The following is a 144,179-nucleotide window of genomic DNA, read 5'->3' as shown; positions in this document are numbered from 1 at the left end:
GCCCATTGTGCCAGTGCTAGATCTGAGGGGAGCCATTAAAGACAAGACTTAAAACTGAGCCCTTCCTGGAATAAGTCTCTTTGTGTTAATGTAGGATTGGAATTAGGGAATCAGTTATTCAGCAAGGGATGATGTCTCTCAGCAAGCAGAGTGGAAATAGAGTTGTGTTACCTCTACGAGGATTGACATGCAATTGGGGTCTGTCTCTTCCCATGGAAGAACTGCTTTCCTTTGGGTTTGTTGACTTTGTGAAACTCTTCTTTTCTACTCTCAGACAGTGCGTTACATGGATATGACTTAGAGATGAGCTTTAATTCATGGACTGCTGTGTGAAGAATACTTGCCTATAGTCAGTGAGGGTAACTGACTCCTTGTAAGAAACTCCTTGTGCGGTACCATAATTGCCCTCTGGAAGAGGCCATCTGTGCCCATTCACTTTTTATTAGTGGGTCAGTTGCATTTCTAACTTTCGAAGAACCGTTAGTACTTTTCAGTTAGTTTCCATATTGTATTGAGGTATTTTTGCTTTCTTTCATTCCGCAAATATTTTTTCCTCATTTTTAAAGAGTCTATATTTATTATTACAGGTACTATAACATTGATTTTACATTTGTTTCATGTTCTCTTTGGCCTCATCAATAAAAGAACATTTAGGACACCAGTAATGTTGCAGTCGTAGCAAAATCATGGTCCTGAAAGGTTATTTTCAATAGGCCATGTGAGATATGGAAAGTCAGGACCAGCAGAGACATAATATATCCTGAGCAAGAGGACTGTTTGACACTAAATACAGTGACCCTCAGACATCACCACTGCTGCTCATGGTGTAAGAAGAACTGAATCTGACAAGTTCAGCTGTAGATCATGTTCTTTCAAAGCATAAAGATTTTTGGGAGATCCCTACCAAAAATGTACAGTGACCACAGAAAAATTAGGCAGTTTTGTGAACAGCAGAAATCAAGAATCCTGTTTTCATGTGAGTTTATATCTCAAGACTGAAACTTTTAAGGATTAAACTCAAGCCCTGAAAGGCACAAATAGATTTTTTTTTTCTCCTGTCCTTGGCCGCCTATTATGAAAACCATGGGAACACACTATTTCTGAAGCCTCTGTTTTTCTCCCCCATTTGGTTTAATTTGACCCACTGATTCAAATGTAGTTCGTCAGGGAAGTCAGACCTGTTCCACCCTTTGGCCCTCTTCCAATATTCAACTTCCTTGTGGTTTTCTCAGTTCTCTAGTTTTACCACAGACTGAGCTGCAAACTGCTGCAATGCTTTTAATCCCTCTTCACATCCATCCTTCCTGTTTGGAAAATGATGGCAATGGTTGTCCTTCATCATGAAGGATCATAAGATCTTCATCCATGTTCATGAACCCTATTTGAGATCTTTGGAAATGAAAATCAGAGGAAATATTTGTACATTTTTGTCCAGCAACGTTTCTTAAAGGCTGCATTAGCGCTGCGTATTAGAGTGAGATGTCGCAGCCTGGTTTCTTGGTGATAAATCTGGTCTAAAGCTTTTAATCAGATTACCACCCTTAGTAACTTGTGGGGAGTGTGTTCTATGCCAACTAATGAAATTAACTGGTTTGCAAATGGCCTTCTAAAACACGGAACTGCAGCGTTGGCAACTCAGTCTGTAATGTGTTCTTGACGATTGACTTGCCCTGCATCACATTCCTTGGTGACAAATTGTGTTTTCTAAGCCAAAAGATAGCTCCATTGCAATTGTTTGTTTATTTTATTCTTGCTCTAGTTCAAAGCTGCCTGCGTATTAATTTTTTAGTTCCTTTAACTTCTGGGACAATTACAGTGTCCTGACCTTCACTGGAAAATTACTTTAATTATTTGTATATTGTTTGAGGATTTCTTATTCTCCATACATAGGTACTTAATATTTAAAATAACAAGTTACATCTGTAGATGCTTTACAGGCTGCTGTCTAGACTGTCAACAGTAGTAGAAAATCTTACAAGTCTTACAGTTGTACAGTAATAGCACAAAATCTTACAAATATGGGCTGTCATAAACTCATCCTCTTTGCTTCCTTCTCTGTGGTCTTTCATCTGTGCTAGACAAAATGAAACATGGAAATTACATAAAGTATAGTATTTGAAGCACCTCATAATAACTTAAGGAGAGCAGTAAAGTAATGGGATATGTAAAGGTATGCAAGCTGGTCATCATTATACCAAATAAACCGTTGTGAGAAACAAATTATTTCCAGTTACTTTCATGATTCTTCTTCCACGTCTTCAAACTCCTTTCCCTTAAATATTTTCAGTGCAAATGGCATGAAAGCAGAAAATTAAAAATAAAAGGGAAAAAAAGAAAAATGTTAAAAAAGAGAGAGGCAAACAGAACATCAGTGTCATAAGGAGAAAACAGACAAATTTGTCAATGACTGCCATGTCTCCTCTATCATAAGTGCAATAGAGTCTCTGGCAAATGATACCTGTGTGATATCTCCTGCGAGAGACCCATAACAGATGGTGTCACAGCAAGATAGCACCTCGAGAAGAGGAGGCTGAGGAGAGACCTTATTGCTGGCTACAACTACCTGAAAGGAGGTTGTAGCATGGAGGGTGTTGGTGTCTTATCTCAAGTAGCAAGTGACAGGACAAGACGAAATGGCCTCAAGTTGTGCCAGGGGAGGTTTACATTGGATATTAGGAAAAAATTCTTCACAGAAAGGGTTGTCAGGAATTGGAACAGGCTGCCCAGGGAAGTGGTGGAGGTGTTTAAAAGATGTTTAGATGAGGTTCTTAGGGAAATGGTTTAGTGCTAGAGTTAGGTTAGGTATATGGCTGGACCCAATGATCCTGAGGGTCTCTTCCAACTGAAATGATTCTATGATTCTATTCTAGAAATGAAATCAAGAACTCTCCTTGATGGAAAACCACAGGTCTGTTTCTTTTTAAAAATATCCTAACCATCCTAGGGTACATGGGTTTTCTGTCGGTGGGCTTGGACTTGTTTTTTGAGGAGGGAGTTGAGAGGCTGTCATAGGGTATAGTGAGAGCACAATAGTTCCTTTCTGTCCTTCACATGGTGACTTGTTTAATCACATAGCTTTTTTATGAAGGGTTTACAATGTTCAGAATTTCTTCCTCATATTGTGGTAACAAGCCTTAAGCAGAGGTTTCAAAACTGTATTCAGAGAGGCCGGATAGGGAATGGGACATCCTGCTATGGAGCAGGTGTCTTCTGCGTGACTTGGGATGGTGAAGATTTATAAAGCACCTTTCCAAGCTGCTTGCAAAAGTTGTGCAGGCCATGCTTGAGAATCCCTGCTCTCTGTCACCCTGAAGAAAGCAATTGCATTGCAATAGTTTTGATTCAAGGGCATATGTGTCACAATCATTAATCAGATAAAATATTAGTGTGAATAGAGACTGCAAGATCAAGCACTGAATGTAACATAAATGTGTCTTCTGACAACTGGAAAAAAGTATTCAAGTTTTAACATTGGATGGGTGTTGTCATTTTTGACGGCAGCAGAGCTCTGGAATTCGTATTTATTGTAAAAAAATGCAATGACTGTACTGTTTTAACAGTTGGCATAAGGAAAACCTCATTGAGAACACATGAGTCATAAAAATAACTACGTTTACACACAGTAATTAATTTATCTTTGTCTTGGTGTATGATCTGTTAGATTCTGGCACTGGGCCATTATGATAAAAGAGATCAAGATACCGTTAAAAAATCTGGCTATTTTTTTATTCTTCTCTACAAATCAGAAATTCTACATCTATGTAAAATGCAAAGTTGGAGATTTAATAACAGGTTGTGTTAGTTACAAAACTCTAATGAAGGAAATAACAAGTGGTCAATGCAGTATATATACAGGATTGTACATATGTGCTGGTATGTGTGTGTTTTTGTAAATCCTAACATATAAGCAAGTTCTGCAGTCTGTGCCTATATTGAGTTGCCCTCCTGGCAGCAATTTCATTGTCTTCTCTGAAATGTCTGTATGTGCAAGGAGTTTAAAAATCTTGCAGAACTACATCATTAAATTAAAATTTTCAAGATCAAGGCTGTAAGGAATTAAAATTAGACTTCATTTTACTTATAGGTCATTTGTTTTGTCCTTCTGGCTTATTTAATTTTATGTAGAGTATAAATCACTCAACAAAGCTCAAACCTTTGGAAGTTACAATGCTGAAGTTTCATGGAGCAGTTGCTTTTTCTGATTGGTTGTCTTCATTTGCAGTTGCAGTTGTGCTTCTAAACATAAACTTTATGTATTAATTAATATATTTGGCACTGTTTTTGTAACCAAAATTTCTCATCTGACTATATTTAGCAAAACTGGTGTGCTCTGTTGGCAAGAGAAATAGAAAAACAATGTCTGTGAAATAGCCATGTAAGTTTTCATTTATGACTGTAATACTAATATATGTTTTCTTACAGTGAAATTAAAATAGTTTAGAATTCCTGTTCATTGCTGGCAAGTGGAAAATAAATACATATTAACATTAAAATGATGACAACTTATGTGATTGATATAACACTGCTGTCAAAGATTACCTCCAAAAGAAAACAAATAACATAAACTAATATTTAAATTTTAAACATTTGTCTTAATTTTATACATTATGCTTAGTGCCAAAAGCAATATGTGTGTGTGCTATAAAACACATTTTTACCCACATAGTGTACCTTTATGTTTTCCTTATACTTCTTTGTTGAGATTAAAAGAACTAACATGCTCCACTCAGTATTTTTTTCAAAAGCAAAACCCCATCACTGTACTTTGGTTTGTACTTGTGACCTATTTCAACATGCAGGGAGAAGGCAGGTGAGGAAGACCTGAGAGCATTCACAGGACTAGAAGCACGTCCATGCTGGATCACTGGTTGACGTGTGACCCAAGCTGGCAGGAACTGTTGAAGCATCTGGTAGCTAACACTGTTCTAGATTAACTCAGATCAGCTCTTCTTGCGTGGTCTCAGCCAAATGAAGATCCACATTATGCACTAACAGGGGTTGCTGTAGCAATCTGAGACCTCAGGGCTTTCTGCAGGTGTTTCTTTCGAGCCAGTCCTGCTGGCAGCAGCCTTGGCAGTGCAGCAGCAGCCCCTCTCTGAGGACTGACCGCCTCAAAAATGAGCAGAGTTGACAGGACAGGGCATCAATCCAGTGCTTGGTTGGGAGAAAGCAGAAAGGTAGTAGTATCCTGTTCCTCCCTCAAGGCACAGCGCTTAGGGGTTTAAAAGGAGTCCCTACTGACTTTTAAAAGAGAGGTTGATTTGGTTTCTATTTGTAACTGTCACTTTTTTTTCTTGACAAAGGGTCCCTGCAGAGGAGGATTGTATTACAAAGAAAAAAAATGGCATGGCAATTTTCTTTATGGGTGTAAGCTTTTTGGTGTATGACTGAAATTCATCCAGCAAAGCCCTTAAGCATGTCCATAACTCTGCATATTGCTGCTGTGGAGAATTGGCCTGCTATTGTCCCGAGAGCTGTGCACACATTTAAGTGCTTTTCTGGATCCAGGCCTAATTTTAGAATCATTTTCAGTTCTTTCAGCTCTCAGACAGCTAATGTTGATAATGCCATGTATTTTTAGAGTGGGCAGTACTCTTTCCTAGATGGTAGTCTACATTTTGTCTTCTTACACATGTTCTCTTTTCTACTCAAAGTAGAAATAAAATGTTATTTCTTAGCATTAGTATAGAAATATTTTCTTATCCCTGAATACACAAGTGTGCTGTAGCAGAGACCTGAGTAATTTATCTTTCTTTTTAATTAATATTAGTTTATGAGCATTTTTATTCGTGGGTTTGGGTTTCTTCCCACTCCTTGTTGGACTTATTTTTTTTTTAACAATTAAAAATAATAGAACTGCTTCTAGCTGATTCTTTACTTTCTGCTTCTCTCAGCTTGGATATTTAGCTACCTAGAAACTCAGTTTAAATTTTTATCTACTATTTCTAGATTATTGACTTCATTGTTTTTTATGCATTTTTAGCAATATTTGAATTGTAAATGCTCTGGGAGAATATTTGCTTTTAAATCAGATTCTGCTTTAAACCATTAGCAGATTTTTACTTGTCTTAGGCCTTGTGAAATTTGTATATATCAGCTGTCAGTTTTATACAAAATCTTAAGCAATTGTTCTCGTTCAAGGATCAGAGAAACAGAGGATTTTGGTTTACTCTTCTGCCTTGAAGAAAAAAAGAAAAAAATGTAAGAAAAAATAATTCTGAATAGATTAGACGGGAGAAATTTCTACTGGAATGCCTGTGAAATATGTCTAAAAATGATAAGTTGGTAGAATTTGTGAACATAATCCATGGGAGGCACAAATATACTCTTACGGTGAAAGCCAGTATGAGTTTTTGTATTTGTGCTCTAAATTTTGAGCACGAGTAAGAAATGATGACCTCATCGAAGTCAAGGACAAAGCTGTTGCTGGCTTCACTGGACTCAGGATTCACCAACACAGGGAACTGTTGTCTAGGAATTACTCTCTGGAGTGAAAAATTACTAGGTTGTCAAAGAGAACCCACAGATTGATACATCCCCTTCACTTTAAGCATATGGTGAATCTCACTGAAACTTGTGTTCTAAAACAAGCTTAATAGTATCTCCTTTATGTTTAAACTTAGGCCCACGCATAAAGCCTTAGTCTGTGTGTTGTGCAGTACGCTTTGCAAAAAATACAAGAATGGGTTTGCTTTTAATTATATTGTTTAGTGCTACTTTTCCATGCCTAACAGCATTCACAACTTGATGACAATAAAGCCATCATGTGACTGTTCGCTTCGCATAGAAACAGATACCTGGCACCCAGTGCCAAGTCAGATATTCCTTTCTTGAGAGCAGTTTCTATTCATCATGTGTTATGCTAAGACTCAAAAAAACTAAAAACTAGTCAGTGCAGCACGTGAAGTGAGCTGCTTGTGCTATGCAGACTATTATCTCTTACTGAAGATTTGCTGATTTGGTTTGCACAACATTTGTGTTCTTTACTAAAATATAGTGAAAAATACTTTTCTTCCATACAAGCAGCCTGCTGGCAGAACAGGCAGTGTCTTACTGTGATGTTATTTCCCCTTGCTGACTCAAAGACCTATGTAGTAAAAGACTGTTGTGCAAAATGCAAAAGGAGAGAGGGAGCCGGACCTTGAGGTAACAATATTCATATGGATTACAGAATTCAGCATTTTCTTTGAAGTTTGCCCTTGTGCAGAGCAGGCCTACTTAATATGTTACCCCACTTGCTGAAGGAGTATGTGGAAGTGCAAATATTGCATAAATGAAATACTAGACCCTGCTCAGGCTTGTATTTTACTCAGTTAGTATTCCAGCACTGGAGTTTATATTTGCTTTTCTTGAATATTTGTGCCAAGAAAACACAACAGCTCAGAAGTGAATGTACAATTAAAAGATTTCTTGAATTCAAATGGGCTGAACTGGTCACTTTCACTGAGCCCTTTCTCAGTTCTTCTATTTCTTTAGTAGAATTGTTTCTCTTTTGTACAAAGCAATTGTTTTGTGACCAGACAAAAATTTTTTCAATGTTATTTTTCTGCATGTTCTTGCCAAATAAATGTACTAGTAGCCTTCTTCATCATACTAGAGATCCTTTCTCCCAGATGTTACCCAATCTGCTCAAGGAAAGTTATGGATCTATGCATTTATTTTAGTCATAACAGGATTAATACATTTCTGTGAGGTAAATGAGAGTATGAAGGAGCTTCAAGGGCTAGTAATGTGCAATTTTTTTTCTGTGGTTGTTCTTGAAGAAGTGGAGGGTAGATTTTTGCTTTTTGCAGGGTTGCATTTAACAGAAAGTAGTTACCTCTAAATGTGTTGTATTCTTATGACAATCCAGACTGTTGCACAACTATACTATTTTCTGTACTTTGGAATGTATGATTTCAAAGGACTTGATTTCTGAGGTGGTCCTAACTCCTCCAAATCATCGGTAATTAATTTTAGAAACCTCAGGAATCAACTGGTGGTGGTGACAGTTCAAAGCAAGGACATGATGGTGGTCCAGTGCTCTTCATGGGGAAGCCTCATGGGTGTGTTGTCCTTTCCATGGAAAACCCCCAGGTCTCTTTTGCTTAGGAGCTTGCAGGAGTGGGTTCTTGATTATACTGAATAAGATGAATCACAACAGCGATGGTTTATTGTGTCTTTCACTCTGAACCCTACATTTCATGTAGCATTTCCACATGATAGAAAGTTTTCAGATATTGACGGAAAACAACAAGATCATTAAAAGTGAGAAAGAACTCAACATCGAGTGAACTATTTGATGCTATTATTCATCAAATGAGTCATCTAATAGTCCTTGAATACATAAACTGAAAACAGCAATATACATCATTTTAAAGGATGAAGAATATTCAAACACAATATTCAACAAAATTCAGCTCTGAGTTAGGTTCCTTAACATGAGATGGGGTTATCTTAGATTGTCATTCCAAAGTGTGAGAAGGGAATTTGTCTAGTGTTTCTGGTTCACATTCATCTGCCTTAGTATCCATAGGCATAGAAAGAGAAGCAGTAGGTGATACCTAACAAGCACTCTCATGGGCTCAGGCTATAAGCAGCAATTCTGAGAGCACAGGAGAAGCAGGGGCTCTGATTACTTTGTCTGTCCTACTGTTGCAGTGCAACTTCACCGGCTAATGTGGCAGAGCTATGCCACAGTCGTCACACACCACGATAATTTCAGAAGACTGATACGTGTTCAGACAAGGAGTTTGCTTTGCAGTTTGTTGTATTTCAACATACAGCCAGTTGCAATGTGTTCTTTAATAGAGACCAGCATTTTTCTGCTCTTTAGCCAAACTCTAGATGGATGCAAACAGTCAACGGCTTTTCCTTTTCATTGCAAGATCATAATGTCTTCTCTGGTTCATTTTCTTCTGTTTGCTGGAAACTAGGAGGGGACAGTGCTTATACTACTTATGGAGAGTATAAGGTTATAAAGTGTCAGGGCTTTGTCTTTGTGTAGTGACTTGTGATGGCGTTTTTCTCTTCCTGTCTTTTAAAACAGTAGTAATCAGGATATATTGAATTCCAGGAGGATTTTGCCATGTTTCCTGAGTATCTTTAAGGTCTTTTTCAACCAAAATAATACTATGATTATGTGTTTTACATGTTGATTTGCTGGAAACTAATTTTTTTCAAGTTGTCTTTGGGGTCCTAACTGAAACTTTGAAGTAGGTGTTGTCTAAGACACTATCTACAGTCAGCAGTGAGGGATACAGGCCTCCAGAGAATGACTTAGACTTGCAGATCACAAAATCTGAATTTTCAGTGGTTTCAGCAATGACTTTATATCCCTGCTCTGCCATCCACAGATATCCTAAATCTTTCTTCGTCTCCATGTCAGATGAAGTCTTCTGTCCAGATTGCCTCCCTGCACCAGAGTCCTTGATCTTCCCCTCCCTTTCCCCTAGGAGAAAACCTGCCTTTTCTCTGACTCACTGCCATGTTTAGCCCCCTCATGTCGCTGAGTGTTTGTCGCACATATCCAAGGCTGTTTCCTCACTCCACCCCTTGATTTGTGACTGTGCCCAGTCTATTCCTTTTATTCAACCCTTGTCTCAGATATCTGCCTATACCTCTTTGAAGATTACCCATAATTTAAAGTCATAAATAACATAAATGATAAAATATGCAGGGGTAGGAGGCAAAGCACATACTCCTATGTGCTGTTTCATACTGACTATGTATCTCAGTTTTCAGGTTTCTCCTGCAAGTCCAAGCAAGCAACTTAGTAAGCTCAAAGTATTTAACATAGTGTATGGTGTTCTTTGCCTTGGTTTGCATTATTTGACAACCAGTTTTCAGGTTCGTTTATATGAATCTTTCAGTAGTGCCAAGTTCTCTTCAAAACTCACTACACTTCATTGAAGTATTTTCAGGTATGTGTCTGTGCATGTATGAATACATACATAAAAATATTATATATACACGTGCACACATATTTATCCTTCCTATATGTTAAGATTTTTGGTATTTCCTTGTCTAAGCTAACTGGTACATATATTTGCAGCACTAACAAGAGTAAACTGAGCAGCTGAAAAAAGCATGCAGTTTCAGAGTGATTACTGATATATGTCAAACAGTTTATGTGGTGGATAACATTTTAGAATGAGAAAATATCAACTGATCATGATATCTGGTGAGAAATGGGCAAAAGTGACTGATTGCAGTCATCATCATTAAGTTGCAGTGTTGTACTACCAGCAAAAACTGCAAACTGAAATACAGCTTTCATTACAGAACTTCTCCTTCTTTGTATTTTTTTCCCAGACAATGATTCTCAGCTATTTTTTGAATAAAACCTTCAATATTAGGAGCAAGTTCCTTTAGCTCCTTTGTTTCCCTTTCAAAAGGCATGGTTCAGCACTTGCTGTCAGTGGAGCATGAGGCTTTGGGAACTTCTGCACTCTGTTTTGTGCTGTACCTGTCGGTGGGCTGGGATAGAGCAATGTAAAGTTTATCTCTAGCCAAAATTTGGGTTTAGGGGAGCATTCTGTCTTACCAGCAATCTTTCTAAGATGTACTACGGAAGTTAGCTTTTTTGTGATAGTTTCACAGTACTGGTTGCTACTGTGCAGCTTCTGACACATCTTTCAGTGCTTTCAATAGGATGCTAATATGGGTTGGCATCCTCAAGGTGGTCAGGCAGAACTGCTTTTCTTATTTCCTCTCCTCTGCAAGCTCCTCTCCTTTTATTGCTGACTGATGCTGTTGAGAACTTTTTACAAGACCCATCCTAGCCTTTACATAGCATCACTTTATTTTAAGAAAGATTCTGTTGAATCAACCTCTTCTTTTTCTGTCTCCTCCAGTCTTTCACATCCCTTCCCTGAGTGTTTTGCTTGTGTAACTCTGCATGAGTTAAGTGGATTCAGTTGAAACTCAGCTCCTTTAGTGTATCTCCTTGCAATCTAAGGAAGAGACTTGTTTTAAAAGAATCAATCTATTAATTTTGCATTCATGAACAGTGAACTTTTCTTACCTGCAGGCATCAAATGCAGCCTGTTTTCTTCCTGTGGTTGATGTCTGGTTTATAATATTTATGTGCCATGTTTTCGTGCTACCTGATAATAGTTGCCAGTGTAGATTAAAATAGCCATGGGCTAGTGAATTTAATCCCTACTGCCTATGGCCCTACGGGACCACCCCAGAAGTGAAAGACTAGTTGGACCCTGCGGATGTCCCAAACCACGTTCTCTTTCACTAGCCCTGCCCCTTTCACAAAAGCCCAGGAGGGAATGTTTGAAGTTTGACTCCTGGGGATTTCCTTATGCCAAAGGCATAATTTGATGGGCAGCTAAGGTAGGTTTTGAACTGTTTAATACCACTGGAACTGGTGCAAAGCAGATGGAACAGACCCAAGATCAGCCCACAGACTTTAATTGCTTGATGACTCAGATAATGTTTCTTAAAGTTAGGGTTTTTCTCCTTCTGCCCCCTCAATCCCCCCTCTATCCCCTGGAAAAAAATGTGCTTCATATTTTTGTTTATTTACCAAGACTTAATTGCCTGCATTGGGCCATTTCAAGCTCCACTTAACCTCATTTAGATTCTTATTTAATTTCTATTTTTTTTTCTTTTATTTTCTTTTTTTCCCTGGGCCTGTGTCTAATGGCATATTGTCTGTGAGGTGGAGTGGACATGTAATTAAATCAAATGACTTGGTCCTGGTTTCTCTTTTATAGGATCTTCAACCTGATAGTGTCACTTTCAATGCTAAAAAAGTTATGTGTGTATCTTTGTCCTTTAATAGACAAACCTACCTCCCTGTAAAATTTTCTAACTTAATTCTTCCCAAAAATTAAACATATAGATTTACTTTACTAATAAACACTGAAAACCAAGAATGGCTTCTAGAATTCAAGATGTTTTGTTAGCACTGGAACTTTTCATACAGGTTTTGACCACTTACACATAAAAGATTTTTAAATTTAAAGGAATTAAATTTAAAGAAATTCAGTTTAGTATTACTTACTATATTGATTTTTCTCCAGGTTAAATAAAATATTTTTAGTTACAACATTTTAGGTGAAATGTTTTGGAAATCTAGGTGAAAACTGTGCCAACAGACCGTCCTCAAACTTGCCCTTTTCCTGGCAAATATTTATTTTCATTGAACTGTCATTTTCTGATGAAAAAAGCAGCATCTAGAAAAATTCCCAGCTTGCTCCCTCTCAGACCAACCTGCCTCACAAATATGTGCAAAGTGTATGTTTTTTCAAAGCCATTCTTTAATCACCTGGAACTCCAGATTCTCCTTTCTGCAGTCAATAGCCATCTGCCTATTGCATCCATATCATGACAGCTCTTCCCTGGAGATATCATGATATTATCCCATTCCATAACACCTTAAAAGTCTGCCGCTTACCATACCTGGACCATTTCTATGGGCCTTCCCCTTTCCTGCAAAGCTGCTGGATTTCCTGCCCACTCTTCAACAGGATTCTGGCTTCCCACTGGACTGCTTTTCCTCACACAGCTGGTCTAGCTCACAAAATCAAGAGATGTTATATGTTTCCTATGTCCTATGGAAAGAATGGAATAAAATCTCACCTACTTTCCCATATCCACATGCTGCTACCCATGACCTTCTTGTCTCTTATGCACCCTTCTGCAGGGCCCTCAACTATCCCCTCTGGTGACACCATTACCAAGATCTTTTGAGGATTTACTCACTTGGTGTTGCATGTCAGTAAGTTTCACAGAGGTGAATCATGAGAAAACCTTGCAGTTACTGGGTCTGCGACTTGTCGGCAATGAGTATGTGGCCTGGGACAGAAGAAGAAGGCTTGAAGCACATCCAGCTTTTACATTTAGATTTCAGACTGGTAGTCATGCTGGTCCTTCCATCTTGGACAAACTCATTTATCTATTCCTAGTAGTTACAGTTGAGAGTGGGTTGTTTTTAATTTTTATGCAGTTTCTCTCTTCTAAGGCTGCCAGAGGACACAGGCAATTGCACTGGAGCAGTTGATGGACATGTTGCCAATGAATAACTGCTCCATCGGTTACATATCACTGGTGGAAAGTGAGCCATGACAAGAACATTTCTGTCTCTAGCTAGCATTTAGTTATCAGTAGAGTTGTCCTGGGTTGTGGTAGGAAAAGCAGAACAGTCTCATTTTACAGTGAAGAAGTTATGTGGCAGCCTGAAAGTATTAAAGAGAAAGCCTAGAATATCAGAAGTAATCTTTAAGAAAGGCCAGCACCCACTGAATGTAGTTTGCTAATGGATGTTGATAAAGATACATATGGGATGTCAGGGGCCTATTTCTGGCTTGCTAGGCTTTTTACAAACAGTTGTCTGACTGTCCTCGCTGAGAAAAAGGAGTATCCAGAATATTTGCTAGAAGAGAAATTCAGCTGCCAAAGATGAGGTTTTGCCATTCTGGTACTCTCACATGGTTGGGAGAGGCCTGGGGACAAGCAAGTCTTTCAGATCTTCCCCTCCACATAGCAGTTTTGAAGGCAATTTGTGGACAGCCTGTCTAAGAGAAGCTGATAGCCTCCAGACAACACAAGACCACCTGTCACATACCAGACACTCAAGAAAAGCAGTTATTGGCAGGATTTGGGACTGCTCTGAAAGGTTTGCTGTCTGTAGTAGGTGGCTGATCTGGCCCTGAAAGTGGGCTTGGTGCAGTCTTGACCACATGTATCCATCAGGTCCAAATCAGGATTTGTGCTACTCATTCACAGCAAGGGGCCTGCACATGGCCAATTTTGGTACTTGTGACTCAGAAATAATAGGCTGGAGGGTCTTGGTGACATAAGGGATCCCTGAGACTGTGACCCTATGAAACACCTTGTGTCAACTCTGTGCACTGGCTTGTCTCTTTACATGAGATGTGGCTTCCAGTATATGGGAGCACCTCCAGAATGATGGATATGTGCCATGGTGTTCTTTGGGGTGAGCCGTGAGTCTTTTGGAGTGGAATCCATCCTATTTGTGGTTTTGTGTGTGTGTGTAAATATATGTGTATATATATATATATATATATATATGTATAATGTAGTTCTTTTTAAACAGCAGGTGACCAGAGAGGCAATATTTCCAGTGCTCCGGGATGTAAGGAGATAATTCTCTTTCCAATTAAATCAGAAATCTCCAAAAGTCATTACATATAGTAAACACACTTCTAAAAATTCCACTATGTGCAAAATTTCCTCCTTGCTTTCTTCCCAGAATGGCTGCTAATCAGATGAGGGAAATAAAAATTAATATAAAGAGTATTCAGACTTGACTACCTGCCATCATTTAATAATGACTGGCCCTTATGGGAAAAAAAAAAAAAAAAAGGAAAAGGTAATATGAAGAAACAGACTGTGCAATTTTAAGGGAAATTAAAAGAGGAGGCCCAATGGAACAGATGTCCGGTTTTCTCTGCCACCGGAATGACAGCATTTTTGTCTCCTCATCAATGAAATCTTTTTAAGGGAGAAAAGGAAATAATCATGGTACTAAGGACTGAAGACACCATAAGAGACAAAATTCATGAATTAGATTAAATGATGATCCACATGCAGACTTCCTGCCATCAGTGATATTTGCATCTGTATAACCAAATAGATATGACAGTATGTAAATTAGAAGATACTAAGTACAAAAGTGGTAAGTTAGCTCTAAAAAACCTGGCAGAAGAATGTACATTACTCCCTCTTGTAGAAATCTGTGGAAGCCCCAGTTGGCTCTCCCAGGGTCTATGCAGACATTGCAGAAAGGAATCCCAGCCCATACAAGATATTAACAGTCAAAAAGGGAGGGAGGAGAAAATGTGCAAGGAGTTATTGATAAAGCACAAATAAAATCAGCTCTTCTGCCAGGGGAATCTGTAAGAGGTCCCCATAACTGTGCACTGGCTTTGGCTTCAAGATTGGTTCCAGGAGCACCTCTGAGCACAGGTGTATGGCAGTAGGGTTTTTTCAAAGCAAAGAGGAACCCAGGGCCTTTCAAACCCCACCTATATACAATCAGTTTGATGAGCAATAAAAACACAATCTAGCTGTAATTGAAATAGGGTGTGGTTAGAGCAAGCCTCCTCACTGATGACAGTCAGAAGAGCACGGACCTGGTAGCGACGCATGAGGAGTACCTGAGGAATGGGTGGGCTGCTCAGGATACACAATAGAGGCCAAGGGTGGCTCATCTCAAGTTATGGGACTTAAATAGGGAAATACTGAGGGACTTAAATACAGAAAGACTTTCCCCAATAACCAGCACTTCTGCTCTGTACATTTGAATGGAAATATCTATGTTTGGCAGTCCTATTTAATTTTAACCGTTTGTAGCAGAGAAGCCTTCTTGCCCACTCCTATCCCTTAAGGACTGCCCCCTCCAGCTAACAGCTGTACCTGAGGACTCTGTGTGCGAGGTGAATAAGTTGTACTCCGAGTTCCTTTGTGTGAATATGTTGTACTCTAAGCTCATTTGCATCCAGTTGAGTCTGGGTCTCTGCATGTTCAGACTGGAGTCCCGCAGTTAGAGATGTTGATTGGAAGGGTTTACTTTATATCTTAACAGATAAAAAATTTCAGAGACACCAATGGACCTTAGCTGTAGATTGAAGCACTATGGTACAGAGAACAGGCTTCTACTTGACCTAAGAAAGATCTAAATAAGAGCTGAAAGAAAATCGCTTTTTCTTGAATGAAAGTGGACTGGATTACACCTTAAAGGTGGGACCACATTCAGGAGATGGCACTGCCCATAAATTGGCCAGGAGAGGAGCTGTGACTACCCTATCTTTGCACAAGAAAAACCTGTAATGCCCTTGCCACCCTGCACCGCTGCCCAACATCAGCTGGTCTGGAAGAGGCACCAGTCTCCAGCTATGCTACACAAGGGAAAAGTTGATTTTAGCCTTGCTGCAAGCTCACCATGTCCCCCTCAAATCTGCTTTCTTGAGTTAAGTGTCAACACTTTTTTTGTGCACTAGAACCTTGGCACTACCTTTCACCCTGTTATGTTGAAATCATTTCTTGCACTGGTCTGTGCCACCCTCTCATCCTTCCATGCTGCTGTGGAGTTGCTATGTTGTGAAAAGTAACCCTCCTTGTCCTGCAGGACATGATAACCCAAGCCTCTGTCCCAGTGGTGGTGCAGGCATTCCTGTGTTGTAGCATCCCATAACTTCTCTGCCCTCAGTGTACTTCAGAGACACTTCTAGTCCTTTGGGGTGTCATACCAAAATGTCCTCCTGCAGACCGTCTTCTACTGATGTCCTACAGCTGCGAATTGAAAAATGGTTTAAAGTTCACTTGCACCCCAGGGAAAGTCTTCGCATAACACTGTGCACACAAGTGGTGCTTCATGTTCATCAAAGCACCCATCGGGGCTGAAGCCAGTGGGAGATGCAAAGGTGGAGGAGACAAGAAATGTTAGGTTACCATGTGGACAAAGGTTGACTATCCCTTCTTGGAAGAACCTAAATTTCTTCATGTGTACTTTTACACACTGCATAGTACTTCTGCATTCTCTCTTCTTAGATTCTTCTGTTGTAATGTTTTTTTTTTTGAAACTATGACAACTTAGCTTGTGTTCTGTTTCTGTGTGATTGCTGGCTGCAGTAATATGTTTCTATGATAAGGACATGTAGTTGCTCGGTGTTTGGCACTGCCTTTCCCTTAAAATCTATTAGCAGCAGAAGCAAACCCCAGGAACGTAGCATTCAGACTGTCAGCATGTCAGAACAGATTTTAGTTTTCTTTTTATAGAATCATGTAAAGTACTGTTTACAATTCAGTACCTTGTAATCCTTTTTTGTGTTTTTTAATGTTTTATAAAGTGAGTTGCTGATTAAAGGAAAAATAATACTATGACGATTGGAACTACCAGCTGGCTTTGGTATCTTGAGACAGCATCAAAATGTTCCAAAGTCAAAGAACAGCCACTTCACAACCAGGAATCTGTTTTATATAAACAATGCAAGTGTCCTTCCAATTTGAAAGTAACATCTGAATATCCACATTGTAGATTGGAATGGGCAAATAAAACAGCCCAGTTCTGCAAGGTTTTGGGTTTAGAGAAAAGTGCATAATTGAGATGGTGCTGCTCTGGCCTTTACATGTAGTTTGAAGTACTTGAATAACTTGCAATAAAAGGGCTATTTATTCTATGAGCATTTTTAATCTCTGCCTACAATATGTAGCAGAAAGATGTTAAAAAATCTAAACATCTCTAAGTATTTCTCATATCTGAGTTAATTAAAGCAATTTTAAATACTCTATAGAAGATAAAGTTGTAATACCTAAACACATACTACAGTATGTATAGTGGGGCAAGTAAACGTCTCGTTCAGATCATATTTCCTACTGCTTTTGTATGTAAGTGTCACATTCATCATAATTTAAACTCTGTTTACAGAGCACACAGAGAGCAAGACCACCAAATTTCCCTGGGGGAATTTGACCAGGCTTATATTTTTACTGCAATTGTGCAAGTTAGAAATGGTGTCTCGGCTTTGATTTGTATTTCCTGTTGTTTGTCAGTTTGTGATGAGACATACATGTTATTTGTGTATTGCAGAGAGGCTGCAGTTCAGTTGGTCTTTATGCCTGTGCTAAAAAGGCATATAAACACATTAATTTACAGCAATTTCATTTTTTAAAATGTGATCCTAGTATTCCAGGAATTCTGCAGTTTCTTTTCCCTTTACTTGTGTAGATCAAAAAGTACTGGCTGCTGCTAACGTTTTTACTTTCTTTGCTTTGTGTTCAAGAGTCACTGATTTTTCCAAGGAATTTTAGAGGTCATTTACAGCAGTTATCTACCAAAAGCTACTGAGTTTTATTATGTATGTTGCTTCTATTTTTTTCCTACCTCCTATTCCACAAAAAGATTCCAGATGCATTTCTTTTCAGACAGTTAATTATCCCCAGAGATCAGATGTTTGGCTGATTCATCGAGAAACTTACAGCCTTCCTCACGGTCGTGGTTTTTCGAGTAGGAACTAGCTTCCAGATTTCACCTTCTTTTCTCTTCTGATCTGATTCTCATTATGAGTAAGGGCTTCATCTCACTTCATCCTTATATGACTGCAAGATTTTCACTGTAGGTAAGGCTGGGCTTTATCATATATATATATATATATATATATATATATATATATATATATATAAAAATTCATGTATCCATGTGTGTATATGTATTTTACATAAATATACAGAGAGAAATTTATATTAAAATATGTTGTTGACCTGAGTTCTCTGTAGAATTTTTTAGAATTAGTTTACTTTTTCTTTTAAAGGGGGATGGTACAGAAGTGTTGTGATCCTTATAAGTTACTGTGACAATCTTTTTTCAGATAACTCATTTTAGTAAAGGGCACTGTAATCCTGTTCATAGTAACATTGGCAGTGCATAGCTGACAAGATAGGATTTTATAGCCATTATCTAAGAAATTGCTATTTTTAAACTATGTCATTTTTTTTCCAGTATTTCATATTATTTCCAAATATTGCCCAAAGCTGACACTATACTGTTGTCAGAAAAGTAAGCAAGCACAGCAGCTTCTACAAAGAAATCTGAGGTAAAATGACCCGTGAGAAGATCACTGCCTGCATTGAAGGGATTTAGGATGTATCTTCTGATCAGACTAGTTCTTAAATAATGATTTTCAAAGTGACAATCTGCAAAGGGGCATTTGTTTATCTGAAAAATACTGGGGGTTTAAAAAAGATGGACCAAATTTCAAAGTACTATGATTTCAAATTTAGTCCATCTTTTTGAAAATGCCTGTATGGTGCTTTGTTTTCAACTTGTACACCATCAGCAATTATGCAGAAAAGCAATATGAAGACTCTAGAGGACACAGTGAGATTCACAGTAGGGCACATTCATAGACAAAAGGAGATTACCCCCCTAAACCTCACAGAGTAATCCCTAGGCATCATTGGTCTAATGGCTATCTTTTTAAATTTGTTTTTATCTTGCATGCTGTCAGTCAGAGGCTTCTTATTTGTGACAGGCATATGCAGAATTGCCTAAAGTACTGTATATTTATGCAATAGTTTTAATATCATTTTGCAGGAAGATTGTTGGTTGCTTTTCAAAAATTATTTTTGTGAAAAACTGCAATAGACTTTTCAGATTTCAACAGAACCATGGGTTAATTGCAGACCTATTATTGTTGATAAGTGATATGGAGCATACTTGGAACATCTGTCTTCTGTAGGCGGCATAAGCAGCTTTTGGTCTGGTGATTTTCATATTCAGAAGCTCTCACTTTAAATAAGAGGTGGAGTGCTTTGTGTCAGCTTTGCATTTGTTGTAACAAGAAAAAGACACATAAGCTCTCTCTTTGACACTCAAGATAAGCCCTTCATAAGCTATTGGTGTTTCTTTCTTCATCCAAAACATTTTTCTCTTGCACTTTTTCAAGCACAAAAAAAAAAAAGTAAATGAAGAACAATAGTGTGTCCAGTTCCCAAAGAGTCTCAGAGCCACTTCTTTGGAAAAGTTTTGCGGGCTCATTCTGAATACAAAAATGGCTGATATTCTCAGAGGATTATGTTTATTCACTTTTTTCAAACCAGCAACTGGCAAACCTCTGTAAGTTTTCTGTTGGCAGTAAAGTTTGATCCAGCTCTGAATTTGGTGAATGATCCCCTGGTGCCTCTCCAAATTACATAACCAGCCTTGCTTCCTGCAGTTTCCTTCTTGCCCTCATCTTCAGTCCTTCCCTGGAACAAATCCTGCATTCCACCCATTTGTCTCCCTTCAGCTCTGTTCCCTCCCACCCAACCCATCCTGCCATGATCCACAGGTCTCCTATCTCATGCTGTCCCTTCCTGCAAGCATCTCCTCTTCGGGAGGGGTGGAAGCAAATCTCTGCTCACTAGCCACACTGTCATTAGGTAACTTTCTTGCCCCTCTGGCTAGAATGATCTTCCCTCTGTTTTCTGCGGAAACCTTGCTTCCAGCATGAGAAGGTTTTAGCCAGGACAGTTGTGACAATGGTGCTTTTATGAGCCTCATCCAAAGCAACGTGTTTTCCAAAGGTTTCAGAATTTCAGCACAGATGTCCAGAAAGTAGTCAGAAAGTTGAATGCTGGGGACATTTTTTATGGTAGCAGTAACATTTTGCCCTCTCTACTTTTACATAAACATTTTTCCTCCAGTAGAGTTTTTTTCATACCCAAATTAAATCTTTATAACACAATAGGAGTTTTTATTTTATACATTTTCCCTATTCCGTGAGGAGATGGGCTTCTGTTGGTAACGTTTCTGATACTTTTTATTCTGTGTTACTGATGAAAAAATAATGTATCTACTGATGGGCATCAGTCGAAAAATTACTTTATTCCAAAGTAAAATGGAAACAATTGGACATCTGTGGATTTATACACCCAGATGAGAAAGCCAAATATTAAATTAATGTATTAACAATGTTTATAGTTTTATTACCCTGTAATTATACCGTATCTCCTGATTGTTTTTCTTTTCATCCCAGTCTATAAAATGTAGCTGCCTGAACCTGTTTTGAATGTCTACACTTCTAGTGTTAGACCTAGTGATGTTTTGCCAGGTTCAGTGGAATAAAAAGCAGTTGTAGGGGTGGCATTGTTACTCTGGAGAGCAACAATGCCTGCTAGCCATCAGAAGGCAAACTAGAGACAGCTGGAGACTTCGTTTGGGCCAGTATCTATGTCTGGCATCCTTTCTGCCAGGCTGAGTGGAAGGAGTAATTAAATGCAACCTTGAGTAGTGGTGGAAAGTTACAGCAGTGCTAAGCTGTGTGGTTTCAGGGATTTCACTGGTACTAGTTGCGAAAACACAGAGAGGAGGGAATTGTTTGTCAACTAAGCCAACAAAGGGAGCAATTGTGAGTAGGGTGCTCCCAAATTCAGGGCCCTCTGAGAAAACTGTTGACTGAAATTCACTGCTGTTGTTCATTTTGGTCAGATTGTAGGAAAAACAACTTCATATATATCTGTATTTTTGTTAAATAAATATCCATAAAATGGAAAATTATTCATATTATTGGTTCATCTTCCTAAATGAGGTAACTCTACAAAAGCCAGCATATTGGCTGATCACTAAAGCCCAGGATGGAACATCATCATTACTTGGTCATACCAAAAGAATTCTTCCGATGGTTGGATGACCCACCATGATGGGGCTTGGCTTTGTTCGTGCTTGTGGTGCAATGGCTGCTTCATCCTAAAACTCTGCTTCCATACCATGGAAGATCTTTTATTTTAGCTATTGATTATTTATGAATTTACATGCTAACATGCATTTTCTTTTTATGACTCAATTTAAATATTAATAAACATTAAAACAGAGGTTATGCACTGATTACATTGGACCACTTTCATTAACAGTACAAGTGCCTTCCATTGATTTTGGACAGCAGCTTCTGCAATGTATGTCTCAAAGAACTTCAGGCAAAGCAATCCCATTATCCACATAATTCACAGAAACAAGGCACCATTTTGCTGTTGCTAAATCTATCTGCTGCAACAATCCATGGGGTGGAAAATGGGAGGGGTTTGGCACCAAAACAGTTATGTGGTAATGTTTAGGAGGAGTACAAAACAATGTTTTCAGCTAACAATAAATACAGGATAGTTGGGCCAATGAAATAACAGAGAGATGCGTCCTCTTTGGAAGAAAAACTGAAAGGATTTTAATGATTACTTGCAGGCAAGAATTTGCTTTTATATTCCGCCTGACCATCTCTGAAATATTTACGGGTAGGTCTTACTACCCATGCTACACAGCTTCTAGCAAATGAGCAAAACATTGTCCCACCATATACACCTGCCTTCAGTGAGGACAATGGCCTCCAAGTGGGCAGTGGAACAGCTAGAAGACAAATACCTCAGTTCAGGTTGAACTAGTATGACCATCCTGTAGGTGGAGGCTACTTAGCTTTCTGGATTGAATATATTATAAATCCAGTGGTTGGAACTATAGAAAAACATGCAAACAGATAAAATACCTCCTCCTCAGCCTCAGGTAACTATAGATGTTTTTCACACCACAGTTAACAGGTTTTTTCTACCAGTTCTCCTGAAACCACCTTGTCATCAGCTGACTTCCATTTTAAGGGAGCATATGGCTGAACTTAGTGGAAGAGCCTGACTCATTCGAGAATTTTAGTTAACAACTGGAGAGGGGATGCCATCTGATGTATTCTCATAAGCCTGAATTCCTGATGCTTAGCTACAGGAGCACTGGCCCAAGCTGTCCATCAGTTTTGGCTTATTGTAGATCAGAGAGTTCATCCTACTGTGTTGGCAGTAGAACCACTGCCTCCAACTCTAAGAGCTGAACGGTGCATTTTCCCTGATGCATTTTTATAAATTATCCACTTGACTTTTAAGAATTGCAGAAAACAAATGCTGAACATTGGACAAAACTTCTGTTGAGTGACTTGGCCAAGGGTGCAAGGGAGTGGTTAGGAAGGAAGACCAATAAGCTCATGCATAAGCTGCATCAGAGGAGGGAGACCATACTTTTCCTCTTCCTTCACCCCCTGTTCCCCAGATACTCCTTTGGAGGTTCTCTAGGTAGGACACAATGCAGAACAGTACGAAGATGTGTGTAGCTATTTGTTCTCTAAAGAAGACTCAGCTCTGACCTTCACACAAACAGCAGAGCTGCACAGATCTTAAGGCAGAATTTCCACCGCTACCTGTGGGAATTTTACCATGGGAAAGAGTACAGGTCTGGGCCCGGCATGTGAGATTGGTCTATGTTTGCCAGGGGTTTTGTTGACGCTGAAGTTCCTAAAGAGAGATAACCATTATGATGGCCAATTGATACTTAACAGTGTCCTGTCTGGGCTTGCCTGAATGTATGATTCACTTGAAGTGCTTTTTGCTTTGAGTCAATCCTATGGCTTCTGGCACTGGAATTTTTAGCAAAGAAAGACATTTGCTGATTTTGAAATCTTTTTGAACATGCAAGCAATGCATTAATTTTGGGGGGTGCAAACATAATCTTGTCTTCCTATGATGGTGCAAATAAGGCAATGTCTTCTTGGAGGCACTTTTCTTCAGCCCTTGATCCTATGTGTAAAGGACTTAGGACCAAACATGGTAACTTTAAATGATGCAGGTCAGGACTGTGGTTCAGGAAGTGACTGCTGCCTATGCACCTCTACCCTTCAGACTGTGCTCCAGTTATTGTTGTGGAATTTCTTCTCTTTCCCCTCTTATACATGTAATTCTTGGCCTCAGATACAGCCACACATTTTGCATGGGAGTTGTTGTATTTGCTCCCATTGGACTACTCAAATGCATTGAGAAATGCATGTCATAAATGCTTTGAGTCCCTAAGACCTGAAATCCTCATGCTGAGATAGCTACATTACATTACCAATCAGAACAACCTGAAAGCTGCCAAGCAATGTGACTGATGTACCATTAGTTGTGATTTTCAAAGCACTGGATTTAGAGAGATTTCTTCCCTGAAAATTGAACAGAATATTATGAGAATAATGTGGGTAGATTTCACTAGACAGTTGGGATGTTATACATTCTCGTTGATCCTTTGATCCACCTTTCAATTGCCATATTAAATGAAATGTATGCCAAGTATGAACATGTGAGATCTCCTATCTATTCCTTTGCTGCTTCAGCAAGTGCATATATCTTTGTACTGTATATCTGGCAATTTCAGTTTTTCCTGTGTCAAAATTCAGAATGATTGCTCATTTGGTAACTTAGTTTGCAGGATTGCAGTGATAAATCAGTTATTGTCAGACCTAATACACTAAGGACAACAAAAAAAAAAAAGAAAAAGAAAGAAAGGGGGGGGAAAAGTATTATTTAGATATAAAGTGCATATGTAAGAGGGGGCGTAATTCTGGTATTTTCTTTTTCCAAAATCCAGATAAATAAATAAATAAATCCATACACCTTAATGTATTAGAATTAATAGATGGATTAGTATTCATGAAATACCATGTTTATAAACTAATTATACACTATTTTTACTGGAATCCATTTTTTTAAAATAATGTCAGCTGTATTGCAGCTTCTGCATTTTTAATTCTTATAAAGTACTTTGTAGTGAGATCCCCTTTTTGATCTAACAAGTAAGAATCTGCCTTTCAATTCTATATTCAGAATGTAGTTCCAGGTCTCAATCTTTGAATATGTTTGCTCATGAGTTTTTACTCACACAGAAGTCCCACTTGAAATTAGTAAGCCCTTAAGTGACTCAGGATTGTCCACAAGTGTACAGATTTGTAAGACTGAAACTTCACTGTATCCCTGTAGGAAAAGAAAGCAAAACAAAACTGTTCGACACCAGTTTGCCCTACATGGAAGGACTGGATAAAATCACTTCTCCATAAATGAAGTGATGGCTCTACAATCATTAACTAGTTTTTCAAAAAGTATTTTGGGAGGGAGTGAAGAGGAAACTAACCACAAAACAAAGCTTGTTATTAATATTTATTGGGAAATGACTACACAAATTTGGACCTACAGCTTAATTTTCATTACTTTAATCCTTAGACTGGAGTCCTCAGAAGGGGAAATTTTTAGAAATATTTCCTTTGTATTTTGTTTGAATTTATTTTCTTTCATTGGTTTTGTAAAACAAAGAGCATGCACAAAGAGCATTTCTCCTTGTTAAATGCTAAAATACACAAGTATATTGTCTTCATGCATTCAGATCCTGAGCCTAAATTAACTGAAGGCTATGGCAAGATTACCATTTTCTTGACTGGATTTTTCTCAGATATGTCACCAGAGCATGGATTTGCATTTTAGAAATCTAGCAAATTATGCAAATGGAGCCCAAATTTTGCTGCTGTAACTGTAGTGGTCCTCAGTGTGTCCCCAGAGTCTTCCCAAACAAAAAGGTTTAAGATACATTCACAGAAACATAAAGCTGAAAGTCCCTTCCAGAGGCTGTGCTGGTATAAATTGCTGTTAAAAACCTTTATGGTAGGTGATTGTGCACTGCCTCAGAAAGACTGTTTGACTGTTTCCACCGGCACATTTTTTTTTAGTGTTTCATGCGGATATTTTTGTTTCTAATTAAGTCAACCCCTTCTTTCCTGAGCATGGAGAGCAACTGATCACGTCATTAAAATCTCTGTCTTTTTTATCTAAGTTAAACGCATCCACTAAACTCACTCAGTACTATGGAGATCATGTTTCCCCAGTCTTTTACCATTCTTGTTTTCTGAGTGCTTTACAATTAATCTGACTTTAAAAGTCAGATTCAGGAAAGGATACAGCACTTAAACTGTAATGAATATTAGAATAATTACATCCCGACTCTGCTATATACCACTCCTCTGAATACCATTCCAGGATAAGTTCCTTTTCCTGATTCTTTCTCAGAGGCTTATGCTGTGCCCTAAACCATTCTACATCAGCCAGCTTTCCTGAACAAATGCTGAATATATTGGTCTATTTCAACCAAGTTTGACAGAAGAACGCAGGAGGATCCATAGTTCTTGAGAGTTTTGTGAAAATCAATGGCTGGGCAGGTAGCAGCGCTCAGCTACCCTCCTAGAGATACCTGGCTGGTTGGGGTTTGGCACCTATGTCCTGTCCGCTGTCATAACAATTCACATGTGGCTTCCTCTTGCCCAAGCATGCAAGGCAGAAAAGGGAGCATAAAGATGGGAATTTGAAAAACATGAACGTTTACTGGAAGTATTTTTTGGGGAAGATGAAACTCAGGAGAGAGTAGCTGTGGCTGTTAGTTTGGAAGAGAATAAATGCAATTTCACATTCCTTTGGTTCCACCTTTGCCAGTGATTTTGAGGATTTTTTTTTTTCTTGTTTTATTTGTTTTGCTTGTGGGGTTTTTTTGTTTGTTTGTTTGTTGTCAATAGCTTTGACCTGCTGGCTGATTTTCAGATTGTTATCCACTGTAATCCCTATATGATTTCCTTCAAACATAGTACTGGAATGCCTGGTGTTTTGTGTCCTCTTCCTAAGTGCAATTTGCACTTCAAAGACCATACTGTCAAAAAAAAAAAGTACATACAAAGTACATTAAGTACATTTAGATGTACTTGCTAGGATGTCTTAGTTACCCTACACTATAGGAGAAAAAAGAAAAACCTTGCAAAAAATTGTCTTCTTATACTGTCACTTCACCATACTTATTCCCGGAGGACATCTGGACATATTTCGGTAGCTCTAATTTACTTTGACCATGTTTTTAGAAAGTTTATATTTAAATATTTAACATACAGTATTCGTTACTCACCCCAAAAGTTATGTTTACTGCATGAAAACTCTTCTGCAATATGAACAGATCAGGTTCACCTGCCGAGACTCCTGTTGCCCTGAGGAGTGGAACAGATGAGCAGGGGGAGAGACTGACGATATTCTCACTACCATTACAATGATCAGCTTAACTCCAAGGTTACCTGCACACTTGGCTTGCTGGTGAAAAGAGTTTTATTCTGTTGTCTGAGAGGGACATGTTTGGATAGAGAATTTCAGTCTGCAAAACTCGGTACTTCCAAAAGAGTAGAGGTAATTCAATTGTTAACAGCAAAAAGTACTATGAAGTAGAAAAAAGACAACTATTGCAATAATATTACAATTCAGTCGTTTAGACTTGATGTAAATTAACTGCTTATTCTTCTTGCCTGTACACTTCTTCCTTTTCCATTCTTACCAATCTGATTCTGTACTCATAATTCAGAAAAACTGTAATAAGTTAAACATGATAAATTCCAACTGTAAATATTAGCATGTGTAAATGCTTTATACAGCTGCAATATGTGCATTTACAGTGCTTATAAGATATGCCAGAGTAGACAAAGGTCCACAGTTGTTCTATTCATGGCTTAATTTTGGAATTATAACCAAGTGTTTACTTGGTTTTTGATGAGCTTTGTTGTAGAAAATTAAAGCTTTTTCCTAAATCCTGGCAGACAATAAATCAGTTGAAGAGCAGTAGAATCATTATTTTTCTGGTATGACTTGAAAGAGTCCATTTGATTATTTAATGGTTCAGTGTGGTGGGAAAAAAGCTGCACTATTCATGTTCTTTTTGATGTGATAAATGATAAATTTGAGGCATGTTATGTTGTCAAAGGCAAAACTCCTGCTGCTATTAAAAGAACAGGCATTTTGCACATCCTGTCTACACTGAGAAGGACATGGGGAAGATGTGAGCTGACAGAGGTACCTAATGCAGAAAACTAGGTCTTGCACAAGTGCAAGTAAAAATATGTGATCACCCAAGACTCATGTAAGTCATCAAAACAGGTATTAATATTTTTGAAATAAATAGAGCAAGTGTGCTGACTATTACTTCTAGGTCGAATTTCCTTTTGAGCAGGGAACCATGAGGATGGGAATGTTCCTTCTTCATATAAACACCTGCACACATGAGTGCATGTATTTGTATTTATATGTATGAATTATATATTGACATTATGCAAAATTCAGACATGACAGGGAGACACTATAGAGCTGGGACACTCATGCAGCCACGGTTTGAACTCTAGAATTGCCTACTTAACATTACATAGGATTTTACCTGGTGAACACTGCCCCTCAATTATATGAATGTATAACAGCAAAACCAGGCTTGAAGATTCCCCTAACATGAAAAGTCTTATACATTCTCCAGGCACGTGCCATGAGCATTTAGAAACTAAGAGACTAGTGTGGTAATTTGATGCTGAAGTCATGCTGAGAGCCTGTTTCACACTGACAAAAATTTCAAACAAATTATCTCGCTTTCAGTGTATTTGTTACTGAAGTCTCTGGTCCTCTATTTGGCCATTTTTAGAGTGAACTGAATTGATTTTAGGCCAGAGGTCCCTGTAAAGGTGTCTCAGGACATATATATGGTACTGGCTGCCTACCTTATTTCTAGATAGCCATTTAAATAAAAACACTAAAAATAGATTTATGGTAAGAGGCTTCTTTATAAGTTGTTATACCAGCATTTGTGTGAATAGGGAAAGAAAAGCGGGGGAACCTATATGTTTCTGTGTTTCTCTCTTCCTCTCTTCGTACCAAACAAAGAAATATGCAGATGCAAACATATATATTTATATATAAGTATACATAAATAACAAAAGCAAAGGCTAAGCTATAAAATGTTGACAACTCTGAAGACAAAACAGTGTCTTTTCCTTGAAGTGAGACAGACTTACGGATTTTGTGGGCTGCAAAACCACTTTTTATCATTTTGGAGAGCTCCCATGTAGTAGTATCCGAAGCTTTGAAAGATTATTTCCCTTCTTTTCCCTCTCGTTGCTCCTCTGGTCTTACACAGTGCTCAGAAGCACTTTGCAAAGAAAAATGCAGCATATAAAGCTTCAGATATATGGTTAGAATTTGGACTGGTGAAGGGAACAGCACCATGAGCAGAGGGGTGTGGGCTGCCCTTCAGGGGCAGCCTTGGCTGCGTTGGACCCTCCTCACTGGTGCCTGGTACAGAAATGATGGTTCCCAGCTTGGGCACATCACCTGCAGCCTTGTGTGTGAAGTTACAGCTCACCGTGCCTCAGAGCCTCTGAAGGCTGCTGGGTTTGTAGGAGTGGAATCCAAGATGAAATTGTCCCCGTCTGCCTTGGAAAGTCCAGTTCTGCTCCCTGGTTCTGGTCCACATTCTGTGAACCAAAGAACTGTAGGATGCAGACTGTGTTGTTTGCCCAGTAGTATGCTGAGGAATGAATTTGTTGACTATGTTTTCTCCAAAGTGCCACAGCTGATCCTCTTTTGCTTCTTCCATGTATGCCATTGTACTTACAAATTTGATATATTTGATTCTGTTCTTCCCCTTTCTAATCCTGAATTCAGCACACTAGATCCTTGAATAACTTTGTTTAGATGGTATTTTTGTTGGATTTTTTTCTTTATTTATTGTTTTCTTTGTTTGTATAGATTATTCAGACTTACACACAGCAATGCAGATGTGTGGATGCACTTACAGGGAATCTCATAGGCTTTGCAAAAATTAGTGCATTCTCTTAATTCCTGACATACTTAGCATATTTTTTTGTTTGCCCATTAGGTCTCCCTTTTTTCCCCATTTTCCAATATTGTTGGAAGAACAGCATTTACTATCTTACATCCTTTGTTGTAATGAAAGGCAGTGCTCCTCTTCAGAAGTAAAGGCGGTCTGCTGAGCAATCACTGGATATAGTTTGGTATGACAGATCTCCCATAATTGTCTGTAAGGCTATGCAATACTGTGATTGAACTTCATAGTAACGCTTTGATTTATAATGTTTTAAGGCATATTCCCTCTCACCTAACAAGTAGGTACACGGAAAGTGAGCTAGTTGTTTTGGTTATTTTTTTTTTAAATCAAGAGAGGTACAATTGCAGTGCATGAGTCTACCACCCCTTTACACTAAAAACAGGTTGCTGGGATGAGTAAGAATGACTCATGAGTGCTTACTAATGCTCAAAACGCCTGAGATTAAACTTAACCTAAATTTTAAACAATATTTACTGGAATTTCGTAAGTAACTTATGTTCTATGGAATCCTCTGTAAAAGAAGCCATGGTATGTAATGTCTTAGATTCTCTTGGATCTGAGTTATACAGCTTGCTTTGATCTTTTTCTCCTCTCTTGTTTATAAATAGTTGGTGGGGTGAGATACAAAAGTTCCTGCAAAATCTGTGACCTTTTCTGCGGAGTTTATTCATGTTTTCTCATTACTCTGTGTCTGTGAATATAATGTGACCTATATGCATAATGGTGTTTACATAGCCCACTGTGACATCAGCATCTTGTTTCATTTTTCAGTGAAATACTATGGAAGCTTGAAATTGAAATATGCTTTCTTTAATAAATAACTTTTATCATATATGATTGTTATCTCCTGTGGGTTGTGAAGACTTTCATGTCTGTGGATTAGTTTTTCTTTCTCAAAGATTAGATTTTTTCTTAGGCATTGATTTTTAAATTTTTTTTAAAGAAAGAGCATTTTGACTGCTTTGTGATCATGACCTATTTTGGGACAGAACAAAAACAACAAAATACAAATTAAAAAATACAAGACTGAAAAAACTGAACAATATACTTGTATGTCTGCTTGAAAAAAAAAAATAGACTTTATTTTAATAAGTCCTAAAACTGTAAATCAGGATGAATATTACAGAAAGCAGAGTTTTGACATGCATGTTGTAAGCCCTAGGAAACATAGTTTTGTTTTAGGGAATGTAAAGAAAATAACTCTTTAATTTCTGAAGAAAAATATTTAGAGGCTTGTACATTATCTCCAAGCTTCCTAGTAGTATCTTGCCAGCCAACTTCCCTGCTGGCTTCAGCTGAGAGATTTGTGAAAGAATCAATAACATGAAGTGAAAGCGATTTGTGCAAGTAGGAGTGCATAATATATAAACAATGTTTTATTAGTAAGCAGTAGTCAGATATGCACAGGCTAATATCAATCCTGCTTGAAGTCAGTAGGATTTATCTCTGATCTTAGTCAACACAAAACAGGATCAAACCGTTTGTAGCACAGTGCTTTGATGCTGCACGGATTCATCTTTGAGACACTTTCTACATAACAATAATTAAAAATCAGAATAGCATCTTTCCTCTAGTTAAGTAAAAAGTACTGTATATACTTGTTCTAAAGCAACAGGTGGGTTAGAATTCTGTAAATATCACGCTCACATGAAAAGGAAATAATTTCTTATTATACTGTTACAGATTTTTCCACTGGTTTCTGGAAAGAGCGATTTATAGCATACCTCTGCCCAGGCATGCACTCAGAAAGATAATTTTCAACAATCCAGAGAATTCTCCCTTTTCCCTCATGAGTGAATTTTCTTTGCCCTTGCTAGAGACAGCAAAACTTCAAGTACTCAGAAATTTCATACATGAGATATTTCCAGGACCAACCCTATCATCTTTACAAAGAAGTTTTATGTAAACCTCAAAACATGAAAAATGCAAAAAGTTTGCATTCATCCTTACAAGATCATTGGTGTTAAGCATGACTTAGAAGAGTACAAAGATGGGGAGAGCTGGTTTTGAAACATTTTGGAAGAAAATATAAAAGTTTTCTGGGTTTAACAGCCTGGTTCTGCCAAAATGTGCTTTCAGGACAATTAAAAAATATGTAGCTATACTGTGCAGGTCATTGAAAGCGAGGGTATTTTTTGTTTAAATATGAGCTATTTTAATAATTTATTATAGTATTGTGCTTAAGATATCAAGCATACGACATAACTTATTTAAGAACCTCAAGTTTGGTAATAGGGAGGTGATTTGTACCAGCATATCTGAGTCCAGTAATGCATTTCAGCACATCCTTGCTCTTAGCATGCAGAAAATACTTGTACATTCATTTGGATCTGTAGCTTTTACTGTTTTTTCTTTAAAACAATTTGGAGCTGCTCATCACAAAGCATTGTTAACTAATATAGACAAGAGGCTATTCCCAGCTAAGTCTTACCACTTCTTATTTGCACACTGCCAACAAAATCAAAGTTTGCCAGGACAATGTTTGAAGGAAAAATTGACAATCACTGTAGGTTTTAAAATGTTCAACAGTCACTAGGTACTCAGGGAACAATACACCTACTGGTAAATATCCTATTAAAAACTATTGAATAAAAATCCAGACAGACAAAATCTAAATATGTCAACTTAGTGTCTAGTGCCCAAGGCACTCACAATGAGTTTTTAAAAACTTTTAGACAAAAATAGACGACTTTTTCTTTCTTTTCCCTGTTTTTCTGTCTCCCTGGTCACGGGGAGCTGACGGCCACAAGACACATCATGTGAGCCTGCCCCTGGCCGTGCACCAGATGCCTTCAGCTGAAGGCCAGGTGAAGCAGTGGGCATTTTTGGTCTCCAGCATGCTTGGCAACTCAACTTGGGGACTGCTGTTCACAGCGGCGGGGAATGTGCCAGCTTTCACAGATTTGTACTTGCAGGAGGAGCGCTAGACCTGTGAGCAGCACCCTGCCATCCGGCTCCTGGCTGGCACCGGGCGCTGTGAGTAATCCTCCGTTGGGGGACACGTTCCAGATGAAGGGAGCTGTCACTTGGCCCTCAGGCCCTGAGAAAAACCCAAAATGTGCAGCTCTTTCCACAGGAAGAACTAGGGCTCACTAGGCATGTGGAGCTCTAAAGACCAGTTCTTCTGGAGGTTTTTGAGGAGTGTTACCACATGTGCTTAGGTAGGCTGGGAGGAATTCCTCTTAGGTGAAGGCACCAGGACTGTGGATCTGCTGGCCCCTCTTGGCTTGTTGGACCCTGAGATGATTTCAAGTCCCAGGCTGTTCCTATTTCACCTCAGCATCAGGTCAACATCACAGAAGTGTAGACAGGTATGCTAAGCCCAAGACTGTGGGAAACCCTTCTTTCTGGTGCTAGCCAGCAATGACATCTCGGTGGTCCATGGACAAGGTGGACTGCCAAGGGCAAGTGCAGCAGTGGTCATGGAGCCCCTGTGTCATCTGCAGCCAAGCCCAACACCTGAGAAGTATATGTGGCAAGCCGCAGGGCTGCAGAAGTATCAGGCAGGGCTCAAAAGGTGAGCTGGCAGTTCAGCCATGCCATCACTCATCCTTACACCTGCAAGCAGAACTCATTTCCCATGTATTCTTTATTCCACTGGCAGTCCCCTGAATCACCATGTCATTCTCCCCCTCACTTGTACGCACATCTGGCTTACATGATGTTTTTTTAAAAGATTAAAAGAAATAAAAGTTTGCTGCCTGCAGATGTTTTAGGATATTCCTTGTATAGCCCTGCCTTTGCCTTCTTCACTGGGCAAGGCACATGGTGCAGCAGAAACAAAAACACGTGCCATTTTTCATGACCTTTATGCTGACAGATTCATATTAACCAGCAGGAATAATTTCAAAATACCAGGAAAACAATTAAAAGAAAGAAAGAAAAAAACTTGACATGTAATAAATAATTTAACACCTCACCCTAACGCAACCTGTAACATTTTTCAGTCACATTATGCATGTATACTCATCAGTTTTTGTGGTGTTTTGCATAAATTTCATTAGTAGGAACAAAGTAATATTAAGACACACATATATACACAATTTTCTGGCTTTTCAGTTCATTATGAAATACTTCACCTCTGGGCAGATGACTAATGTGCTATTAAACTTCTCTATCCTTGAGTTGTGTCGTAGCCAAAAAGACATGCAGTCACTCACAATCTTTATTAAATGAGCTGAATACACCTACTCAGGGAAAATGCTGTTGTATGACTTTAATTTGTCCTACGGCAGCTTTAACGTGCTTTGAGGTCATTTATCTCCATATTCTGGAGCTACAATAATAACTCCATATGAAAACTGGGGGAAATTTCCATTATAACCCTGTGCTGGGTAGTTTGGGAGACATTACCCAGAAGTTGTAAATCTCCAACAAGAAAGGAAAATTTTGCATGTTGGATTGTGGCAAATCATATTTGTACCTGGGGCTGCCCTACAGTCAGTACAGATGAGCGTTGTCCGCCATCATAAAATGGTAGTTGCTTTTGTTCAGTACTAAAAAGGAGGTGTGGACAGTTGTATCTCAACACTAGCCAAATTTAGGTGATCCCAGCTCAGATCCTTTCTCTGCCAAAGACCTCTCATACACTTTTTAAAAAATTTTCCTCAATCTTTGGTTTCTTAAATGTAAACCAGGATAATGAAAGCATCAGGGTTTTTTCTGCAGCTCAGCTGGCGCGGTGCCCTCTGCAGCGCACAGGGCTGTGCCTGGGAGCGGGGACACTGTCTGCTGTGGAGATATCACAGCACTGCAACTAATTCCTCTCTTGTAGTGCTGCTTTATCAAGGGATAAAGCCAGTGCTGAGTGGTGTGGCAGGTCACTGCTGCAAACTACAGAGTTTGTGTGTCACGGGATACAGCATACTCCAGTAAACCACTTGCATGGGGCAATATAGTCTCAAATAAATTTTTAGTTTCAGTTTTGCTGTTATAAAATTGTAATCTTCTTGTGGAACAATGTTTAACAGAATGGAAATAAAGCTTGAATAATTTCCTACTGATTTTATTATTAATCCCGTCTAGAACTAGACATTAATCCACTTTCTTTTTTTCTTTTAAACGAAAATGTTCAGGAAGAAGCTAAAACATATAACAGCTGTGAATGGTGAACAGCAAATCCAAATGGCTTACATAATACACGATATGTCAGGAAATCTTTCCTGAATATAATTTAGACCAGAACCAGCCTGTTTTTAAGGAGAGGTAGGAGACACTTCACTTTTCTACTTATCAAAATTGCTCTGTATAATACTGAATGGACTAAGCTAATAATTTCAAAAGGAAGTAGTTTTCTCTGGTAACTTGGGTTTAAGAAATTGCTTCTTTGTCACTATAACTTCTTCTTCTACCCTTAAAGCTGGCCCTATTCAATGGTGCATTAGAGTGACTCAAAGGCATTTAGAAAAACAGAACCGTAATTATCCATACAGGACCAAACTTGACAGAAAATTTAGGATATTGTTCTGGCAGTAGCTGACAGTGACGACACTGACAATAAACTCACTTTATGAACAAATCCACTCAGTGTGTTGTTATGAATGAAGAATTATCTGATCTTGTGTTTAGGGATGTATTTTTATTTGGGTAGGAAAATTATTTTTAAATTAAAGAAGCTATACTTGGGAAGTTTTTTCTAATGTTCATAGGCTTTTTCCAACCTTGCAATTCTTAAAACCGACTTGTAATTCTGTAGGCATTTTATTTTCTAAATGAAGACGTTCCTTGTCCTCTCATTTGAGTACATTCTAGTGATAATGCTATAAGTTCTAGGAATTCTAGTAAATCCTAGAGCAATATGGAAAATAAGTTTTAAATATTTCCATGAAAGAAAAAGCAAAACCTCTTCATTTATCTGAACAACTTCATTAGTAAGAACTCCTTCCTTTACCCTTACTTACGTTGTGCTCTGCTTTACTATGGAAGTACCTGAATTGAAAGAATTTTGATGAACTATTACTCAGTCTATTTAAATGACAAAGTATCAGCATTATAATTAATCAAGGGCCTTTTTATTGCTTTTCAAGATGCATATTTATTGTGAATGCCTCAACTTTACAACTCTAATCTTTAGCCTTACAGTCCTATCCAATAGATCCTGAACCTTCTGTGCGGCAATATTTATCATTTAATTCCCGGGACATAAATTGCCTAATTTTTATCTTTAAAGACTATTCAAGGTGTCTAAATGGAAAAGATACAGCAATATGACTGTAATCAGAATGCCACTGAGATAAAGGTGCTTAAATTGTCACAGCTACTCCGCAATGAAAGGCAAAACCCATCATTACAATTGTCACCACAGTGAAGCTTCTCAACATGTAACTATTTCAATTTATTTTTCTGTTTTTCTATAACTTTCAGTTTTAATTAAAATAGATACAATCGTGGAAAAAATCATTTGGGCCAAAACAAAGTAAGAGTTTGAAACCCTTTTTTTGTGAAAATCAGACAGCAGGATGACCATGAGCCAGCACTGTGCCCTTGTGGCCAGGAAGGCCAATGGCATCCTGGGGTGTATTACAAGTGGGGTGGTTAGTAGGTCGAGAGACGTTCTCCTTCCCCTCTACTCTGCCCTGGTGAGACCACACATGGAATATTGTGTCCAGTTCTGAGTCCCTCAGTTCGAGAAGGACAGGGAACTGCTGGAGAGGGTCCAGTGCAGGGCAACAAAGATGATAAAGGGAGTGGAGCACCTCCCTTATGAAGAAAGGCTGAGGGAGCTGGGGCTCTTTAGCTTGGAGAAGAGGAGACTGAGAGGTGACCTTATTAATGTTTGTAAATTGTAAAGGGTGAGTGGCACGAGGATGAAGCCAGGCCATTCTCAGTGGCAAACAATGAAAGAACAAGGGGCAATGGGTACAAACTGGAACACAAGAGGTTCCACTTAAATTTGAGAAGAAACTTCTTCTCAGTGAGGGTGACAGAACACTGGAACAGGCTGCCCAGGGCGGTTGTGGAGTCTCCTTCTCTGGAGACATTCAAAACCCGCCTGGACACATTCCTGTGTAACCTCATCTGGGTGTTCCTGCTCTGGCAGGGGGATTGGACTAGATGATCTTTCGAGGTCCCTTCCAATCCCTAACATTCTGTGATTCTGTGGTTGTTAGTACATCCATGGGGTTAAAAATTATGATCTTATGTATTACGTGTTATTTCATAAAGCTGAGCTAAAGATGAAGACAACAGAAGCGCAGCCATACAATTATATAGTTAGTATTAAAATAAAATATCAACAACTCATAAGCACATTATCAAAAAGGTGAATAATTTAGACGTCAAGCTAACACATATTGGACAAACTTCCCTTGCCTTTAGAATTCATAAGTCTATACAGGTCTCATAGTATGATTCAGATCTCATAATTTAATAAAACAAACTTAATCAGAGGTGTTCATTAAATAACAATTCTGATACAAAGATAATTTAGAATGACTAATTAAAGACCTAGTTTATTTTCCTCTATCATTCTGTGAAAATTTCTACAAAGGTGTAATTTGCTAATTAAATCATGAGATCCAAATGAATATTTCAGGCACTTAATTGCTTGGTGTTGTGCTCTTCTCTAGGAAATCATGGAAATTTCCATGACAATTGAGGATGTACCATCTTTTTATTACTTTTAAAAAGTATCTTTTCAGTTAAGATGCTGATAACATATTTTTATTTACAGTCTTAAAAAGAAATGGACTGAAACCAGGAAAGTCTTTCAATTTGGAATATATGGAAATCGAGTGTGCTTGAGGTTGTGCATTTCTGAGCATTTCTCAGGAGAAAGCTGGTGTTTGGGTGAAGTATGGCAAAACACTTGAGTGCACCCTTACTTCTGTCCCTGTTCATCAAAGGACAGAAGCACATATTCTACTGGAAGGATTTATTTCTGTGTTTTTGCACAACTAATATTTTCTTTGTTCTCCTCTCCTTCCCTCCTCCTTTCTAGGTGCAAAATTAATGCTTTAAAAATTAGCAAAAACTCAGTATAAACTTTTTATTTCTTCCTTCCTGATGTAGATGATTGCTGCAACCATGTCAAGAATGAAATATGATTTCATATTGGGTGCTGGTGTGAATGGATGTGGCTATTGTCTGTCTTCGAGAAGCTCCATCATCAAAAGGTTATACAATAACCAGATAGGTTAAAAATGCTGAATATATTAAACATCTTTTCAGTTACAACTATAGCATTTGTCTTTGGAAAAGTTAGATTTTAAATCAGCTTCCAGCACTGTCCTGAATTTCCAGGTAGTATGCTGATTTCCATGCGGGGGAATGACGGCATAAGAACCAGTACCAAAACTCCTTCTAAAGTATCCAAGACTGTAAGTCAGGCTGAGTGCAGCACATAATTCTTAATAACAAAGAAAATGATAAACTGGAAACATATTATTTTCTAAAACAAAAAGAAACATATTTTTAGAACAGTTTTCAAGTGGTTTCCCTCAGGCTTTCTACTTTACTTAAGAATGGAAATTGATTTCGTGCTTAAATGGTATAAGTTTCCTAGGTTTAATTCACTGTTTTTCTGTTTGACTGTTGCATTTTTTTTGCAGGTTTCTAGCATTATTATCATTCCAGAAAATAAATAATTCTGACACATCTTACGTGACATATATTTTATGCCACTACTGGGATATTGACTAGAAGAGAAAAAAAAATCAATGGGGCTCACATTTGAACTAAAATTGAATTTTTATTACAGAAACTTTTTTTAACATGTCCAAATGCAAAACAGTTTGATGTCTACTGGTTCCTACTATCCTGCTCCCCAGTTATCAAATGGAAAAGCTAAGAACAAGTGGCACAGAGACTATCGAGTTTCTGTACCTTCCCAGGAACTTTCTCTTTGCTTTAGTGCTTGGTCTTCATAGTTTCTTTGTCTAATTTGTGACTGACTCCTTGTACACTCTTGGTTTTCAGAAATTGCATAGGTAGCCGCAGTTTGAGTTTAAAACATCCTTAGAAATGTTGTATTTATTTAGCTTCTAGTTGATAGCATACTCCTTGATGAATACCTGAACATTGGTTAAGCAGTCTTTATTTTTATAAACACTTCTGAAGAAACGTTTGCTTCTTTTTACTATTACATAATCTGAATTATAAAACAAACAAACAAACAGGGTCAAGACTAAGTGCTTGAAATGCTTAAGAGCCCACCTTTCCCCTGGGAACACCAGGGAGTTAACCTTTTCCCAGCAGTGGCATTTCAATTCTGTGTGAGGGAGTTTCTGCAGAATTCCTAGTTTTCTGAAAAGTTTTTCAGAGGCAAGACTGCTATGGGCTGCAGTGGTTCAAGGCTGACAGAACCTCAGCCTTGCAACTGTTTGGGTGCTTTGTTGATTTTCACACCCTGCCCCACAACTCAGAGACATTAAGCACCTACCCACCACAACCGTATTTGGCCACGGTTACTAACCCTATTTCTCCAGTCTTGAGTGAAACTAAAGTGAGCATTTTCCTACCATTGTTTCTGTGCTGTATTGTGGCTGCTCTTATCTGGCAGCACCAACATGTTTTAGTGGCATTGGTGACCACCTGAAGCTCGGGAGTGATGGGTTAGCAGTGCCTGGATATGTCTCTCCTCCATGTCTGTTCTCCTGGCAGTGTAAACCTGCGGTTGCCAAGCTGCATTAAGCATAGTGTGGAGACATTAGACTGGAAACTCACAAAACTGGTGTATCTTCCAATGGCCATTCTGACAGCTTTACAGCTTTGTTTTCTCTTTATGCTCTCAGCTAAAGATAAAAGACATGGACAAAAACTGGAACTCTGACTTAATGTCTCAATTTCTCCACTACTTTTACAAGAGAGGTGACATGAAAACACACCAGCAAGAATTCATTATCATCATTGTGGAGAATCTCAAGAACCTTGAGTCATGACAGAATGATGAATATACTAGACTCTGCATAAGGCAAACCACTTCAGTACCCATTTGCAAAATTATCTTACCTGAAAATGTTTGAGCATGGTATCATGCCCTGGAAAAATCTCTCCCACCTATCTCTGAAATTGCTGGGGTTAATATGAAGATGGCAGGATTAACTATACCAAACCATATCCTGTTTTGTAGGAACAGTGATAAACTCCAAAGTTTATCTTCTACTGGAGAACCACCTTTATTAGACATGACCTGACCAGACTTGCTCTTCTATTGTAGTTCAAGATTAAAGCATTTCTTACCACTACATTTTTTAACTAATCCTCTCTCTGGCTGACTCATAACAGCTGTTAAATAACTAGATATTTAGCTAAAGATGAACCAAACCTATAAATTTAAACATGTGATATAATAACCAACTCTTTTATGCATAATAAACTGCTTCTGTCATCGTTTGAGTGCCTTATGCTGACCTCACTGTCTGCAACTGATTGAACTGATCTAATGTCATAGTTGACAAAAGATGATTACAGAGGAGATTAGATATTCCTGATGCATTATGGAAGACGACAGAGACCACATAGGGGTGTGAGGCATTGCATGGGGGGAGATGGAAAGGTTGACATAATGTTTTTGAAGTCTCTGAAAGGCTGGTTGGAGTTTGTTCTTGAGTGTTTCAACTGCAGTGTATGCAAAAGTTCACATGCCTTGTTTTTACTTATTTTCTTCACCCTCTGATAGTCTCTCTTTCCTCACAGATGACTGTGCAAGGAAGTCATAGCCTTCTTAAGGATGCAACGGTACATTCACAATTTTTTTCTGCCTTCTTAGAGGTCCTGACTCATCAGAAACTTACTAGCAATAATACTAACTGTTGGTCCTGAAGTAGTTCACCCTCTCTAGACCATAGTGCCTTGAAGGATTGACATTTTCTGGTGGGAGACAACAAGACCTAGAGAAGTCAAATTGTTTGCCTAATTCATGCAGGACAGATCTAGTCTTTTTATTCACAGCTCCCTCCTGCCTTGTGTCACAATGAGACCCCATGCCTTTTTTCACAATTAAGAGACAAGAGGTACAAATAAAGGGTTTTATTAAAACAAAGTTATGTAAAAACTCAGCTAATAGAAAAAAAGCCTTTTTCTTCTCATGCTGGCAAAAGTTCAATATACACTCTTGGTTCAATATACACTGGTCCTAAAGTCCGCTTTAAATAAAACCTTTATAGTGATGCTTTAAAATGAATTGTCTATTATTGGAATTAAGTCTAGGAAAAATGAATTTGTCCCATGTGAACAACTTTCATGAAAACTAAAGTACAGTGGCAATTTTAAAAATTATAGGCACATTCCTGAAACCTTTTAAAAACATGCTCAGCTTTAAGCTTGAGAAAAGTGCCTTAGGACTTCAGGTTAATGATGTGAATAATGTGTCATCTCAGCACAGACCTGAATTCATAAGATATTAATTCATACCCATAACTGAAAATGCTTGGTTTTGTTCTTCCTGCAGTAAACAGGAGCAGCAATGTTTGTGAGCACCAGTGGCTAAAACTTCAGGAGATCTGAGTTCCTTCTGTTCTGAGTTACATTTGGATTGTCAGAGAGCCTAAGAGAGCTTAATTGCTGTTCACTGTGCAAGTATGGAATGAAGTAACAGCATTTTTAAGAGCTGATAAAGCACAGCAAGACAATTACACAGAAGCTGCTATCATTCTACTGTTGTGAGACAGATGGTAGAATATCTCACTGATGTGGTTTGCTGACCTTCTCTGAGTGTAAAGAGTGAAAAGGGAGAAAATCTAAAGATGTTAATCTGAAAATAAGATGGAGCAAACTCTGGCACCGTGAATTACTCTGCAGTATCAGTCACCTTATCAATACAAAAAGGGAGAAAGGTAGAAACTGGCAGATGAAGAACCTTGCCAGTGACAAGAAGTCACCTGTATTTGGTGAGAAAGAAGAGAGAAGTAGTGTTGTGATACAAAGAATGAGGTTTTCTAAGCTGATATCTAAGAAAGTGATTTTTCTCCAACAGCAAAAAGGAATGGAAAGGGTTGATCTAAGCCCTTGCTTGCCAAAGTCAGGGACAACAATGTCGTGATGAAGGTGTGGGATTTGGAGAATAGAAGAAATGAAATGTGTCATTTGGAATGGCCATATCCTTGGAAAGAAAAAGCATTGTACAGTACAAGTGCCCAAGGTTAGTAAGAGTAGACACTGAGACTGTGAGTTCAATGTTACAGATTGAAAGTCTGTGTGGCAGGTAAGCATAAAGAAAGTGGGGATGACCCACTAAGACAGAGGGATAGCTCAAAACTTTTGTTGAGCTTGAGCCAACAGCCAGTCAAACAGAAAGACAAGACAGAGAGACAGGACAAGACCTAATTTTTGAGAAAGAAATTGGCCTGGAGTAGTCTGTGGTTGCATTCTCTGTCTCAAGAAGCCTTGTCTTTGTGTAGCCTTAAGGGTTAAATAGGAATATCTCTTACAACATTAAAAAAAATAATTCTACATACTACTATCAGCTCAAGTGGTCTTAATCAGTCATAACACCTTTTTACCCATTTGAGGACATATGTGTGAATTAACCCAATGCAGGAACCCTATGATGACAAGTGAATGGTGCTAGGTGATGTTTAACCAGTGAAAGATTAACCTGAATACTATTGAGAAAACAAACAAACAACAACACAAACAAACAAAACAAACAAAACCCCCACAAACAAACAAATAAACAAAACCCGGGGAGAGAGGAGGTGGGGAAGCACAAAGCTGCTGAACATGATATGTGGTCAAAGCAGCAGTGGGGACAGAGAATTGCACCCTGTCCTTGTTCACAGGAGGCACAGCACTGGAGAGGCTCGCAGGGACACTGCAGCTGTCTGACCCCTGTCCCTCCCCAGTGCCGCTTGTTTTAGTTATGCAGGCACTGTTTCTGTATATATAGCCTGGTTTACCTCAGGAAACAGAGCTGAAGCCACTCTGCTCAATAATAACTGTATTAATTCCTCTCTTTGCCTGTTCATTAATAACCCGTTGACCAAATCTGAGCCAATGTTGCAAGGCTGAGAGAGGCTAACAGTGATGCAGAGGGAATTGCAGATGCCAGACATCACTTGCAGTTGGGCAGGTAATGCACTAGGACCTCCTGGCCATGCACTGTCCTCTGCCCAAGGAGAGAGAGGGGTCCCATCGAACCAGTGGTCTCTCTTCCTGGGAGTGGAAGGGGCCAAGAGGGACATAGCACCCCATACTAGTGCAAAACTGGCCTTGATTAGCTGTGTACAGGGCAACTACTCCAAAGCAGCAGTTTTACAGCAAGGGTGAGATTCCCCAGGGGGCTTGGGCTCTGATTCAGGGCTCATAGGAAGGGTGCAGTGATCACATGTGGGGTCTTCAATTAGCCACCAGGAGACATAAATAGTGCATACAGTATGGTGTCCAAGGGCTTCAAGAAGAGGAACAGTTTCCTTATAGTTTTAAGTCTTCCCATCTTTTGCCCTCTTCCTCTCCACCCCTTCATGTACTGCCAAGTATTCCCTCTTTGAACAGATCCACATGTCTGTCCCAGGCATAGTTGCTGTCATCAGCTTCACTTGTCTGCAATCATTGTGCTATCGAAATCACACTCTTGGAAGCACCTAGTAAAATGTACACAGTTCTGTTCAAAATAAGTTTTACAGCCAGACACATATACAGATGGCTTATAAACACAGGCTTGAAATGGGCTTTTTGCAGCCCATTTTTGCTTTACACAGCAGCTATGCTGCATGGACACTTGTGGCTTTGGAAGATTCAATGTGCTTAGCTTACTGACATCAGAAACACAGGAGTGTCTGCCTCAGAGGGCTGAGCCAACCTCCACTCTGACATCTACTCACCTGGTTTGGGAGGTGGGTTTTGCCTCTGGCCCCTGCTCTCTCCTCCACTCTCCATTTGGAGAATTCAGCACCCTTGCCCAGCTATAAAGCCATGGAAAAACCAATACCTTTTATTATTATTTTAAACATCAACATGGATCAAACTGGCACAGATTTGTTAGGTCAGGACTACCTCCAGCAGGTTTCCTCACAACCATGCCCCTTTACACACTCATCAAACTGCATTTTGTACCTGTTTTTCAGCAGGCACACAGGAGAGTTATATGCTACAGATATTCACCTCGTGATGAGAACCAGGTAAGCAAACAGAGGCAGTAGCAACCTAAGCACGTGCATGAACTTGTTGTGAAGGTGAAGTGGTGTAATTGTTCTTCAGAACAGAATATCTAATGCTCATCTTCCTTCTCCCTGGAGGACTTTCTCCCAATACTGGCAGGCAACAAGGTGGGGAGGGAATATGTCATGGGCTGAAGAAGCCAGAGGGCATTGGTGGCTGTGGAGCTTTTGGTAGACAGCATACCACAACATGAGCTGCACTGCTGTAGCATGTACAGTTCCCAGAATTATTTCTAGCCTCTTCTGTCTGTTAAGCTTAATGTCAAGAAGGTCCAGTACTGCAGAACAAAAAAAGGAAAGAAATACATTCCAATTCCTAGCTCATGTCCTAGGCAATGCCAGTGACCGAGAGACAGAGTTACTGGGGAGTAAGTGGTTTAGAGGAAGAAAATAGCTGTGTATGTGCCATGTGTGACACTGCAAACTGTCTGATCATGACATGATGTTTGAACCTATGTGTACAAAGATAAGTCCCCACTTACAGATGATTGGTCTGTATGCATTAATACAAACACATATATATGCTGGTATGCGTACACATGGCCATCAGGTACTCTTAGGAGGACTATGGAGCAAACTTCCTAAACAAGTAAAGGTGGGCTCTGCTGCCGTCACCCACTCTACTTATCTGTAGTCATCATGCTATTAGTACAATTCACTGTAAAGTAGTCTTAACACTTCCTCTCAACTGGAAACACCCATATCTTCAGGATAAGCAGGATATAGCATTTAAGTCAGTTCCAATTAACAAATCTAATCCATCTGATAAATACAACTACTGATGCTTTTAATTTATTAGATACAATCGTCATGAACAGCTACATAAATAAAGATCACAGAAATTTAGACATACATGGAACAAGGCACTTGTCAAAGTACAGTCATATATTGGGTTTTATGGGATGTACATCTTGTGAAGTAAGAGCAGACTGTTTAAAACTTTCAATATTCAAGAGAGAAACTCTATATCACCAGTTCATAGACCCTCAGCCATTTCAATTTGAAACTAACCTTTTTACAAATCAAAAGCTCCTTACTGCTGCTTTTAAATAATTTGGCATACCTTCTCTTTATGGTATGCCCTAGCCATTTGTCCTACTCTGGCAGTGCCAAGCACCCCTGAAGTTGACGGTATTGCTGTGTCCTGGCAGTGCTTGCCTGGGCAACTGGGTCATCCCTTGGAAAGACAGACACAGAGAGGTGAAGCCACCCTCTGTTTTGCAGCTGCTGATTGTAATGCCAAGCCTCCTTTCCCTTATTATAGCAGATACAGCCTGGATATAGGTAAGGAGCTGGGCTTTTTCTTAAGGGTGCTGGGGTTCATGATAGAGACTAAATGAGTTCTGAGCATGCAAACATGTTTGCAAGATGGAACAGTAACTATAGTTAAAATGTTTGTGGTTTGATTCACTTTATAAATTTGTCTTGCAGGAACAGACATAATATCCAGCTCCAGATGGCTCAGAATCTTCCTCTTTTTTTTTCTTTCTTTCTTTTTTTCTTTTTTTCCCCTCTGTTGGCTGAGTACTGTTATGTTGTATATTTTCTAGATTATTATGTATTAGTTTTCAGCTTCCTTTATCTCTGGGTGATAATTCTTCCAGCAGGAATCTGGTGCATGAATATTTTTATCTTAATTTTTGTACTGTTTACAAGAAGAGTAAAAGCCATAAGATGCGGGGAATCCTAAATTAAGCTTACCTGAGTCCTCCAGTGTTCTCAGAGGAACTGTTAAAAGGACATCGTATGTATCCAGGAGAAGTGCAAATGGGCACTTGCTAAGTCAGGGTTTTTCCACGTTCACCATGAGACAGACTTTCCTCAAGCACTCAAAACTATCAGGAAATTTTATTTCCTTCTTTTATCATTTAAGGGGAGAGAAGAGCATCCCCAGATGTCAAATCGTCTATTCCCTATGAAAGGCTGAGAATAAAGGGTTATTCATATTTTAAGCAACTCACTACTCTGTTATCATGTTGAAGATGGAGCCAAAATTTCAAGCCAAGTCTCAGAGATTTCATTGTGGAACAATTCAAATTTTTGCCTTACTCTATGAAACAACCTGTGGTTAGCTTTACTAATCCCTTCCTTTCCGATATCTGTCAGTACTGGAAGGGAAATGGTTTCATCCAGGTGTCCTTAGGTTTTAACATCTCTCAGGCAAGTAGAAAACTCAGTAAAGAGAATTTTGTTGCTGGAGTCAGAACTGTACAGTGGTATAAAAAAGGCTCAATCTACTACACAGTGAGCCGTGCTACAAGGCCAAAGTATTAGCCCTCCTAATAGCTATCACAGAAAACAGTTGTGTTAAGAGTCATTTAGTCAAGCCACTGGGATTGTTAAAATTTCTACCTGGCACAGAGAAAATTTTCCATATTATTGCAAATTTTTAAGTTATCTTTGTGCCTCAAGAAGCTTTCTTCATAGATTAGAGAAAATGATACACCGGTTCAGAGAAGAGGCTTTTGAACATCACGTTCCTGTCAGTATTTGCAACTCCTCCATCAAAACAGGTTTCTCTAGTTACTCAGAATTAATCGGTAAATTTAACATGCCATGAAACAAAACAGTAGATCCATCCCTGGTATATTCACAGAACACCTTATTCTCTTTTTTTTTTTTTTCCCTTCATAAATTTAGTTAGTTTTATGGCTTTCCATATCCCTTTTTAGACCTTTTGGGCCATTTTGGAAAGGAAGTCCTTGCTAACAAACCCCTTGCCCACTCTGTCATGTTGGAATGTCACTGCAGATGCTGACACAGTAAAGGGGATATAACCTACAGGTGCCTCTAGGGGTGGGTGAAGGTGGCAGAGGAGGCAGAGGCAGATATTTTCAAGCAGCTTGTGCTGGAAATTAACTGTGTTGTAGGAGTAACAAGAGGAACTCTGGTGGCAGAAACGCAGGAGCATGCAGAGATGCTACCTAGCAAGAAAAGAAACTGTGACTATGTCAGATCTCTATAATGATGTGTGGTGTCATACATAAAATAATAATGCAAGCATGAAAATAGCAGTTACAGTTATGGTTTAGCAGTATTCAACTGTAAGACAACTATGAGATAACTGTGATGATGGCAGTGGACAGCTACAAGCTTAGCAGCATGCAGTCTTGGAAGAGTTAGCAGTACACTGCTGTGGTTATGATGGCTGCTCCCAAATCCTTGCATTCCCCAGGTGCCACAAGGTCTGCAAGACCCCTCTTTTGTCCCTGAGCATCCACATTGATGGCGTGGGGCCTTGGTGTGTCTCACGTGGTCAGGGTGATCTGGAAAAGAGGACAGCCACCATGGTAGCTGATGGTCATGAGCTGATGTTGTCAATGCTGGCCCCCTTCTGCCGCACTCACCCTTGTAATCCTTGGGTTGTCCATTTAGCTGTTTAGCACACCATGACCCATGGCCCTCTGGGCTTCATTTCCTCTGTTTTCTGGACAGATTCATCATTCTTGAGTTGCTGAGTTGATCAAAAAATGACCATTCACAGCACCCTCCTATTACTATGTCTTTGTCCTGCAGCTCTTCCCCAGGTGAGTCAGTCTCTGAAACTGGCTCGGAGGTGCCTGCTGCTTTCATTATTGCCTTGGCCATCTTAACCATGCCATTACTGCACTTTTTGTCCTATATTCTACAAATCACGTTAAATTAGCAGTGTGCCAAATATCTTCATTACAATGCATGTAAGCAATTTGATTGCAGTCTTATAAACATGCTAAGGCTTTATAGTTAGGCTGGGCCAGTGGTACATTAGGATATTAGTCTTTCACCACAAACAATACTAAACCTATTCGTTGTGTTTGGTTTGTGATAAAAGTGAAGTTATATTAAGGCCTCATGGTGGCTCAGTGGTCTCCTCTCCCTGGCTTTGGACTGAGACTGCTACTGCCATCGGGTTTCCTCTTACAAATTCATACAAGGATTGTTCATTTGCTTTGGTTCTTTGTCTGTATCATTTGCAATTTACAAAGTATGTATTGCCTTGTGTGCTATGTTGCATAGCATGGACCATTTAAAGCAGGCTGAGTTTCTTCTTTCCTGAGTAAGTATTGACAAGGAATCAGACACAGATCTGATCCTCCCTGTGTGGTACCCACAGAATTTTGTAGTCTGTACTAGATTCTTTATCACAATGTGGTTTTGCCCCATTACACCTCACAACAAATCCTGAGAATTATTTTTGAGGTGTAAAGAAAAAAGAGGCCCCGTCTTGTGACTTTTGAGGAAAAAATATTTCGAATTAATTTTGTTACAGAGTGTTATCCCAGTGATCTGATTTATAAAACACTCAAAGCTTCAGGAGATTTTCAAAACAGCCATAATATTTGCATACATAAATTTACCAGCCAAGGTTGGAAGCATTAAGAGATGACTAAGCAAGTTGCTTCTTCCCTAATGCATGCACAGTGCAGAGTTGGGCACGTGTCCAAGCCACTTATTTGTTCCTGTTGCTCTTAACGCAGGCTAACAGCATATTTGCTATAAATTGCCATCAGTTAGGATTTGCTGAGTTTTGGCTAAGCAAGGCAAAACATCTACAACAGAGTCATGACTCATCAGCCTGGTTTTGTTATGAGAGTAGACAGATATTGAATGCTACAGGAAAGAGGGCTTGGGGTGAAGGACCTGCATCCCTGTCACCCCTTTAGGACACAGCCTGGTTGAATTCATCGGTGTTTATCTTCCCCCTCATCCTACCTGAACTCAGTTAGGTCCATGGGACTTCAAACTTGATTTCATCTACTTTTAGGTGGTGTTTTGTACACAGTTATTGATGTCCTCTAACAACAAAAAAGTAGCAGTTGACAAAGGAGAGGTGACTTTGTAGTGGGCTCCCTGTTTGTTTGACAATGAACTACCAGTTGCCAAAACATTTTACATGTGCATCACCATGTTTTTGCACTAACCCAATGGGACTCAAACCACTGACATAAAGTGGTGAAAGGGTCTTTCTGACATTCTCTCAAGTACTGTGTTTCAGTAAGGAATGTCATTACTTTTGTAAAGTGAGACAGAATTTTTCAAATGCCTTCATCCTTGGCCCACTTCTGCTGCTATGGGGATCAGCCCAATGTAAGAAGCAGCTGATTTCACAGCAAAGCAGCTAAATTAGCTGATATATGAACCTCCCTGTCTCCTCAGGGAGACACAGTTGAAGTTTGACCATGGGTGGCCACCTGTGGTGCCTCCCACCTATTCGTTTTGTTCACTGACAATTACACTTCAGCATGGACACCAAATCCTTAACCTAATTAACTCATCATTGAATGCTTGATGCACAAATAGCTGAATGGTATTCATCAAAGATACCAGGGTTTATTTTCATTTCAAGCATATTATACTGTTTAGAAGGGGGTTTTTTTCCAATTTTGCATGAATATATATTGTTTGAATTGTTCGATTCAGCACATAATTTTGAGTTATCCTTAAAGATCAATGTGGATTTAATACTTTTGCTGACTCAGTCACATAAAACAATCTCCTGAAAAAGCAAGTAAAAAATAATTTGATTCCCATGTTCGTTACCAGCCTTATTTCAAAATCCTTCACAGGTGCCAAATATTTCAGAAAAAAAAATAGCCAGTCTAATCTGAATCTTATAGGTGTTCATTACTTCAAAGATTTCATTAAAAGTTTTGTTTTTGCAGTGACTAAGCTTAAAGAAAACTAATGTAAGGCATATGTGTGCAATTTAAGCTGCACAAGAGGTCAACGAAGAAATTATTCAGCTTCTAATTTGAAGTAATAACATTCTCATCCACTGCTTGTGATATCAAATCAAAGGAACACCCAAATAGTAACACGGCATTACAAAATTAATAATGATGAATGTTTAGCAAATGTAGTGAGTTGAGCTCAGTGCCAAACAGTTCGGAAAGTGAAATATCTGGAGACTTTTTCTTTTTTTTTTTGTGTGTGTGTGTGTGTGTGTAATAAATAAGGCAATTCTTTGTTTTCTGCTTTGAGCAGATTCTTTGGATCCAAGTACTTCCAACCTACAGAAATTGAGGTTTGGAGAAGCCGATCCTGAGTGATTTTTCTAATTGGTCCTCTTGTGATAAGCATTTCTTGAACGTTAGATATCTTCAGTTCAAAGGCAAAAGAGCATGATTCTTCTTTACACTTTCCCTTCTACAAGCACTCGATGGACTGTGTTCAAAAGGCTTCACATAATGTTGCTGCTCTTTGCCCACAGGAATGCAGTCTATTATTAACAATGGTCTCTATCTCCATTATATATGCATGACACCAAATTATGTACTAAAGAATCAGACAGCCTGAAGCCTCTTTACCACAAGTCTTTACCATGGCATTTATACTGTATTTATCTGGCCAAAAGCCTCTTTTAAGTTCTTCATACCACCTATTTCCCTTAATACATCATTTAATTCTTTGCCTATGTGCATTGAACAGCTGATGTCAGAAGTCTAACCATGCTTCATAAATGAATGGTAGTTATGTGGCATGTTTGTCTGAATAGATGAGAAATTATTTGTATTTATTGGGAGGATTTGGGGCTTGTGTCTGTTTGATAAACTGTCATCCTAGCATAAGGAATACAGGCATGTTATTATTACTAAGCAATATTACAGTTAACTCTGAAATTCACTTAAGGTCTCTTAATACTGAACGGTTGTATGTTTAATTTTGCAAAGCCCCAAACATGTCTAACTTCCCTGTAACTATCCACCATCTAGGTATGAGTGTTAGGCACCCACTTACCTTTAAATATCTTAGATTTAGCCAGTGGGTAAGTTGTGAGCCAATTAACTGCTGAGGTTTTTTTCTGTGTTGTAACCAGGCATTTTGCCCAACAATTGCCTTAAAATTTGCCTGGAATTTTGTCATCTTTCATGTTTAAAGTGAGTCCTTCTCTAGAAGAGTTGCTCCAGTATAGCAAAATAAAAATGATTGAGTTTATTGGTCATATAATAAGAGAATCATTCAACATTTTTTCAAACTACCCTATAACAAATATCCTGACTAGAAAAAGCCTCATTTTTAAATGTGAAGCAAAGACATTATTCCTCGGATTATTCTTTTTTAGCCTGACGATTGTCTTCCTAGGTCTTGAGTGAAAGAAAAAAAAAACACTGCAACTACAAAATGCAATATATGAGTCAATTTCCTTTTAAGGAACAGTTTTCCTTAGAAGAGTTTTTCTGCTCATGCACAAAGTAACATGTTGTTATGCACATTTATGAATAATAATAATTTCTTACCTTTTACAGACTTTTATCAACAAATACTAATGGATCAGCCACAGAAGCTACACATTCTGGTTAACGTAATATTGTGATATAGCAATACAGCTGGCAGCTGACTGGAGAGACAGACAGCATATTTAAATGGAACGCCAACTTCATTTCTTCAGCCTAGTCAGAAAAGCTGTTGTTTAATAACAAGAAGCATTTCCCAGATTAGAAAGCCAGTCAAATGATGCAAGATAAGTTGGCTGAAAGCTTGCCAGGCAGTGAGTTATTTATTTAGATTCAATATGACCAAATATCAACACAGTATTAACACAGAATGATGAAGTTATTGGTAATTGTTCCCGTGAACAATACAAGCTAAAACTTATTCCAGTATATAGTTTCTTGGTGAAAATTTTCTGCACATATGTATTTACCACTGCAATGGAAGTAGAGCAAGGTACACTGACATCAAACAGTTATAAGAAGACTGGGGTTTTCCTAAGTTTCTTGGGCTTTTACTTTTTGTTTTGTTTTGGTTTGTTTTCCCCAGAAACCTCTAAATAAAGATGGAAGAATTCATCAAGCAAGTTGGGAAGACAGAATGAGATGGAAAAAGCAGAAGCCTAGAAACAAAGGAGAAAGAGAATAATATAGGAATATATTACCTAAGCTTTGCAATGAAAGAGAAAGAAAAAAGTACAAAAAGGAATAAAACATGCTATTAAAAAAATTAAAAAGTAATGTCATAAATCTGCATGCCTGTGCCCAAGGATAATTTTTTTCTTCAAGTGTCTCTCAGCCTGTGGTTTAAATCAATAAGAAATGAGTTTTCCAGACTTTCCATTTCCTTTCATGTTGTCCAGTCATTACACCCTGCAGAGATGAAAAAGATTACCACTGTCAAGAAAGGGTAAAGAGAATTTGTATGGGAAGCATCTCTCTAAAACTGAACTTGACCGAACAGGTCCATCTGCTCAGAGCATTTATGCCAATTCTTAATGAGACCATGCACATACTGCTGCTGACTTCAGCTTAATGTGTTTTATTTCAGTTGCACACTTATAAGTGAATTATAAAAATATGTCTTGGTACCCAGTTGCTTCTTTGACTGGAATGTAACTAACTAAAAAAATAAATATAGCCATCTGAGTAGCAGAAACACTGAAGCCTGGTTTCCAGTATATTTCAGAAGGATTTTCTCTTTGACAATAAAACAACAGGTTTTTAGCTTTTCATTTGAAAGAAGAGGTAGGAATGAGACAATTATTTACTGGCTCTTTTCTGCCCAGACACATGTTTTCACGTACCTTAAAGGAACCAGTATCTTTGAGACTTCTCTCCCTCCTGGATTATACTGAGATTGGACAGTGATGTCAGAAGTTAACAGAAGGGGGTGAGAAAAGAGTGTGTAGGTACACACAGAGGCAGACTGGTCAAATATGTCAAATTCTTTCTAGGAAAATCCTCTAAAATAAGTATGTGAAGCTTAAGCATTATTTAAAATTTTTCTATCCTCATCTCCCTTCTTGTTCTTCTTTGTAGAGGAATGTCAAAGCTGAAAGCTGTTAAATGGCTATATTTGTCTACAAGGATCACAAGCTTCTTTCTTTTCCTCCCCTGTGCGTGGTGCAAAGACCCTTTCATGGGGAACCAGGATGCACTCTGCTTCCACAGCCCTTGTCATCTTCTATTGTGGGCCAGGACATCAGAGTGCATACAATGCAGAACATCAACTCATGTCAAGAATATTTTGTTTGCTTTCTTTACAGTTACCTACTGACTAATACAGACAACTAAATAGAAATTCCCCTGACAAGAATATCAGTTGAAAAATAAATCAGATAATAAAGACAAAGCATCTAGACAGAGTATCTGTGTATTCTAGTTTGTTGGTATTTTCTCTTCTATAGCCATTATTTTCTGTGTCTTAGATAAAAAGGTATTATCGTAGTGCTAACTTCACTCAGAAGTCCAGGACACAGCTGTTACTAATACTGAAGTTACAGGAGCACTTACTGCTGCCTTTCAGATGGGCTTGAAGTTATTCTGCTCCCACTGAGTCAGCAGCTCTTTGCCAAGACCTTTTGAAAGCCCCCACTTCTCTCCTGCCATTTTTTCGAACTAGCACCTTTTTCACAATAGTAGGCAGCACATTCAGACCATCAGTATGTGCACCCACACAGGATAGCACTGTGTCCTTCCTGCTCACACATCGATTTATATTTATTTTGTTATTCTGCCAATCTTTCTTTATTTTCCCAGTCAACTTTCTGCAGTTCAAATGAGTCATGGGATCATGCGATCTGTTGTAGTGTAAGCAGTTTTCCTACACACTTGTTGAAAATGGTTTTCTTAGAGCCCCACCAAAGGCAGTGACTTTAAGTACTTTCTAAATAGGGCGTTAAGGATTACTTCTTTAGATGTTTCCTCATCTAGCAGCTGAAGTACCCCAGCTCTATAATGCGCCCTCCAGCAATATTTTTGTCTTTTAGCTTCTACCTAAATCCATAAAATGTGGTATGTCCTGTTTCAGGACTGCCAAGAAATGCTCATCAACCATGTGGTCCTTCCTTAATTTTGCACAAATCCCAATCACAGGCCCCTTAGAACATCCTTACAGGGGTCTACATAGTATCTGTGCAGTGCACTTTTTCCTCTAGCCCCCTGCTTTTTCCTTATGGCAGAACAACCAACACGTGAAGCTTCTTTATGGCTGCAGGGTTTTCACTGCTGACAGCTTTTGACAGTTTTCTAAAGCTTATTCAAACTGAAATTATTTTGATAATGCATTATAGTAACAAGACAAATCAGTTACCTCAGCATAACCCTTCCCCCTTCTTCATCCAAGGATTTATATTAATTGCTTAGAAAAATATGATCTTGTTAAATAAATATACTCTTCTTAAATCAGAAAACAGGAGAAAATACATTTTCAGAAGATATTCTTTTATTCACAGACAAAATTCCAGCTTCTGAAAACTCCTGTCACCTGAGCATGTGATGGAGATTCCCTGTCACAATCAATTATTTATTTTCCTTGTGTCTGAGTCTGGGCGACAATCAGATGCCTGGGCAGTGATGTCTCAGGATGCACCTCTGTGTTCACTTGAGACCCAGAGAATTCTCCTGGAAAAGGCTTTTTTGGGAAATTCTTTCCCTTCTCTTTGCAGACATGAACACGGCAGAACTCACGACGATTGCGCTGCCCTCCTGCTCAGGTTTCCCAAATGACTCAGCCTGTAGCGGGGACAACACAGAAGTTACTCTGTACTCTGCAAGCTCTGGGTGATGTCTCTCTTGGCATCTGGAATACTCTGATCTCATTATGAGTTGTGCAGCTCTCCCCATCAATTGATCACCTACATAGAGACCTGAGCACCAGCTGAGGTCTTAAGTACTCCAACACCTGACCTCTATCTTTACCAAGACTTTAGCCTATCATCTGTAAGTAATTTTCCCATCTCATTTGTGTGTTTTTAGGAGAAATACTTTTACAATATTGCATGTTTCTCTACTACAATAAGATGAATGCCATACACATAATGGATACCAGCAGACATGAAGTCTTTGTTCAAAGCACTGTCATTTTACTAAGCTGCATAGTAATATGTCCTTCAATTTAAGGATTTTATTTTACTCCTCTTACTACATTGTGTTAGTCACCCTATAATGAAACCAACTAAAGTATTAGGTATAAACTTTCAAATACATCTTTAGCTTCACTCCAAATATTTTACAATAGTTACTGAATTAAACTTTTTAAAGTCACCCTCTTCTTAGCTCAAGCTTCTTTCATTACTTTGGAAGATGGCAAGATGGCAACAAGACATATAAAACTTCTCTTTTTCAGGTAACATACATGGATCTAATTTTTAATTTATGTTTAAAACTGGATTATGAACTAGAAAGTGACATATACATCAAGGCTGTGTTGTTGCACAGGCTCCATTAGCAAAGAAGCTGCTCATACAAGGAAAAGGAAATATTCCACTGCTAGAATTAAATCACATTGCTGAAGCACGTAAGCTGTACCTGCAATGGACTCACAGTGAAGAGCAGTATGAGCTTGATTTGGCACGTGTAGCCAGATGTAAGCCATAAGGACCAGCTTAGAATGAAGCATTAAATGCCCATATGCCCATTCACCTCTGCCAGGGACCTGCCAGACCAGGGGTTTAACTGCAGAGAAATGGGACTGCAAGCCCACTTAATGGGAGCAGGCAGAGGCACGAAGGAGGTGAAGCTCTGGCCCCACTCCCGTTACTCACCGTCCACAGCAGGACTGCGTGGGATGGGCATGTACCAACTGCAGGATGTGCTGGGCCAGCAGTGAGAACCTGCCCGCCCGCGGCCAGGAGGAAGTGGGGAGGCAACCTGCGTCAGAGCCTCTGAGTCACCCTGCTCCCGGGACAGGCCCCTGCGGCGCAGCTCACATTCACCCGGACATAACTCTTAGTCATCAAAGTCATACAGGAGTGATGCCTGAGCAGAGCCAAGGAAGGCACCTGAAGTGAAGCAGCAGTCAGAGTGGATTCTTGGCTAAACAAAATGCGGCTGGGGTTCGAAAAACTACACCTCAACATAAACCAGAGGAAAATTTATGCCAGTCTTTTTCATTCTTCCTTTTTTAATATTTGTGTGATGGATGTAGAGGTAAGTTAATGTGCTTTGTTAAAAAAAATGCTGGAAGTAGAAGCATGTGGTAGGTAAGCAAGTTCCAGCAGAGCCGCAAGAAGAGGTACCTTGTACTATAGCTACCTAGATCAATTGTATAAGCACTTCTATGCACAGGTGATACAGATGCACTCACGTACTTCATACACAAAAACTAACTGGTATGGGGGCAGTATTAGGGAGACGCACACACTTCTAATTCTAGCAGACCAGTGCAGATGTTAATTCATATAATGTTCATCTTTTGTAATCACTTCCTACATGATCTGAGGTTGCCTTTCCTCTGTGGCCTCAGTGAAGATAATGGGGACTTTGAGGACATATAATGCTTAATTGCAGTATGGATTTTATTTTCTGAAGTAACTTGTGCTAGTAATGTCAAATGTCAAGGTCCTGGACCTGACTATCTTATCTTGTAGTAGTTTGTATACCTGATCTCATACAGTGTGCGTTTCTTTGCATGAAAGCTTTCTAAAATACTACATCGGTAAATTATCTGTAAGCTGAAAAATTCTCCTCCTCTCACCTGCATTTGGCAGAGTTCCTCTTTCTGTGTACTGTGCAATCTTTACCTCATTAAGGCTATTTAGTGCTCAAGGAACACATCACAGCTTTGAAACTGATGTGGTTGGCTTCTTGATAGTTCCTCCTCGAGAAAAAGGGAAGGGATTTTCTGGTGCTTTTGTGTTGCTAAAATGGTCCCTTGAAGATACTTCCACTTATTGCAAATGTTGGAAAAGCCAACTGTTCATTTTGCAAATGAATGGACCAATGTAAAGTGTTACAGTTCCGTAGCAGCGTCAATGTAAAGAGAGACATCTTCGCTTCAGCTGTTGATAAGGGTTGCTTGAACTTCATTAGTTAGCCTTTTTGCTGGCATGCTTTTGAGAGTTCACAGACCTTTCTGCTCCACAAGAGAGCTGTAGAAGCACTAAACTCTAGGTCGTGGATTGTAATAAACAGTTGGAAACTTAGGCTTCCAAATATTCCCGAACATGACGTTTGGATGCTTCCATGCAGTAGTCTCGCAGTTTATACTTAATATATATTTGTCTGCACACCAAACACAGACATTCATTTTTCTCTGAAGTCAGCTGAAATCTTAAATTACTACTTTGGGGACAGGATCCAACAAATTGTTTCCAGTTTACAGGAGAAAACATAAAATTTACATGGAATGTGCAAGAGAAAGCTATTTTCATGGTATGATCACATGGTAAACATAGGCTTCCTCTTTGGGTCAAGTCTTGGCTGATACAGAAGGACACAGAGGACACTCTTGCTTGAACTCCATCACTATTGAAATTTATTTTGTGAATTTGTAGGACAGAAATAACAAAGTCTACAAGCAGTACAGTGTAATGGGAGCTCTGGACACCGAGTTCTGCACCAACAAATGCAGAAGGTAAATTTGACATGACCGAGCCTTTATTTTCCCCTCTTTTCAATCCCAATGTTGTTTCTTTGAAGTAACATTAGCTAAAGCAACTCAAAGCTCAGCTACGTGCACACAGCACTTTTATTTCTTTACAGTAACTTTTGTTGTAATAAAAAAATAATAAGACCTTTTACCTTGATACAGTGCTTTTCATCTTCAAAGCACTTTCACAAAAACAACCTAGCTAATCTGAGCACCCCTTTAAACATAGTTAAGGTTGATTATCATTAGGATCATGACATTACAGGAGGGACAGAATTTAAATTACTTCAATACACAAAAGTATCTGATGTCAGAAAAGGGATTAAAACTCAAGGGTCACTATGTCCTAATTATCTGACCACATTAGACTCTCTTCTCCCAACCCTGATTTACACCGTGAAGAATTACCGTCTTACACATAGACTGTTTTCTATATTTAACTAAATAATATACTCTTTGTGTAATTAAGGTGCTTCTTATACAAGCAAGAACATTTCAGTTCATTTGGCCAAAATTTCAGAACTCTGCCAGGCACATAATCAAAACTGTTAGATAGTTGTGGGGACCTTGAATTTTCTGACCTTACCATCAGTACTTCTAAGGACAGGGTCTTCACCTATTGACTACATAAGGACTTTTCACAAAGCGTGTCTTGACACATAAAAAAATTACACTTTACATTCGAGTTTGAAGAGCTTTAATCTGGTGCATAAATGATTTATTTTCATTTTAAGGTTCTTTTGTATTTTTGAGTAGTGCAAGGTGTAAATGAAACTTAGTTCTTGTGCATTATTTAACTTACACCAAGGACACACTGCCCATAAGACACCTGAAATACTAAGAAATCAAAGCAGGAAAACTCCAAGTCACTGTGCATTTATTTTATTTTCAAAATAGTGAAATGAAACTCCACCAAATGACTCCTTTTTATTCAGGTAAATGGATCTACATTCCACTCTTTAGAATACGAAGTACAAAGTGACCGTCTGGGAAAACACAAAGGTACCATTTTATTTCAAGGTTTTCTATAATGTCATAAATGGGATTGTGAGCTGAAATTGCAGCCTCTCTAGTAATTGTGTAACTTGTGCCTTTTTAATAGTGTACAAAGTTAAAATGTGAAAATCCATGTTCAGCATGTTTTCCTGAATATTATGGTGGTGGTTTTGGTGGGGTGGTGTTTGATTGCCTGCTTCCAATTACAAATGGCTGCTACAGAAAGCTGACTGCTCACAATGATAGATGCCGTGTTAAGAATTTCTAGATTACAGTTTCCTGTTGAACAGTCACTAAACCAGATTCCATCTCTCAGACCTATAACAGGATTTTAATTTTGAGCTACTCAAAATGGAGTTACCAAAAGCATATTGTCTACATAAATGAAATAATTTTAAAATGTGTATCTAACTAAGCACTATTTCTTACTTGTTACTGAATAGTTACATTCTCTTGAAGGTTTAAATCCATGTATGGCTTGACCTAACTTATATGTCGGTGGGAGTAATCAGAATTCACTAGCTGTTGATGTACAATGAGCTCACTCAAGTGCAAAATTTCATATTGATACAGGTTTTCCTTACTAGTTAGCTGCTAAATTTAAATTAGCATGGTATTAAATTTCAAAAGGTATTTAGTATGTCTGCAAGAATACAATTTCTCAGATCTTTTTTCTGATTCTGAATATAAACAGTCCACCCACTGTCTGAAATGTGCCAAAACAGTGGCTCAGACTAAACTTCAGAAACTGCATCTAATGAAGCTTCTTTTGAGCTTCCAGCTCAACATTTCTTGAGGTATTTATGTCATTAACAATTCACTATGAACAGGCTTTTCTGCTTGCTGTGTTCAGATTTATCCTGGACATACATAGAGCTTTATATAGAGTAATACTCCTACAAAATACATACAGTATAGAAAGTCCACAAGCATGAAGCTGGAAAGCTGGCTCCTCTCTGGACAGCTACAGTTTCAAACTCCCACGGGAACAGCCTGTCCAGGAACAGCTAGCACAGGTTTAAATGGGAGTAAGAAAGGACTCTTTTAACTCCTGGCCACTGAGAGTTCAAATACTGAATATTTTCAATGAGCTCTCATATTAAAAACAAAGCAAAAAGTAGAACCAGAAAAGCAAACAGATTACACATTATTGTGGTAAAAGATGAATACTGCAACAGAACTGTCACACCTTTTTATAAGCAATTCAATGGAGGAAAATCATAGTAGAATTAAACAGAGGGAATTGGCAAAAATTAGTTACTCAAAGATTCTATGCACTGGAAGTGGAACATACACCTTCAACAGAAAGGCCAACCTAGAATGAGAAAAGTAAAGTAAATTTCAGCCTTCATCTGGTATTACGGCTACACTGCACCACACTGGAGAAGTTAACACATAACTTCACCCATGTCCTTCTTTCTCCTTTTATTAAACCATGGTTTTCCAAAATGCATGTCTCATCAGTATAGTCTCACATTTTGAACTGCAGTAAGAAGTCTTCAGCCCCTGTTACAAACATCCCAGCTTTGTATGAAGATTTCTCACATGCACTGAAGACAAGAGGACAAAGTGTTTAAAACTGCACAGAGAGCAAATTCCAGCTGAAACACAAGTTGCGCATTAGCTGCTACTGCCTTGTCAGTATCCTTTTTCTGGTATAGAATGAACTGCCGCACAGATCTCAGCAGATTTTTCAGCTGCAACAAAATGTAGGACATGCGTTCAGTGAGGAATCGGAGTCTGCATTTACTAGCAGGTATGTGACATTTTTAACAGAGAGGTAGCACCAAGTGGCACGTGAGAATGGCACGTCTGTATGGCTGAGGTCTCTCCGATACATAAAGTTGCTTTAAAGAAAAGCTACTACAAATATTTTTGAAAATAAGTAGTTCCAATTAACTAAATACTGGCTATTTTTGAAAGCTCTACAGCTGATATTAATATCTATAGTAATAAATACATAAATATAACAAAACTATTCATGTTTCTCAACATGTTAGATGTTATTATGTTAAAACAAGTGTTCTAATTAAATGTATGGGATGTGGCAACAAGAAAAATATCATTAAGAGGAAAACTGTAATTATTAATACATGATGATACAGCGTTTCATATCACTTAAAGCTATATTTAGTTTGGTGAGCTAAATATACGCACTTTCTATGTATGTGTACTTCAAAAAGAAAATGAACTCTTTTTTTTTTTTTCTAAAACATGCTCCAGTTTGTTCTTAGAATAATTTTTGAATATTGAAAAGAACACATGTAATTTAAACCACATTAAAACTCTTCTTGTTAGATACAAATACTATAAATTGGGAACTTTCACATGGGTTAGAGCTGGAATTTTTGTCTCGTTTTGCCATTTCTTGCAATTCAGGACTAAGCACTTTCTGCTTCATGTCACTATTTTATAGGGTGATCCAGGGATTCTGCCGTGTTTAGTTCCACCCTCTGTTGAAAAACTGATGAATTCTGGGGTATGTTAAGTAAACCACAGCGTCTCTACAAATACAGTAAGTAGGTGGTCCGGCTGAAATATGGACCATCTGAAAGTTACTTTGCGGAGAGACCAAGCCAATACTTGGCACTAGCACATGCTTACGCATTTAAGTAGGCAAATTATTTGTATTATACCACAACATTTGTGGAATACTTTTTTCCGGAACTGCAACATGACTAAGAAAATGACTTACACGCCACCAGCTGCAGCATCACTCTGTTGCACACAGCCAGCAAAGAGTCCTGGAAAGTCACATGTAAACATGCAGATCAGAAGTATTAAAAATAAAGCAGGATGGGTACCCTGGCTGCGATTTCAAAAGGTATTTAAACATAGCAGCATTCTCATTGATTTAACAAAAGCACTTCCAAGACTAAAGGTTTTGAAAAAGTATCAAAACCTTCACTGGGGATACAGTTCAAGGACGTAAAAACATTTCAGGGCTTACGGACCAGATGACAGGGATGTTCCAAAATCATGCTGGAGACGTTCTGATGAAGCCACTGGTGACGTGCAGGAACAGCATATTAACAGAAATACTCAGAAATAACGGGGTGGCAATATCCACTTCGGGAGAGGAGGTATCCTGTGGGGGAGAAAAAAAAAAAAAGTGGAAAAAAAAAAAGCAGTTATGCTGTGACACAAAATCGCGATAAACCAGGTTCTACTCCAAGAAGCTGTTCGGCATCGTGTGTTTCTAACCGCTGAAGAACCCCAGCCGTGTGACAAAACAGCTGCCACCGGGCTCGCACCCGCACACCGGTCTCTCAGGCCCGGGGAGCGGAGTCCTCGGGCACCCCGGCCTCTCCCACCGGGACCGCAGAGCTGCCGCGCTGCCGGGCCCGCCCTGCGCGCCCTCGGGCCGGTCTCGGCGGAGAGACCCGCTCAGCGCGGGCGGGCGCTGCCCCCTAGCGAGCGGCGCCAGACGAGGCCCGGCCGGGCCCCGCTCTGCGGTGCCGGGAAGCGGGAGCGGGGCGGGGCCGGGCCGGGCGACACGCGGCCCCAGTGGGCTGGCCGAGTGCCGCTTCCTCCAGCCAACATGGCCGCCGCCGCGGTGAAGGTAAGCGCGGGCGCGCGCCGCCAAGGGTTGGGAAGGAGGCGGCCGTAGCGGCGGGAGGCGGCACCCACCACCGCCAACCTCAATCCATGCCCTGCCTGTCGCCTCCCCCCGTCCCGGGCTGCCTGCGGGCGGGCGTGCGGAGCGGGAGCGGGGTGTGCGGGCCACGCCGCTGCTTCCTTGGCGCCCGCCGAGCGCCCGCCGTGTCCTCCCCCGTTCCCTTCCCGCCTCGCGTCGGCCCCGCCCTCCCGCCGGGAGCTGCCCCGGGAGTTGGGCGGCCCTCAGCGGCGCCAGGCGGGAGAGGGGCAACATGGCGGGCTGCGCCGGGCCCAGTGTTCTGCCCGGACGCCGCCTCCCCCGCTCTCGGTCTCTCTCCCGCCCGGCGGGCACCACTGTTGCACACTTCTTACATTACTATCAAGGCGAAAAATTATTCATCCTAAAATTTATGTAATTTTCAGGATTTTCATGAACAATCATAATCTGAACGTTTGTGAATAATAAGCAACACGGGAATAGACCCATTGATACTAGTGCAAACAATTTACTATCAATTTACATATGTATAGATTTATACAGCCCGAAAATTACATTCAGCCCTTTGGAGGCAACCGCGAGGCTGATGTGGCCCCCGGCGAAAATCAGTTTGACACCCCTGATCTAGGTCTTGCCTGAGGCTTGAGTGTGTTCGGGGCTGCAGTTCGTGGATTTTTACTGGTATTTCTCCCTGCACTGCTGCTCGTGCTCCACGCGGGGGCAGCAAAAGGGAATGTGAGATCTGTTAAAACTACGTCAGTGTATCAGCACTTACAGCATCTCTGATGGAAACCTTTCTCAGATAAGCGTTTCATGTGTATTGAAGACCACAGAGCCTCTACTTTTTGAAACAAAATGCTTGATGAGCCAGTTAATATAGTGGTTGAACGAGTGAGGTCTCTATGGATGTGAAAATTGAGAAAAAGCTAGAGTAAGAGATAGTCGGGTGTGTATTATGCAAGAGGGCTGTTGTACATTGGGGTCTGGAGCTTTTACTTGAGAAATTTTCTGTCTTTAAAAATACTAAAAAATGGTGAAACTGTGCAGTAATAAGTCATGCCAGAATGGTTCCCGATCTTTTTTTCAGTAATAAACAGCTCAGCCATGATATGAATTCTTCAACTGAAAAGCCAGACAAGGTTCGCAACAACTGGTTGCACTGGAGAAAAAAAGAAAAGCAGCAGCATTTTCTCTCTGTGTGATAAATGGTGGCATTATTTATAAATACCATTACTAAGCCTGAGGTTGTGAAGGGCCTGACATTACCCATTTCATCCAAAACACTGAAGTGTTCTGGACTCAAAAGAAAACTTTTCTTGATTGAAAATGGAATTATCACTAGAAAAACCAAACCAAGATACTTTTCAATGATGAACTAGAACCAAGAAAATTCAGATGCACTTTTTTTTAGCTGGAATATGAAATCACAGGTGAGTTTAGTCTCAGTGAGAACAGATGTTTCAAATTACATTTTTCTTCCCCCTTTTTTTACAAAAGAGCTAGAAGAGATGAGCAATGAGCAAGAACAAGAAAATGGTCATTACTAAAGCATGACAGGTGGTAATTGTCAGTCACTTCATGCTGCTTCATTGTGAGTTGTATCAAAACATAACACAGGACTTTTAGCCTGATTTCCTAAGGAAATACAATATATTTTATTTAAGTGGTCATTTGCTTTGCTCTCTCTTCTCCATTTCCATTATGCTTTGAAACTGTTAGTCAATTCAATAAAAAATTGGGGGAAAAGTACCTGAAAAAGACTTCATTAAAAAAGTAGGAGGAGCAAGAGTCTGTTAAGTTTCTACTTAGGGAAGGGTTGCGAGTTGAATAACACTTGACACCAGTGTGCCCGCACAGGAGACAATTAGTGACCCAGCTCAAACGAAGTTTGAATGAGCACTTACATCTTCTTAGGTACAGATGACCTAATTGTAAACATGTGAAGAAACCCAGCAGCGCTCACAGCAGATGAAATTGTCAGCAGATTCTTTTTATTTCACTTGTGAAGATGCTGTTGAGCTGTCCCCCTTTTCAGAAGCTGTACAGAGATTACTTTCAGATAAAAGGAAGTTCCTAGATCTTGGCAAGTTAGTACAAAAATGTTCTCATTTTTTTTGCAAAACACATTGTTTTGTATGTATCATACTACATAGTAATACCCGGTATTCAGTATGGCAATTATGTGTAAGACTGTTTTTCCCCATAGAAAGAAAAAGCCTTTGTTATAATGTGCTTTTACAGGTATTCCTCACTCATTAGCAGCTTTCCCAAATAACAGCCTTCATTTTTCTACTGGGAATAAGTGATGAATCAGCACATCTTTGTGCATTTTCCACAGTTTTTTTCATTTGGTATCTTTAAAGGGGAGAATCACAGTGTAAGAAATGGGCAAGTTAAATACACTTGTTTAAATTATTAGTCATTTGAAATTTCCTTTCTGGGAAGCTGTGCTGAGCATATTAGGTTTTGTTGATCTATAGTCTAGCCCCGTCTGAAGTAGAAAATATATTTTGTAACTGCCTATTAAGTTTTTCAGACATGCTGTTAAGTGAAGTGTAATCTCAAGAAGACTAATATTTACTTTTCTATGTAAGATTGGAATTATTGGTGGAACTGGCCTGGATGATCCGGATATCTTGGAAGGAAGAACAGAAAAATATGTTGATACTCCCTATGGCAAGGTCTGTATAACCTATGTTTTTTTATTACTGAGACTTTCTGTTGATTTTAAATATGTTTGTGAGCTTTAAGAATTTTCAGACTGTTAATGCATAAAGGAGGTACTGTCACAAGACTATTTCCTTTTAGTTGCTATGTAGTGTGTGATTCTTACTTTGTAGAAATAAGGTGTTACAAAGATGATGTGTTAAGGGGACTATACCTCTTCCCATTTGTAGACTGGTTGAATTTACAACTTAGTTCTGAATCTGCAGTCAAGAGGGATAAACCCTCTTCTTCAAATTTGTGCTGTTATATGACCTGTAGTGTGTGTCAGATCACTTCAGGAACTTTATGAACTGCAAAATATTGTCCTTTGAGGTATATGGGCCACCGTTTTCCCTCTAACCGCTGAATTATGCTTTACATACCAATCACCATTGGTATAAGCATGACACCACAGTCATGCTTATAACCACATAATTTGAAACTGATTTGAAAATGAACCTCTGAAACTCTTTTTGTGGCACAGGTAGTCTTGGCCTACTCTCCTTCACATTGCTTCAACTCTTTTCCTCAGCAAAATGGAGTGGAGGATAGAGGTGTTGCTCTGTACACAGTGCCAAGTGTGTTGTGGAGGATAATGCCCCAAGCAAGGACAGTAGGAACAGGCAAGACAAAGGGTAAGAGAGAGTTTTATAGGCAGAAAATCAAGAGGGAGAGAGCTTCTAGTTGACACAGGAAGTTTACAGAAGAACTGGATCTTAGTAATCCTGTAACGTCATAAGACCAGGAAAGTCTGGTGGCTTTATAATTGCAATCAGAATTATATCTTATTAATTTTACCAATGTAAGGTAGTGTACACACAAGAAAATATCTGGCATGTAGTAGCAAGAGCCATTTTATGGGTAAAAGCTTGCCAGAAAGCTCAGCACTGTGGTGTGTGATTAAAAATCTGAATCTGTGCCTCCATTGAAAATGGTTTGAGCAGTTCAAAAATGGCTTAAGAGTATAAAGAGCAAGCAGAGTTTGTGTGCACACCATTCAAGAGAGGGAAGGAGACAAAGATTACGGCAGGATAAAACAAACAGGAGAATACGTTTGACTTTACCACCATCCTTCAAAATCTGTTAACAAACTGCAAGAGAATGAAGGGAACTTGCCTCCTGCATTTTCTGTACCCCACTCTCCAAACAGTAGCCAGCATTGGTCTGAAGTAGAATCCACTGGCTAAACCAAACCAATTGCCACTGCATTCCCTATTTTTTGAGCGTTGTGGCGGACTGACTCTCACATGGATGGTCACAGCCTGGCTGTGTCTGGAGACTGCTCACAAAGCAAAAATAGCCGTATGCCTGTAGCAGATAGTAACTGAAGTGTTTCTATCCAGGAAGGATGAAAAGTTCTTCACCTCCCTCACAGGGGTCTGTTCAGTTCAGAGTTAAGGGCACAGTGGCAGCACAGCATTTGTGGGGCTGCTCTGTCACAGTGCTGGGATGCAACAGATTTGGATGGCTCAGATTCTAAAGTACAGTAGGTGGCCTACAGGAGGATTTAGTATTACTGAGAAGAGTAGGAGAATCTGCAGGATGGCTTCTGCACAAGGGGAGTTGAAAAATTTTCTACTGTCCCTTGGTCAGTGTGGAAGGCTTTTAAAATTTCATTTAGGAAGCATTTTAGCTACTGACTTTTTTCCTGTGTCCTTCACAGAATACAACTTGAATAGGGGAAAATAAACCTCTGTTACGTGGTGTGGTTTGTGGGAAACCTTGATCAATGGATTGACTGTGTCTAAGCTTCGTATTATGCATTCAGCTTAGTCTCAACTCAAAGACAAAGTTGTGAATATTCTGTATCTGTGTATGGGGGGACGGGATATAACTGAGGTGTCACGGTAGGAAGGGAAGCGTGGATTCTAGATAGTGTGTTGAGCTGAACCAGCACTGTTAAGCTGACCTGGATGGAAAACTGCAATTTTGTGGAGCGTCTGTGTCTGTGAAAGGGAGCACAGCCAAACAGTGAGCTTTTGTCCTTACCACTGCTGGCCGGTCTCTAAAGTTCTAAGATCTGTCTGATGATTGTTTCATGTAGATTCACTCCTGAATAGAATTGTTTTAACTTCAGTGTTTGAATGCAGTTTTTGTCCTCATGGAGCAACTCTGTAAGGCTTAGACCACAAGTTAAAGTGGCATAAAGTGCATTGAGTGGGTCAAGTTGATAGACTTCAATTGAAGCAGAAACAAACCTTATAAATTTAATGGGTATCATTAGATGAATCAGTGTTTGCTTATTTTGCTGCTGAGACTTAGCATTCAGGAAGGTGTTACATAGCTTGCCTCTCTCATTGTGGAACAATGGAGATGAGAGATATTCAGCTATTGCCAAATAGGAAAGGGCAAATGGGAAGTTTTTTTTAAGTATACTTGGAAAAGTTTAGAAGTTTGTGGTTTATGTTACTATTTTTTTCTGAAGGTGTGTCATGTTCTTGATCGTTACTGAAATAAAACCAAATAGGGGATTTTCTTCCATAAAGAGGCTTTTTTATAGAGCTGTGATATCAAAGGAGAGAGAATCTGCCTCAAAGTTTAAGAGGTAAAGGGCTCAATGTAAATAAACTGTTCAGAACTTTGTGGTCTTTTAATTGCTGAGAGAATTAGGCAACAGGAAGCCTATTTAGTTCAAGCAAAACTAAGAAGAATGAAAATTAATGTCTGAATGAAAAAAAAAAAGGCATAGTTAAAAAATGTACATCCATTTAATTCTGTACTGCAAAAATGCAAAGTGTACAATTCTACTTTCTTTAAATTTTGTTTTTTAATTCTTGAGTTTCTTGGCAAGGACAAAGCTTTTAGCTGAAAACCTTTCTGGTGATGTTCCTTGACACATATGACATTTGACAACAGCAAAATAGATGTTTCCTTAATGTTTTTTCTGTACTTTTAGAAGCAGAATAATAACATAGGTTTTGCTCACACAGAGTCCTTTATTTGTCTTCTGTTTTGGCCTTTTTGAATCCTAACAATCATTTAATACCTAATCTTAGATCGTATGGGAATGTGGGGATTTTTTTTTTCAGGTGAAATATGGAAAAGTTTAAAGGAAACTAATATAAGAATTTTTGCAATTCTCTATACTGGCATTTATCCTCCCATGAGTTTTCAAGTCATACAAGCAAAAATGCAGCAGATTAGTTTTTTAAAAAATAAATATGCTTAAAGCTGTTAATATTCCAGCCTCCTTTTCTCCCTTGTCTGTTTCCTCCATTTTCATTGCATCAAAAATTTGGTATTCCATGGTAAACACCCTAAAACCTTTTGGCATTCGATCTCCAGATATGGAAAATATTGTTTTCTTATAGGATGAGGAGATGGCTTGCAACAGCATTTGTCCTCATAATTGAATTTTGAACCTGCTAGTAAAACTTTATTCAGTAAATACTTTCAGTTGGATTGTTTTACTTTCTGGATGACAGAACTTGGTTCTGAATCACTTTTTCCCGAATCAGCAAAATAACTTCCTCTTCTAGAAAATTATTTTAGGTGCTCCTCTTTTTTTGGTCATATATATATATATATATATATCTGGCAAACAAAGTGGGGCAGGGGGATTCCACCTTGCAAAGGAGCTTTATATGCTTGCATCAGGAAAACCATGTGACATAACACTCAAGCTCCTCTTCTGCCTCCTCAAAGTGATTTACATATTTTGGTTCCTAAACAAGATTACGGGTTAAATGAAGGCTTGGGGAACCATACTATTCAATCTCAGGTTTTCCTTAGATTTTAATTTTGCTTGTTCCGGGTATTTTCTGTTCCAGCTTGCTTCTGAGGAAAGGAAAGACCAAGGAAAAAATGAGTTCTGTAAGCATCACATGAACAATACTTCATGAATATTTATGTTGCAGACAAAGGGGATTTATTTCAGTTGTTTGTTACTGTCATAATTTAGGGTTAATTGCCCAGGGTTCTTTGCTTCCTTTTCTGTTTTGCAACACTGAGTAATATATATATCTGACCTGGATTTTGTGGAAGGGGGAAGTAGATAAATATGTGTATGAACTGTTAATGTTTGAGAACTTTTTCTTGGTCCTTTTATTAAATTCTGCTATAAAATACTGTATTAAAGCTTTACATTCAGATTGCTCCATTGGCTGTTTATATTATTTTATCAGCATTTCAAAGCTCCCGACCACAACTACAATAACAGTACAGAGGTACAGCACAGGAAAGAACTTGTGGGAGAAGGAGAGTGGAAGAGAAACATATACTGGCTCTGTTACACGGTTAACACAGTTTGAAATTTCTGTTATCTTTTGCTTACTTATAACTTTGCACACACTGATTTATCCTTGTCTCCTCTCTTTTAATGACTCATGATGCAGTATCTGCAAATTCTTAAGCTGTCAGCTCATCATTTAGCAGTCCATTTTTTGTTCCAGATCTTTTTCTCTGCCATATTTCTAGCAGTCACGTGCAAGAAAGTCACTCAAGCTTGGAAGGCACCCTAAATGTGTTTTGTAGAGAACTCTTAAAAAAAAAAAAACAAAAACAAACCCTGAATGCTGATTACTGTGGAACGTCATTCTTATGTGATGTTGCAACACCAAAATGCCTTGGCAACTAGATAGCAAGGCTTTAGCCCTGTGTGAAATTTCATTCTTAAAGCCATGTCTGGTTCAGAAGAGTATACATAAAGTAAGGTGAATAAATTAAACATTTAAATGTCAATAGGTTAATATTAAATGGGGACTTCTTTTAAAAGAAGTCAGAATACGCTGCAGTTCTAAAAATAATTTTTCTGAAACATTCCATTTATTTTAAAAAATGATGAATCTGTGTCTAGCAGAATTTAAACCTAGGTGATTCAGTAAATTGTGTTGCTTTGAAGATATTTCACATTAAAAATGACCAAAAAGAGCTGTGCAATGGGGAATAAGAAGTGGTAGTTTTATTAGAACTTAGTATTTCTAAGATGCAGCTATGTTACTTTATTCTAGATCTCTGCAGATTTTCATGTGTGTCATAGAATTAACAGCTATAAAACTGAATGAAAATTGAGATCTTGCAGCTAGCATTAAAATACAAATAAAATTATATCAAGTAGCAGACAACAGAACAATTCTAAATCCAAACGTGTGAGTCTAGACACTAACAAACTTGTGATCAGTAATAAATTGTAGTTTTGTTAATACCTATTTCAGCTTTAAATCCTAGGGCACAGAAAGGGAGATTGGCACAGAGTGGCTTCCAGCTTATTTACAGTTTCTTCTACACTGCAGTAAAAATAGTGAAATGCATGCAGTTCTGAACAGCACAAATGCTGTTTGGCTTCTAAACAGAGAATTTTTTTAAGAGAAAGGGAAGCTGGAAGCATTGTGTATTTCAGATCGCTGATACATGTGTCCCAGGTGCAGAACACAGCCCACAGCACAGTTAATTTGTTGTGGTAGCATTTGGTGACCTGGGGGCTGCCCCACATGGGCGGCGTGACCATCTACAGGGCACACGGCACGTGTCCCAGCTGGGCAGCTGAAACCAAAATGCTCTGGCTGGCTTGTTAGTCAGGAAGAACGCATGTTCTCATCATGTAACTGCGACAGGAGAGCATGTGCTGTCTCCTGGGCCCTGGGCTGACTAAATACAATGCTGCTTCTGCCACCAGTGTACCTGAAGTTCTCTCTCATATCACGCCTCACTTTCTGAAAGCGGGACTCGCAGCAGCAGGGAAGAGGGAGTTTGTCAGGATGCTGCAGGGGAGCGAAGGGTGGGTTGGAGGAGTCTAGAACATGAAGTGAGAGCTAGGGGTCATGGTAGACAGGGGACAGAGAAGAGAATAGGGAGTGTTACAGAAAGGAACAGATTAAATGTGATTTCTGTTGCGAGGAGGCTTCTAGCAGGGAATGGCACCTGTTTAGCAAAAAGCAACCAAAGTTTACAGGAAACAGTGAGATGTACTAAGCAATTTAAAGGCAACATTTACATCCTGCTGCTTTCATGTATGTATAACACTGTTTCAAATACTGTTTCAAAGTATTTGAAAGTATTACTGTTTCAAAACCTAACATAAAGAGGGCAATATTGAGGTATGAACACAGAAAAATTGTGATAATCATGGCGTCAAGTTTGATCTTCCAATTCTAGACTGTTACAAATCAGCCATATCAAACTACTGTTTTATTCTGAGCTGAAGAAAATGTGAGACTACAGTGGTAACCAGCATTTCCTTTCATAACTATCCTGCTTATTTTTAAGTAGCAAATAAGGTTTCTAATGTGATTATCAGGTTATCATTCATTCTTATTTGCTTGTTTTGCAGCCATCGGATGCCTTGATATTGGGAAAGATAAAAAATGTGGACTGTGTGCTACTGGCAAGGTAAATGAGCATTTTAAGGGACTTTGCATTTTGTGTCTTAAAGTTTTCTCAAAAGCTTTTTCCTTTTACATTTGATTAACTGAATTTTTACTCTGATTTCATCTTGCTCTATGGAGTTACTAGCAAAGTCCAGCAGAAGTCTGGATTTTTTCCTGAAGAAATTTAGTACTGCATGGACTGAGAGTCGTAAAAATACCATTTAAGTTAGGAAAGAGAAATCCAGTCGGGGTGCTGCCCTGGTAAGAACTGACTGGTCTGGTGGGTAGGTAGGTAGGTGTTGTCTGGTGACCTCAGTAACCCATCTACGCCCTGTTTCTGCAAATTTCCTTTGTGAAACTTGGAAATTGCCTGTTTACAGATGAACTATATATCTGGTACCACTGTAGACTCTTTCAAATAATTCCCTTTAATTATTGAGTCCTCTGGCTGTTACCTTTATTGCTTAGGAGGCTGCATCCCACGTAGTTCACTCTCTCTGAGTTATTTTTATTCAGATATCTCTTACCTACTCAGAAGAGACTCTGGAAGCAAGATCTGCAGATGCGTGCATGGCAATTCCACACTAATCTAACTGGATGTCTAGGACAAGTGTACCACAAGACTAAACGTAAGACTGCTAACACAGTTCTCAGCATCTGGGCAGCACAGGCAGAGCCCGGTGCTGATAACAGGGTCCATCAGCAGTCCCAGAAAGTCAAGGTGATGAATCAAGTCCAGGATCCATTCAGGGAGTCCAGGCAGGAGCAGTAGGCCAGAGACAGCGTTGGAGGCAATGCTGCAGCATGCGTCCAAAGTCCACCCAGAGAACAGGTCTGGAGATAAACTACAGCTTAGGTCTGAAGGCCATCCAGGAGGCAGGGCTGGGGACAGGCACACCTGTGACACAGCTCAAGGCCAGGAGCAAGGGCTGGGGCCTGAGCCTGGAGGTGAGAGCACCTGGGCTGACGGGCACCGGGTATTTGGGTGGAGGCCCAGGGTGAGACTGACCAGGGCAACTGCGATCCAATTGTACGCTCAGGGCCCTGACTTTTTTCATGCCAGTATTTTTCCATTAAGCTGCTGACTATTGCCATCTCTGCAACCGCTCTACTGTCTGTGGTTTCACTTATCTTGCATGGACTTTGCTCATGTTTTTTGTTACACATGGACAACATTTTTCTCATTTTCTCAAACGAAATGCTAAGCCAAATCTCATAGCTGTGTTGTATCAAAGTAGGCCTTGGGCTACAGATGGCTGAATAACTCAGCTGTGGTTTATGTCCTCACTGGGATTTATGACCATTCACGTACGACCCCTGTGAGTTTACTTTCAGGGCTAAGGTATGTGCAACTTCACTTTGTGTTTTGGGAAAAATAACAGAGTTTCTTGTCAATGACCAATTAAAAAAGAAAAAAAGCCTGTATACTCTAGAAAAGGGATATGACAACAACCACAACATTAAACAACAGATCTGTGTGCCTTGTAGCATATTAGACTTGCTAGTGACAACATGGGAATCCTCCCTGACAGTGCTTGGTCATGTCGTGTGCAACTCCCAGTTCCCAGTTGATCAAGTTCTTAAGACCTTTTGGTCTCTGTGAAAGAATCAATTGGGAAATTAAGTTCCTCCTTTCCTCTTATGTGGTTGAAAATAATTTTCAAATATGTTTAATCATTATGAGAGTGAGGTACCTCTGTAGCGATGACAGAGATAACATGAAAGTATGTGCTTGTAAGACTAACTATTTCCTGTCTTGGTGAAGAAATATACTGTAACAGTGTAATGTCATCCTTCTGATTTATGAAAGCTGTCAGATCATTTTAAGAGCAAAGAGAAAAATGTGATGATTCTGGTGTTTTCTTCAGAAACATGACAAACTTCTTTCTGTTTTTAATTTCCTGTGATGTGCCACTCTTTTCTGGGTGAGAGGATACAAACAGCACTTTTGAGCATAAAGTTTGTAGAGGTGTATATAAATCTTACAAATTTGTTGTAGTATATGGAAGATTTAATTTTATACACCTGGGTTTTCAGAATCAATGGAACTGAGTTAAAAAATTGGGAGAAGAGTGCTTTTTTGTACTCTTGAAGATGCTAAAATATATTTGGATTGTGTTTTCAAGATTCTTTCACTACAGTCTTGAACATAAAAAAATTGCATTTCAAAACAAAACTACACCAGTACTTCTTAAACAGCGAGAGAACCTTAATACAGTTAGGAAAAGAAGGTACACTGGAGATAGCTGAAATGGTGAGTTCCACTGCCAATGTTTTTAAGTTTTTCTGGAAGTCTCATTATCTGGGAGAAGGAAGGGAATTTCAGTCTGATTTATTTTACTCTCTTGCAACATGTATCTTTGCAGACATGGAAGACATCATACAATTATGCCATCGAATGTCAATTACCGTGCCAATATCTGGGCATTAAAAGAAGAAAATTGTTCGCACGTTTTAGTGACTACTGCCTGTGGTTCATTACGAGAGGAAATACAACCTGGTGATCTTGTCATAATTGACCAATTCATTGACAGGTGAGTAACATTTGTTTTTAATTGTGTTCTTAGTTTTTGGGGGAAAAAAGGGGCAAGTGGTGTTAAACCATATAATAATAAGTTAATGTTAATTTAAGTTTTTGTGGAATGAGTTGATAGCCTCAGTTCTTACAGCAAACAGTGAGATTCATACAAGAAGACATTATAGGAAACAGGAATGATGTTACAAGAAGTTCAGGTCTAACAAACTTAGAAGTACTTAGGTTTGAAGAATTGCCTCAAATAAAGGAAAGTATAGCTCCTTGGGAAGAGTCTGAAGAGAAAAGAGGTCCTGTTCTCAGATGTGGGGGAGGAACACAAGCTCAAATTACAAGCTCAAATAACATTTTCTGAGGACTCTGTTCAGCTGCATATCCCACAAGAAAACACTTGAAAGGCGCAGATCTGCTTCCTGCAATCAGAACAGCAGAGTGAACAAGAAATTTCCAAGGAAATTTTTGATGCTCTGTTTCCACTAGTATGGGCATAATCATAAACTGTCCTGAGTTGGAAGGGACTCATTAGGATCATCGAGTCCAACTCCTGTCCATGTATATGACAACCCCACAGTTCACACCATGTGTCTGAGAACATTGTCCAATTTCTTCTTGAATGCTGTCAGGCTTGGAGCTGTGACACCTCCCTGGGAAGCCTGTTCCAGTGCTCCAGCACCCTCTGGGTGAAGAACCTTTTCCTAATGTCCAACCTAAACCTCCCCTGAAACATCTTCCTGCCATCCCCTCGGGCTCTGTCATTGGTCACTAAAGAGAAGAGATTGTCACCTGCCCCTCCTCCTCCCCTTGTGAGGAAGCTGTAGACTGTGCTGAGGTCTCCTCTCAGTCTCCTCCAGGCTGAACACACCAAGTGACTTTAGCTGCTCCTCATACAGCTTCCTCTCCAAGCCTTTCACCAACTTTGTAGCCTTTTCTGGACACTCTCCAGCAGCTTTATATCCTTTTAAACCTGTGTTGCCCAGAACTGCACACGGGGCTCCAGGTGAGGCCACACCAGTGCAGAGCAGAGTGGGACAATCACCTCCTTGCCCGGCTGCCAATGCTGTGCTGGATGCACCCAGGACACGGTTGCCCTCTTGGCTGCCAGGGCACACTGTTGGCTCATGTTCAACTTGCCATTGAACAAAACCCCCAGATCCCTCTCTGCGGAGCTGCTCTCCAGCATCTCATCCCCAAGTCTGTATGTACAGCCAGGGTTGCCATGTGCCAGGTGCAAAATCTGGTACTTGCCCTTGTTGAACTTCATGTGGTTGGCGATTGCCCAGTTCTCCAATTTGTCCAGATCCCTCTGCAGGGCCTCTCTGCCCTCAAGAGTGTTGGCAGCTCCTCCTAATTTTGTGTCATCAGCAAACTTACTAAGCAAGCCCTTAAGTCCTAGTCTAAGTAATTTATGAAGACATTGAAGAGCACTGGCCCTAAGATGGATCCCTGCAGAACCCCACTGGTGACCGGTCACCAGCCTGACATAATCCCATTTACTAGAACATTTTGAGCCCGGCCCGACAGCCAATTGCTCACCCACTGCACTGGGTGTTTACCCAGCTGTGTGCTGGACATCTTGTCCAGGAGGATACTGTGAGAGACAGTATCAAAGGCTTTATTGAAATCCAAAAAGATCACATCGACAGGCTTTCCTTGGTCAGCTAGCTGTGTAACCTTGTCATAGAAATAAATTAAGTTTGTTAAACAGGACTTTCCCCACATGAACCCGTGCTGGCTGGGACCAATGGCTGCATTGTTGTTCAGATGTTTTTCAATAACTCCCAGAACAATCTTCTCCATGATTTTGCCAGGAACAAAAGTGAGGCTTACAGGTCTGTAGTTGCAAGAGTCATCCCTGTTTCCCTTCTTGTAGATTGGGACAATGTTTGCCAACTTCCAGTCACCTGAGACCTCTCCAGATCCCCAGGAGAGCTAAGAACCATGGAGAGAGGTCTCGCTGTGACATCAGCCAGCTCTTTAAGCACCCTTGGACACATATAAGACCACAGGCCATTCTGAGTTTTAAGAATATGAAATGAGGTGGAGAGATGTCAGAAAGCATAGTAGGAGCCAGGTAGGAAAATATATGCAGTAATAATGAGGCTCTAAGGAGGGAGATCAAATGCAACACAGTGGGAAAAGAGGAAGTTATTTTAAAATAAGGAGAGACGCTAATGTTTTTTATATTTCTAAGAATCATAAGAAAATAATTTTTTTCCGAAGTCTATATGCTCCAGTCTATATGCTCCTTGATTGTCTGATGTTTAGAAAAAATTATAATACGAGGAGGGGGAAAGCTACATCTAAAGGTCACCAGCTACACAAGGTATTTGAAAAATATAGTTGCATTTGAAGAGGTAGATTTATTATTACTACGTATAGGTGTACTGTATCTGGAAGTCTTATTCGCGTATTTCACCCAATTTTAAGTGTTTGGAATGCTTTATGCAGCTTCCTCGCATTTTTGTGGGACTGCTGTCAATATTTCATTGCCAACTGAATATTTATACCTAGATTGTTCTCTGCAGTGCAGTAAGTTTCGACTTACTGATATTTTTGTGTGTGTGTACCTGAAATGCTTTTTCTTGTAAGAGGGTATGTTTTAAGTACAGTGTATCTAAATTACTAAGTACCCTGCAGGAGCAAGCCCCATATAACAGTATCACAGTATGTTTGGGATTGGAAGGGACCTCAAAAGATCATCTAGTCCAATCCCCCTGCTGGAGCAGGAACACCTAGGTGAGGTCACACAGGAGCATGTCCAGGTGGGTTTTGAATGTCTCCAGAGAAGGAGACTCCACAACCTCCCTGGGCAGCCTGTTCCAGTGCTCTGTCACCCTCACTGAGAAGAAGTTTGTTCTCAAATTCAAGTGGAACCTCTTGTGTTCCAGCTTGATCCCATTACCCCTTGTCCTATCATTGTTTGCCACCGAGAAAAGCCTGGCTCCATCCTCGTGGCACTCACCCTTTATATATTTATAAACATTAATGAGGTCACCCCTCAGTCTCCTCTTCTCCAAACTAAAGAGCCCCAGCTCCCTCAGCCTTTCTTCATAAGGGGGGTGCTCCACTCCCTTAATCATCTTCGTTGCCCTACACTGGACCCTCTCCAGCAGTTCCCTGTCCTTCTTGAACTGAGGGGCCCAGAACTGGACACAATATTCCAGATGGGGTCTCACCAGGGCGGAGTAGAGGGGAAGGAGGACCTCTCTCGATCTACTAACCACCCCCCTTCTAATACACCCCAGGATGCCATTGGCCTTCCTGGCCACAAGGGCACAGTGCTGGCTCATGGTCATCCTGTTGTCCACCAGGACCCCCAGGTCCCTTTCCCCTACACTGCTCTCTAATATGTAATCTCCCAACCTATACTGGAACCTGGGGTTGTTCCTGCCCAGATGCAGGACTCTACACTTGCCCTTGTTAAATTTCATTAGGTTATTCCCCGCCCAAGTCTCCAGCCTGTCCAGATCCCGCTGGACAGCAGCACAGCCTTCTGGCGTGTCAGCCACTCCTCCCAGCTTAGTGTCATCAGCAAACTTGCTGATAGTACACTCAATTCCCTCATCTAAATTGTTAATGAATATATTGAATAATATTGGCCCCAGTACTGACCCCTGAGGCACTCCACTAGATACTGGCCTCCAACTAGACTCCGCACCATTGACTACCACTCTCTGGCTTCTCTCCTTAAGCCAGTTTGCAACCCACCTCACTACTCTATTGTCTAGACCACACCTCCTCAACTTAGCTGTGAGGATGCTGTGGGAGACTGTGTCAAAGGCTTTCCTGAAGTCAAGGTAGACCACATCCACCGCTCTGCCATCATCCATCCACCTTGTTACATTCTCATAAAAGGCTATGATGTTGGTCAAGCATGACCTACCCTTGGTAAAGCCATGCTGACTGCCCCTAATAACCCTCTTATCCTTGATATGCCTAGAGATGGCACCAAGGATAAGCTGTTCCATTACCTTCCCAGGCTAACCTGCTTCCTGTTATACTACAGTTGACTTATGGGTGGAGAGCAGCTGTATTGTTGACAATGGTTTGGTTTTTGGTGTTTGGTTGGTTGGTTGGATTTTGGTTTTTTGTTTTGTTTGTTTATTTTGTTTTTTTTCCCTGAAGTCTGAAAGTATTTAGGCTTATGGCTTTGTTTATAGAGATTAAATCATAATCACTCTTCTTCTGCTAGTAGTATTTGGAAATGAGTAATCTTAGCATCGATATTGATTTATCTAGGAAAGATGTTAAACATACTTGGGTACACCAGTTGGATAATTGTGAGTAAAGCACCAGTTATTGCAACAGCATCATCATCTAGCAGACTCCTAGATAGGTGAGAGGAGCCTAATTGTGCTAATCTGTGAATTGCTTGTGTGGTAAGGAGTAGCCTCTGGCCCAGAGACCCTGCAGTTTTAAACATGAAACAGTTTGATTGCAGAGTTGTTATCTGCTACAGATGAGGCTTGGAAGTATGGAGAAACTAACTCTTGCAGAGGCCAGGCAGAAAAACATTATCAGAGCCAGGAAATTAACCCAGATATGAAATCTGAGACCATCTTTCATCCAAAATGTCATTATCAAAATTAACAATTCATTTTGAAGCTACCTAATATCTTCCCACAGCTTTAAATTTCCCAGGACTTGACGGTCTACATCATATCTCTTGAGATGGAAAGGAAGTAATCATCTTGGTTAAGTTTGGGTTTTAAGAACGTGTCCCCTTCCAGAAGAAAAAAACCCAGTTGTTCTAGAACATATTTATCTGATGTGACAATGAGTGAAAGGACAGGGATTATTTATATTGCAGCAAAGAAGGAAAGTAGTATCTTGGGCTGCATTAGTAGGGCTGTTGCCAGGCTGAGGGAGGTGATCGTTCTCCCCGTCTACTCAGCACTCATGAGGTCACACCTGGAATACTGTGTCCAGTGCTGGGTTCTCCAGTACAAGAGGGACATGGACATACTGAAAGAGTCCAGCAAAGGGCCACAAAGATGCTGAAGGGACTGGAGCATCTCTGCTGCGAGGAAGGGCTGAGAGAGCTGAGACTGTTCAGCCTGGAGAAGAGAAGGCTCAGGGAGGATCTCACCAATGTATGTGAATATCTGAAGGGAGCGTGCAAAGAAGATGGAGCCAGGCTCTTCCCAGTGGTTCCCAGGGACAGGACCAGAGGCCATGAACACAGACTGAACCACAGGAGGTTCCCTCGGAACTTCAGGAAGCGCTGGTTCACTGTGAGAGTGACTAAGCACTGAACAGGTTGCCCAGAGAAGTGGTGGAGTCTCCCTACTTGGATGTGCTCAAGAGATGCCTGGATGGGGTCCTGGGCACCCAGCTCTGGATGGCCCTGTTTGAGCAGGAGGTTGGACCTTCTAACCTCAACCATTCTCTGATCTGTGTTTTCATTTAGACTTTAGTCAGATGATCACCAGTAGTAACAGCATATCCTATATATGAGCAGTGTTTCGTTCAGGCAAGTAAGTTTTCATGTTGATGTAGAAGAATGGGACTTGGCAGGGACTTGTTTCATGGCTTCAGGAAACCAAAAAGCTTTTCTGAAAAGTAAATTAGAAGGTTTCCATGTGGAAAACAATATGTGTAATATTAATGTAAAAATCATTACTAGCTTGCCCTTTTAATTCTGGAAACTGACCAGTCTTAATGGTCTGTGTCATTTGACAATTTGATTTCTGTGGTAAGTCTTTTTCCCTGATGATCTTTGCCAGTGGGTATTAGACTGCTTGTTCTTTGCAGGTAGGGTCTGCATTTTTGCTTTTCACAGAGGTAGATGGTCTCTATGAGTGATTGCATTATATATCATAAATTATTATGAAAACAGTGCTCCTGATAGGAAGGTATTTTAATGGGACAAAATCAATTGTTCACCAAACTGTGAAAAGATACAGTATTTCTAAAATACCTTCTAATGAAAGATCAGGGTCCTGCAAACAAACTGTGTCAACAGTGTTGGAAAGAAGGTACTGGCTAAACCTGCAAAAACGGTTGTTTTTTTTTTCCTGAAAGGTACCCTGGCTTGTAGTGATTAGCCCATGCCAGGCACTACATAAGAAAGAGGCTTGAGTCTAGGTTGGAAGGATTTACTCAAGCTGCCATTAAAATCAGTGTCTTCTAGGTGTCCAGATGCCTTTTAGCATCTGGGCTCTAGTTCTCATGAGGGAGCACATCGTAATTCTCCTTTCAGGTAGGAAGCGGGAAGACAGAATGCTGAGTGCAAGAAGAGCAAGATTAAGCAGAAAGCTGTAGGCAGCAAGTGTAATTTGCCCCCTTTGGGCATTCACACTGTGACACTGATGACAGGATCTCAATATATGGAGTTGTGTAGGACTTATGTCTCATTTAGGGCACAGGTTTGACGTACAGTGGGGAACCCTGAATAGGTGCAATTAGAACAGTATAGCATTTCCAGACTTTTGACAACTCAATTCTGCAGATCATTAGCATTCCTAGTAAGTGGTTGATTTCATATATAGAGTCTGCTTTCTTCACACTTACCTATTAGTGTGTCTTTAAACAATAAAAGATACATTTTGTTGAGTAAGTACCAAAATATTTACATGGTATTCTCCCCACTTCCAAATAAAAAAATAACCACAGGAACTAGTATGGGCTCTCAATAGTTGGTCACTTCTTTGAAACAAGTAACTAAAAAACTATGGAATTTTTTCTTTGCCTTTGGCTCCTGTTAGTTTACTACAGCACTTTCACCTGGCTGGACTGGAGTAATTGGGAGCTTTTTAATACCTTGGTTCACTGCTGATGGTTGCTAGGAAACAAAGAATAAGAAGGTAGGTAACTACTTACTTTAGATGACTCAGCTCAGTCAGAAGAGGTGGAAAGTAGCTTCATAAAAAAGTCCTGTAACAGCTGCCAACGTTATTGCTTGAATTCTTTGTGTCACATGCGCCGCTACAATTATTACAGTATTGTTACATTCTGTAGAATTTTTCATGTGAGAATTTTCTGTCAATGTGCCTGAAGAAGCAGAGCATACTGAAGCTGCTTTTTATACAGTAGATGCCAGTGTGAATTTTCATTTTGTTCTTTAATTATGAATAGCTTGTTGATAACTCAGCATTACTGGAAGAAGGGGGAAGGTAATGATGCAAGTGGAAGAGGACCGGTTGTCACAGATGGAAATGATTGGTTGGTTTGTTCACTTATTTGCTTCCAGTCATAGCCAACATTGCCAGGAAATCTTACGTTACTGTGAGAAAATGAAGGGGGCAAAAGCCACTTTACTGTCTGATTAAAAGGGTGGCTTTTGCTACGGAGTGAGGAATACAGACTCTTGGCACACCTTCAAAACTGCAGTACACACAACTTTGAATTTGACAAAGCAGTAAGAGCAGGGCAGACACACCAAAACTGTGCAACAATTCAAGGATTTGCTTGTGCTGTGAGCACCACTGCCCTCTTGAGCTTGATACACCAGTAGTTGTGCATGAAAATGTACATGTTGCATTCCCAGGGAAATAATTCCCTTTTCTCTGGTACCACCATCCACTGTTTGGCACAGAGGCGGCATGGGGGTATGGTGGTTCTCCATAGGAACCTACACAGCCCCTGCTCTTAGCTGCTTGCCTGTAGCTATCAGCCCAGTGCTTTCAAGTGCTGCTTCTGATCTCTCCTGTTTGGGGCATCCCCATACCTTCACTTCATGCTATCTTTGATCAGTCTGGATTGTGCACTCCTAGTCTGAGTATTATGGCCAGTTTCTGGGCAGGCACTTGGGGAATCAGGGGAGCTTGCGGACTTCTCCACATTTAAAACTGTGAGATCTAAGGAGCAGGTTGTCTCTGAACAGTGGCTGTAGAGTGAGGAAGGTTCTCAAACTTGTGTAAAGAGAAGAGCCTTAGGCAGATACTGTCCTTTGCTCTCTGGCTCTTGGTCTCAGTGAGAGCAGGGCAAGGAAAGCATCTATGATTCTGTACCTTCATTCTGTCTACAAGAGACACAGAGAAGGAGTATCGCAGTGGTGAAAATAATGTGCTGCTGCACTGTACCTTGCAGACAGGTGAGTGGGACAGGTCAGGATAGCCAACTCCTGGCTTGAGTAGCCAGGCTACAGAAAGGAGTAGAGGCTAAAAGGCATTCCTCTCTGCCAGCCATTACTTCAGAGGTAGCAAAAATCAGAGATTAGTTCAAATCTGCCTTTATTATCACCCTAAGCCTAGCAATTTACAGACACATCAGCTGGCCCCATATCAAATAGCTATGGGCTTTGAAGAGTCGCAGCCTTCCATGCAGAAGAGCAGTTGTTGCACTGAGTGCAAACAAATTGTCCATTACTCAGAGCAGTTGTAGGTCTTACCACTGTTACTTATTCCCATGCATGGTGCTAACCATAATGGGATTTCTTTATTAGACCGTGTAGTGATGTGGATCTTCTGTCCAAAGAATACAAGGTATCTGAAAGTCAGAGATGAGTATTTCTACAAATGCTGTCTTTCCTCAGGGCTTTTCTGAGTGAAAGGGCCTGACTGACAACATCTCAAATACTATAATACAGGAAATGGCTTATGAATTTTCCCATTTTCTCCAATTATAAATAATTCATTAACATACACTGAAAAAAGTGTGTACAATCAGGTACATTCTGTTTGCAAGTCTTCAGTGACCCATGAAGGAAAAATTAATATTAGTGTTTCAACCAATTTGAAAAGCTGTCCCCCGTTTTGCAGACAGTTTTAATTTGCTGTTCTCTTTTCCTGTTTTACAATCTCATCCTTAAGGCTACCCTATTGGTTCTTTTTTGTTATTCATTGTTGTGTTGGTTGGTTGGTTGTTTTTTTTGGGAACTTGTTTGTTTTTTCTTCCAAATCTACATTCTAACAAGTCGCTTGTATTTAAAACCTTCAAAATATTTGCTGGTGACTTGTGTGGAGAACTGTTGTGAGCAGTATTACCAGGAGAAATTTTGTATTTTAACTGTGGCTTGAATTTGTCTGTTGCCTTACAATACAATACAATACGTGACACAGTGGGAGGAAGAAGGGAATGTCTCAAAGAATGTTGAGGGTTTTTGCCATCCAGTTGGCAGAATTAACTTGAGGCAGTGCATTTGAACGTGAAGTAACGGTTCCGGTAGTTGTCAAAGTGATGTGCTGGGTGCTAATTTCTGCAGCATATTGGACTATTGCCATGCAAGAAAACAGTTCCTCAGTTGAAGGGAGTAAAAGGATTCTTCTACTTACAAGCTGCCCATGCATGTGTGTAGTCTTTCTGAGAATATGAAGACATCCTATTCCAGAATTGTTCTGGTTGAATTCACACCTTTCTTGTTAAGGAGATTGTTCATATGAATTCCCATCATTTCAATGTAGGGATGCAATGATATGAACAAGCTCTATCTTGAATAGCTGTATGGTAATTCAGACTTGATTCCTTCCTTCCTGAAAGCTTACCGTGCTCCTTTTTTCAGGGATTAGTTGCCTGACTTAAATTCAGCTGATTTCTTTTGGGTAGAGGCACAGCATAATATGGCTGTTTGTCTCATCTAGGAACAACATTGTTAGCAATAGATTTTTCTGTAATTAATTTGCAATGCGCTACTGGAGTAACAATTTTATACTCGAGTTCAATTCTGAAAGGTTTGTACAGAGGCAAAACAAGATTACAGGTGGTCATTAATATCATGCTGGTATTTTTCTTCCCTCACAGGAATGCTGTGTTTTCAGATTTGTATACATTTCTTGCTTTCTCATCTGTTTTCTCCCTGTTCTTCTCCCTGAGCATGTTTTCTGCTTTTCTAGGACAACTAAAAGACATTGTACTTTATATGATGGGCAGCATTCCACACTTCCAGGAGTATGTCATATTCCAATGGCAGAGCCATTCTGCACCAAAACCAGAGAGGTCAGTGAACTCTGTAATAGTATTTAGAAATGTTATTTTTATGGCAGTTATTCACGGTACAGTAGTGTGATTATTCATTCTTAGAATACAGAGACACTCTGCTCCTCTTTATTCCTGTTTCTCGGATATGTCATGATTTTAAGGAAAAATGTAACATTTTAAAGGCGTGGGAGGTAAAAGATCCTATGTCTATAGTAGCTGGTTTCCTAAGGGTATTATGCAGAAGATGTCAGTTAGCAACATAGATTCCCCCATTGTCTTAATCACACAACAGAAGGTCTTTATCAGGTAACAAGCCAAGAGAGCAATAAAGTGGACAAAGCAGGAAGAAAGAATTAGGAATTAGTTCCTTTTTGTTCTGAATAAAACTGCACCTATGGTGTTGCCTGTGCAGTGGGTTATTACACTGAGCAGGACAAAGCTGAATTGTGAAGCAGGTGTCTCAATCTGTACTCAGAGCTTGTACAAATATTTGTACTCCTGAGCTATTCTGTTCTTGTCACCAGTTCACTTCAGTGTCATTATAGGCTGTTTTTGTTAACTGGCCAGACACGGTGTGGTTTCGATATACCCACCAGCAGGTCCACAGCACTGCAAGTAGAACAGAGCTTCAGTGCACTTAGAGTCAAGATGTTTTGCAATGAAGTAAAGACATTTGAAGTCTCGTTAGGAAACACACCACTACATATTATACATATGAATGCTTTTGCCCTTCTTCCATTGAGCAGCAAAATCATGCAAAATACTTTGCATTTTTCATGCAACAAGAGCCTAGCCACGTACTCTTAGTTGGCATATAGTTGCTTGCTGACTTGGAGCCTGATGTCATGTCACAACAGATACAAGAAGTATATTGAGAACTAATTGTGCACTTTCTGAAATGAATTAAAAACAGTGTTGTTACTGAAGTGATTGTCAGTACTTCACACCCTGTCTCTTTCTCATTTTTTAGAAAGGTAAGTAGATATGCATAAGCTGTTTCCTGAGATTGCAGGAAACATACACCAAGGCTGTTTTTCATTTGATTGTTAGGTAAGTAGAGACAATGTTCTTTGAGTATTACATTTTTTTTAAGCCAACAGAGAAATGCTCCTTTTGAAACAGAGAAAAAAAATATAGGTACTTCCCAGTCTCACATGTGATCATTAAGTCATTAGCGTATGCATTCTAATCAACCTAACAGGTGTTTTAAATAGCATGTGGTTTTGAGCTCTTAGCAAGGCTGAAAAGGGATGCTTTCACTTGGTTTGAAAATAACAGATAGAAATGATTTTTTTTTTCCTGGAACTCTACCTGAAGATCATTGGGATTGTTTCAGCTTAGTTTATCCTAATTCAGGGGAGTTTTATAATAAATGCAATAATAACAAAGCCAAAACTAATACTGAAATAGACTAATTAAGGAATTTTGCATTAAAACATCTGAAAACTTTATATTAATTGCCATTTGTGCAAATATGTGAAAATACTCTGTTTTATTTGGTTTATGCACTGTAAATCTGAAAGGAGTTTTTCTTTTCTCTGACTGCAAACTTTTGAATAACATAGAGCACTTTGGTTATTACTGCTTTCAGAAACTGCAGGTCACTGCAATATTTTATAAGGGAATAAAGCTAGAACCTTGTAAAGATATTCAGGGAAATACTGCTGAACTGTGGCTTAAGTCAAATCACAATTGAAGTTATCTGTTGGTTAATTAACAAAGTGTAATTAACTGGCAATCGGTGAATTATACTTTAAGAATTAATATCAGTAATAAACCACAGTATTAGGTGTGATTAATATTAGAAACTGCTCCACCTGGCCTGTGTGAAGTTCAAGATGCTGACAAGGCAGCTTCTGGCAGTGTCAGAATAGTTTTTCACTGGTGTTGTGTTAGAAAGGTCTCTCCTGTTCTGTCACAGTCTTCATACTGCTTTTATACCTCTTTTCAAGCTTTTCTGTTGGTAATTTTAAACAGATGCCATCGTAGTTACTTTCCCATTCCTACTCAGGACAGTTAATGAGTGTCCCAGTCCCATTTACACTTGCTGGTACACTCCTGTTCCTGCTGTATCAACTGGTGTTAGCCAGGCCATTCATCAAGAAAGTTGTGATGATTCTGCCATATACAAAAGCCTAGCTGGAACTGTAAAGACTAATGTTAAGTACATGGTATATGTGAAGTGTACAGCTAAGTCACTGGCATGGGAAAATGTCGTAATAATTTCTCTAAAGATTCCTAGGGTACTCTTTGAAGTACATGCTTGTGGAGTTTTACTTTCAAAAAGTAAATTTCCTATTACTGTTCTCAACAGCTCAGCTCCACCCTGTGGTAATGTAGTGCTCAGTGGAGTGTTTTCACCACTGTGTTCTCAATATGAGCACAGCCTAAATACTGTGCAAAAATTTCTGTTTTCCAGTCTTCTTGGTCTGCACTGTAAACAGTAATCCAGCTGATATTAACAAGTAGTAAGACTATTAATTTCTCTTGCCGGATAAGGAAAGTGAAATTAATCCATGGTTTGGACAGCTGTAGCCATATGAAGCGTGACAGCTTTGTATAAAGCAGATTTCTTTTGTTTGTAAGTTTTCTGATGTGATGCAAAAGTAGCGCACCAGGGGAATTATTTCCTTTTCATGATATTGGCATGTTTTGCAGGTTCTTATTGAGACTGCCAAGAAGCTTGGCCTGCAGTGTCATTCCAAAGGGACGATGATCACCATTGAAGGCCCACGTTTCAGTTCTCAAGCAGAAAGTTTGATGTTCCGCAGCTGGGGAGCTGATGTTATCAATATGACTACAGTGCCTGAAGTGATTCTTGCAAAAGAAGCTGGAATGAGTTATGCTAGTATTGCCATGGCAACAGATTATGACTGCTGGAAGGAACATGAAGAAGCAGTGAGTAAAACTTTTTCTTCTCTGGGTCTTACTCTGAGGGATCTACTGAGAACCTGTAGGGTTTGATAAGAGATCACATACTGAACTAAATCTGTTCTTATTTACATCAGTATCACTGAGTTACTCTGGATGAGTAATTGTGAAAGTAAGAACAGAATCAATTGTTGCTACCTCATTCATTTTCATAAACTCACCTCACGACTAGCAAACCTTTTATCTCCTCGTGTCTGCTTCAGGGGCTCTCTGTGTATGAAGCTTGTGAGCTTTGTGTATGAGCTTGTCTTCCTCTAACTGGTTTGGTATTTTTTCCTTTGCAGCTCTATGAAAAATTATCTATCTGCTGTAATTCTCCTATTTGTGTAAAATACAATCAGACATATACCTACAGAGTAAAGAGGTTTTTACTGGCTAAAACAATTGTGGCATTTTGCTTAGAGATGTATGAGTTAAATGAATTGATTTGAGTATTTAGAGGTATGTGAGTTAAAGGAATTTATTTGGTTATTTAAAATGTGTGCCATTGAAACTGAGAAACACCAGTCAGTTTTATTGTATTTCTAGGTTTCGGTGGATAAAGTTTTGAAGACACTGAAAGGGAATGCAAATAAGGCTACTAGCATACTCCTTTCTGCTATACCTCAGATAGGTTCCATGGAATGGACCGACACCCTACAGACCCTGAAAGTAAGTACACATGTGGGGCTGATCAGTACTTGCGACAATCTATGCATATATACACATAATATAGGTATATGTTCCAAGATGTTTCTGCTTAAATCGTAGCTTCTTGGAGCAGATGCTTCAACAGACCAAATCCATTCAAGATGGGCAAACAAATTCATTAAGACTCTCACAACCTTTATTGCAAAGATCTTGCTTCAATTTTACAAGTAGTAGTGTTACAAAAGGTAAAATAATTAAGGGTATCTATATATGGTTGATGAAGTGTTATCTTTCAAAGCACAGGTAAGATACAAATCTATGTCAGTATCCAACTGAAAATGTACTTCTGCTCAGCTTTAGCTTAGATCTTACAACAGAGGAGAGCCAAGCGGAAAGACTGAATCAAACCAAAACCATTGTGCTCTTTAATATGTCGGAGAGGAGTTTGTTACAAGATATGGATAGTAACAAGTCTGAAATTATTAGAACTGCGCTGTCCCACAAGTTTCGAATCCACAGACCATAAAAAAAAAGTGGAAAAGAAAAACATTTCAAAATATATCTATGAGGGAATTTTTAGGCAGAATTTTTTCTTAAAGAAGGGTTTACTTACAAGTTTTATATCACTGCTATTTCACAGACATCCTTCAGATTCGTTTCTGGCAATAGCATAGAGGGAAATAACAATGTTAAAATAGTTTGGATGTTTATCCAACTTCTTGACAAGCTTTTTGCGATTAATAACCACTCCCAAGAGTACGAGAGTGTGAAGCAAAAGAGCAACTGAAGATTGCCCTGAAATGGTATGGCAGACAGGGAAGGAGAATTAGAATATGAAAGACAGAGCAGACAAGTTGGCCACAAGGATCTCAGTTAGGGGAAGCAGCAGCAGTCTGAAAAGGAGGAATCCTGTTGAGGAAACTTTTGAAAGAGTCCAGTCTCTTATAACTCTCTCCTCTCTTAGGTTATTTCTTTCTCTTTTCTCACTGTGGTGACTGAAATTTGAATGGGTAAGAAAAATGAACACAGACATAAGTCATATCTTCATATAAATGAAAATGTGTTCCTGAAATGCAATTATCAATAGAACTGTATGTGCTGTAAAAACCTTTTTTGTCTTCTGATTAGGATCAAATTTTCAGTTTTGTTTCCAATATGGTTCTCGCGTCAGTGACTGTCATCTCTAGCTTTGTCAGTGTCCTAAAGGAAAGATGTTTCAAACAAAATTCACACCGGACACTTTTGAGCATACTTGACCAAGTCAGGATTGTGGAGGTCCAAACCAAATCTTTCAAATCAGTCTTTTGCTAATTTTTCACTAGAAAACCTACTTTCTATTTGGAGGCCTTGGGTTATGTTTATGACCCTTCTTCACCTGACTATCTGAAACAGTTCTTTTAATGTCCCTTCTATACATTTGTGAGAAGTAACTGACTTTTCCATTTCCCCTTTGCAGTCCTGTGGAAGTATCATAGATGGATAAGGGAGACAACAGAATCAGTATTCCTTTTCCCTCTAATCCACAGAAAATTTTCAGAGGACTGGGCCTTGCTTTTTGTTTAATACAGATGCCTGGCTATAAAAAAAAAAAAAAAACCACACACGAAACACCAAACACCACACACACACCAAAAAAAAAAAAAAAAAAAAAAAAAGAAAAACACCAACCAAAACACACAGAGTTTGAACAAATAATGTGCAAGATATTCCTTAGCTACTTTGGTCATGGTGGCGCATAGAGCACTGCTTAGGTACTGAGGGATCTGCCTCCAGATCTGGCAGATGTACTTCATTAAGCAATGTCCTGTTGCTTTCAGTTGCGTGATTGTCTTGATTCTTCATTGGGAGTGGAAGAACAGGTGACTGGAAACAGCTGGCATTGAGTTTGCAAGATTCCCCTTTAATGAACGCTAACCATTCCTTCAGTGCATTATCAGTTGTTCAAAACACTGATTCACATGCTTCCTCCAGCTCAGTCCCTGAACTGCTATTTGCTGAAAGAAGAAAATACAATGCACAAGAGGGAAGGGTCACACCATCCTAATGTAGCTTGTTTTAAGCATATGCTAGTGCCTGCTGTCAGTGATGAATATTGGTGTAGCTTTGCTTTGGCTTGGCAATCATTATGTGTTGATGCTCTTTGCAAGTACTGGCTTGCTTTCAGTGATAATTTTCTGAGGCATTAGAAGAACTGGGAACAGGAACTAGGTATTGCCAAGTGGGGCCTGAGTTTTTGTCAGGGGAGTAGGAGTCACAAGTGTTTCTCATTTAACATAACCAAGTACTCTGGAAAAGTGACAGGAGAGTCTGAGGCTTTGGGGGGTTCATTTGATTTTACATAGGCAAAGCAGGAAAGACTAAAAATCTTGCTGTTTGAGGCATTAAATGTTGGTAAAGTAGATGAAGGATTGGTCCTAGGTTTCTGTGTTAGTGAATAAAAGGAGAGGCAATTCTGCAACACAGCAAAGAGAAATATGTGTCTATGTGCCTCTTTACAAGTGTGTAGCTGAACCATAAAGAGTTCTAGAACACTGTTTTCATTGTAGATGTGAAATGTTCCTATGTATATTTTACTCTGGGAATTTCAAAGGTCAGATGATGGATGTTTTTGAACTGATCTTTTTCGGAGGCACCTCTACCTAGACCTTAAAGGCAGCCCTTCTTGCACTACACTGATGTGGAAAGGAATGCAGAGAAGGAGGGAGCTGAGCAAGACTGCAGCTGGGATTCTGTGATTAGTGGTGATGCAAAGCCATGGCAGCCTACATCCAGGCCACAGCTGGGCATCTCAAATGGGCATCTGTCAGTTACCTGACTTTAGTGTTTGAGGAAGCATAAAGCTCTACATGGACACAAGTTTTCCTTTCTGAGCTCTGTAATCTGGCTGCTATGACTGGAGAAACCTCAGGCAGGAGAAAATATGCTGCCAGTCTCTTTGCACAGCTGCATTTATCTGTATCCTCCCATCCAACCCACCCAGACACATGCAGTGGTGTCACCTCTGGATCTCGCAGTAGACTTGAGGAAACCCTGGAGTATTGAAGCAAAATGTCCACCGACTGTTTTTCTGCTGAAGGGTAGACTGCCTGCCATCTCTCCTTTTATGTGTCATCTGTTACTATTTTTGAACTGCCTAAGATATCTTTAGGCCAGTATTTCCTGGCTCCGTTGCTATAAAAAGAGATCATTCTCCAGGCTCAGGTTACATGACCTCGAAAAAAGTTTGGAGCAAACTTTTCTGCAGGCAGAGCATCTTCCTGCAGCCTGTCTCTTTGCAGTGTGACCAGGTTACAAAGCCCTTCCTCTTTGAGAATGGGGCATGACCACATTGTATTTGTGTGATGGGTCAGGAAACAGAGGTGATGCTATTGATTACAGTGGTCCAAGTGATTTCTGGCTGGCATCAGGGAAATTTCGGGATAGAATGGGTCAACCATGGGCAATGTACAGCTGGATCTTCTGTTCACTGAAAAGAGTTATTTAGGGAGGTGATAACCACTGGCAGTTATTGCTGTAATGCTCCTGAAATAGTTGTGTTCCATGTACTCTGCGGAGAGAGGAAGGCAAGCAGCAGAGCACAGGTGCTGGAGCTCAGGTGAGCATACTTGGGTTTAACCAGTGAACTAGTAAGTATCATCTCTCAGGGGAGGCAGCTTGGAAGGGGCAAGGAGCCCCAGAGAGCTGGCAGTTCTTTAAGGGCAGCATCCTTCAAACACGGGAGTGACCCATGGAAAGACTAATCAGGAGATTGACTTGGCTAAACACGAAACAGAGCTCCAGTGCAAAAATGCACCATTCAAGGCTTGCAAGCGGGAACAAGCTGCAAAGAAGGAATCCAGAAGCAAGAGCAGGCATGTAGGGATGGTTTCAGGAAAACTAAACCTTACCTATAGTTGACACTTGGAAGGGACATCAAAGGCAACCAGAACTTCATCCACGCCATCAAAAGCTGATTGAGTAAAACATGGGCTCATTTCCAAATTAAGTAAACAAGTCAGTGACAGCAGAGAATTTCAAAAGAGAACCAATGTAATATATTTTTTTTAATCTTTGTTAGGAAAAGTATTGGTGAAAGAGGAAAAACTGTCTCATTGAAAAGAATTTTGACTCATGACAATGGAAAATTTAGCTCTGTACCTTTATTGTGGTAAGGTTCAACCGCATGGGAATCAGGAGAGAATCTCTACTGGGATGATAAAAGGAATCTCATGTTAGAACTTATTTTTCTTACAGCATAGGTGTAAGAAAATTAGCCTGTGGTAGGGTGTCAGAACTTCTGTGAATGCTCCTCAGATAAACTTCTGGCCTCTCTGAGGGGACCTGCTGATATTGCCTGTGCTTTTTGAACTTCTGCACTAGCCTAGGTGAAATGGTATTTGTCAGATCTCTGATACAAGGAGTAATGTACTTTGATAAGAGAGCTGTGGTGAGTGAATACTGTGGGATAGTTTAGATTATGTAAGGTAACAGTAGGTGTTTCAGCACACTTCATCATTGACATACTTGGACTTTAATATGTTTGGTAGCTTACAAGTTCAAGGGCATTTTTCAGTCATTTTTTCTAGTCACAGACTGAGACTTACATTCATAATTTATGTGTGTAGAGCTCTGATCTTGTCAATATTGCCGAGTAATTTTCTTCTTCAAAAAATATCTCAATGAAATCGGTGAACATAGTTGTGTGACTGGAGCAAATTGGCTCGGGTGAATAAGGTGGAGGTGGAAAGTTCATCAAGGCTTCACTTCAACTGTAGTTGCATGAGTCTGCATACTGCAGTCCTTGCAGGCTAAGGGCCTTGCCATAAAGCTGAGACCGAACTGTTTCTCAGGTCTTACCCTTGAATGTGGCTAATGTCAAGGTTGCTTGTTCCTGCATAACATGAGTATTTCGTTCGTTACCAGTCAGTGCACATTTAGAGAAAGGTTTCTGTTCTTGATAGCTGTTCTTCAAAATTGATGAAGAAACTTGTAGAAATCACTTTTTTGAAGGAGCTTTGTTTTCAAGAGTATTCTGATTGTATTTGTGAAAAGCTTTCTGTGTATATTATGCATGTAAGCCAGTATGGTAGCCTTAAAAATGAAAAGCAAGTTGCACAATTTTTCCTTTGTAGCTTCTGAGCCTAAACTCTAATTAAGTGTTTCTGCAGTATGATTGTGTCACATGTTGACCTTGGCTACCAGGCCACTCCAACATTCTCCTCCTCAGCTGAAACAGGGAAGAAAAATAAAACAAAAAGCTTATGGGTCAAGATAGGGAAAGATCACTCACCAATTACTGTTATGTTCAAAACATACTTGGCTTGGGAAAATTAGTGTAATTTATTACCAATCAAATCAGAGTAGGTTAATGAGACAAAGCCAAATCTTAAACCACCTTCCCCCTGCCCCTTCCTTCTTCTCAGGCTCAACTTCATTCCCAGTTTTCTCTGCCTCCTTCCTCCAAGGAGCACAGGGGAACATAGAATGGGGTTGTGTTCAGTTCATCAGGTCTGTGTTGCTTCTTCCTCCCCATACTCTTCCCCTGCTCCAGTGTGGGGTCTCTCCCACAGGAGACAGTCCTCCATGAACTTCTCCAGCATGAGTCCTTCCCACAGTCCTTCCTGCCCTCACAACGGGGCCACTGGTGCTGCCAGGAGCCTGCTCAGGTGTGGGCTCTCCACGGGGTCACAGCCTCCTTTGGGTATCTACCTGCTCTGGCGTGGGATCTTCCCTGAGCTGCAGGTGGATGTCTGCTCCACCATGGACCTCCCTGGGCTGCCGGGAAACAACCGGCCTCACCATGGACTGCAGGGGAATTTCTGCTCCAGTGCCTGGAGCACATCCTGCCCCTCCTTCTTCACTGACCTGGGCGTCTGCAGAGTTGTTTCACATTTTCTAACTTCTCTCCTCTGGCACCTGTTGTTCAGCAGTTTTTTTTTTCCCACTTGTTAAATATTCTATGTTATCCCAGAGGCACCGCCACCATTGATGATGGGCTCAGCCTTGGCCAGCAGTGGCCTGTCTTGGAACTGGCTGGCATTGTCTCTGTCAGACATGGGGGAAGCTTCTAGCAGCTTCTCACGGAAGCCACCCTTTAGCGCCAGCCCACTACCAAAACTTTGCCACACAAACCCAATACAGATTGTTTTTCTCAATACCAGTAAGCCTGTTAGACAGGTTTAAAAAGTTGTAATGACAAGTTGTTGAACTGTTGTAGGGTATGCCCTCCCTGTAATTCTTATAACTTTTGTGATGTTGGAGGAGGTTTGAGATACCATGCATGTGGAAAGAGTTACACCTGTTTGTAATCCAAATGGAAGCTACGTAATCTGCCTTTATGTTGAAAAGTAATTCTGCTCTGCATTGACAGAGAAAGCATTCATCTACTTTGACTTTGTATTTCAGACAACGGTGCAGTGTTCGGTCATCCTGCCAAAGCAGTAACAATGTGGATGGACCTTGAAGTTCGGGTGCTCACAAGGTAGAGTGGATCACTTCTGAACTTCCAGAGGTTATAATATCTTCAAAAATTGTTACAAGCATAAAAGAATTGGAGTAAACCTTGATCGATGATAATGTATAAGACAGCTGTTATAATCTTTGTCATGCTTGATAATGTGTAAGATGGCTAAAGATAGGTTTTGAGTGTGTTCTAAGCTTAGGATAGCTTTGCTATCAAGCTGGATGAGACAACGGTCAAAGAAAAAATTCAGTAGCAAGTGGTCATCCTCTTTTCAATGACACCTGCTAGTTAATATAAGAAAGGAAAGGCTAGATGATACTCTGCAGTTTCATAAAATATGATCTAAGAAAGCAGATTTCACATATGCGATTTGCTTTGCTGTTTCTGCCTTTCATTTTTTCACTTAACGAGGCAAATGGTTACAGTTCACTTCAGAAACATACCAGAAAAACTGAAGAGACAATTTCAAAATAAAATCATACTATTTTTATACGTTATCCATATTTTTTAATTTCAGTTATTTTTTTAAAAGCAGTGGTTTTTGTTTGTGTGCTAGAATATGTGGTGTTTAACATTTGTGGTGTTTCTTTCCCAGTAGCAGTTGTGTAATGAATCAGTGTTCTCATTCCAAAAAAATAGGTAATGCCTAAGTCAAATATGTGCCTGGGGATGTACTTAAGTGATTTACAGAACTGCACAGAAAAGTGCTTTGCTGTCAGCATCCTGAACACTGTGCTGGCCTTTTGCTGCTTCATTGATCTGAACAACTGTGGGTTTCGTTTCTGTTTTAAGTGTTGAATGTGCTTGAGTGCTTTGAATGTATGCATTCCATTTTTTTTAATACAATTTGACTTCAATAAAATCTGCTGCTTCTTGTCTAGTAAATAAAATAAATTAAACCTATGCTTCTCCTAATTGTGTGGAAATCATTTGTTTGCTTGGTTTTTTTAAATTTATTTCTAGTCATTAGTGTAGTGAGTGAGTTTTGGTTGCCTGACAGGGACTTTTGCCATTCATGGAACGGGTTAGTGGTGATACCTTGTGAACACCACTTTTAATAAGATCACTTTTACAAAATATTGTGCAGCTAAGAACTTAAGGTTCAAAGTCCATGAAACAACAGGAATTGTTGAGACAGAAGGGGATAAGAATGCTAGACAAAGCAAGCAAGGAAAAAAACAGAAACATGAAAGGTATTCGTTCTCACAGTAATGTAACATTAAAAACAAACAAACAAACAACAAACAAAACCCACCTTAATCCAAAGGAAATTTTTTAAAAGCAGGTACAGAAGCTTTTTAGCTTGCTAGTCTCGTGCTGTTAGGCACCCACTCTCCTGCTGTGAAAGCCTTTGGATTTGGACATATTGTCCCTAGCAAAACCAGTACAGGTGCTTTTCAGATACTGGATGAAATAGCTTAACCAACTTTCCATATGTCCTAGTGTTTTTTAAAGAGCTAAGGTTGCAGGAGCCAAAGTGTGAAGGCTGACCAAAAGGCAGCTACAGATCTAATGTGCTTTTACTACCTTTAATATCTAGCCAAATCAGATGACTAGCCTTAAATACAGTTTTCATTGTTGTTATCTTTGCCCCTAGACAGTTTCACTGAAATGGATTGAAGCCATAAAGTTCATATTTGGATGTTTTAAGATAAAGTTGTTTCTGGGTTTCCATTTTCAGTCCCCCTTGGGTTTTGGTTTGGGTTTGTTTTTTGGTTGGGTTGGGTTAGGTTTTCTTTACATTCCATAGTGACACATAAAGATAATTGTGTTAACTTTCTTCTTTTATAGGCAGAGTACTTACAGTTTCACAGGACAGTATGGTGCAGAGCTGTGTTTTTTCTTATACATTTCTGCTATAAATTCTTAATATAACGCTAAGTAAGGACAGGGAATTGGCTGCATGACCATGTCCAAAGAGTGACAGTCAGTAGCACAGTGTCCAAGTGGAAACCAGTAACAAGTGGTGTCCCTCAGCAGTGTGTACTGGGACTGATACTATGTATTATCTTCATCAATGACCTAAGATAGTGGGATTGAGTTTGCAGGTGACACGAAGGTGCGTGGTGCAGTTGACATGCCTGAGGGATGGGATGCCATCCAGAGGGACAGGGACAAGTTTAAGAAATGGGCCTATGTGAACCTTCAACCAGGCCAAGTGCAAGTCCTGCACATCGACTGGGGCAACCCCCGGTACCAATACAGGCTGGAGGATGAAGGGATTGAGAGCAGCCCTGCTGAGAAGGACTTGGGGGTACTGGTGGATGAAAAGCTGAACACGAGTTGGCAATGTGTGCTTGCAGCCCAGAAGGCCACTCATATCCTGGGCTGCATCAAAAGCAGCATGACCAGCAGGTTGAGGGAGGTGATTCTGCCCCTCTGCTCTGCTTTGGTGAGACCCCACCTGGAGTCCTGTGTCCAGCTCTGGAGCCCTCAGTACAGGAAAGACATGGACCAGTTGGAGAGTTTCAGGAGGCCACAATGATGATCAGAGGGATGGAAAGGCTCTGCTGTGAGGACAGGCTGAGAGTGCTGGGCTTGTTCAGACTAGAGAAGGCTCTGAGTAGACCTTATTGCAGCCTGTCAGGGGCAGACTTTTCACCAGGGTCTGTAGTGACAGGAAGGGGACAACAGTTTTAAACTGAAAGAGGGCAGAGTTAGGTTGAACATAAGAATTATTTTCCAATGGGGTTGGTGAGGCACTGGAACAGGCTGCTCAGAGATGTTGTGGATGCCCCATCACTGGAAGTGTCCAAGGTCAGGTTAGACTGGGCTTTGATCAACCTGATCCAGTTCAAGATGTCCCTGCCCAAGGCAGGGCATTGGAGACAGATGACCTCTGAAGGTCCCGTCCAACCCAAACTATTCTGTGATTCTGTGATACCTATATGCTCTGTCAGTAGAGGCTTGTTATTTGAAGGTGTCTCATGCAGAATTAATATAAAGTCAGTAACACAGTGGTAGTGTGTTTTTGCAAAGTTTAGCATATATTTTATACTCTTTTAAATGTATTCTGAGATATTTATCCAGCAGACTATACTAGGAAGATGGTATCTGGGAAGAAAAGCGTAGGTAATGTTTAGTTGCTTAGAGACAGGCCAAATAACTGATTTTCATTGTCTTTCTAAACAGTCCTAAGAAAGCTATCAGATTTATTGCAGGAAGTACTGCAAGTACAGTAGAGAGCAAGATACAAATGTAATGTACTGCTTTATTAAAACCGAGTTAACATTATAGCAGAGAACAGTGGTGGTTCTTAGACTCAATATGTCTCTGATTTGACAAGAGTGAGACAATGACATGCAGAGGACTTCATTGATGGAAATTGCCTCTCCTGATTGACTGTCTCTCCATGACAATTTCAATTTTTTTAATTAACATTATTCAGGCCATTTGCTGTGGTGGATTTGGAGCGCCTTCTTCTGGTACATAGTGTTGATGGTGCTCCTGTATCATAACATCAAAATCAGTGTTAATAAATACTGGCTTGAGGTTCTTGCAAAGTCACAGCTTGGCCTGGTGAACAGCTTAACAGAGTATAGGATGCTAAACAGTTGCTGTTGCCTGGTTTTCAAATGTGTCAGACTCTACAATAAATGCCTTCCAGGGTCGACTGATGCCATTGCTCCTCTTACAGAAATTTTGTGTTTTCTGTGTGTTAAACATAACCTGTTATCCACTTACCACTACAGTTTTACATTGACATCTCTTGTACTAAATACTGTCTCTATTTCAGCAGGACCTTTCAGAATCTGGATGGTTTCTATATATATGTTTCCCAAACCCTTACATTTTCAAGTCTCATTTAAACAGTTGCTACTTCAACTCAGGTACCAAAGTAGTAAGCACTGAAGCAATCAAAGCAGCTTATCTGTTAGTAAATTGCGTGACTCACGCAAAAGGGATTTGGACCATGAAAGCCTAGTGAAGTTATTGACCAATGAAATTTAATGTTTTTCAAGCCTTCTTCTCATTCTCCAGTGAAATTGTCCTAAACTAACTCATTGACTTATACGGCCTAAATGTTTCCAAGGCTTTTGGGGGAAAGAGACCACCCCTAGAGCTAGCAGGAGCTGTTGAGGAACAGGTCAGGGTTCATGCTCCTGTGTGGGATTTGCCTTGGTGAAATAGAGAAATGCACCTGGGCAACAGTGGTATATTAGGAATAAATGCTGAAAGCCTAATTTTTTTCCACATATACACAGCGCAGAGACTGAATGGAAGTGAGCGATTGTGAATAGCACACGTGCACAAAGCAGGAGGCATGCTGTTATTAGCCAAGGACTAGGAAATACAGAATCAGTAGCACACTTTTTGCTTGTAAAATTTTCCACGGGGCTCCAAAGGAAATGTCAGCACTTGGAACTACATGAAATGTCCAGATCCACACAGACCACAAGCAGAAGTGTCACTGCAGAGAAAGTTCAACATGCAAATAACAAACGCAAGAGGAAGACTCACACCCACTCACAGGAGCTTTTGTCCGACTGCCCTTCCAGTGGCATTCGTCAGGAGTTCTGCTTCATCGTGGCGCCTGTGTCACAGGCCACAGATCTCCTTCCGGTCTGACTGAAGAGGCTTCCGCATCTGGACACGGGAGCATTCAGACCCAAACAGAACCTTGTCTGTATTCCGAGCTTGCATCCAGAGCATTTGCTCTCTCTGACTGTGGAGTTGCTGTTGTGCCCTACCCTGCTTCTCACTGATTGTCTGGATGTCGTATTTTGCTTACCCCAGCTATCCAAGGCTTCTAAAGTCCTTTTCTATTGGAGGAGTTCTCAGTTTATTTTGCTTGGAACATCCTCTCATGTGTGTGTTAACAGTGTAATGTACTGATGCCAATACAATACAGCAGGTTCAAATATGGTACAAACGAGACCATGAGGTGGACCATTAGATTTACTCTTTTTCTCTCTTTTCTTTTTGCTCTAAGTCGTTCTGTGCAGCCTAACTTTGATCTGTCTTGCTAATGTTAAAAGATTGCCCACTCATATCTCATTTTCACTTCACGCTGTTTCATACTAACAACATTGAAAGCCTCTCTCAGCATCAGTACAGGGGCATGTGACATCAGAATTTAGTTTTTGTATTACTATTCAAAACAGACCTGAGAGCAGTTGGGGTTCCCAGAAGTGTAACCAGCAGGAGAATATTTTGTTTCTCAAAACCAGCTGAGTATCAGTAAGGGGAGAAATTAATTCAGGAGGTGCTCAGTACTGGGCGCGATCAGCTCTCTGAAATGGAAACTTTGGCTTAACTGTTTTAACGACTGCTTCCTCTCCCCACTGTCATTGCAGTACTGACTGAAGCAGGACAGTGCAAGAGAACTGAAATTAACATTTAATCATGTTTTTGCAAAAAATTTGAAATGGTTTATTTAAATAATTGTCAAGTTTTTTACCACCTTTGCTATGAATTGGCTCAGGCCATTTGTGGTGCAAAGCCATGCATGACTAAGCATATTCGGAAATATGTTTTCTGTCTGATCACCAGGGTGTCATTGAGCAGGTCCAGCTGCATTGCAGAGATTACAAAGATTCACATCTAAAATTATTCACAAGTATTGGTGGGACTTTTTAACTCCCTACGGTGTTATAGGGCTGCTGTTCCTCATCTCTCCTACCGCTCCCTGCTGCTTATTTTTGTTCTGGTTCCGATGCACATCAAACTCCTCTTTAGGTTTCATCAGTTCACAGAACCAAGAAAACCAAAAAAAAAAAAGTAGATTCCCCAAAATGGAACATATTCCACCATATTAGCAAGTTAAAGCATGTTGTGAAAGGGCATCAACACAGTGGGGCTGCATGACCAAGTGGCAGGAGGAAAGTTATTTTCATTGCAAGTCTGGAACTGCACTCCAACAGAAAAGCGATTTCGTTTTCAGCACTCTTGAACTGATTCTGAAATTAATGCTGTTTCTATGGGAAAAACTTTAGGCTGAAAAAAAATCAAATTTGGACCATCTGTTTTCTACTAATCCTTGTAAATGAACAAGTAATTGTTCAGTAGTCTAGTTCCTAGCATACAACTGGGCATCTGGATCTCTTGATCTTTGTTAAACTGTATGGGAGAAAGTAACACTAATTCGGTGTTTTTACTGAAAGGGAGTAAAAAGATTTCTTTAAGAAAGCTCACAGTTAATTCTGTATATGTAGTTTCCATTGTCTTTCCATTTTATTCTCAGTTAACCAAGCAGTAAGGAATAACACTATCACTCTTGCGATTATCACTGAATATGTAACGTGCTTCCTGAAACTGTAGGCAGGTATGAATGACACAATGGGTCTTCTGGCTCAGTTTTCTACTCAGGGCAGAGCAAAATAAATGCCTTATGGTCTCAGTAGCAATACTAGAAAACAAAATGTTTTTAATTCATGTACAATAAATCATGCGGAATCCAGACGTTTCTCGAGTTTTTAATTATTATCATCTATTTTTTCCATGGGTGCGTAGACTGGGATTTTCTAGGAATTGTTGACTGACAGGAAATGCAAAAGTAACTCTGCATATAATTTTTGTGAACCAGCTTGCTGGACTAGTCTGTTTGCAAGATATCCTTTCCAGATGCGTATACCTCTCTGTATTTTCAAATGTCCTGCCTTAGGGCAGGCATTCCTCATGGAATCAAGTTTCTTCTGTACATTATTTAGCATTAAATTATTTAGCTCAACATTTGGTGAAACAATTTGTCTTTCTACCAGTGAACAGAAGTGCATGAGCTTTTACTGAAAGCAACCACAGAAGAAGCGTATCTACAAATGAAGGGCATTCATAAATTGTCGTATAATAGCTTGTGTGCTTCTGTACAGCTGTAGAAAATGAACGGATGATGCAAAACTGTAGAATATCCCAATGTCTGCTGTGTTGAATAGCATTGCTTAAGGGAACAATACAAGTTAAAAATACAGTGATTTCTATGTGCACCTTGAAAGGAGAAGAGGGAAAAGAAAAATAAAAAAAGTTTGGCCACAATATTTCATCCCCAGATTTAGCAACATATGGAACCAAAAATAATGCCTGTAGTAAGTGAAACATATCATAGAGGGCACATGAAAGCTGTCTAGTTGTTTGGGTTCCTGCAGTGTGGTTCATCTAGCAGAAGGAGGGAGACATTTGATCTCATGGAAATCTTTAAATTTGACCTTAGAATCTGTGTGTTATTAATTAATGCTTTATAGGGAGCAGCTTTTTTATGGGCTTTTAGCCACTGTGTAAGAATGTTCCGAAACAATGTTTTGCTTGTTTTCATACCACAGTCAGACATTTAAAAGAATTCTTTCCCATGTCGGTATTGCTTTCCCTTTAAAGTGCATGTGAGGAGGACAGTGGAATCAGTTCAGTCCTCAGAACTGATCAATATTTGATACAAGTTCTCCACTCCATGGTGTTATTAGTACCTTGGATTGGCTCTCAATTCCTTCTCTGGCCCTTAGGCTGCTTGGGACCTCAGGTGAAAGCAGTAAACAAACAGTAAAGCTTGCAAATGCGTGGCCTCTGGAGGCAAGGGATGCCCTCTCTCACGTCATTTCCACTGAAGAGTGTCTGCTGTCTAATTGTAAGTGCCGCTGCTCATCAGCCACGTGCATTGGATATCTGCAGGGATGCGCTTTGTTTTAGAAGCCAAACAAAACCATTGACCCAGGTTGGCATGGGGTGGAGTAGAGGTAAATGTCTGGTGTGCACCCTCTCAGGCTTGGGCAGACTCTGCTGTGTTTGTTTCATCTTTCTCCAGGCACATCTTCCCTCAGCTGGATCTGTTTCTTTCCCCCCTGTTCTGGAAACCCTGTGCCTCTGCCCCATCTTCCCAGCTCTCAACATGTGTGTTTTCTTATCTTTTTATCCAGTCCCTGCTGTTGACCACGAGCACCATGTAGAGAAAAAAGGCTTGTCTTGGGACATTCCCCACCTGGAAAGTCTAGGTCACCTCTCTCACCTCCTCAAGTAGCAATGTGTTTGTTCAGAAACAGCGTATAGGAGGCTGCTTCCTGAGAACAGTGACTGCATCAATGGCAGCATGAGCTGCCTAGTTCAGTCATAGGAAGTCAGGTATTGCGAATGACCTCTACTGACAGCATGAGCTGGATTCTAAATGCCTGGCCCCCTTGGTCATTTTGTGGAAACCCCTTCCCTGGTTGGACAGCCTCTGGCTGCAGCAATAGGTGCAAACAGAGCCCATCCTCAGTCCTGAGTTTACAGTCATTACCAAGACTGGTGTTTGGTCTAGTGACAAATGTCTGTCTGCCTTTCTGTGAGGTAACCTGAAGCCTCTTGTTGCAAGGTTCTTGGTTTTCAGCTCTTAAGGACTAACTCTCATTTTGCTTCCCTTTCTTGTGCTTTCTCCAGCACAGAAACACTTTCTTAGCAAGTGTTTCTACCAAAAGCATGCTCTCTTTTCCACAAAGTGTTATGTCTTGACTTCTGCTCGTACAGTATCTTTAAACCATTTCTACCTCTTTTTCCTGTAAGTCTGGGAAAAAAAAAAAAAAAAAAAAAAAAAAGATGGTGAATTACTTTAGTGAGTGTCAGATTAGGATTGAATGAGACTTGATTAAAAAAAATAGATCTAGAAGCCCTAGGTAAATTGTCCCACCAGAGCTCTTGTAAGATATGAATGTCTTCAGAGGCCTCTCTCCACCTGTGGCTTACCTGTGCCATCTTCAAATTCCTCACTTCCTTCTAGAAGGGCTCTGTTTCCATTTTACTCCTGTTACTCATAGTGTTTGAGGCTTATTTCCTATGTAAGTAGGCAGTGGGGTTCATACATTTCCATGCCTTTAGCCTGGGCAAGGTCAGTTTATTAATTTCTTTCCTAAAATGCTTTTTATTTTCCACTTGCATTAAGCTTTCAAAGACTGTGAACACGATATTCAAAGCCTATGAACCCTTAAACACCATAGATTTCATTAAATGTACGTGAATTTAAAGGGGATAGTACCCGTTGTAAAGCTTGGGAGTCATATTCTCAAAGACTTAATTTCCAGAATGTGTAATAGAAAACACTTTGTTTTTCTAAGTGCCATTGCACCTGAAGATATTTTTATTTTTTAAAAAGTAATTAAAAAAAATAATAAAAGCTTCATAGAGGACACCACAATGGGAAATATGAGTCAAATTATTCAGATGCTGGCATCTGCACACAATGGAAGGGTGCTTTGTAACACAGTGGTGCTGGCTCCTTGTCCAAAGAGTGGACATTAACGACAGAAAGGAAAGCAGCACAGTGCTGCCACCTCAATGTGACGAAAGTTATATTTTTTAAAACTTCTTACAGAGACAAAAAAGTTGAAATTATTTTTTCACAGAGGTTGGGCTGGACACTTGGCAGGAAAACCTTTTTCTATACTGCCCCAAGCAGTGTGAATTTTCCCTTTCCTTCCCTGCACGGTGGCAGCAGTACGTGGAAGCCTTGTCTGGTCACACCCCGCACTTAGAACGTATCTGAAGTCACCGTGCGTGACTCCGTCCCAAAAGTTCCTCTTCTCTTCAGATGGCCTCACAACGAAGTCTGAAGTTTCGGCAGCTCCGAAGCCAAAGCCCGTGGGACAGTCTGTCTGCAAAGCCTTCCCGGGAGGGGAGAGGCTGCGTGGAAACCCCCCGGCCATCCCCGTGTGAACACCGCTCCACCGGCCGTATTTCTGAAGGGGTCCTCCGAGGCTCTGGCCCTCGTTCCCACGGGAAAGGGGGCTCCTTAGGCGGGCAGCAGGGGCAGCGGGGAGCCGAGAAGCCGGGGATACTCCGTTCTCCGCCGCGCCGGCCGGGGCCGCCGGCAGCTGGAACGGGTGGGACCGTCACCTGCCCCCAGGATCATGGCAAAGCTGAGCGGGGCTCCTGTCTGCATGCTAGCTGGGGGAGTCCGGGGAGAGAGCCCTGCCCCCGCCCCCGACCGATTTGCTGACCCCCTCCCGCCACCGCCAAACGCCCTCGCGGGAGTAGGAGGAAACGGGGCTCACCCTCGATTTGTCCCCCAGAGAGTTAGGAAATAACTTTTTTTTTTTTTCCGAGAGGTGAGTGATTTTTTCTTCCCCATTCTATTTTAAAGCAATGAGCGGCAGAAAGCTGCTCCTTTTAGTAGGAGCTTAGAAATTAGAGGCGAAGCGATGAGTGACCGGAGCGCCTCTGTCAGCTTCGCGGTGTGTGTCCTGAGCAAAGTGCAGGCTCCCACGCGCGGGCAACAAAAATGCCAACGTATCTGGGAAATGGGAAAAAATAGCCTTCAGGCGTAGTGTGTGCCCATGGTGCCTTATTCTGCAGCGTGTGCTTGCCACTGTTTATTTTAGCAGGAAAACGGGGAAAAAAAAAAAAAAGAAAAACAAACAAAAACAAAACAAAACAAAAAAAACACAACACAAAACTTTCGCTCTTAAAAAGATCGTAAATTCGTGCAAAGATACGAAGTGCGATTGGACTTTCTTGTTGCTCTGTTAGAGTTGTTATAAACAGGGAAAATATCGAGTTTCATGTATGTTTTTCTCTCGAGTATTTGTGTGCATGAATAATAATACACATCTGCGCATAAGCCCTGCGTATTCGACCTGCGTGAATGCGATGTGTGTATGGATACGTGTTTACGCACAGACATAAGCGACGAACAAAGTAAAAATAAATGACACCGTCCAACACTGAAAAGTCCTGCGGGCAGAACCATTTAATAGTTGAACACAATACTTTTTTTTTTTCTTAAGCCAAATCCTTCGATATCTTACAGTTGAATAACAACAACAGGTATTTCATTACATGTAAGCAGTGCGAGCATTGGGCAGAAAATGGAAATCACATGGGGGAAAAAAAAAGAGAGAAGAAGTAATGGACGTGAATAGGCTCACATTTTTAACCAGCTGCAGTCATTTGTTTTTATTTCCAAATTTCTGGTTTAGAGACCCGGAAAGTTTGTCTTAAAAATACCGAGCTCGTTTTTCAGATATTCTGAATGAACGGGGTATCTCCAGATGTTAAAGCTTACAGCTAAACGATTACTAATTGTTTTCTCATGTGAATGGCCTTCTTTTAATATATCTGTACAAAATATCTATAATAGTTCCCAAACTCCAACCTCGATCAGCGTTCAGTACTTTAAGACTTTCCAAGTTGAACGAGGTGATCAGGGGAGAAGATTCGAAGATGAATTAAATTTGTAAACGGGGTGGCTAGAGTGTTCACTGTTTCGGTGCGCTATATAAAAGAATCTCAAGGTATCACTAAAATGTAAAGCACTCCAGGATTGCGCGATTATGGATAAAATCAGTACCATCGTAAGACAAGTATCTGATGGAGATCAAGACAGTGTCTTGCCGGGCAGTGAGAAAGCCGCTACGGGAAGCGGAGCGTTCTCACTTTTTTAAACTGCATCAATTTAACAACCTATAGAGGCGGGGAAATGGTGATTTATTTATTTGTTTAATTGTTTATTTATTCATTTCCCTGGAGCACCGGAGAACGGTTTGCTGATTCTCATCCACCCGTCGGCAAGCCTGTGGAGGAGGAGGACCTGGCGCTCTCCCCGCGGCCGTATTTTGGTTCTTTCCGCATTTTCTTAGAAAATTCAGCAGCGTGCAGTGCCTCACGGGAGCAGGACGCGAAATGCCCGGGGTGTGCGGAAGAAGCTCTGGGGAAGAGAGGCAGAGGAAGACCCTTTCCAGCAGTCGGGCTGCCGGGAGCACCGCCAGCCGTGAGCGCTCCCTGGTGCTCCGGTGGCGGGGGGACCCTGCGCACCACCTGCCGCGAAGATGCGCGCAGACGACAAGGAGAGAGGGGCCCGGCGCACGGAGGCGGAGGACGGCTGCCTCCGGGGCTTCGAGAGCGGCGGCGTGGGGGCATGGCGGGCAGCGGGCGACTCAGAGGGACGGCCGGGGCGGGTCAGCGCGCAGCCCCCTCCGCGGCCGGCCCGGCTCCCGGTGCGGCGGCGGGGAGTGGCGGTGGGTGGCGCAGGTAGCGGCCCACCACTCCGTGCGGGCCCCCCGCCGCCACGTCGAGGGGGAGGCGGCCGCGGCCGTCGGGCAGGTCGAGGCGCGCCCCGGCGCGGTGCAGCGCCGCCAGCGTCTCCAGGAAGCCGGCGCGGGCCGCGTCGTGCGCCGGGAAGCAGCCGGTGCGCGGGTCGGGGCGGTTGGGGTCCGCTCCGCGCTGCAGCAGCAGCTCGGCCACCCGCGGGCTGCCCAGCATCATCACCTGCGGGGAGAGACAGCGTCAGCGCCGCGGAGCACCGCGAGTGCGAATACCCGCGGGGCGGTGGCTGGGGGTAAGGGGCTGTGGGTCGGGGTCACTTTTGGGTGCAATTTTCCTACGTCAGCTATTTGTGAGTTGCATAAATGCACACGGCCGTACTCGATGATCCCCATGGGTTCCTTCCAGCTTGCGATATTCTATACTACGATGAGGTGTCTATAGAACAAGTCCGATGAGGAGCCGCTTAGGGAACTGGAGCTGTTTAGCCTGAAGAAAAGGAGGCTGAGGGGAGACCTTATCGCTGTCTACAACTACCTGAAAGGAAGTCGTAGTGAGCAGGGTGTTGGTCTCTTCTCCCAAGTAACAAGCAATAGGACGAGAAGAAATGGCCTCAAATTGTGCCAGGGAAGGTTCAGATCGGATCTTAAGAAAAAATTCTTCACAAAAATGGTTGTGAAGCATTGGAACAGGGAAGTGGTTGAGTCACCATCCCTGGAGGTATTTAAAAGCCGTGTAGATGTGGTCCTCAGGGATGTGCCTTACTGACGGAGTTGCGTTATGGTGGTTCTATATATAGCCTGCCACTGAGGACGCGTTACTGCTCTGTCAATGAACAGTGCAGCGCGGCCGGGCAGGGTCCTGGCAAAGGTTCAGCTCTTTTCGGTGCCCGGTGGGGATTCCTCCCCCCCGCCCCCGCCCCGAGTTCTGGATCGAGCCGTTTCTCTCGCTCTCAGCTCTGGCTAAACCGGCACTACTTCACACAGGAGCAGGGAAAGGTGTTCAGCGCCCACGGGTAACGCACAAAATTCTCTGCTGAGCCCCAGTGCCACTTCGCAGCTGAAGCAAAAGCAGAAACTCTTGCCAAGGTATGATCCTGCACTATTGAACAAAACTAAACCAAACCAAAACCAAAGAAAATCGACCAAACAAACCCCAACAAACAAATGAAAAAAAGAAAGTTACACTTGCGGTTTTGCTTCCCGCATTTACATAGTCATTTTCAATGGAATTTTAACCTCCATAAATTGAATCTTAACACTATAGAAAATACCTTGAAATTATAGTTTTTTTCTCTCTCTATTTCCTTTATCATGAGAATTTGGCTATAGACTACAAATATTTTATTTTATTTATAACATAAATGTGAAAATGCTTATAAATTAAATGACTTATAAATTCCTATAGAGGTTAAGTTTTTCAGATAGAGTCCACAAGTCAGAGTGGCAGCCATTTTGCAAAGTGCTGGTAAGGGAAACAGAACTTAGTCTTACTCTGAAATGGGGGCATGAAAGATAAAATTTACAACAATTCGGAGATCCTTTTAATCTGGAATTTGAATGTACAACAGAAACAAAACGAATAACTTCTCAGTGCCTTGCTCAGTAACTTCAGAAAAATATTTCCTTTTCCATGTAAAGTGCAAGGACTAAAATGGCTGTCCAGCTTAGCTGGTGAACCATTCAATATATCACTTCAAATGACAACACAATAAAACCTTTTTATGAAATACACAACTCCAGTTTAAATCGCAGTATATTAATTGTTCAGTGAGCATTTTAAAGTTTTCATCTTAAATATGTTGATTAATATAACACACTTTTAGCTCTAAAAATGCCTGTAAAGCAAATCCACTCACACTGGTATTACAGTATGTATAAATTAATACTACCAATATTGATGAATAATGAATATTTAAAATACTACTACTAATAGTGACGACTACTAATGAATAACTAGTTTCAATTTACTATTTCTACTCAGTGACAATTTCCACCCCGTCTTCTGTGCCGTTCTTTCAAGCTAAAATACTAGCAAGGGACCCCACTTCCATTTCCTCGGGGAAGAACACCCGTTAAGGCTATATTTAAAACAAACAAACAAACAAGAAAAGTCGATCGAAGCGCAGTCAACTTCCTGAACCCATCTGGAAGCGGATTTTGTAGTCCTGCTTCTCCTTTAAATTACTTTCTAGCATAATTCGTTTGCTGCCGGCGGTGCCCCTCTACAATCCATCTAGTATTTGCAGGAGGGCAAGCGTTCAGAAAAGCGCCGCATTGTATTCAGGCAGCTACGTCTGTAATCCAGATCCGATAATAACAGTAAAAATTCTTTCAAAACCTGAAATCCGCCCCCCACCAGCGTGGCAGAGGAGAGCTCTCCCATACCCGTCACCCCCCCCCCCCCCCAATGCTCCGTACCTGGAGCGGGGTCCTCCCGAAGGAGTTGATCCCGTTGGGATCCGCGCCCGCGTCCAGGAGCTTCCGCACCTCCTCGCGATCCCCGCGGGCGGCGGCGCTGCACAGCCGGTCGCCGAAGCCGTCGCCCCGGGTAGACCCCTCCATCGCCCCCGGCGGCCCGACCCGCACGGCCACCCCTGCCTTTAAGTCTCCCCTGCCCGTGAGCTCGCCCGCCGCGCCGACGCAGCTCCTCCTCCCCGAGGGCAGCGGCCGCCCCCTCGTCCCCCCCGGGACAGGCGGCCCCCAGCCCTTGGGCACGGCCGCGCGTAGCCCACTTCGCACACCTCGGGCGGGGCAGGGCGCTGCAACCTCCCCCCGTCTCCGGCTCCAAGCGAGGAGGGGAGCCCAGTGCTGGCGGCTGCGGTAAAATCAGCGCACCCTCTTTGAGGGGCTCCTGGGGGCGGCGAAGGACCGCGAGGTGCCGGCAGAGAGCTCCGCAGGCTGAAAGCCGGGGACAGTTCGGCACCCCCGCGGGGGAGCGCGATTTCACAACCCCCGAGAGCGCGGAGAGTGTCCTGCGGGCACTGCTTCCCTCCGGAGGCGCCGTCGGTGCGGGAGAAAGAAGGGGATGGGGCTGCGGCCCTGCGCCTCCCGTGCCTCCCCACACGGGGGAGGTGGGGTGTTGAGGCAGGGCAGAAGGACGCATCCCACCGACAAACGGCTTCTCCCGGCTGCCCAGGCTGGACGTAGCCTCCCCGGCCCGGGCAGGTGGGAACGCGCCCCGCGATTGTCTTGTGTGGGGCAGGCGGGACGGGGGGGCACCATAGCCTCCCCGGGGCAGAGAGAGACTCTGTGGGAGGGATGGATTTGGCTTATGCCTCCAGAGAGGGGGGGTCTGCCCTGCCCCGAGCCCCTCCGAGCGGTGGGTCTGGGGGTCCGTCCCTCCATCCCGCCGCCGGACGGGAGCTGGCGGCCCGGATGAGGAAGGGAGGCGTGCCCGCAGGAAGTCTGCGATCCACCTAATGGCACCCGGCAGAAGAGGACAGCTTCACCCCGGCCCCTACGGGAGCCTCTCGCGGGCAGGAAAGCCGCAGCGAGACGCAGCCGGGACAAGGTACGGCAGCCCGGCAGCCAGAGCCGAGCAGGGCCTCGCCTTGACGCTGTAAAAGTCCCCAAAATGCAAGCACCTGACTCCTCCCCTTGTTTTCCGCGCCCCCTCCCGCACCCCCCCCCAGTTTCCCCCGGACAAAGCAGCTCCCCGCTGCGGGCCGCGTGATACAGCCCCCCGCACACATAGCGACCCCCCGTCCAGGGGGCGGGGGATCGGGCGAGCGCCCGCGGGGCTGAGCGGCACCCACGATCCGCGGGCTTGAAGGTTTTACTTCGCCACATGGAAGCTACGGGCAGACCTGGGTTAGAGACAAGGCGAAGGAGGGGGTCTAAGGCTCCCGCAGGCAACGCGGAGAGCGGGTCGTTTCAGAGCCACCGCCGAGGTGGGATGGTGAAGTGGGCAAATACAGAAGATAGGTTAAGGAAGTTTTTTAGGACTTTCTTTTTTTTTTTCTTTCCCTCTCCTCCCGCTCCCCCCATGTCAGTTCCCTAATATCCTCTTTTATTTGCAGAAAAACGGTGGAATTGCTACAGAAGCAGTATCTGCCGTGGAGGTGCACCTTTATTCCCCTTCGTCTCTAACCTCCTCCTCGCCGCTCGGGCGTACGAACAGCCCTGCATGACGAAGGGGAAAACTGGCGATTTTCTGTCTACATGTACCGACGGCCGAAAGGCAGAAGCATCTTTGGATGAGGAGAAATGAATACAAATTTGTCCCTGCGTAGGCAAGTCAGAAGTTCACTGAAATTTCCTCATCTGAGGACTTTCTGGGCTTCCCTTGGGAAGTTTCCGGGGAAAGTGTCGTTGTAAGAGAAGGAAGGGGACTTGGATAGAGTGAGACACCCTCTCGGCGGGGACCTTTGGCGGGCTCCCACACACCGTGGTTTTGCTGCAGCGCATGGTACAGAGCAGACCCCAGGGCCTGTCAGGTGATTAAATGAACAAATCAATCGACAAAAAATGTAAAAGTAATTTTTTTGTAAGTCCGTAAACTGTGAAAAATTAAGAGGAAATGATCCCCCACCCACCAGGCAAAATGTCCTTCAGTCCTTCGTGTGCTACCTGCCTTTAATCACAGCCGCGTAGAGATAAATGCAAGGAGAAAAACTCCGTGGTTGTGTGTGTCAGGTGTCTTAAAATTCCAAATCAATAGTGAGGCGCCGCAGCATTGCATAGTGCCGCTGGTTATTCTTGCTTTCTGTGAAACAGTGTTGATAGTGGATTTTGTGTGTCTGTGTATGTACAAATATCTGCATACGTGTCCTTTTTTTTTTTTTTTTGATATGTAAGTATAAAAAAAATTAGTACACTCACACTTCAACATATTTGTAGAAGAAGACGTTAGTAGAGAAGTCAGAGGGCCTATCTGCATCTCCATCCTTGCTAAAAATCTGTTAAAAGCTACGAAATATCAGAATGGTGTAGAGCAACAAATACGGCCCCGTGCTAACCGACTCTCCAAAAGCACTTGCCAAGCTACTGGACCATCAAAATAAATAATTTGGGGTTATATTATTGAACTTATAGGAATTGTTCCTCCACAAATGCAAATCCTATTTTGCACAATTCTGCTACCAGCAAACGACCTCAGTTTAATCGAAACATAAAAACACACTGTCATATCTAAGATTAGGGAAATAACAGACGACCCCGTGGTAATATGTTTTGAAAATTACCCTCGTATCACACTTGTATCATGGAGGAAGGGAGGAGAAACCACCTTACCTCCCCAACAAACCTTACAGGAGAGGTATTTTGTCGAAAAAACAAAAAATCTATTCAAGTTAAGCAGTCTCCCTGTCTTACATTTCTGCTCCTTTTTTTTTTTTTTTTTAATTTAAGTCACTCTTCAAAAATAGAGATCTTTGATATTAAAAACAGATCCATTTTAATACCACAGTACAGCAATCCTGTAAATTGTTCTGGGATGTTTTGGTAATAGCATACCGGACAGAAAGGGTAATTATTCAGTTACCAAAAGCAGCCATCTTATGCCGTGTTTAAGTCTTAGCTATTACTACCCTTTCAACGGTAAAAACAAACCAAACCAAACCAAACATGAGTTATATTATCATATAAGAAGTATTTCGGTAATAAGGCTAGGGGTTGATTAAATACAACAAAAAGACAAACTCTAGGGAACATAATATTGGGATTTCCTCGCCTGAAAATCGTCGAAAAGGTGCACGAGGGGCAGGGGTGTGGGATACAATGGAGAGATTACACAGAAGTAATCTGATTTACAATTACAGGGTAAAAAATCCCAGTTGTTTGCAGTTATGCTAAAACTGAAGCAAAACCTATGAATAAAGTAGTTTACAGTATCCTTCTACTCACCAGCTTAAAATGTTAGTGTATTTGCAAAGATAATTATCCTCATTACACATATTGGGTAAGAACTGGAAAATCTATGACCTAATTTTAGACCTTTAGAAGTTGTGCCATAGAGGTTTCTTTTGAACAAAACAAAACAACACACCCCAAACAAACAAAACAACCAAACCACCACTACAACAACCTGCAATAATAAAGAATAAATACTTGTTTCTGTTTTCTGAGTCATGTGATAAAAACTTGCGAATAATGCATTTCTGAATGTAATATGCTGCCCTAAATAGCTGTGAAAATATCCCTAGATATTTTTACATTTTTCTTAGAAATCCTACAGAAAATTTTACATGCACATTATTTCGCTCCCTCATTTTGGGCTAAGGAGTCATCGGAAAGTAAAACGACATGGTGGCTTTAGATAATCACCTTACATTTTACAAAACGTACTTAAGCATTCATCAGGAAAAATGTTCCCTTCCTTTAAAAAACAAAACAAAAAAATGGAACAACAACAACAAAAAAAAGAAAATAAAAATAAAAATAAAAATAGAGAGGGAAAAAAAAAAAGACAAATAAAAAATACACACGGAAGGCAAAAGAAATAAAACCTCTCCCATAGTCCTAAGAAATAAAGAGATGTAGATTTTGGAATAAAAATATGCCCGTGCTCGGCCAGTGCTCTGCTTGGGTGTGCAACTGTCGGAATGTCCCTATCAAACAGTTTTTGAGTGTCGGTCCCACCTCGGACCCACTCGGGGTTCAGCAGCAGCTTCCTGGACGCTGTTTCAGTGAAAGACACACTCTCTAACACTGGTCGAGTCTTCTTTGTTCCATCTATTTAATTAAGTAATTTCATTTTGAACAAAGCTTGAAAACAGGACCCGTCTATTTACATGAGAAAATGAGGCCAAAAAGAGCTGTTTTCTCTTTATTTCCATCCATTCCCACCCCCGAAATAAACTTCCATCTAATCTGAACATGAAGCCACCCTCTTGCTGAAACCTGTGGCCCGAAATACTGTGAGTTCGGGATCTGTTGTCTCCGAGCTGCCAAAATATTTATACATTACTTTTGTGATTGTAATGTTGTTACATGTGATTATGGAAGAAGTACGATTAGGCAAAAGGGAAAAAAGGGAAAATCTAATCCTTTTACCTTTTTTTTTTTTTTTTTTTTTTTTTTTTTAAACACACACACCCTTGTCTCATCTCTCCAAGTCCCTTCAGGATCAGATTTTCGGCACATCTCAGTGACTATTTTAGACCTAACCAGCATTTTAGTAGAACTCAATCTACTCGATGAAAAGCTTGGGGTAAAGAAAGGAAAAAAATATGCAGCAGTATTTACAGCAAGTGTGGAAACAGAGAGGAAAAAAATGCCACAGTCTCATTCATTAAAGGGTTTTGTCCTTGCTACAGCGAATTTACTTCAACATAATCAGCATCTTCATATTTATGTTTTATATTCGACATTCATTAATTTCGATTCAGCCAGAGTTTATAGTTTCTTTTTCCCCCATTTACTGTAAGATGTAAAAATTAGGCCTACACATTCAAAAAACAAGGGATTTGAAGGTAACCAGGAAAACTGAATATTTGTTCTGATTTATATATATGCATAAAAATACACACAACACACATATGTGAGTCTCGCCACACTTGACGTTCAAAAAGTTCTGAAAGTGATCTAACCAGACATCGGAGCAGGCAAACTGTGAATTGTTTTATCTCAAGACCCAGATCTTGAAGGGTTAATTTATATATATACATATATATATAATCTCAATTGTTGCACAGATTTCTAGGGGAATATTTATACCTTCCCTCTCTTCTGTTTCTGTTCTTCTCCAATCTGTGCTTTGGAATAGGGGAGGTTGTGGACTCCTGTAATGACCCCCTATGAGGATTTCGCAGAACAATCCTCAAACACTCATCAAAATTAATATTCGCTTTATCATTCATTATGAGTCTAATTATGTGTAATGATCGAGGCCTAAATTACGCCACGCAGATCCACAACGATCCGATTTTGCATTCTGCAATCAGGAAAAAGTCTCTAAAAAAACGCCTGAACCCCAGGTGTCTCTCAAATCCTTTATACGTGTGTATTTTAATTACTCTTTCTGACGCTGCTCAGCTGCTGTGACCCTTATTATGCATATTTATATAAGAGCAAGGGAAGGCAATGTAAGCCACTGTATTTCACTGCCATTTACAGCAGTAGAAAGTAGTAGACGCATGGAAAACAGTGGCCATTTTCTCTCTTCAGAGAAGAAGTTATGTTCCTTGTTCGCAAGGAACCGTGTGCAACCATCGGTGAGGGGTGGTGGGTTTATTTTTTTCTAAAATAGCAATAAAGAAAACGAAAATAAAGCTTTTAAACGGGGTGGGGAAAAGGCATAAATAAGACATTATAACTTTTCAAGAATCTGTAGTTTTCCTACTGCATTTGAAAAAAAAAAAAAAAAAAAAAAAAGAGAGAGAGAGAGAAAGACAGAGGAAAAAAAAACCCTCACGTGTCCCGGTGCAATCTGAATATATGGTGCGGAGAGGGCTCCGGGGCGCTGCGCGACCGGGGCCGGGTTGCCGGGGGCAGCGGGCCTCCCGCCGGCCCCGGGGCGGCTGCCACCACCTCCCGCTGCCCCGTCAAGCCATCCACGGCAACAGTCCCTCTCCCCCGGAGCCCTACCTGTGCCGGGGCCTCCCGCGGCGCCTTCTCCGCAGGACCAGCAGGAGAGAGAGGCGCGGCGGCCAGCGCCGACCCAGCGCCCCGACGACGCCGCGGAGGATGCGCCATCCCAGCGCCCGAGCGCGGAGCAGGCTGCAGGCGCGCCGAAAGCGGACAGTGCACCTTATCCGGCGGGTCATGGATGCGGGGGGAACCCCTGGTGTGCCGCGCTACAAATACCTCCCTGGCAGGGCCCCATCGGGGAGTCGGCCCTCTCACCCTCCATTCATTGGAGAGGATTTCATTTTCCTTTTCTTTTTTTTTTTCTTTTTTTTTTTTTCTTTTCCGTTTGACTAATTTCTACTCCCCATTTTGCTGTACCTCTCTCCCCTCCTCCCCCCCCCCCCTTCCTCTGCACTTAAACGCCTCCAATGATGATGGCTCCCGCCTCGAAAGCAGGCGAAGGAGGACCGGCGGCGGGGGATGGGACCGGGGGAGGCCGCCGGCTCCTCTCCCCTCCCACAGGAGCACCACCACCAAACGGGCGTGGAGGCCGGCCAATCGCAGGGCGCTCCTCTGCTTTCAAATAAAGCCTTGACGACATGTCCTTGCCCTCCCCCATCACGTCTGTCCCCTCCAAACATGCCGCCTCCCGTTCCGTTTGGGGGGGGGGGGGAGGGTGTTATTTCTTTATTTTATTTTTGTTTTCTTCTAATTTGGTTCGGTTTGGACCCCTCTCCCTCTGGGAATCTCTCGGTGGGACTGGGGTTGCGGGGGCCCGGCGCACCGTGATCCCAGCCCGCCTCGCCTGAGGCCGCGGTAGTGCCCCGCAGGGACGGCTAGCGGATCCCTGCCTCTTTAAAAGCACAGGCCAGTATTGCCCTGGGCGAACAGCTATTTCCTTGTCACATGGTCATTTGAACGCGACGCGGGGCCGTTGCGTAGCGGAGCGAAGAAAAAAAAAAAAAAAAGCGGATCTCGTCTCCCGCCGCCGGTAACAGAAACGGGTAATTAACTGTTTAATCTCCCCCGAGCTTCTGGCCGGCCGTGCTCCACGGTGCCGGACCGCTTTGTTCTCTGCTCGAAGGGTGAGATTTTGTAGCGGGGGGCGGGGAGGAAGGACCGAAAAGCCTGGAGCAACCTGCCGGCCGGCCCCTCCCGGGCCGGCTCCAGGCGCTACCACAGGGACGGCCGTGGGGGTTCTGAGCCCCCTGACGGCCGGTGCGGAGCACGGCCCGCCGCCCACCGAAGGATCTCTAGGAGGCGGGGGCTGGGGGTCCTGCTGCCCCCGTCCCACCCTCTCCCTGGGAGACCCTCTACCTGCGCATCCTTCCTCCCAGGGTGCGGGTACCTCTACGAGAGGCGCGGGGAAAGAGTGATGAGCACGGAGGGTGCGAGTCCTGGCGGGCGCGTCTTCGCCATGCCCGGGGGCGGCGGGGCCGTGCTCGGCACGGCACGGCACGGGTGGACGCGGCTCGGCGCGGAGCTGGGGCTGCGCAGGGGCTGCAGGGAGCGGCGGGGAAGGCTCTGGACAGGGGAGGCAGTCCGGCGATCCCGGGGAGGGCCAGCGAATGTACACGTGTACAACATCCTCCTCTCCCATAACAAACACCTCCTTCTCTCGGCTGGACAAACAGCAATAACACCCATGTCAATAGAAGGTTTCTTCTTCTGCCTCAGAACGGAGTGACCCTAACAGCAATGCTAATGAAGAAGAGCCTGTATTGGTTTCTCCTGGACCGAGTAAATTTCGAAATGAAAGTAGCTCTGCGTTTTATTTTATTTTATTTTATTTTATTTTATTTTATTTTATTTTATTTTATTTTATTTTATTTTATTTTATTTTATTTTATTTTATTTTATTTTTTATTTTATTTTATTTCTTAAAATAATTTAATTTAATTTCTTCATTTCACTTCATTTTTTTCCCACTCCTGTGGCGACCCCTCCCCGACAGGCAAGGCAAAACTAAGAGAAAAGTGTGCCTACCTGGGTGCACGATACAGGTGCTGGAGTGGTGGTGGGAGGATGAACTGACAGTTTTGGCAATAGAAACCAAATACCCACCAACGCTGAATGCATGGCCGAGCCGGGCCCAAGGAGCATCTCACCCATGCACAGTGCGCAAACCATGCTGCAGAGGGTTGCCTGTGTGTGCGTGTGTCTCCATATGTATTCAATTACAGCTGCGATATTAAAAATAAAAGGCGCGAGTCATCTGCGACGTCAAACGCAATGCTTCAGGGCTTTCTCGAAATGTGTATTGCTGCTGCTGTTTGTTGTTAACAATCACTATTCGTCTTTTCAGAAAAGGCAGGACTCCAAGCGCTGGAGCCGACGCTGCCGCCAGAATAAAAGGTACCTGTGAAAGTTTCCGCGGTCGGGCGGGATTGTGTCGGGAACCGACATCCTCCCACGTTGTAAGTAGACCCCGCGTGGGCCTGGCCAGGGCAGGGACTCTGCACCCGTGGCGTGAGGCAAATTATAGCTACCGGGCATTTCGTCCTGCTGGCTTTTGAGGGCATATTCTGCTCGTTTGGCGCGATCAGTCTAGGAAAATCTGCAATTTCGCTGACGATTTTATGCATAATTGTTGTCGTTATTATTATTATTATTATTATTATTATTATTGTTGTTGTTGTTGTTGTTGTTGTTGTTGTTGTTGTTGTTGTTGTTGTTGTTGTTGTTTCATAATCTGTAATGGAAATATCCCAAATTTTAAATGGAATTATAGTTCTTGGGAAAAAAAGGGCTTTTTAAAATAGGAATACTGGTCTAACTAAGGTTGGAAGTGCAGTTTATTAGACCCTTACTTTTCTGTAAAGAGGGCAGTCAGTAACCTAGCCCTATCTCCACATCTGGTCCCGGCTCCATCCCAGTTCCCTCAGGCATGGGATGCAGGTTCTTGAATGCTGTGTCCCCATTATTGTCCTTGACTCGCATATGGCTATGCCATGTACTGAGGCATAGTACAGTACAATTTCACACGGTATTATCTTGGCATATTATAATCTTATGTATTTTCTGTTTAAATATATGTATAAAATATATATTCTAGACATTATAATAAACAAGTATGAATATAGACTAAGCATAATGTGATTTCTTTTGTACATATTTTGTATACATACGAAGTGGTTAAAATTAAATGTAAGCATATTACATATAAAATTGTTAAGCAAATATGTGGGCTTGATACATAATCATAATGTTTTTGATATCTACGCATATTATGTACGTTTTAATGCAGGTATTACATAGATGTACTATGTACATAAACAGCATAACTACGTATTTATAATGTGCTAATTTGAACGAAGTAATTCTAAAGCATGCATTGCATGAAATTATGTTGCAATAAATTACATAATCAAATACGTTATATAAAAGTATATATATATTATTTTTAATGTTTACGTATTAAATATCTAGGAGTTGGACACTCAGTCGGAATGTAAAACGAAGATACATTTTTCTCCCCTTTAATTTGCTACCGCTAGCTCTGCGAAGTGCCCGAGATTTGCACTTGGGGAACAAGACCAGCCCTTTCCTGCTGCTCTGCCTTGCGATTCCTTTCTCTGTCCCCAGCCCGCGGGATGTACGAGCACAGCCCCGCGTTGCAGAGGCAAGGTCTCCCATTCGTGTCACAGGAGCGGCGACAGCCGCACGGGCTGGAAGCGCCGTCCTCGCCGCCTTCCTCACAGCCCTGCCCTGCTGCCCGGCCCCTCCCGCTGCTGCACGGCCTCTCCCGCAGCACACCCGTGCGGGTCTGGGACCCGCCGCGGCGGTCAGTGAAATACGGATCGGCTCACGGATCTACCCCCCGCCCCGCTCCTACTCCAGCAGCACAGGTGTTACAACCACTTGTTACAATGAGTTGTTGTCTTTTTACCAAAGGTCCCACCTTCGAACAGCTTGGGGAACCCTGGGGCCGAGCTCGGACGTTTGTTTTTTAATTGTTAGTTCCACACTGTAACCGTCACGATTTATTCAAAATACTGTTAAACTTACAGTAACTAAGGGAAGGCCACCTGCGAGTTGGTAAAGCACCTATAACTTCAAGCGAGGGCAATATCGGGCTTGCAGAGACACAATTGTCTCTTTATTTTCTCCTTCCAGGTGCCTTGTTTACAGCTTCCATGAGAAGAGCCACGGATGCGCCACGGGCCCATGTACAGACATGCACAGCGCCTTACATGGTTTTAAGAAGGTATTTGCCAAAGCCACAATCTCTCCAGAAAGCCTCAGTTCCCCACCGTTCGGCAGGTTTTGCTAGGGAGAGGCTGAGACTGGTTTCAGCGCCCCTTCAGTTCGATTTAACTTGGGCTTGAAATCAAATGGGAGGTAGCCGGCTCGGGCCCGGGAGATCCCGGAGCCTCTCCCGTCCCCTTCAGACGGAGGACTGGTAATTGCGAGCGGGAAGCCCCGGGGAGGGGCATAAACAGAAAGCCCAGACGCTGTCCTGTGAAAACACGAAGGGTTTATTGTGCCACCTCTCTGCAGGAGTTTTCCTTCATATTTATTACTCTTCACAGTGTTTTGGACTCTCGCGTGAATAAAGCTCGGCGTGGAGGTGTGTAGATTTCAAGTGTAGGATAACATACAGACACGTGCAAAGTATAGCGTACAAAACAATACGTATCCCTCTGGTCTTTCGTGCATCCGAGTCGGGAGACGCGATCCGGGAATTACTTACAACGCGTGAATGCTGCTCGACTTCGAGTCTCCTGAAGCGGGCGCGGACAATAAATTAGGGGAGTGGTCGCACAAGAGTCTAAGCGAGGGGCGGTGGGTGGCGCAGGTAGCGGCCCACCACTCCGTGCGGGCCCCCCGCCGCCACGTCGAGGGGGAGGCGGCCGCGGCCGTCGGGCAGGTCGAGGCGCGCCCCGGCGCGGTGCAGCGCCGCCAGCGTCTCCAGGAAGCCGGCGCGGGCCGCGTCGTGCGCCGGGAAGCAGCCGGTGCGCGGGTCGGGGCGGTTGGGGTCCGCTCCGCGCTGCAGCAGCAGCTCGGCCACCCGCGGGCTGCCCAGCATCATCACCTGCGGGGAGAGACAGCGTCAGCGCCGCGGAGCGCTGCTCAGGCTTTCTTGCTCAGCCCAGCAAGAGCGGGAATCGCCCGCGGAAAGGAGCGGAAAATCCGCGCATGGGGCCTAGAGATCAGCTCCGGAAACTCCACGAACGGCGGAGAGCAGGGCCGCAGCGGGAGCCTTGCGCAGCGGGGGGAAACGCCCCTTTTCCGCGGGGTAAAGGGACCGGGGGAGGGGGCTCGCCCGGCGCACCCTCGGGGAACCGAGGGCAAGTCCGACCCGCTTTGCAACGGCCACCGCGCAGCCGTGGCTGTAGACCGGCTCTCGGGGGCTGCCACCGCCCCGCTCTCACCCGGGACACTTCCAGGAGGTCTCTGGCAAGCGAACACTTGCGTGCAGGGAACATACTCTCCTGCAGCGCGGCGCCCGCGCTTCTCTCGCCCTCCAAAGAGGCTGAAAACGCATTCTTAGCCTGACGCCCTGGCCCAATGCAGCACCAAAACCCCCGGGAGCTATCCTTCCTCGGGCTCGCCGTTTTCTAAGCTGCGTTTCCTCCACCGCAGCCGGTAGTGTACTCAGCGCATGGGCTAAAGCCCAGCCACGCAAAGGTACAGAAAAAAAAAAACATGTCGAAGGATGGCAACAGATACATGTTTCGAGTGAAATGTTGCACCGACATATTGTAGAAAAGAGTTTCGCAAGCACTGGCTGTGAAACTTAGATATATCTTCTCCGTTTATTCCAGGTTCGTTTTATTTTGAAAATTTAAGAAGAAGCTGGCTAGAACGACCTCGGAAATTAGCTCAGCTTTATAAATCTAGTGTCTGCTCCTCCTCTGGGCACTAGATCTATCTATATATTCGCGTAACTGTAAAAAGTGGACAGTCTGAGCCCCACAGGGACTGTTAACTGTGTACCTGCATGGTCTGCTAGGCAAGGCTATCGCACCCGGATGTTTCTGCTCGTAAGGATCAGCGAATATATTGTCAGAATCAGTGCATATACGTTTTTTTCATGAGAGAGGAAAAATACTAATAGACGTATAAAAGTAGAAGATGAGGTATGACGAAAGGGTAATTCTTTCTGAAAAGGTGACTCGTTACTTTTCATTGCACGTTTATTGCGAGATGAGCATTAAAGTTCTCGGTTTTGAGTCATCCTATGGGTTGCTTAAAATAGAGTCAAGGGTTGCTAAGACTAAAACCTTTCTGTTGCGGCGGTCACAAACTTTTGCCTTTTCCGAAAAGCCAGAGGAACCACTCCGCCGCTTCGCTTCGAGAGCAGCTGAGCTCAGCCGTCGGTGGGCGGCCGACGCCGGGAGGCAGCCCCGGGACTACCGCCGCTGCTCCTCGGGCACGGACGGGCCGCGGTCTCCTCCCCGCCGCCCGCACCTCCCCGGCCTCCCTACCTGGATGGGAGTCCGGCCGTAGGAGTTGACGGCGTTGGGGTCCGCCGCGCCGTCCAGCAGCTCCCTGAGGCGCTGCAGGTCGCCGCGGGCGGCGGCGTTGGCCAGCTCGTCGGCCTCCGTGCCGCCCGTCTGCCGCGCCATGCCCCGGCCCGCCCTGGCCTCACAGTCGCCGGCGGCCGGGCCCCACGGAGCGCTGCAGGCTCCGCTCGGCCTCCCCGCGGTGCCCAGGGCTGGCAGCGATCGCGGCCCGCGGGGGGCGCCCTGCCCATGGGAGCGACCGGTCGCACTGCTCCGCGCCGCGAGCGGCCCTCGGCACCTCGGGCAGCAGGAGCCGGCCCCGGCCCACAGGTGCCCGTGCGGTGCCGTCCCCGGGGCCGCCTCCACCTGCAAGCACGTAGCAGAACGGCCAGCCCCTCGTTTTCTCCGGACAGCTGGTGCCGCTCCGCCCCGGCCCGGCTCCGCCTCTCCTGTGTCATCGTCACCGCGGCGGAGTGGAGCGCAGCGGCCGCGCCCCGTACTCGTCCTTGCCCCCATGGGGCGGAGCGCCCTGCGCTGCCCTCAGAGGGCCTGGCTGCCGGGCAGGCGTCCGGCGGCGGGGACGTCTCTCATTTTTTTTTGTTCTTCTTTTTATTTATTTATCTCCTCCCCCCGCGACTCTCCCTTCAGGGCAGCAGCATCTTAACATGTGCCTGACCACCAAGAGAGAAGGGGCCAGGGGGAATGGCCAGCGAAGGGAGAAAAAGGCTTTATTTATTTCACGAACACTCTCCGGACAGCCGCCGGTCCCCGAGGCGCAGAAGGTGGCGGAGGCGGCGCTTCTTCCACTTCTCCTAAGGTGAAATGCCAGCTCTTCAAGCTGTTTTAGTTGGCACACACACCTACTAGCACACAATGGGCGCAGCAACGCAGAAAGCCTGCACGGAGATACTGGCAGCGACTGCCACGTGTCCACCCTCAGCCCGAAACATACGGTTTTCCCGTATTTCTTTTTATTTTATTTTTTTTTTTTTTAATTAAAAAAAAATGCACCAGGACGAGACTTTGAACACTTCCTCCAAACAAAGGCCACAGAGGACGGCCACGCTTTCCTTCAACACAGCACTGGGATTGCGCGGCTCCCACGTAGCCCGGCGGAGAGTCGAACCCCCGGAGCGGTAGGGCGGGGGGGCGCGGGGCGGGGCGGCGGCAGCACCACGGACAGCTCCGCCGCGCCGGGCCGGGCCGGGCCAGCCCCGCCCTCCCGGACACCCCCGCGGCCGCCGCACTTTGCCACCGGCCGCTCCGGGGAAAAGCTTCCCGGAGCCGACACGGAAAAATGTCCTTCACAGCCTTGGTAAATTGTGGTGGTGGGCGATCTTCCTCTTCGTCGTGAAGGTTGTTTCGTGGATTCACCAAATATTCCGAAACTAATAAATACAGTGCTTGTGTTTCAAAGGGAGTTAAAGGTTTCCTGGGTCTTATTGCTCAAGGTGTTGTGCAAAGACTCAGAGGAAGCATGAGCTCCTCACTTTTTCATTCAACTGTGTTCCACGACGTTGCTGCTTGAGGTTTATCAGTGTCCTTGTTTCTTTCACTGTGAATTGTCGTGAAAGTGGGCTGTTTCCTCACCTTGGCGCACGGCCGCGACCTTTGTCAGGTGCGGGAGATCTCTAAACACATTTTATTGGGAAGTTCGCAATCGTAATTCTACTCCATATCGCCGTTCTCTGCTTTTTAATCTTTTGCCAGTCATGCTGCTAACGTATTCACCTGCATTTTTATCTGAAACAATTAGCACATATTATCAAAACAAGTAAGTTACTTTCTTGGCCACATACTTCAGAAAAGCACAGCTATACTACCAGCACGGAATGGTGCAGGCGATTTCCACCAGCAGCAAACAGAAGAATGCTAACAGGCGTGTCCAAGAAAGGCTGTCTGTGTAAAGGTTCAGCTTGTGGGTTTTTTTTTTTTCAACACTTGGCATGTTCCAATAATCGAATCAGCTTAGTGTCAAATTCTGCTTCTTCACTCACACTGGCCACTATTTCTATGCTCAGATACATATAAATGAGTGGAATTCTACTAATGATAAAGAGCCTCTTGATATAAATAGTTGCTTCTGGTTAAATAATCGAGCATTTATACACCATCTGGTGATTTCCTAGTGTTCTGTGGTTTTTGTGCTTTCTTTCTCTCTTTCTTTCTTTTTCTCCTTCCTTCCTTCCTTCCTTCCTTCCTTCCTTCCTTCCTTCCTTCCTTCCTTCCTTCCTTCCTTCCTTCCTTCCTTCCTTCCTTCCTTCCTTCCTTCCTTCCTTCCTTCCTTCCTTCCTTCCTTCCTTCCTTCCTTCCTTCCTTCCTTCCTTCCTTCCTTCCTTCCTTCCTTCCTTCCTTCCTTCCTTCCTTCTCTCTTTCTCTCTCTCTCTCTTTCTCTCTCTCTCTCTTTCTCTCTCTCTCTTTCTCTCTCTCTCTTTCTCTCTCTCTTTCTTTCTCTCTTTCTCTCTTTCTCTCTTTCTCTCTTTCTCTCTTTCTCTCTTTCCTTCTCTCTTTCTCTCTTTCTCTCTTTCTCTCTCTCTTTCTCTCTTTCCTTCTTTCTCTCTTTCTCTCTCTCTCTCTCTTTCTTTCTTTCTTTCTTTCTTTCTTTCTTAATTTGCTTTTAAAAAGCTTTTAAAAATAAAGATACTTCAGATCTCTATAGTAAAAGAAAGGAAACAGGAGGAAAGGTTAAGTCTATGTACACCAATATGTAGACCACTGTACAGTGTGAACACATGAGTAGTGAAAAGTATACTGAAGCCTTAAAAGGACTGAAAAAATAATTTTGACAGCAGCTGGAATAAATAGCAACATTGCAGAATCAGTTCAGTAGAGGCAGTATACTGATCGTGATTCTCAGCTACAGGACAGCCATGCACTAGTGATAGAAAAAGTGTTCCAACAGAGCTTTGATGCTAATGACATGTCCATAAGGTAGTGAAAAACTGTCCATGTCCGCTGGAATTCTATGAAAGTTTTAGGCAGGGCATGTTATCTTAACAAACAAAAAGCATGAAAATAATGTGTGAAGAAAGATAGGTTTTCTACTAATTTGTTCAGCTCACTTGCTACTCCAACACTTTGTGGTAAATAAGGTAAACAAATCCCAAAATATTCCTTCACGCTGCTTTCAGAAGAGGCTGGCATTTCTTACAAATCTTGAGAAGTAACACTGTCAAACATACATGAATGAAAAAGTAACGAGTCTTTCCTGATTTTTCCTGCAGTTCAGAAAAACTTAGCACAACACTCTTAAGGAAAAGAAAGCTGCCCTCAAAAAGGCTACCTTTTAAAATTCATAAATGCTTATTCTCTGAACCAAGAACTGAAAACCCACCCATCAGAGAAAATAAGATATTTCAGTTAAAAACTGCTTGCTTTGGAGCTGGAATCTCAGAGAATGTTTTCCTTTTGCTCTGAATTTGTAGTTGGTGGTTGAAGGACAATTTCACTGTCCAGCTGGTGGCAGCTTTAAAGCAGCTTCTGGTTTCACAGTTAATTGTGCAAGGCTAAGTTGTGCAGTAACAACCTTAAACCATGCCTGTATTACAAATGTGTACTGCAGCTGTATCAAACACATACAGACACCGACAAAATGCCAAATAAATACAGATCACTTGGGAAGTAGGTAGACCTCACAAGCACTGCAATAATACCGATTTCTACAGTGAAAATGAAAAAAGAGAAGTATCAAGAGAGTCAGGAAGATAACTGCTAGTACACATAATGTGTAATCAGCTCAATATTACTCAAAAGCAGCTTACCACAAAGGAAGATTTTCTTAGTTTTCACTGACTGCAGAGAAATTGAAGTTCTCCCAAAACTTGTTTTACAATTAGAGAAAAAAGCTCAGTGCCTCAATGAAATGTAATTTAGTACAAGTTAAAAAGCTTCAGATTTTGAAAAAAACTGTCAATAAGTTTTTTGTGCAGGATAATCTTAGTGGATCATTTTCTGATAAAGTGAGTGCGAACATTAGTAAAAATCCCCATAGTCAGTTATGCTACTGCTTTCACTGGGGAGACTGGACATCGTTGACTCCTGCAAGATATTACCAGGGATGTCTGCCAAGAAGAATGGAGTATGGTAGGATAGCAAGAGTATTTGGGGACAGCAGTAATGATTTGAAAACAAAACCATACAAATAAACAAATCAGGCAGAAACATTTTAACATCTTCAAGCTGGGTGATAACATGACAGCAAGAGCAGCAGGCTTCCATTTCCAAAAATATCATCTGTTCCCAGGCCAGTTCCCCTACTGACTGCACCTCACAGTAGTTATGTGCCAACCCTGGCTATTTTCTTACCTGTAAGCAAAAGATGACCATTAGGTGCTCCCCTCAAATACTAATTGCCTCTATCAGGAGATCTAACCTTAGCAGGGGAGAATCTGGCTTTGTGTAAAAGTTTGTTTCTTCAATTTCTGTGGCTTGGTCTGGCAAAAAATTGGGCTAGTTATCACTGGGCAGGAAAAAATGTTACTGGCACGTTTGTCACAAATATATTTTCTTCCTGCTAAGACCCTTCAGGGAGCTATGTTTGGAACAGTAGGTTCTGTTCTTCCCTTATCTGGGTCTCTTTCTTTGGGAAAGAGAAAGATAGACAGCACTGGTGACCTAACATTCCTTGTGCAGGTCAAAATATTTATGCAAATAAATCTGACAGAAAAACAAACTGGGCTTGGATTTATTTCAAGTGGAAGTATAAGCACTAAGTCAATTTTAATTGTCCCTCTTTTTAATAGTATAACACTATTTTGGAAGTGAACTTTTTTATTTATTTATTTATTCCTCCTCCCTCCCCCCCCCCCCCAGTTTTTTAATATATTCTTTCAAACAATGTGGACATGAGCACTACGAAACACTGCATAGGCAGACTTCTGGCAATTTTATAGCTATTTGCCTAGCTCACTTGCACTGTTATTCTTACCGAAGGTTAAGTGTTACAGATTCAGTGAGAGAGATACTGAAACTTGTTTCCATGTTTGGTTACCACATTGGATATGCCACTTGCATCCTTGAGGCTCTTCAAGAAAACATTATTCCAGAATGGCTGAATCAGAGGTAAAGGAAACATTCAGACTAGAAAACAAATCAATGACTGTTTTTATGTCAGAGATCTGTAAGTTAACAAAACACAAGCAGATGCTAATGGACTATCTTCTCTGTAAGCTATCCTTGGTTTTCTTATTTGGGACTTAGTTTTATTCCACCAGAAAGAGTTTCTTGATCCACAGGTGTCCCAATGGTTTGGTTCTGTGGTTTGTATTATACTATGGAAATGCTGACAAACCACAGCATCAGAAAATATGCTGTCTAGACCTAATATTTTGATTAAAAAAAAAAAAATATGTCTTTGTACGCAAGGGTTAGCTGAACACAAAGAAAGTCTTGAATGCAGAATCTATGACACACTCTGCAGTTTACATAGTCTAGCACAGCCCTAGCTTGTTTTTGTGGCATCTGTGCAGCAAAATGACTTGTAAACTCAATAATAATTACTGTGTTCCCATCACTTAACTGTACAGTGCTGAGTAAATCACTCTGTCTCTTTGGCTCACACATGCAAGAATTGTGCTTATGGGCCTGTGGGACAGCAGGAGAAAGGCTAGTGAATTTGTGACGTGTTTTCAATGTAGAAAGTCAAACGGTAAAAGCTACTGTGCATGCTGTTCACTGCCTTTCAGTTCTGCAGTTGCAGGGCACTGTCATCTTGAGAGTGTCTGCAGAAGGGAGCCTGCTGTCTGAGAGCTAAGCAGTGCTTAACATGTCAGGCAGATGTCAGGCATCTTCCATAATCAATGACTATATTACTGAATTACACAAAGTTCCTAATGAGCAGGTCTTTAATTAAGCATGTAATTAAGCAGTCCTCAGGTGTACGTATATAGATTTACATTGTTAGCAACAATTCTTCTGCTTAAACTGTAATGCATTTATCAGATTGAATTGGGGAATCAGTCACATAGTGCTCATTTTTTTCTATTTTAATCAAGATTGCGGTGATTGGGTTCAGCTGCTAAAAGTTACTGACTTTCTCGCTACAGTTCAGCTGCATACAAAGATATACTGAGAATCTGTAAATCAAATTTAATTGTGTAGTAAATTATTCTTATTTATTGCTCTACCTCTATAGCTATTTATTTACATATTCATAGGGAACAAAGGCAACAGATTCACTAGTTACAGTCAACTCATATTCTCAAGGATGTAAATTATTCCAAATGGGGTTGGGGGCTTGGAGGTGGTGCAATTTATTGCTTTATTTCAACATATTTTATTTTGGAATATGAAATTTTGATTTACTTGAGCCTATGAACATAAAGGACTCATTACTTTTTTTTTTTTTTTTTTTCCCCAGTTTTTATTGAGACCTCTTACCAGCTGACTGCAAAGTGAGCTTTGCTAGCTGAGAGTTTAGTGAATGTTTCTGAATTTTTCTCTTGGCAGCTGTACTTTTCCTTCTTTTAGTTAAGCAGCACACGGAGGAGGTCAAGACATTTTTAAAAACTGACTTGCAAATAATTAGTATTCAATTAGTTTTCACCTTGCTTTTGTAAAGCCTATGAAGTTTTAAGGATAAGAAAGGCATTAGCAGTATTCTTTCCCTCTAGTCCACTCTCATTTGTAGATCATATTGAAAATCAGTTGTTAGTAATACCAAACCTAATCTTCCCAAGCTGGCTGGCAGTCTACTGAGAGTATAAGGAGTTTGAGTATTGTTAGTCCAGCTGTTATAAAGCCAAAGCCATGAGTCACCATATAATATGTTTTAGATTATCACACTATAAAACCCAAATATTTTGGTGATCTTTAGCTTGTCTATTAATTATATCAGTTCCTGGTGGTGTATTTTGAAACCTATTAGAAAAAGCTAAGACATTTCTTTTACCTAATCACATAAGCCCAGAAACTGGGCAGTAAGCAGGATGTCATTCCCCAGACTGGACACAACAAAGTACTAAAAAATTCATCAGAACAGTGGAGCAATAGTTTGACTCTAACCACAGTATTCTTTCTCTAGAGCATTCATTAAATGCTAGAAGTAAGTGTTTAGTTGAAAACTAGAACAGTATTTTCAATTCCTCAGCCAGTTTCCTTTCAGATGTTGAACTTTCAGTTCCTTGCCTCTTGGCATGTCATAATTTCCCTCATTCTCCAGGCTTCTTACAGCCTTCTAAAATAAGGGAGATGTTAACTCCGAAAAGTCTTCGGAAAGTAACTTACTTTCCAAGTTTACCTGATGTCTTTTAAATATCAAAAAAAGTCTGCCCATTGGGTTTGTGTTTTAGTATTTGTCATTCAAAGTCATTTTTCAATGTCTAGAAGATGAAAACACAGAGATGCAGCTGACATCTGAGGCTTGGGTCAAACCCCACCGTTCAGCAGGCAGAAGTGTAGTTTTCTGTGCTGCAGAGGGATGGTACAGGAGAGAAAAAAGTATAGGGTGAAGTTTTAATTGCTGTCTAACTTGCATTCCACTGTTGAATATGGGCTATTTTTTCTCTTTCTTTCTTAACAAATCTGTTTTAAAAGGTGCGTTACAGCCGGAAGGTATGCTGCCAAAACTACCAGCTGGCAGCTCCAGAGGCAGAGTGAAGGCTTAGGGATGAGGTTTGAGTCTGAGCCTGAATCAAGGCCAAAACTGTGGGGAAGGGGAATGCAGTAGATCTGATTGAAGGTATTCAGTACTTCTGTATGACCAATAATGGGATGGTGTTCAGCATTTGGATTCCTTTACTTTTCTGCTGGTCTTTATATACAGTAACCTACCAGATAAGAGCCACAATCCAGCTAACTTGCTTGCAAGTAAAATAAGCTTCAGTAAAATGTTGAGCATATACTACGTGTGCAGTATCTGTCCATGCAACAAATGCTTTGTAGAGTTCATACTCACTGCTGAAATGTTTATACTGGGTGAATCATGTACTGTTAAGTCTTCCCTACATTTCTAAGGCATGATTTATTCTCCCTCTGTGCTCCACTTTGTATTTAGTGATGTTTCTGATTCATGTGTTGTAAGTTGGAGTATATATTTTCTATGCATTTAGACACAGTTAAATTACCTGTTTGATTGGTAAGACTCTTTTCAGTTCAACTTATTTCAGGGGATGCTTGTGTTACGATTAGGTCTGTAGACGCAGCTGATTGATAGTGAAAGTTACCATGTCCCACATTAAAACAAGACTAATCAGGCAATCAAATCTGGTGTTACACGTGTACAAATATTTTATCCCTCATTGATGAAGTTTTCTATATAAGAATCTCTAAATCAAAAATTAAGTTATAGAAACACTTTTATCATCCTTAGCTGTCATAATTATGGATAAGCAAGGAGACACTATGTGTTCAGGAAAGGCCTACCTTGATACTCTGTTGGTTTCAAAAAGCCCCTCACCTTGAACTTAAGATATAGTGGGTTTATTTTTAAGATGAGAACACAGATGCATAAAATAATCAAAGACACTCACCTTGTGATTCATCAAAAGGTCAGTGAAATGTGAATAGATACAACAATAAGTGTGTTATAGTATTAAATGTTTTAAGACAAGCTCAGCAATACCAGTGTCTTCACACAAAATGTTTTAAAATAACTTAAAATTTATGACTTGGCAATTCTGGCATTCTGGTGACTTAAGTAATGCATAGGTAATCTCGTCAAACAGAATGGGACGTTTTATAACATATGTATAGCTTTGTTTTATAATATGTGTATAGCTTCGGCATTTTTAAGCAATAAGGAGAGCATGTTATGACATGGTTTAGAATGAAACTCTTTCTACCTGGGGAGATCTCTGCTATTTGTGATTTATCCTTTTTTTGTTAGACTGGATAAGGTGTTAACATTTCTGTAATTAAAACTTCACTTTGGCATTTTTTTTTAAAATTATTTTTATTTTATTTTAGTGGTAAAGCACGTTAAACTTGTGTCATATTGCATTTTAAACATCTTATGTATGCAGTGCTTCCCCCAAAAAATTTTTATAGTACTCCTTATCTAAGAACAATTCTGTTGAGAAATGTGTGTTGAGTGATCTTTCTTTATCAACAAGTCTTCTCATGGTGGAAGAGGCACCGTGACTCTGGAGATTCCTTTTGCAAGGTGACAGCAGACCGCTCACTGAGTACAACCTCAAGATACTCTCTTAAAAAGAGTTACCTGACTAGCCTTGTTTCTCATGCTGCTATATTACAATATGCCTCTTTATATTTCTGTATAACTTGATTAGTTATAAGCATTGGTCTATACTGCCACTCCCTTTTGTAAAAATAATCCCACTAAAGCTGATTTTCCTGGCTGTAAGCCACAGGGGGTGCTCAAGACAGTGGGTTTGGCACTCTGTGTGGGTATGCATGTTTTTTTCTGAGGACAAAAGCAGCTCAGGATGATTTGTGATGCCGAACAACCTGTTAGTGGCATCCTGTTTCAGAGGCAGGGGTAGCTTCTGAGTCCCTCATTGCCTTCCTGCAGAGGCAGAGTAGTCAGCAGAAGCAGCTGCTGTGCGTGGAGGATACAGCTAATCTGTGCCTGCTGATGCTGCAGTGCAAGCTACCATGTGTGCTACAGCAAATTATCACACGCTGTCCTGTTTTTTTTTTGGGACAGACTATGGTGAATGCTATCAAGTACATTTGAGCATATGTTTGTTTTCAAGTTACATATTGACAAAAAATGTGATTGCCTAGGAAACACAGGTGTTTTGCTTTCTGTTGCTGCTGGAATGGCACTGTGCCCACCTGTCACAGCACATATGCACACTAGTTACCATTCCTATAGTCTCAGATACCTCTAACCACTGTACAGTCCTTTATAAAGGTGTACGTATTCACCTCCAGATTTTATTTAGGAGTGGAATGTGATTGAAAATATTTGTTTCCACTGAAAAAAAAAAAAGTCTTTATTTACAATAAAGCAGCTGAGTTGTGTTTTTTGTTTGTTTGTTTCTGGTTTTCCGCCCTTTTTTCTTTCCGTGACTTGTTGCTACTGTGCTCAATACATATTCCAGGCTGTGTGCAATCTTGCTATGATCCTTAATGTACTAATGCAGCACATCTGCTTCATCATACTCTCCACATTGACTGCGCCCTTTAAAGTCTAACATTTTACAGCTCAGGATCTCTTCTTCTGTTACTTCCACAGCAAAAATCTGTTATGCGAGATGCAGGTCCCTGTCTGGCTCCTCATTGAGGGTAACAAGGTTTCTGCAGCTGGCAGCACAGCCTCCTTTGCAGAGACTGGACATTAATGTCACAGGCGAAGTTTGCTTGTTATATCTTCTTTCATCAGGTTTGCAGCAGCCCCCCTGGCTGGACTCCGAGGCAGTGGCTCTACCAAACAGGCAGGTAGAAAACCCTGGGCTTCCAGCTGCTGCAGCTGGTGGAGACCTGGCCTCCCAAGAGCAGGCTGGTGCTGGTTGATGGTGTTTTCAGGTGTCTACAATGCATTTCAGGACTTCCTCCACATGTTATGCTGCGCATAGGTTCTCCATCTGTTCAGCTGAAGGGGGAGAACTTCTGACTAGCAAAGTTTTATGTGGGTTTTGAGAACAAATTTCAAAAGATAAAAAAATTGTTGCTTAATGGTCAGTAATTAGAAGCTGGAGAATCTTGGAAGACTTGGAGAATTATTCCTTATCATCATAACTTTATCCTTCTGCATTTTCTGGTTGTATGCATATCTATATGGCACATGTTGCATTGTGACCAGTGGCCATCCTAGATTTATATGTTACTAATTAAATCCGTGGTGTTGCTTAGAGATGACAGTAAAGCAGAGCACCGCTACTGTGAGTGCTGTATGAATAAAGCCTTTAACAAAAAATATAATATGGCTCTTTGCTTATTTGATTTTATCTTCCCCCCCCCCAAAAACAAAAATAACAGTTGAATTTGGTGTCAGGAGTAAGAACCAGGACCTCCAAGAGTACGGCAAGGCAGTGGTTAACAAGGCTTCTGCGAGACAGCAGCTCACAGTAATGGAGAAATAAGATGTGTGGCAAATGTGCCATTCATATGAGGGTAATGGCTGCAAGCAATGAGACACCACTTTTCATGCGAGTAGCAGAGGGACAGAGGTCACATCTGTGACAGATGTAACTCTGACCACGTGGGCTGCAAAACCAGACCAGGCATGGGCAGCACACACAAAAGTGTTTGGCACACTCTAGCCCCAGCAGACATGACTCCTGCTTTTGGGGCTGATAGTCACCTCTCCACATCTGTGAGAGACACCAGGCTGCTCTGGAGCAGAATTAGGCTTTTCTGTACTCTCCAAGCAGTTGCCATACTCAAATATCCACTTTTTAAAGTCTGACTTTATTTAAAAGTTTGCACCGTTTCCATGTGCTACCACAGGTTTCAAAGCCAATGGCATTTTTCCCGAAGTATTCTGCTTGATAATGACCTTTACTCTTTGCATGCATTGCTTTTATCGGGAATGGCAAACATGGTGTCCCATTTCCCACCTGCTGCCCTGCCGTGCCCCTGCGGAGATCGCAGCCTCACTCCCTGCCAGGGCAGCAGACTTGCCTTTATTTTTTCCCCCCTCTTCCAGTTGTAATAACCCATAGGAAAGCTGCCAAATGCAATGTCGGAGTCAGGTGGCTCACCCCAATGTGAATTTTAGGAGAGTTATATGTGCCACCTAGAGGAAGTGCAGCTGTTTGGGGGGCTGGGGGGTTGCGCCGCTCCATACCTGCCACCGGCTATGGAGCAGCCTGAAATGTCAGCCTGAGGTTTGATGCCTGTGGGGGATCTGCAAAAAGAAACCCAGCACCCAGCAGTGACTGAATTCCTTTAGGAAATCTCAGTAAATGGTGTGCTGTGCCTCTATGTTTGCAAAGCTTTTGCAAGTCTAAGAGTGCTGTACTCTTTTCTATTCCAGTAAAAGAGATAATGCCTCTCTCTGCATATTTTAGTAGTCCTGACATTTGTTACTGCTGTCTAGTTCCTAAGATGCAGAAAAAAACAGCCCTCACTTGACAAAACCGGAATTCATCCTTCCCTCTTACTAGAACCCTCAGGTTTAATTTGTATCTCCTTGTTTTTGAGCCTTGCATGACCTGATGCTTCTGGCATATACTAGCTTTAGATCAGCTGATGGAAAGTTCAGGAGATCTCCTATTCAGGATGAGGCCACAAGGCAAGGTGCAGATGGAAATGAGAGTGATTGCTGTGAGGAATGGGAAACATAAAATAATGGAAGAGAGAAGAAAAGAGAATGAAAATGGAAGAAGGGGAACTGCAAATACCAAACAGCAAATACTAGAAAAAGGGCAATGAAAGAAAAGGAATTCAGAGAACAAATATTGTTGCCTTTTATTCCTGCAGCATCATTGGTCGTTTGTAGAACATGTAGTCCCTTGTGGTATGTCTTATTTTATTAAGACACAAAGCAACTACTGGACCAGGGTCACAGGCATTCAGATAGTCTTCTCTTACATAAATAATGGTTTACGTAACAGGACCTTGCTTACAAAGAACTGACCTCTAAAGAGAACTGATTTCAGTGAGCACTTTTAACTTGTTCTCTCAAATTTCTGTTTGCTATGCTCATTTCTACCATGCCTATCTTCCAGACAGATGGGGAGGAAGCTGCTTCCTGTAGTCTGAGGGGAATGAAGAACGATTTCAAGGTCTTGGGAAGGATGGTGAAAGACTCAGGGGCTCAGGTGATCTTCTCTTCACTCCTTCCATCTTCAAGTGACGATGTGGGATGGAATAGGAAAATACAGTCTCTAAATGGTTGTCTCCAAGACTGGTGCTACAGGCAGGGCTTTGGATTTTTTGATAATGGTTGGTTTTATAAGACACCAGTCTGGACATTGTCACGCGGGAAAGGTTTATCTCGTAGGGGCAAAAGGATGCTGGGGCAGGAATTAGCTGGGCTCATTTGGAGAGCTTTAAACTAGGCTTGAAGGGGGATGGGGTTGTAGCTGGGCTTGTCCCAGTGGGGCAACATTCTAAAACTGATGAGGACCAGGTGGCCTCCTATGCCCCTAGGGAGAAACTGGTGTGCTCTGCTCGCTCCCTGAAATGCCTGTACACCAATGCGCGCAGCATGGGGAATAAGCAGAAGGAGTTAGAATCCTATGTTCGGTTGGGAGATTATGATCTGGTGGCAATTACAGAAACATGGTGGGACAGTTCACATGACTGGAATGTGGTCATGGATGGCTATGCCCTTTTCAGAAAAGACAGGCCGGCCAGGCGTGGTGGTGGAGTTGCTCTCTATGTGAGACAGCAACTACAATGTACTAAATTCTGCCCAGGAGCAGATGATGAGTGAGTTGAGAGTGTATGGGTCAGGATCAAGGGGCAGGCTGGCAGGGCTGACACTGTTGTGGGCGTCTGTTACAGGCCACCAGATCAGGCTGAGGAAGTTGATGAGGCCTTCTATGGGCAGCTGAGAGTGGCCTCACAGTCACAGGCCCTGGTTGTTGTGGGTGATTTTAACTTCCCTGATGTTTGCTGGAAGGACCATTCAGCCAGCCAGCCACAGTCCAGGAGGTTCCTCCAGTGCATTGATGATAACTTCCTCATGAAGATGGTGGAGGAGCCGACCAGGAGAGGTGCACTGCTGGATCTCATCCTCACTAACAAGGAGGGTCTGGTCGAAGCAGTAAAGGTTGAAGGCTGCCTGGGTTGCAGTGACCACAAGATGGTGGAGTTCAGCATCTCGTGTGGCAGGAACAGAATAGCAAGTAGAATTGCAACCCTGGACTTTAGCAGGGCTAACTTTGGCCTTTTCAAGCAATTGCTGGGGGAAATCCCATGGGCAAGGCTGCTTGAAGGAAAAGGGGCCCAAGATAGCTGGATTGCATTCAGAGATTGCTGCTTCCATGCTCAGGATCAGAGCATCCCCACACGTAGGAAGTCAAGGAAGGGAGCCAGGAGGCCTGCGTGGTTGAATAGGAATCTGTTGGGTATGCTCAAGCAGAAGAGGAGAGTTTACAGGTCATGGAAGCAGGGGCTGGCCACTTGGGAGGAATATAAGGCTGCTGTTTGAGGATGTAGGAAGGCAGCTAGGATAGCCAAGGCCTCCTTAGAATTACAGCTGGCGAGTCAGGTCAAGGACAGCAAAAAGAACTTTTTCAAATACATAGCAGATAAAACTAATACCAGAGGCAATGTAGGCCCACTGATGAATGGGGTGGGTACCCTGGTGGCAGAAGATACAGAGAAGGCAGAATTACTGAATGTCTTCTTTGTGTCTGTCTACTCTGCTGGAGGCTGTCCCAGGGAGCCCTGTACCCCTGAGACCCCGGATGAAGCCAGGTCAATGGAGGAGTTTGCTTTAGTCGATGAGGACTGGGTTAGGGAGCAATTAAATAGTCTGGACATCCATAAATCCATGGGTCCAGATGGGATGCATCCACGGGTGCTGAGAGAGCTGGCTGAAGTTATTGCTGGACCGCTCTCCATCATCTTTGCCAAGTCTTGGGAAACGGGAGAGGTGCCCGAGAATTGGAGGAAAGCAAATGTCCCTCCAGTCTTCAAAAAGGGCAAGAAGGAGGACCCAGGTAATTATAGACCGGTCAGCCTCACCTCTGTCCCTGGGAAAGTAATGGAACAGCTTGTCCTTGGTGCCATCTCAAGGCATATCAAGGATAAGAGGGTTATTAGGGGCAGTCAGCATGGCTTTACCAAGGGTAAGTCATGCTTGACCAACCTCATAGCCTTTTATGAGAATGTAACAAGGTGGATGGATGATGGCAGAGCGGTGGATGTGGTCTACCTTGACTTCAGTAAAGCCTTTGACACAGTCTCCCACAGCATCCTCACAGCTAAGTTGAGGAGGTGTGGTCTAGACAATAGAGTAGTGAGGTGGGTTGCAAACTGGCTTAAGGAGAGAAGCCAGAGAGTGGTAGTCAATGGTGCGGAGTCTAGTTGAAGGCCAGTATCTAGTGGAGTGCCTCAGGGGTCAGTACTGGGGCCAGTATTATTCAATATATTCATTAACGATTTAGACGAGGGAATAGAGTGTACTATCAGCAAGTTTGCTGATGACACTAAGCTGGGAGGAGTGGCTGACACGCCAGAAGGCTGTGCTGCCATCCAGCGGGACCTGGACAGGCTGGAGAGTTGGGCGGGGAATAACCTAATGAAATTTAACAAGGGAAAGTGTAGAGTCCTGCATCTGGGCAGGAACAACCCCAGGTTCCAGTATATATAGGTTGGGAAATTCCATATTAGAGAGCAGTGTAGGGGAAAGGGACCTGGGGGTCCTGGTGGACAACAGGATGACCATGAGCCAGCACTGTGCCCTTGTGGCCAGGAAGGCCAATGGCATCCTGGGGTGTATTACAAGGGGGGTGGTTAGTAGATCGAGAGAGGTCCTCCTTCCCCTCTACTCTGCCCTGGTGAGACCACATCTGGAATATTGTGTCCAGTTCTGGGCCCCTCAGTTCAAGAAGGACAGGGAACTGCTGGAGAGGGTCCAGCGTAGGGCAACGAAGATGATTAAGGGAGTGGAGCACCTCCCTTATGAAGAAAGGCTGAGGGAGCTGGGTCTCTTTAGTTTGCAGAAGAGGAGACTGAGAGGTGACCTTATTAATGTTTATAAATATATAAAGGGTGAGTGCCACGAGGATGGAGCCAGGCTTTTCTCGGTGGCAAACAATGATAGGACAAGGGGTAATGGGATCAAGCTGGAACACAAGAGGTTCCACTTAAATTTGAGAAAAAATTTCTTCTCGGTAAGGGTGACAGAGCACTGGAACAGGCTGCCCAGGGGGGTTGTGGAGTCTCCTTCTCTGGAGACATTCAAGACCCGCCTGGACATGTTCCTGTGTGACCTCACCTAGGTGTTCCTGCTCTGGCAGGGGGATTGGACTAGATGATCTTTTGAGGTTCCTTCCAATCCCAAAAATACTGTGATACTGTGATACTGTGATATGTCCCTTTGTGAAGCTGAGAATGCAGGGACACTTGCTGAGATGTCTAATTCAAAGTAATGGTTGTCTGCAAGAGTCTTAGCAGCTTGGGAGCAAGAGGCAGAACCTCATAACCTCATTGCCTGTTCCCTGGATCTTGCAATATAGGAGAAAATCTGTGTCCCATATTTGGATCCTTTCCATTCACTGTAGTTCCAGTACTGAGAGTTTGGGGGATGACTAAAACTCTATTTTGCCTAAATATAGAGCCTTGAGTGTGGCTGAACAACTCACACCATAATACTACTTCAAGTAGGACCTATGCTGGTAAGGAGATGTGCATAAAGGATCTTGTGGGTAAGACATCCTCAGCTATTTGTAGGCATGAATCTTCAAACACTGCTGGAACTGCAAAGTGAAGTTTCAGCCCAGCAGTCATTTCTTGACAAGGTCAGCTCCCTATTTTCAGATCATGCATTTGTTTTAGTGAACTGACCTAGTTAAAGAAAAGAGTCCCATCCATGGGCCACGGGTTCAAGCTGACGGAGCAGAGCAGAAGTTAGGTCTCATTAATTAGAGCTCTTTGAAGCACTTGCTCCTTGGAGACATGTACAAACTGAAGCACAGTGAAATACCCTGTGGTTGCTGCTGCAAAATGTACAGACACTGACGTAAGACCAGCTTGCCATATTCGCTAAATTTCCCCTGATTTTGTTGTACTAAAAGATGTTGAAGCCTCATTTGAAGATTTCTGAATAGAAGCTATAGTGACTCAGTGGCTTTAAAGAACTAAATTTTTTTCCCAAAGCTCATTTTTATATTGTTTACAAAATAATTTGGAATAAAAGTTAATAAACAGTACACTGTGTCCACATTTTGAAACGTTTCATGACTTCTCTGATAAGTGACTAATATTAGAGGATGACTAACTGGGGTCAGAGTATATCTGACCTGAGTTTTTTCAATGACCTCATTAGATGACATCAGCCTTACACTCAAGGGCCTCACACACAAGGAGACTCTATAGCATCTATTAATTGTTTGACACCATGGGATCTCCAAATATTACTGCAACTGACAAACCAACAAACAACAACAAATGGGAAGTACTTTGCCCTACAGGCAAGTGCCTAGAGGCACTTGCTCACTTGCAGAAGCTGAGGAAGGTGCAAACACAGCGGGGCAAGCTCAGGTGACAGCTTTTGGTTGGTCTCCTGCTCCATGATACTGTCTAACTGGTAGGAATTCAAAGAAGCTTCCCTGTCTGTGGAAGAGGAACATGCAGCTTCACACCCTTGTTTGCTCCACACTATTTATTGAGGTTGGTGTCCATTGGGGTTGGCCAGATCTATGGCTGATCAGTACCACTCTGTGCAGCAGCAAAAGTGTCTGTATCCAGGTAATTGCAGAGCAGCAAGGAACAATGCTGAGTGATTGTGCTTGCAAAAGTAGGTACCTCATGGCAGCACCAGGCATTTCAGGACATCTCCACACAGCATCAGTGGACATATGCAGACATACTTGCATTACCTTTGAGCTATCTTGCCTGATTCTTGAAGTCAGGTTGAAAGTGCTTTCAATTTCTTAGTACTCAGTGTTATGCTGCTGCAAATTAATTATTTCTTGTACCCACATTAGCTAAGAATCACCTAAAGCAAGTCTGGGAGCATGTATACACTGCAGAGGTGCCTCTCTGTCTGCAGTACAGAGTCTGCTGCTTCTCTGGTGTAATGAAACTCACTAGCCTCTTGTGATAGCTATACAGGAGAGGTAATGTTCAGCTTCCCACTGAAGAGAAGAAGAAAAATACAGCCTGCTCAGTATGAAAATGTGATAGATTCACTTTTTAGAAGTCAATATATGATAAATTAACTTCCTAGAGAATGTGGGGTGAAATCATGAGTAAAGGAGTCATAAGCAGATCAGGAAGTGGCTGTAACCTTGTATTCCTTCCCAGCACCTTTAGGTCAGATGCCTTTGTTGAGGAAGTCATTGCTGGGTCAGGTTTAATATGAAGAATGAGATATGGGAGGGAGTCCCTTTCTTTTTTTTTTTTTTTTTTAGCATGAGGAAGACCTCCCATACAGGGAAATATGGTTCTTCTACTAACTCATCATAGGTTTTGCATCAGCAGGCAGAGTTTTCAACTGAGTCACTTTGATCACAGAATCACAGAATCGACTGGGTTGGAAAAGACCTCAGAGATCATAAAGTCCAACCCTTGGTCCAACTCTAGTCCGTTTACTAGATCATGGCACTAAGTGCCATGTCCAATCTCAGTTTAAAAACCTCCAGGGACGGCGAGTCCACCACCTCCCTGGGCAGGCCATTCCAATGCCTGACCACTCTCTCTGTAAAGAATTTCTTTCTAATATCCAGCCTAAATTTCCCCTGGCAACCTAAATTTCCCATGCCCCCTTGTCCTATTGCTAACTGCCTGGGAGAAGAGACCAATCCCCACCTGGCTATAACTTCCCTTCAGGTAGTTATAGAGAGTGATGAGGTCACCTCTAAGCCTCCTCTTCTCTAGACTAAACAACCCCAGCTCCCTCAGCCTCTCCCCATAGGTCTTATGCTCAAGTCCCTTCACCAGTCGTGTTGCTCTTCTCTGGACCCGCTCCAGCACTTCAATGTCTTTCCTGAACTGAGGGGCCCAGAACTGAACACAATACTCCAGGTGTGGCCTCACCAATGCAGAATACAGGGGGAGGATCACTTCCCTTGTCCTGCTGACCACGCTATTTTTGATACAGGATGATGTTAGATCTTCCTGAAAAGGAGACAGTTTTGATACTCGTAAGTTCATATTGTTATTTCTAAGCAGGCTCCTAGGATGGCCATGGAATTTTGCAGCCTAGAGGAGGTCCTCACCAGGAGCTGAGTTTGGAGTTTGTCTTTATTGTGATTTGCAGTAACAGGTCATGAAAAGCTCAGCAGACAGGTAAACTGACATTATATATGTTTTGAAGTCTAATAAATGGTTTCTATTTGTACTATGGCTGGTTCCAGCACACCAGTCCTTCTTCTGCAAGCAAGATTTGTGGGACACTGTATGACTATAAAAAATAAAACACTGTACAGGAAATATCTTTTGTAAGACCAGTGCCATAATGGGCTATTGGTCTGTGCTCATCTCAAAAGCATATATTTTTTAGTTGAATGTATGTTAAAGAAAAATGTTTCCAAGGGCATGTCACAGCTGTCCTTTAGAGCACACAATGAGGACTCATGGGTAATGCATGGTTGGAGGTTGCCTTGGGCATAGTGATCATGAAATGATTGGGTTTTCTGTTCTTGGACAAACAAGGAGGGCAGTCAACAGAATGGCTATCTTGGACTTCCGAAGGGCAGACATTTGATCTGTTTAGGAGGCTGGTTGGCGGAGTCCCTTGGAAGGCAGTCCTGAAGGACAAAGGAGTGCAGGAAGGCTGCTCTCTCTTCAAGAAAGAAATCTTAGAGGCACAGGAGCGGGCTGCCCCATGTGCTGAAAGACAAGCTGGTGAGGAAGAGTACCAGTGTATCTGAACAGAGAACTTTGGCTGGAACTCTGAAATAAAAGGTGAATTTATAAACTTTGTAAGAAGGGACAGGTGACTCAAGAGGAACACAAGGGTACCGTGAAGTTATGTAGAGAGAACATTAGAAGGGCCAAAGCCCAATTAGAGCTTAGCCTGGCTCCTGCTGTAAAAAGGAACAAAAAAATGTTTCTATAACTACATCAGCAATAAAAGGAGTGCTAAGGAGAATCTCCACCCTGTGGTGGATGCGGGGGAAGTCATAGCGACAGAGAACGAGGGAAAGGTTGAGGTACTAAATGGCTTCTTTGCCTCAGTCTTTAACAGTAAGAGCAGTTGTTCTTGGAGTACCCAGCCCCCTGAGTAGGAAGACAGGGACAGGAATCAGAATGAAGTCAAATAATCCCAGGGGAAATGGTGAGCAACCTGCTATGCCACTTAGTCACGCACAAGTCTATGGGGCCAGATGGGATCCATCCAAGGGTTTCCCTTGGACAGTAGGAAAAATTTCTTCAGGGAAAGGGCTGTGAAGCAGTGGAACAGGCTGCTCAGGGAAGTGCTGGAGTCACTACCCCTAGAGGTGTTTAAAAAGCCTGTAGATGAGGCTCTTAGGGACATGGTTTAGTGACAGAGTTGGGTTATGGCTGGACTCGATGATATTGAGGGTGACTTGCAACCTAAATGATTCTATGATTCTCTCTTAAAAAAGAAACAAACCAAACAACTCACAGGGAAACACCATAAAGAAATGAACGCTACAAAGCACTTGTATCCATATAAATATTGTCACTTGACTTCCTATTCTGAGAAAGAACATATTGCATCCTGAAATACGATTCAATATGAGAACTATACTATATACAAAATGTTTACTTACCCCTTTTGGCCCTCTCTAGCTACATGGGGTGGTTTAAAAATGATTAAGCATTAAAAAAAAAAAAAAAAAAAAAAGAAAAAAAAGACTGTGTTGTCCGTCAAATACCAAACTTAATACTGTACACAGTGAATCTGTAAACTGTGACCAAAGGCGAAACATTTTTAAAATGCCTCTGATAATGAAAAGATTTATTGTAAAATATGTCTTAAATGGTTTAAACAAAATGCTCATTGTGTGTGTTCAAAATGCCTTTATTCAGCAGTCATTCTTGGATTTAGCCCTTGGTGGGGTTCAGATGCAGAAGGGGCAAAGGATTTGTCAGCAGGGGAGCTGGAATCCATAACAAACACCTTTTTAATTTAGGGCAACAGCAGTGATGTGATTTGGTGTGGGAGAGCTGAATCTGATGATTTTTTCTGAGTGCCTGGAGTTACCACATGTGCTGGTATTCTCATAAAAAATGTCTTTAGTCTGCAAGATCTTGAGGTCAGACATTGTACACCACAAAACTGCATGGCAGGTTCCACCTCCAAATTTGAGAGCTCCCTTTTTGTCAAGACATCACATAGCACAGGGTGTTGTCTCCTCTCTTTCTATCAATGGCTATATTCTGCTGTGTTTCCTAGTTCATTGCCGACTTGTACATGCTCAGGGCTCCTGCAAAATCATGCCTTGTCAGTACTCAGAAGAGTGCCCAAATTCACCATCTGCTTTTGGAAACTGGCACGTACAAATTTTGCTCCTGAAGCCCCAGCATTAAAGTCTCTCTCATTTTTGCTTTCATACTCTGTAAAACACCCTAAAACAAAGAACTGTAAAATTTGTCACAATGAGTGGCAAACAGGAAAGAAGATGTTTTTCATATGCTGGCTTTGAAAATGATCAGTTCAGTTAAGATAAAAGACAGGTTTCTGAGCCTTTTTCCTTTTTTAAAGCTTTCTTCTCACAAGTTTTTTTGTGAAACTGTGTTTCTCTCTCTCTCTTATAACTCATTGTACTTTTCCTTTTGCTGTCATTGTTTCATTTTGGAGGACCTTTGGTGGTACAGCTGGAAGGAGAGGAACTTCAAAAACTAGAAACCAGATTATAGATCAAATTAGCTCTGAAAATGGGCTGGAATAACAAGTTTTGGCTCTTCAGAGAAACCACTTTAGTAGTTGCTGTGAAAATGGTCCAGTCCAACTTAAACCTCATGTTTTCCACACATTTTAGATACGCCAGTAGCGCAGTCAGGGTTGTTAGAACATGCATTACTCAGTGGGCGGATGACAACATGATATGAGCCAGAAACACCTTCTTCTCCTTTTGAGTTGCTCTGGAGAGTGGAGTGCTACTTTCTTTGTAGCTTTGTCTCCCTTCTGGCTCCTGTAGCCACATGAGGGAGACCGGAATTAATCCCTCTTCTTATCTCTGTTGGCAGCTGGGCTTGCAATCACAGCTGAGTAAATATGGTGACAATCTTGATCTGAATCATAAATTTTGGTGCATCCATATGCTGAGAAAAATTACTCATGATGGTGAGTAAAATGTGTCAAGGTTGTGCTCGTGGACAAAGTAGAAGTGGTTGTGTCACTGCAGAACACTGCACAGACTCCCACTTGGTGTAAATTGTGGTGGGGATTAACACAGACTTAAGCCAGTGGGCCCAGGCTATGGATCCAACCTACTGTTTCCCACCTAAAGATTTTATCAATCACCTGTTAATGCATAAAATTCAGGATGCTACAGAGCCTCGCATTTCAATTTCTTAGTTTATTTCATTTATTTTAAAAGTGCCAGCAACACATTTCTACATATCTGAAAGAGCGGCTCGAACAGAACAAGAAGAAATCTTCAAATGCAATGTTGAGTGTAGTGACTTAGGTCATTTATTACTTGTGGGCCATCCTGCTTCATTTTGCCATAAAAAGAGATAGTAATTAAACAATAATGAAACTAAGTCCACCAGTTGTTCTGTGGCATTAAACAAATTGCTCAGTTGGAATTTACTGTGTTAGTTTCATGTGCTCATTTGTGTTTCAGAGGAGTTGTTGGAAGGATTAATGAGGAATTTCTAAGTATCTTTGCTCTCTCTCTCTATGTTGAAAGACATGACTCTGGTCAGAGACAAAGGAGTCCTGTCTCAATACACTGTTTCTGTAGACTTCCACTGGCCAGGAGGAAACCACAGCATTGCTGTTGTTGGTCTATTGGAAAGTCTACAGATACCACTGGAGAAGTAACCAAAATATTAGCAGTTTCTGAGCAGGTTCCTGCACTTCATTGAGTTATTAGTACTCTGGCTTGTTTCATATCGTACCTGGGTCACCATGCTGGGTCATCATTCTTCATGCAATTTCTTATGAAATTCTTACTACAAAATAGGAAATAATCTGTTGGTTACAGGACTCCAGGTGTTTTCGTCAGATTCAGGGGTGTTTATGGCAAACTTGCCTGCTGAGATCAGATGCTCATACCTGATATGTGGTCAGGGATGGATACGTAACCACCTTTCCTGTGACCAGCAGCATTCAGTGACTGCACCTGGGTGGTTTTACTTCAGTACTCCCAGGTATACTAGCTAGGCTTGGCAGTGGTAGCATGCTAAATGAGATATTCTAGGGCTGCTTAGTCCTTTTGTAGCATTCTTTCAGGCACTGGAGTGACCCAAATCCAGGGGCATCTCTTCCAGGATCTTCCCCTGTTTGGACCATGAAGTAAGAGATAGGGAGAAAAGGGAGAACTATGTTTTCCTTCTCATCTCCTAAAACAGTGTGTCTGGTAAAAGAGGGTATGAGAAGGTCCTGAGACATGTCTGTGGTTCTCAGAAGTGGAGCTAAGTGCTTTTTCCCTGTAGCCAGTGGAGTTCAAAGGGATTGATTCCATTGATATAATCAGGTAAAACATGTGGTTAAGGGGGGGTTATTCTCAGTCCTTTCCCTTAGAGCTTTTCCGAAGCCTGCTACCTGTAGTCATTGAAGGACTTAAAAGTTTGGGTAGTGCAAGCTCTTTCTACCCAGGGCTTCAGCATAGGGAGAGTTTTTATTCTGTCCTTCTCCTGTCAGAGAAGGGCTTGTGCAGATAAGCATACATGGTGCTGATTAACAGATGAACCTTGAAAGTCAGAATGCATTGTTGGTGCCTCACACATATCCTGCAGCAAACACGAAAGAAAGGGAGAGGGGTGTCTGTCAGGTGGTGCTGCTGGAGAGGTGCAGGAACAGAACACATCTCAGCAGAAGCTATCATTGATTAGTATGTACCAGTGTGAAAGGCAAATCTTGCTTTTCCTTTCCTACCAGGTAGATATGCCTGTCACCATTTTTAATGCCAGAGACCTTTACACTATTGCACCTCCCCTTCTCCTTCTTACCTGGTAACCCAGGGTCATTCTCATCTTTCTTCATACTTGAAATAATGAGTGTATCATGTACTGAGAATCCCCTAGTCATATAGGCTAGAAGATACAGCTGAGATCCAAAAATGTTGAGTGATATTCTGAGGCACAGCCATAACACCTGAGATGGATTGGACTTTCATGTCTGCTTCCCTAACTTACACTGATCTAAAATTTGATGAAGTAGTGAGCTGGAGTAATAGTTGCAGGACTTGAAACAATGCTACAAATTACAAAGGAATAGGTCACAGTATCACAGTATCACAGTATGTTTGGGATTGGAAGGGACCTCAAAAGATCATCTAGTGCAATCCCCCTGCTGGAGCAGGAACACCTAGGTGAGGTCGCACAGGAACATGTCCAGGCTGGTTTTGAATGTCTCCAGAGAAGGAGACTCCACAACTTCCCTGGGCAGCCTGTTCCAGTGCTCTGTCACCCTTACTGAGAAGAAGTTTCTTCTCAAATTTAAGTGGAACCTCTTGTGTTCCAGCTTGATCCCATTACCCCTTGTCCTATCATTGTTTGCCACCGAGAAGAGCCTGGCTCCATCCTCATGGCACTCACCCTTTATATATTTATAAACATTAATAAGGTCCCCCCTTAGTCTCCTCTTCTCCAAACTAAAGAGCCCCAGCTCCCTCAGCCTTTCTTCATAAGGGAGGTGCTCCACTCCCTTAATCATCTTCGTTGCCCTACGCTGGACCCTCTCCAGCAGTTACCTGTCCATCTTGAACTGAGGGGCCCAGAACTGGACACAATATTCCAGATGTGGTCTCACCAGGGCGGAGTAGAGGGGAAGGAGGACCTCTCTCGATCTACTAACCACCCCCCTTGTAATACACCCCAGGATGCCATTGGCCTTCCTGGCCACAAGGGCACAGTGCTGGCTCATGGTCATCCTGTTGTCCACCAGGACCCCCAGGTCCCTTTCCCCTACACTGCTCTCTAATATGTAATCTCCCAACCTATACTGGAACCTGGGGTTGTTCCTGCCCAGATGCAGGACTCTACACTTGCCCCTGTTAAATTTCATTAGGTTATTCCCTGCCCAGCTCTCCAGCCTGTCCAGGTCCCGCTGGATGGCAGCACAGCCCTCCGGCGTGTCAGCCACTCCTCCCAGCTTGGTGTCATCAGCAAACTTGCTGATAGTACACTCAATTCCCTCGTCCAAGTCGTTAATGAATATATTGAATAATATTGGCCCCAGCACTGACCCTTGGGGCACTCCACTAGATACTGGCCTCCAACTAGACTCCGCACCATTGACTACCACTCTCTGGCTTCTCTCCCTAAGCCAGTTTGCAACCCAC

General features: G+C 41.7%; 3 protein-coding genes and 2 long non-coding RNA genes across 6 annotated transcripts; 2 read left to right on the top strand and 3 right to left on the bottom strand.

Annotated features, from left to right (window-relative positions):
* Positions 1-56,264: 56,264 nt before the first annotated feature.
* On the bottom strand, positions 56,265-60,484 carry LOC309451779. The gene is made up of 3 exons (XR_014186316.1): positions 60,288-60,484; positions 60,029-60,077; positions 56,265-59,030 (listed from the first exon to the last, which is right to left on the bottom strand). It is a non-coding gene; the product is annotated as an uncharacterized lncRNA (long non-coding RNA).
* Positions 60,485-60,853: 369 nt separating this feature from the next.
* On the top strand, positions 60,854-93,248 carry MTAP (methylthioadenosine phosphorylase). Its single transcript, XM_082075896.1, has 8 exons — positions 60,854-60,895; positions 63,523-63,609; positions 69,903-69,961; positions 72,306-72,473; positions 82,246-82,348; positions 84,989-85,228; positions 85,790-85,912; positions 92,276-93,248. The coding sequence occupies exons 1-8, from the start codon at positions 60,875-60,877 to the stop codon at positions 92,312-92,314; spliced, it is 840 nt and encodes a 279-aa protein (XP_081932022.1). The 5' UTR covers positions 60,854-60,874; the 3' UTR covers positions 92,315-93,248.
* Positions 93,249-102,970: 9,722 nt separating this feature from the next.
* LOC309451103 (cyclin-dependent kinase 4 inhibitor B-like) lies at positions 102,971-113,147 on the bottom strand (the record flags this gene model as incomplete). Of its 2 annotated transcripts, none has more annotated exons than XM_082074561.1 (2): positions 102,971-104,495; positions 112,799-113,147. In XM_082074561.1, the coding sequence occupies 2 exons, from the start codon at positions 112,904-112,906 to the stop codon at positions 104,187-104,189; spliced, it is 417 nt and encodes a 138-aa protein (XP_081930687.1). In that variant the 3' UTR covers positions 102,971-104,186. The 2 variants fall into 2 exon arrangements, with proteins under 2 accessions (XP_081930687.1, XP_081930686.1); XM_082074560.1 differs by lacking the exon at positions 112,799-113,147 and adding an exon at positions 106,691-106,834.
* A 325-nt stretch (positions 113,148-113,472) lies between these two features.
* LOC309451105 lies at positions 113,473-117,031 on the top strand. Its single transcript, XR_014186179.1, has 3 exons — positions 113,473-113,784; positions 115,086-115,197; positions 116,897-117,031. It is a non-coding gene; the product is annotated as an uncharacterized lncRNA (long non-coding RNA).
* A 510-nt stretch (positions 117,032-117,541) lies between these two features.
* On the bottom strand, positions 117,542-119,621 carry CDKN2B (cyclin dependent kinase inhibitor 2B). Its single transcript, XM_082074562.1, has 2 exons — positions 119,212-119,621; positions 117,542-117,815 (listed from the first exon to the last, which is right to left on the bottom strand). The coding sequence occupies exons 1-2, from the start codon at positions 119,350-119,352 to the stop codon at positions 117,552-117,554; spliced, it is 405 nt and encodes a 134-aa protein (XP_081930688.1). The 5' UTR covers positions 119,353-119,621; the 3' UTR covers positions 117,542-117,551.
* Between the last annotated feature and the right edge of the window lie 24,558 nt (positions 119,622-144,179).

Source organism: Streptopelia decaocto, assembly GCF_964273445.1.
Source record: "Streptopelia decaocto genome assembly, chromosome: Z".
Classification (NCBI taxonomy): Eukaryota; Metazoa; Chordata; class Aves; order Columbiformes; family Columbidae; genus Streptopelia; species Streptopelia decaocto.
This window is presented reverse-complemented; position numbering and strand designations above follow the sequence as displayed.

Excerpts from the sequence above, each read along its gene's own strand:
- MTAP (XM_082075896.1), top strand. The coding sequence starts at position 60,875 with ATGGCCGCCGCCGCGGTGAAG. Across the intron at positions 69,962-72,305 it reads GACTGTGTGCTACTGGCAAG|ACATGGAAGACATCATACAA; the intron begins GTAAATGAGCAT and ends GTATCTTTGCAG. Across the intron at positions 85,913-92,275 it reads ACACCCTACAGACCCTGAAA|ACAACGGTGCAGTGTTCGGT; the intron begins GTAAGTACACAT and ends TTTGTATTTCAG.
- CDKN2B (XM_082074562.1), bottom strand. The coding sequence starts at position 119,352 with ATGGCGCGGCAGACGGGCGGCACGGAGGCCGACGAGCTGGCCAACGCC. Across the intron at positions 117,816-119,211 it reads ACGGCCGGACTCCCATCCAG|GTGATGATGCTGGGCAGCCC; the intron begins GTAGGGAGGCCG and ends CTCTCCCCGCAG.